At 37.5% G+C, this 144179-nt stretch overlaps 1 protein-coding gene across 2 annotated transcripts; it reads left to right on the top strand.

Moving 5' to 3' along the window:
* Positions 1-10266: 10266 nt before the first annotated feature.
* On the top strand, positions 10267-76307 carry SEC23A (SEC23 homolog A, COPII coat complex component). Of its 2 annotated transcripts, none has more exons than XM_033851184.2 (20): positions 10267-10370; positions 15938-16179; positions 17834-17891; positions 18095-18181; positions 19399-19635; positions 23216-23295; positions 24071-24215; positions 28426-28584; positions 29685-29800; positions 33505-33628; positions 38212-38292; positions 39311-39400; positions 41057-41163; positions 51021-51174; positions 57652-57729; positions 60171-60332; positions 62737-62823; positions 63979-64134; positions 65818-65883; positions 74889-76307. In XM_033851184.2, exons 2-20 carry the CDS (start codon positions 15959-15961, stop codon positions 74976-74978), a joined length of 2298 nt encoding a protein of 765 aa, XP_033707075.1. In that variant the 5' UTR covers positions 10267-10370; positions 15938-15958; the 3' UTR covers positions 74979-76307. The 2 variants fall into 2 exon arrangements, with proteins under 2 accessions (XP_033707075.1, XP_033707074.1); XM_033851183.2 differs by lacking the exon at positions 10267-10370 and adding an exon at positions 10918-11075.
* The last annotated feature ends 67872 nt before the right edge of the window (positions 76308-144179 follow it).

Below are 144179 nucleotides of genomic sequence, written 5' to 3' on the forward strand. Positions count from 1 at the left end.
AAATTCTTAAACCGCTGGTAGATGCATCACATGCATTTCCTCATTTAAGATTTACAACCTTTTGACGTACGTGGTATTATCCAGGTTTTGTAGGGGAGGAAATCGGCCGAAAGAGGGGTTAAGTACTACAATCGTAACTTTCTCCGAAAAAGGAAAACCAATTCCAACCCAGATTTATCTGACGCCAAATGAATGTAAAATTAATTTCCCAGAGGAATTTCTTGTGCTTGGCTGCGCCAAAGATCACTTTATATTTATCTGAAGTGAATATTACTACTAGAGTAGCCATCACTTTTTCAGAAATATCTCTTTCTTTAGATAATGCAAAGAATAAAGTTAATGCCAACACCTAGAAGTTATCATTATTAATCTTAGGGCCAATCTTGCGAGGGGGTACTTTATTTCCATTTTGCAGGTGAGGAAACAAGGCAGAAATGGATTAAGTTAACTTGTGCTGGGTCACAAATTGCAAGAAACAATCAAAGTACTATATCTGTTTTTCTAAACAAGCTGTGAGTGAATACAATTGACTTGTTTTCTAAGGTTTGTTTGTTTTTCAGGCTTTTTTTCTTCTTTTTCTTAAAGCACTGTCTTTAGCTTGCAAGCAATTATTTCAAAACCAGAATGTAACTTTCTAAATTGGAGACAAACTAAGGACAGTCCTTAGGTTAAGAGCTAAAGAATTAGTGCTTATGAATGGTAACTAAACAATTGGGAGTCTTGGAAAGAAACTGTTTGGCTGCAGTCAAACTAGAAAATTATTTGGTTAAAAATTTTACTGATTTTGGGAGAAACAAACTTATAAGAAATATGGAGAAATGCTCCTGTCATCAAACGTTTTGGTAATGATCAAGAACAAATTAGAAAAAGTAAACAGTGTGTCATTTCTGGACTTTCCTACAAATATATATATATATATACAAATATACACATATATACAAATATATATATATATTTGAAACTAGCTTATTAGCAAGAAATATGGAGAAATACTGTCACCAAACGTTTTGGTAATGATTAAGAACAAATGGAACAAATTAGAAAAAGTAAACTGTGTCATTTCTGGATTTTCCTACAAATACATTTTTTTTTAAACTAGCTTATTAGCAATTTATCCCCACTTTTCTGGAGAAAAGAACCTAGTAGACCAACCACAAGGGAACAATTCTTAATACTGGACTCCATGTATAAGTGCGTGGCAGAACTACACAGGGATGAAGGGAACAAGGGGAGGAATAGCAGAATGAAACAAAGGTTGTCCTGGGAAATATTAAGAAAATTTTTTTTCAAAAGAAAATGTGAGTTATAAAGTACATCAGTGATTCTGAAATGGTGCTAAAAATTTAAATACACAGGAATAAATTCATTCAAGAGAGAGGAAAGTAAAAATTTATAAGGGTTACTTTCTACTCTTTAAAACTAATCTGACTTAAAAGAATTAAGGAATGAACATTGGAACACATTTTAAATATGGTTATAAATTGGAAATTGCACTAAGTATTTTTGAATGTTTCAGTGAGATATGGGACAGTTGAGAAGAAACTATTTGGTTGATGAAGTTATTCTGAAAAAAACTTAATTTTTAGAAAGCTGAACTTCTAAAACTATAATAACCATTTCATTTAGCCTCTTTCTAGGAAGAACTATTCCTAAGATACCAAACTACTTCCGGTGCCCTGTTTTCAAAGATTTCCAGTCACTTCTCAGTTTACAGTGGAAAGACTTTTCTGTTTCAGTGTTTCTCACATTGGTGGTTGGCTGTAGGAGTAGTATGAAGGTTATGAGAACAGAGCTCAATGGCTGTTTATTGACGATGATGGCATCTGCTAAGTCAAAATTACAGAGCTGAATGCAAAATTTGTCCCTGTAATTTATATCCCTTTAAGCAGCTCAGTTATTTTCAAATGTTAGTGTATATAAGAATTATCTGGAAGAAATTATTTAAAATACAGACTCCTGTGTCCTATAACTCTCTTTCTCCAGAGTTTGAGTCTGTTTATTGGTTGTAGGACTCTGAAACTGAGATTTTTAAGAAGAATTCCAAGTGAGAAACATAACTTAGCCCATCCATTTAATCTTTTCCCTCCCTATTCTTTAAGATTTACTACCCTAGAATTTCTCCTACATTACCATACTTTGTCAGTTCTTTTCTCCTTGGCTACAGTTTAAAATTTAACTTGCCTCTTTATGCCATTGAACTTTAATAAATTCAGTCATCCAATTAATGTTTATCAGTTTTCTATTATGTGTCAGGCACTGTGGTAAGCATTGGGCTTTATTAGGTGATCTGGGGACAGTGGAGCTTTGCTGTCAAGAAATGGGGATAATTCTGAGGAGTCCAGCTCCTGGTTAAAAACCTATGTGTGATTTTTTTTTTTAGGCCTGACTATACGCCAGTTACAAAGCCTTTACCTGGCAGGCTCCACAGGGAAACCTGCCCTCTCCACACCAGACTTGATGCTCCCATTCAATGCATTGCAGTCTCTGAAGGGAATTGCAGTCAACAACAGCCCTCCCTAGCCAGGCATTCTAATGCACTGCTGCATTCCTAGCTCAGGTGTTTCCACTTGGAGGTCTCCTTCATGGGAAACTTCACCTCTCTGAGTCAGTACTCAGTAGTTTTCCACTCCTAACGCTGCCCCCATCCCCACCCCCAGTTCCATAAATCTGCAGGAGTCTTTTGTTTGGGACCCCCTCAAGAGTGAGATGACTCTCAACCAGTCATGCCATTCCATGGGGGTAATGGAACTGGGGGAGTCTGTGCTTTCACCAGGTTTAGAGTCTTGCTTATGCAATCACAGTAAGTGATTACGGGCTTCACTTTTGCATTCATTTTGGCTCATTGTTGCTTTGATTGGCTTCTCTGACACCTGGGAGCTGAGTTCTCTCCTCAGCTCATCTGAACACTTGACAAATTCTGTGATTAGGTATTTTAATCACTCTTATCTAGAAAGTAGAAGAAAGAAGGGAAGCTAATGGTGTAATTGGTAAAGAAGCAGCAGTCACTCATATTAGCCAGGTTAGGGAGGTATTCGGTCATTTTGTGGTTTGGACAATCTTCTTGAATTTGTCAGACTTCAGAGACACGATTACAGAGTAGTCTTGTTTTGGTCATGATCCTTCAGGGTTCCTGAGTGTTCTTGTCTGATGTTGGTGTGCTGTGATATGGTTTAGATTCAACAAAAGAATAGTGTGGCCTGGCTGTGAGTGCCCGGGCAGCTCCTAACAACAGCTGGGGCCAACTGATAGAGGCAGGCCAATTTCAGGCTCTCAGAAGATGCTTTTTTCTTTCTTAGGGCTATATGGGGCCAAATGTTTTATATAGATTATCACATTCAATCCTCACAATGTGTTGTTATTCTAAGTGGTAAGTATGATTGTTATCTTTATTTTCAGATGAAGAAACTGGCTCAGAAAATGTTACATACCATGCCCAGGTCATACAAGTAGGAAGTAGATGGAGCTGAGATTCTATCTTGGGTGGTCAGACTTATGAACCATTGCTCTAAAACTTACTATGCTCCACAAGATACAGCTCAGCACAAATGAGAGGCTTTATGACCCACTGGTTGTAGATTAGAGAGAGGCAATTAAGTTAGACGCAAGGAGATCCTGGTCTTGGGTCACACCCTCTGGGCATGAGCAGAGTCAGTCTTTATCTCTGTCTGAGAATGCTGTTCTTAGGCTTTGGAGTCCAGATCCAACAAAGCTCACTGATGGCAGAAAATTAAGGTGAAGTCTAGTTTAGTTATGGAACACAAAACCCAAAACTTTACTCCTCTTTTAAAGTAAAAATACAAATCTAGCTCCTTTCTTTTATTTTTATTTATTTTTTTAATAGAAATCCATTTTTAAATTTATTTATTTTATTTATTTATTTTTTTGGCTGTGTTGGGTCTTCGTTGCTGCGCGTGGGCTTCCTCTAGTTGTGTCGAGCGGGTACTACTCTTCGTTGCAGTGCGCGGGCATGGGCTCCAGGCACGTGGGCTCAGTAGTTGTGGCTCATGGGCTCTAGAGCGCAAGCTCAGTAGTTGTGGCACACGGACTTAGTTGCTCCACGGCATGTGGGATCTTCCCAGACCAGGGCTTGAACCCGTGTCCCCTGCATTGGCAGGTGGATTCTTAACCACTGCACCACCAGGGAAGCCCGAGCTCCTTTCTTTTAAAGTAGGAGTTCCCTTCTTTGCTACATGGTTTTAATAATTCTTATGTTCTTTACAAATCAAATAAACATTAGATAAAAAGAAAAGGAAAAAAAACGTTAGTAGATAACCATGTTTTGTTCCTTTAGCTATAAATGGTTTGAGAGCAGATCATAGGATTTCATTTGTTTAGTTCAATTAAATGAACTCAGTAATAATTCTGGAGTTGGTCAGAGTGGCAGAATGAAATCGTATTGGAGTATAATACTGGTGGGGCACTCTGTGGAATAGAAGCAATTGCTGTTTGAACAAGAGCTAGAAATTTTTTAAAATTTATTTATTTTATTTATTTTTATTTTTGGCTGTGTTGGGTCTTCGTGGCTGCGCGCGGGCTTTCTCTAGTTGCCGCGAGTGGGGGCTACTCTTCATTGCGTTGCACAGGCTTCTCATTGTGTTGGCTTCTCTTGTTGTGGAGCACGGGCTCTAGGCATGCAGACTTCAGTAGTTGTGGCACGCGGGCACAGTAGTTGTGGAGCGCGGGCTCTAGAGCACAGGCTCAGTAGTTGTGGCGCATGGGCTTCGTTGCTCCGCGGCTGTGGGATCTTCCCGGACCAGGGCTCGAACCAGTGTCCCCTGCATTGGCAAGCGGATTCTTAACATCTGCGCCACCAGGGAAGTCCCTATATTATTTATTTTTGGCTGTGTTGGGTCTTCGTTGCTGCGCGTGGGCTTTCTTTAGTTGTGGCGAGCGGGGGCTGCTCTTCGTTGTGGTGCATGGGCTTTTCATTGCGGTGGGTTCTCTTGTTGTGGAGCACGGGCTCTAGGCACATGGGATTGGTAGTTGTGGCACATGGGCTCAGTAGTTGTGGCGCATGGGATTAGTTGCTCCACGGCATGTGGGATCTTCCCAGAGCAGGGCTTGAACCAGTGTCCCCTGCATTGGCAGGCGGATTCTTTTTTTAGGCTCAGCGGCCATGGTTCACGGGCCTAGCTGCTCCGCGGCATGTGGGATCTTCCCGGACCGGGGCACGAACCCGTGTCCCCTGAATTGGCAGGAGGACTCTCAACTACTGCGCCACAAGGGAAGCCCGGCAGGCGGATTCTTAACCACTGCACCACCAGGGAAGTCCCTTCTGCCCATTTTTTGATTGGGTTTTTTTTGTTGTTGTTGTTGTTGAATTTATGTGTAATTTATTAGTCTTATTTACTATTATTATACCTGATATGATTGTAGTCATTGTGTGTGCAGACTACACCACCAGACAGATATCATATATATGGACTTGACACTCTGCCGATGCTGAGTATTACTCTTTGTAGTGAGTAGTCCAAAAATAGTTGGCTAGTGTCTTATAATGTCACTATCTGAACAAATGGAAGAGAATCCATATTAGAAAAAACTGCAAATGCTTTATTTATTCCCTGGTGGTCTAGTGGTTAGGATTTGGCGCTTTCACTGTCATGGCAGGGGGTCAGTCCCTGGGCGGGGACAAAAACAAAAGCAAACAAACAAAAAATACCCAAACCAGACACTGGATTAAACCAAAAAGTAGAGGCAAAAGCTCCATCTGGTGTTGACCATATAAAATTCCAAGGAATTTGCATTATCATACTTCACCTGACTGTGTAATACTAGAACCTCCAGTTTAGAAACATCTGTGGATTGAAAAGTAGGAAGGAAAATACTGGCTGTTACACATTAACTAGTGATTAAGATGATTAATGACTGAAGAAAAAGTCATAGGTTGTTTAGAATACTTGCCCCCAGATAGTCCCTGAAAAAAAGTTCCAAGGTCAAATATCTTTGGGAAATGTACGCAAATGCCACTCTTAAATATTCACAATGAATATTAGCATATTAAAATTATTGACAAGTCAACAGTCCTATTTTACATAATCTAACTGGTATTTGAACACAGGACCTCTCCCTCTCTTTCTCTTTTTAATATTCTCTGGCATTTTCAAGAATACCAGTTTGAAAAAGTAATTATCTTAGGAGTATTTGCTTTTAAAAAAAAGACTTTTTCGGGGGGAAACTTTTGTCAGATTTTATAGTTTTACCATCCAAATACGTAAAAATGATGATGATAAAAACAATGTTTGGGGGCTTCCCTGGTGGCGCAGTGGTTGAGAGTCCGCCTGCCGATGCAGGGGACGTGGGTTTGTGCCCCGGTCCGGGAAGATCCCACATGCTGCAGAGCGGCTGGGCCCGTGAGCCATGGTCGCTGAGCCTGCGCGTCCGGAGCCTGTGCTCCGCAACGGGAGAGGCCACAACAGTGAGGCCCGCGTACCGCAAAAAACAAAACAAAACAAAACAAAAAAACACAAAAAACACACAATGTTTTATAATTGTTTAGGTTTTCATGCTCAATTCAAGAATACTTAGGGAACGATCATTTTGTGCCAGGACCTGCACAAGGTGGTGTAACTGACAGCAAACAATTATAATCAGTTGCATGTTGGCAAATGTTTAACAAGAATCCTTCAGGTTCACAGATTGATCTAAAATGCCTTGGTCCAGGGATGTCTATAATTTAGAAAGCCAGTAAAGGGACTTCCCTGGTGGTCCAACGGTTAAGACTCTGTGCTCCCAATTCAGGGGGCCTGGGTTTGATCCCTGGTCAAGGAACTAGATCCCACATGCTGCAACTAAAGATCCCACACAAGGCAACTAAGATCCTGTGTGCCTCAACTAAGACCAGGTACAGCCAAATAAATAAATAAATCAATATTTAAAAAATGAAAGCCAATAAATACTGTTTTTGGAGGTTCTTCCTTTTTCCAATTCATAGTCTGACTCCTTTCTCAGTAGCTCAATAAATTTTCCATTCTCTAAAATGGCCATACTACCTAAAGCAATCTACAGATTTAATGCAATACCTGTCAAATTACCAGTTACATTTTCCACAGAACTACAACAAATAATTCTAAAATTTATGTGGAACCATAAAAGACCAGCAATCCTGGCAAAAGAACAAAGCTGCAGGCATAACCCTCTCAGACTTCAGACAATACTACAAAGCTATAGTAATCAAAACAGTGTGGTATTAGCACAAAAACAGACATGTGGATCAATGGTACAGAATAGAGAGCCCAGAAATAAACCCACACATCTATGGTTAATTGATCTTTGACAAAGGAGGCAAGACTATACAATGGGGAAAAGACAGTCTCTTAAGCAAGTGGTATTGGGAAGGCTGGACAGCAGCATGTAAATCAATGAAGTTAGAACACACCCTCACACCATACACAAAAATAAACTCAAAATGGCTTCAAGACTTAAATATAAGACAAGACACCATTAAAATCCTAGAAGAGAACATAGGCAAAACATTCTCTGACATAAATCTTACCAATTTTTTCTTAGGTCAGACTGACCTAATCAAAAGAATACATACACATATATATGGTATATATTGTATATATTATATATATATGTGTGAATCACTTTGCTTGACAACAAACCAGAAACTAACATAACATTGTAAATCACCTATACTTCAGTTAAAAAAAAAAAGAAATTTTCCATTCTCTCTCTATTCTTCCTCAGATGAAACCTCTTAACTTTCAGTATATTTGAAAAACTAGTCTTTACCATTTACCATCTGGGTCCAATGGATCCTTTCTAATTTTTATATCTTTAAGTCATTTCATGAATAATTTATACACATTAGAGTAAAGGGATATTCAATAAAGCTGTTATAAAAAGAGAGTAAAGGGATAATGAAAAACAACTTTATTGGACATTTAAGTAAGTATCTAAACATAGAAAACCCTAGTTTTTATTCCATATTTTCCTGGTTTTGAAGATATATCCAAAATGGGCAATGTCCTCTAAATGCAACTACCTACACATTATCCATGATGCTGAGTCTGGAGCATACTCATCTTGTAAATAGTGACTGCAGATTCCAAATACATCACTACTGCATACTAGCTTATTGTTGCTTCTGATTCTTTTTGCAGTTGCATTATCAAAACACAAGACTTGTAGAATTTTTTGAAACATTTAAAGGCTCATCATTTTGTTGAAGAGAGGACAGCCATCTTCTTTGCTACTTAGCTGCAAAACATTTGTATTTTTAGTTTTATAAATGATCAACTCAAAGAATTTTTAATTTCTAGATTATCTATTTCCTTCTTATCATCTTTGTATACACAACTGCCACTAGCATTTGTGCACTTAAGAATCATATCAAGTAAATGTATCCATATAAACATCATAAAAGGTGAAAGAATACTATCATCTGTACTCTTAGCAAATGTTTGCTGCAAAATCTTGTGGAATGGAGTTATTCCTTTTGAATGAGTAAGTAGATGAGAATACCACGTTTTCTTTTTGTCCTTAGAAATATATTGTTTACTAATTAATTCTTGAGTTTGAAAAATTCAGTTAGGTGGTGGTCATCTAAAGATTCCTAGTTTAAGGTTATTAGGGTCTAGAGTGCTGTTCTCTATCTCTGCATTAATCTTCTGAATTCTGAATTCTCAACTGTATTCAATGAGAGCTAAAGCATAGTACAAAGATCTAGAAAGATGATGCAGTACTTTGAGCATTGCAAAAGGAAAACTGAAGGATAATGCAATAGTGATGACTTACTTCACTATTCTATCATCTTAGGTAATTCTATCATTTTCCATTTTCTTATAATTTTAGTATATTTTGAAGCATGATTTGGAACAATTAATGATAATGATGAAATAGTTCCATGGATGATGAAGTAGGAGAATGTTGCAGGACATAGGAAAAATAAGATCAGTAAGATTCCATGATGTATCCTAGATTTACAAGAGTCCAAATGACCCATATGACCACTGCAAATAGAGAAAGTTTTATCCTATTTTTTTAAAAAATAAGTTTTCTCTTTGTTTTTTGGAAGACCTTTAAGAAAGAATAAAAGTCATGAAAAAAATCAATCCTTACAAATAGTACTCCCAAAAGAGGAAATCTCAGAAAACTAAAGTTTGGGTCTACTAGATCCTGATGATATGTACAAAGGTTAAATTCTTAAACTCATTCACCTTTAAGCACATAAAGGCAGATATGAATGAATTTGTTACTGATCATAACATTTATTTCATTGTAATAGGAAACAAAAGCCTTTTGTTCAGCTGAATACATAGGCATTATGACTTCTTAGACTTCATTGAGCTGGATGGCAAAGATCCCTTTCTGGGGACCATAAAATAATGAAATTACCGAAGGTGCTATACTTTGGTGTATTCCTCACTGAATTCCAGGATCCTGGTGGATCCTCTCATCTATGTGTTATTTACCCTACTCATTCCTAGATCTTGTTTCTTTTTGCGAATGTCCTTATTCCACCTTTATATCATTGTCTACAGCTATTTACTTGCTGTACTTTCAGCCAAGAATCCTTGTTAAGGTAGTATCCTGAGCCCACTTTATTTGCAGGCCTATACAGAATTTTGGCTTCTGATTCCCATTTCCTCTTCAGGATTGTATTAAAATTTGATAAGCAAACTCATACTCTTTTACCTTACAAAACAATCTTAGAGGAAGTAAAATATATGTTTGCTGCATATCTTATTTCTTGTGAATATAAGCTTGAAAGAACAAAAAATTGATCTTTTTCTCTATTCCATAAAATGCTTATAGGGCTAAGCTTTGCAGGATTTTAGGTGTTGACCTATCTGGAAATAATTCCGTGAGCAACCCCTCACTGAAGGTTGGGGTTGCCTGAGACCACCAAGCTCGAATGCCTTTCCAACCAGTTTCTGTCTGTCCCATTTTGCTCAGTTCTTTTCTTGGAAAGAGAAGCAGAAAACACATCAAGATTAATCAGCCAAAGGTTGTTGTGTGTGTGTGTGTGTGTGTGTGTGTGTGTGTGTGTGTGTGTGTGTGTGTGTGTGTAGGGGGAGAGGTGGCAGAGGCAGTGTAGGAGGAAAGAGGTAAACTGACTAGGAATACATGAATAGTGTATAAATAGTATATAAATTCTTCCAGACCAGACATTTGGCTGTTTTGCCTACATCATATCACAGCATCGCTACTGTGCCTGGCACAAAGTAGATAGATGTTCAGTAAATGTTTGTTGCACTAAGTGAAAGAACGAACTTCTCACTTTGCTTTTTCAGGGGCGATGCAGCCTGTGTTTCTTGGAATCAACCCGGGCCCTAGAGGAGAGGATGTCCTAGAGCAGGGGTCCCCAAGCCCCCACCCTCACCTGTCTGCGGCCCGTTAGGAACCCGGCTGCACAGCAGGAGGTGAGCAGCGCGGAGTAATGGACGCTTAATCTGCCGCTCCCCATCGCTCACATTACCGCCTGAACCATTCCCCCTCCACTCCTGAAAAATTATCTTCCACAAAACCGGTCCCTGGTGCCAGAAAGTTTGGGGACCACTCTCCTAGAGGACACCTCCATTTCTCTCAGCAAGCTGAGGAGTCTGGCGACAGAAGGTCACATATCATGAGACCCGCGGGGAGTGGGAGCCGCCATGGCTCCGGGGAGAGGGGACCAGAGGGCCATGGCGCACCCCACCCTCGCGCTCCAGTTCCACCAGGTCCCGTTCCCCTCCCCGCCCCTCCTGAGTACCCCTGTTAGGTTTGGCATTGTCACCCCGCCCCTCCAGCTCTGGTCCCCTCCTCTTCCCCTCCCTTTTGCTCTCCCTATCCCCTCCCCCCGCCCCGCCCTGGTCCCGCACCCTCCCCTTCAGTTCCCTGGCCCGGTCGCCCCGCCCCCAGAACCGTCCCTCCCCCTCACGCCCCTTCACGCCCCGCCCCGCCTCCCCCTTTGACGTGGCAGAAGCGGCACCAGCCATGTTAGTCCCGCAGAGTTGTGCGCCGAGGCCGGGGGCGGGGCGGCGCCGTCCCTGATTGCGGTGCCACGGCTTCTCTGGCTCGGAGGAGAGGGCGGATTTTGTAAGGCCGAGGCTGCGACAGGCGCGGATCTCGTACGTGGTGGCACTGTGGTAAGGATCCACTTCAGGGCTGCCTCTTCTCGGCTCCCTTGGGGGTCCGCGGGCGCTCAGTGGGAAGCGGGGGAGGGGCAGCTGTGCGGCGGCGGGTCCGCGGGCAGGGGTCTCAAGGGTCGTGCCTGCTCTGCCGTCTTGGTGCCCCGGGGCAGGCGGGGTGCGCCGGGGCTGCGAGCCGGCCCGGCGGGGCTGCCTGGAACCCTGAACTTGTCACCCTCTCACCCACCACCCTCTGCTTAGTTCTCTCTGGGCCTGGGAACCTGGCCCCCTCACCCACCTGCCCTGTATCAGGTGCGAAAGATGGGAGTCGGGTGAAAAACAGCAGTTTGGGCATCTCCCACAGCACCCCACCCTCCGCTCCCGGCCGATCTGCCTTCCCCACCCCACCACCGCTTCTAGGTACTTTGACTTCTTGGTTCATTCCCTGCCTGAGCTGAAGAGCCCTAGACTTTGAACCGAGGTGACTTCGTCACCCGTAGTTCGGCCTTGAGAGTTAAAGGGGATAAGGAGAAAAGTGCCAGGTATAGCTAACACCTTGGGCCTTGATTACAAGTAGACTTCAGTTATCAGATTAGACCAATTGTACCTACTTCATTCAGCCCTAAGTGTTTTCCCGTTCTGGTGGGAAGGGAAAAGTCATAGTTAAATCTGCATGTAATCACTGGATTGAGTAAATTGAATTCGTGTTTTCACGTGAACTTACTCAAGTTACACCCCTCAAAGTCGTGGATAACTAGCCAAGTTAACTTGGTTAAAAGAAGTTTTAGATTTAAATATAAATGCGTGTTAAGTCTTCCTTCTCTCCCTTCTCCAGTAGTCTAATGGACATCATTTTGGAATTCCAGTCATTTTTAATAGGCTCAGAATTTTAGATTTAGAAGGGGTCTTGTAGTTTTCTAACCCAAACCCCTGATCTTACAGATGAGAAATTGAGGATCAGAGGGGTTAAGCTATTTTTCCAATATGATAAATCTAGTCATGGGACGTAGTTGAAGACACTTCATTGAAGATTTTAGGACAGAAAAGTGGGAGAGGCACATATAATTGTTAACAAATATATCTGATTGGAAGGAACTCAAATTTTACTTGCAATTTACAATGTTTTGCACTTAGTTATCTATAAATGGGCTAAAATCGGAATATTTAAAAACTTTTAATTATTATTGAATAGGTAAAGCCTTTTAAAATACTGTGGGCACATATCTGATGTTCTAGGTTAAAGTGACTTAATGCTTCTTTCCTTTTAGTTATACCATGAGTAAGTATTTAACTAAGGTAACTCCCAATGATTATAAGTTGTGCTGAAAAATGAGACATTTCTTTAGAATGGTCTTTTGTGTTTGTGCCACTTAAAAAAAATATAACACCTAGTATATTAAGTCTGCATCCTAATATAGTGTTTGAATCGTATTTATTTAGTTTTATGCTTTTAGACAAACATAATATCAGGGGAGAGAATGCTTATCAAATAATGCCATTTTATAAAAAGCTGGTTTGTAACAGGACTTTATTTCAGATATGCTATTGTTGACTATGGGACCAAACCTGGCAAAATTTGTACTAGAATGAGTGATTTTAAGATTGAGTAATTTCTCCCTTGGAAAGGTGAGGGAAGTTGGGGGGGTGTTTTGCATGCCTATGTAATTGGACCAGTTAAGAAGAAACAGGTGGGACTTTTTCAAACCACTGCTGGAAAGTGAGAAGGTAAGAAATAAGTGTGATTTAGTGAACAAATATAATCTTAGAGCAGAGAGACTGAGAGGAAAAAGAGTGAGGAAGAGGAGGGGAATTGTACTCAAATATCACTCAGGTGATATTTAGTATGTCTCAATAAAAAGTAAGGATGTGGAGTTACAATCCAGGTTTGTTACCTGTTGTAGAAACTTAAATCTGGCTATTGCCTGTGTGTAGATGTCTTCATGCTAAGTTTCATAGAGCCTTTCTCTACTAGGCTCCCAGATTTTGAATTAAGCCCCAGAGTCCTAAGGAGGTGATTCTCAAGACCTCATTATACTCTTTTTTTTTTTTTTAAAGAATGGATGCACTTATAAATTTATTTATTTATTTTTGGCTGTGTTGGGTCTTCGTTGCTGCGCGGGCTTTCTCTAGTTGCGGCGAGTGGGGGCTGCTCTTCGTTGCGGTGCACAGGCTTCTTATTGCAGTGGCTTCTCTTGTTGCGGAGCAGGGCTCTAAGCGCATGGGCTTCAGTAGTTGCAGCACGCGGGCTCAGTAATTGTGGCTCACGGGCAGGGCCTGTGGGACCTTCCTGGACCAGGGCTTGAACCCGTGTCCCCTGCATTGGCAGGAGGATTCTTAACCACTGTACCACCAGGGAAGTCCCAAGACCTCTTTATACTCTTAAGCATTATAAAGCATATAATACTTAAGAGTATTATAGGATGCAGAAAAAAAAGAAAAATCTGGCTTAATAGAAGACAGATAGATTTTTATATCTACTGCTTTGCAGTCTATTGTAATATGTTGTTTTGGTTGAATTGTGTGAAGGAAGTCTGGCTTCACATAGGTACGTAGTTGGAAAAAGGAGAGATAATATTAATAGCTTTTTCGTATTAAAAAATGTGCATATTCTTTGATACTATACCCAAACTTGACAGTTTTAATTAAGAAATCAAGGGTTAATTGCAGTGTGGAGTCTGAAACCTTAAAAATGAACTTTTTGTACTTATTGCATTATAACCCATTGGTCTGTCCTACACTTTGAATGGATCATTTACCCATGCATGATTTTGTAACATCATGAAAAGATCATTTGGGAGCTCTTGCTTCACTGAATAATGTGTATCTTCCAAATGTTGGCATGTTTCATTATATAATATATAAAAAATCATATTATTATCACTACTGGTCTCATCAGCAAAATCTTTACATATTAGGAAGTTGTGAAGCTCATGGTATTAGATACAAGTTTTAAAAAATTTTAATGTTTTAATTTAAATTTGAGAAAGCTCAGATTTTATCATTGGCAACAAATACTGTGAATGGTTTTGCAGGTGACAGGCTCACTTCATCCATTTTTAAGAAAATATATGACAAATACCTAAGTACTAGTTATATACTATTCTTGGAGAATTGAGAAAATAGTCACTTAAAACATTTTTTGTGTCTTGTCGTTCAAATGAACAACGCTGATTGGTTGAGTATATTTTAATAGTCTTTTGATGCTTTTTGGTGATACATTTTAGATGTATCTCAGATTATAGATGCAATTAAGTAATAAACAGAAAACTTCATTTGCTTTATGTTCTGTAGAAATAATGGGAGGGATTGCATACTCCTAGAATTTATACTCACATCTGTAGCGTGGAAGCTGTTGCTAAAAACCATTTCTCTCCCAGAGGAGGTTGTTTCCCCTCTTATTGTTGCCTGTGTTAAAACTGAGGTTGGCATCTTCTAACTCCTCTCTGATTATCCCAGACCTTTGTTTTATCATTATCTTTCAACAGCCACTTTTTCTTGAAAGCTCATATTATCTTTCTCAAAACTGTCTCCTGTATTTAGCTTTAAGATAATCTTTTCTAAACAAATCTAGATATCTTAGGATTTCTCCCTACCCTTTATCAATCTTTGAAAAATACATGATCGCTTTTGAATAGCATAAAATTCCTTAGCTGTCTCTGAAATTCTGATGGGAGGAAATAGTGTTTAATTTTTATTTTATTATTTTTTAATTGAGATATATTTGGCATATAACATCTCTTTTAGAGAAGGGAAAGGTCTTAGCTGCTTAACATACTTCAGATTTGTTAAGCTTCGCTTTCTGTAATTTGTATTACTAAAATATATTTGGACATTTTTCTAAAATTAAAATTGTTATTATATCTAATAATACCTTTTCTTCCCTTACTTACATTTTAAAATCAGCTCCTCATCCCGTTGTTGTTCTTAGCTACTTCAGCATCCATGTTGCCTCTGTTGGCACCATACCTTCATAATTCTTCGGTTCTTGATGCCATTCATCTCTCCCACAAGTCTTTTAGCCAGCCACATAGTACTTGAAATTCTATCTTCTCAGACCTTTAAATTTTACAGTTTCCTTCCATCACTAACCACTGTTGCATTTTGAGAGCATGAGATAGATAGAACTGCTTCCCAGGTAGGAGAGCTGGCATCCTAGTCAGGAAGCTAAAGAATAACAAGATGGAGATGTCTCTTGATACTGGGCACTAACCAGAGTGGCATCTCCCTCTTCCAGTGGTAAAGTTAAATGATTATATTGAAATTATATATCTCAAATTAGAGTTTAAAATGCTCTCTTAAGTTGGAATGTTAAAAGTATTCTGAATTAAGTTTCTGCAAGAGAGGTTAAATGATGCATGATAAAAAATTACCTGTCTAAAATAGAAGTACCTAGTTTTAGAAAAATATTTTTGTTTTGCACCCTTAAATATTCTCTTCTAGCAAGTTTAGTGGAAACTTACTACTTTCTGGGTAGAAAAGCATGTGAGTTTTAGAATTTAATGTTTTTGACAATCTATGTATTAGAATAATGTAACTCACAAGGCTGATACGGAAAACTTAGGATCTAGATTTTCCCCCATTTTTGCCTTAAATCAATAGGACATCTATTTTATTATTTATTATTTTTTGCCATAGTTTTTTTTGGGAGTGAATAAAAAACGATAAAATACCTCTCATTGGGCCTAATATGCATTGGGTTCTGTAGAGCCGTTCATTATTTTGTTATAATTGTGGTCATTGTTGTTTGCTAATTTTTTTTGAGATAAATATTTTCATTTGGTTATGATTTCTAATGGATTAATATTGCTGGAAGTGGGAAAAACATACTTATTTTGAATTTTCTTAAGAGGATTTAAAAATATCCTTTAATTTTGTTACAGAAATAAGAATCAAGCTCTACAATGACAACCTATTTGGAATTCATCCAACAAAATGAAGAACGAGATGGAGTCCGATTTAGTTGGAATGTTTGGCCATCAAGTCGACTGGAAGCTACAAGAATGGTCGTTCCAGTAGCAGCCTTATTTACACCACTGAAGGAGAGACCAGATTTGCCACCCATTCAATATGAACCTGTTCTGTGTAGTAGGACCACTTGCCGTGCAGTTTTGAATCCTTTATGGTAATTAAAGTATATGGAAAAAACTAATGTCACTATGATTTAAAAAAAATGTAGTTTCTTTCTTGCTCATTTATATAAGAATATCTTTGTTTTTGATTATAGTTACTTTTTCAAATTAAGGTAGTCAGATCCAAAGAGCTATAAAATCTTAGGATCATTCTAGTTGTAGAGAGTTGATAAGAAACCAAATGCAAAGTTGTCACTGTGTAAACTGTTAGATTCTATCGGTATTCTCTAGATACTGCTGGCAATCAACCCATCTTGTGTCATTTGAAAGGTCATAATTGAGTGGTATGGTGTTTGAAAAATGTTATGATTTCTTGTTACATAAGCCAGACTCTCAAGAATTAACTTTTATTCCTCTTTCTGCTCCCTCTCTCTCCACTCAGTCCACTAGCAAATCTGGTCAATTCCATCTCCAGAACAATCAGGATTCTGTCTCTTACTCTCTGCTAGAACATGGTACTTCAAAATATACCATCTTTTTCCTGGATGGTTTCATTATCCTCCTAACTGGTCTTCCTGTTTCTGTTCTTGCTTTTCAGCAGTCTCTTCTCCACTCAGAAGCTAGAGTTTTACAAATGGATATCAGATTATTAAAATTGTTCAATAGATACTTATTACACTTGGAATGAAAAATCCATAGCCCTTATCAAGACCTATAAAACCCTATATGATCTATCCTTTGTGTATTTCTGCCTTCATCTTGTATCATCCATTTTCTTTATTTTCATCTGCATTATACCTTACCCTCTCTCTTATCCTTGGATATACCTAACTTACTTCTACCACAGACTTTGTACAATAGCTATATGTGCTGCCTGGATTGCTTTGCCCCCAGATTTTCCTGTGACTGGTTTCTTTTCATTCTGATTACATGTCAGTTCTTTATTTTTTTATTTTTATTTTTTTTGGCTGCGTTTGGGTCTTTGTTGCTGCGCGCGGACTTTCTCTAGTTGCGGCGAGAGGGCTTTTCGTTGTGTTGCGCGGATTTCTCATTATTGTGGCTTCTCTTGTTGTGGCACGCGGGCCCTGGGGCGTGCGGGCTTTAGTAGTTGTGGCTCACGGGCTCCAGAGCACAGGCTCAGTAGCTGTGGCGCACAGGCTTAGTTGCTCCGCAGCATGTGGGATCTTCCTGGACCAGGGATCAAACCCGTGACCTCTGCATTGGCAGGCGGGTTCTTAACCACTGTGCCACCAGGGAAGTCCTTCAGTTGTTTATTAATGAAGGCTTTCCTTTAAAGTAGCCCTCCCAAATACATTCTCATGTCCTGCTTTGTTATCTTTAATCTTTATTATCACTATCTAAAAGTATCTTCTGTGTTTATGCGTTTACTTGTTTATTGTCTTTCTCTTCTACAATATAAACTCTGTGATAGCAGGGACCTATGATCTTGTTTACTTCTTTATCAGCACCTAGAATAATGGCATTCAATAAATATATTTTTATTGAATAAATGCTTTCTAGATCTGAGTTTAGAAGTTACTGAGCCATTTGGAGAAAAAAAAAACACCTAAAAATACATGGCTTTTAAAGATTGCTTTGATATCAGTTTGAATGTATTCATTTTCAGAAAGAAATTAATTTTATTGAAATTAGGATTATTGTACAATTTAACTGAACCATGAGCTATTGTATCTTTTCTTAAAACAGTCAAGTGGATTATCGAGCAAAACTCTGGGCTTGCAACTTTTGTTATCAAAGGAATCAGGTAAGAAAACCCCTGTTACAGATGTTAATGCTATAATACTGCTCTAAATATGCAGAAAGATGCATATTTAAAAATAAAAATGAAATAACTTTATATATGATGAAACTATCTTTTTTAATAATTAAATGATCAGGAAATAATTATTTTCAGTTTAAAATTTCACACAAATAATTTATTAAAAAAATTTTTTTTTCTACCTGCAGTTTCCACCTACTTACGCTGGTATATCTGAACTGAATCAACCTGCTGAACTTTTACCTCAGTTTTCTAGCATTGAATATGTAGTTCTGGTAAGAACATAAGAGTAACTCTTTAAGAAATTTAAAATATCCAGTAATTTATACCAAAATAACTGTTAAATTGAGCCGACTTAAAAGGCATCATTTTTTTTTTTTTAAGAAGATTTTGGGGGTAGGAGTTTAGTAATTAATTAATTTATTTTTGCTGTGTTGGGTCTTCATTTCTGTGCGAGGGCTTTCTCTAGTTGTGGCAAGCGGGGGCCACTCTTCATCGCGGTGCACAGGCCTCTCACTATTGCGGCCTCTCTTGTTGCGGAGCACAGGCTCCAGACGCGCAGGCTCAGTAGTTGTGGCTCACAGGCCTAGTTGCTCCACGGCATGTGGGATCCTCCCAGACCAGGGCTCGAACCCGTGTCCCCTGCATTAGCAGGCAGATTCTCAACCACTGCGCCACCAGGGAAGCCCAAAAGGCATCATTCTTGATTCTCACATTGAATTGATTGAGAATTTCAAAGGTAAGAACTGTCAAGGTCAGTTTGAGTAAGGTAATTTCTGTTGTAGTTATTTGAAAGGTGGCCAAGGTATTGGGTGGGGTGGGGTGGTTTGCTATACCAAATAGATCAATAAACAGTAAAGTATCAATTTTGCTTTGTAGTTGGAAGGTCAATTACAAATACTTGGTCAGTATGATGCTCGAGTCTAATGATGAAATTACTCTTGCATTGGCCCTTGTTAGGAAAATCATTTTTCTTCCCTTTCTGAACAGTTTTACATAGTTATTTACATATTTAAGTATTAAGGTAATATTTTTTATGAATGTTGTAGAGAAACCAGAATATGGTTCACTGAGCCAGTCAGTAATTTGTCCACTCAGTTCTCTTATAATCCAATTCAGGGTTAGATAATTATTTTATAAAAATCATCTAATTTTGCTTTTAAGCTTTATAGTTACTATTTTCTTATTTTAAAAGAAATAAGTGCTTATTATAAGAAATGAAACCTCATGCAGTTAAGTAAAATTGAAAGTGAAAATCTCCTTCATGTAACTATAAATAATGTTTTTAAACTGAATTTTTCACTTGATGATGTCTTGGATATTTCTCCATGCATATATAACCTGTTTCATTTCTGAAATGGCTTTATTAGGATTCCATTGTGTAAATGTATTGTAAATTATTTAATTAGTCCTCTATTGATTATCCTATGTATTGTGCTGAAGTGTTAATACTTTTAAAACATTTTTTTTTAATCGCAACATTTTTTAAAAGCGTGGTCCTCAGATGCCTTTGATATTCCTCTATGTGGTTGATACTTGCATGGAAGATGAAGACTTACAAGCCCTGAAAGAATCTATGCAGATGTCATTAAGTCTTTTACCACCTACAGCTTTGGTTGGCCTAATTACTTTTGGGAGAATGGTGCAGGTTCATGAACTTGGATGTGAGGGCATTTCAAAAAGCTATGTCTTCAGAGGAACAAAAGATCTGTCTGCCAAACAACTGCAGGTAAACAACAAGAATGGTAGTTTTAGCCTGTTTGTGCACATCACTCTATGTATGTCTATAAATGCCTTCTAGATATACGTTTCTAGAAAATATTATGAATAACTAATATAATTGTATTATAACAAAGCCTTTAAATTTAGTGTTGGCCTCAGCGTTCTTTCATTTGCCTTAAATTGTTATCGTAGAGATTGAAGACCCTTCATTTTTGAAGTATCTTTAAAATTTAGAGTGAAACTGAAGCTATTTTACTAGAGATTTGAAAGGTTTATAGAAGAGTCATGCTGAAGACTGAGAGAAGGTAACCACAGAATTTTAGCTTTTGTTTCTTTACATCTCACTTAGGAAAAAAACACTTTTGGCAAGGGTACATATTTTAAGGCTTGAGAGTTAATAGGTGAACCACGAGTATATATATTTTTTCACACACTAGGACATTTTTATCTTTGGGGCAAATTGAAGCTTTGTCTTCCAAGGCAGGGAGTTATGTGTAACATACTAGAATCATCTTGGTGTATTTTTCAAAATCTTTTTCTGTCCAGAGATTTTGATAGATCATAAGAGAGTGAGTGAATATGTGCTTCAACTGGAAGATAGTTGAGAGGGTAGAGATTGTTTATGTAAGTGTTTTGAAAAACTTTCTAAGTGATTCTTTTTTTAAAATTAATCAATTAATTAATTTTTGGCCGCATTGGGTCTTCGTTGCTGCGCACAGACTTTCTCTAGTTGCAGCAAGTGGGGGCTACTCTTTGCTGCGGTGCGTGGGCTTCTCATTCAGTGGCTTCTCTTGCTGCCGAGCACGGGCTCTAGGCTCACAGGCTTCAGTAGTTGTGGCACGTGGGCTCAGTAGTTGTGGCACGTGGGCTCAGTAGTTGTGGCTCGTGGGCTCTATAGTGCAGGCTCAGTAGTTGTGGCGCACGGGCTTAGTTGTTCTGAGGCATGTGGGATCATCCCGGACCAGGGATCGAACCCATGTTCCCTGCATTGGCAGGCGGATTCTTTTTTTTTAATAAATTTATGTATTTATTTATGGCTGTGTTGAGTCTTCATTGCAGTGCGCAGGCTTCTCATTGCGTTGGCTTCTCTTGTTGTGGAGCATGGGCTCTAGGCCTGCAGGCTCAGCAGTTGTGGCTCGTGACTCTAGAGCACAGGCTCAGTAGTTGTGGCACACGGGTTTAGTTGCTCCATGGCATGTGGGATCTTCCCGGACCAGGGCTCAAACCTGTGTCCCCTGCATTGGCAGGTGGATTCTTAACCACTGTGCCACCAGGGAAGTCCCTCTAAGTGATTCTTATACAACCCCCAGTTGAGAAATTACCCTGATTGATAAGCCTGATATAAAGTCGACAGATACGAAATCAGACTTTGGAGGCATCCAGGTAGCCCAAAATGAAAAAAAAAAAGATTTTGAGGATGACTAATTTGAAGCTTAGCAGACTAGGATAGTGGTGCTGCAGTTAACCGAGACAGAAAATACTGGAGGAATATGCAGGTTTGGAGGGGGAGGATGAATGAACAGTGAATATGGTAGTGAATCATAGTAGTGATTAAGATTTGAGGAAGTGGGGAAAATTAGAGTCTGTGTTCTTTCAAGAGGTTTGTTGTTGAAGGTAGGGAAGGAGATAGTGTGAAAATTTGAGAGAGAGAGGACCGAGTTAAAGAGGTTTACTTTAGGAGGGACACTTGAATGTGTTTATACACAAAAAGAAAGAGACTAAAGATGGTGAGTGAAAGGAAGAGTGAGATGAGGAGAGTGAGGTTTCACAAAACATGACAGGGATTCCTTCAAGAGCATAAGAAGCAGAGTACCTTGAAGGGGAGGATCACTTGTTTCCATGAGACAGAGAGTGGGCAAGTTTTAACCTCTATGTACCTTAGTTTTGTTTTTGTTTTTTTTTTGCGGTACGTGGGCCTCTCACTGTTGTGGCCTCTCCCATTGCGGAGCACAGGCTCCAGACACGCAGGCTCAGCGGCCATGGCTCACGGGCCCAGCCACTCCGTGGCACGTGGGATCTTCCCGGACCGGGGCACGAACCCGTGTCCCCTGCATCGGCAGGCGGACTCAACCACTGTGCCACCAGGGAAGCCCATACCTTAGTTTTTTCATCTGTAAAGGGAGATAATAATAGTATGTATCTTACAGGGCAGTCATGAAAATTAAATGGATTGTGCTTTTAGATGTTTGCTATTACTGTTATTTTTAAACTGTAAATTTATTTAAGGTAGTTTATTTCTAGTTCTGATTGTAGAATGCATTTTACTTAAATTATGTAATATATATGTAATACATAAAACATCTGCCTTTTTGAAACAATGAATGCATGCAAACTAAATTTTTTTCTCCATCAAAATGTTTTTATCTTCCTTCTCTACCCATCTTGTTGAAGAGAGCCTGGTCTTTGTTCCCCAAATAGTTCTGGATTCAAATCTTAAACTCTTCTAGTTGTGTGATCTTGGGCTGATCTCTTTGCTTGTTTTCTCCTCTTCTATGGAAAGGAATAAACAATACCTATTTCACCAGATTATTTTATTTTAATACTAAATGAAATAATGTAAGTGAGAACACTCAGTATAGTGTAAACTCTTTCAGGGCTTCATAGCAAAATCTAGATTAATACCTTGCTTTGCTACTTACTAGTTTTGTAACCTTAGGCAAGTTACTTAGCCCTTCTGAGTGTCAGTTTTCATTTGCAAGGCAGGAATTTAAAAATCTACTTCATTATATTTTGTGAGGAAAGAGTTTAGCACAGAATCTGGCACATAAGTCCTCAGTAAAAAGTTGCTGATCATTCTAGCATCATTCTAGTGTAGGAAATACTGCAGGATTGGTTCAATATTTTTTTTTTTGCAAATCTTTAGACTTTCTGATTTTCTGTTATATACTTTTATTCTATTACTTTATGATTAAGCATTTCTAGATTCAAGAAAATTTTAGTAAAATAACATTATTTTCATGTGTCTAGAGAGGAATTCTGCATACATCTAAAATTCAGAACAAAACTGGCAGTTTGGTTAGGCATTAAGTCAGAAAATTAAGAAGAATAGACGTACAAGGTGTGTGTACCTTATAAACCCCATTAATACAATTCCTTGTATCTCTCCTTTATATTTATTATAGTTGCAATTTTACACTTATTTAGCTAATGATTTAACTCTTGTCTGTTTCACCAGATATAAATTTCCATACGGTCAGGGACTATATATTTTTTTCAACATTAGATACCTGGCACATTGAGATATAGTTGCTGAAAGGAATGAATGAAGATAAGTTAAGAAATATAGACATTCAAGTTACACAGTAACTTATTTTTACTTAATTAGAAATAAAGTATTTCTGAGCTAGTATCCCTCTTTTTTGCTCACATAGCACCTTGTACTTTGCTGTCGTATGATGATCATTTCATTGTATTACTGTTTACCTGACAGTCTCCCCAACTAGAACTTTTGCTTTCTGAGGGAAGAGACTTTGTGTTCTTTATTTTCGTGTTCCTGATGCCTACAGAAGCACCTTGCATATCATAAATATTTGATACATCTTTGTAGGAGTAATTAAATGGATATCACAAAAATAATCTCTTTACAGGAAATGCTGGGACTCTCTAAAGTACCAGTTACTCAAGCAACACGTGGTCCTCAGGTACAGCAGCCACCTCCTTCCAATAGGTAATAAATACGGCAAATAGAATTTTACAATTCATGTGGCTATTTTAAGCATCCTATATCCTTAACTTGAATGTAGGGATTCAGTGATACTATATTGTTAAACATTTTTAGGAATATAAATATTGCATTAGTATACTTTTTAAAGAGTTGAGGTAGAATCACATCGCTGAAAAGGTTGGTTTTTCATTATTACAGTGTAAGGAGTTTCTTTAGTTTTGATATATTCTTGATTTTCTAAGTTCAGAAAAACTTAATTTTTGTAGTTGAAGGCAGCCAAGCAAAAATAGTGCCCCACAAACTTTTCATTTTGCCTCCTTACCCTTGTAGTAGCTTTTTCCACTAAACTTATTAATCAGAGGTGGTCTTACTAAAACTGAGTTAATGTATCTTCTCATAATTAATTCAGTAACCTTAAAACTTACTAGATTGGTAAAAGGAAGATGCAGTCTCAAAGTAATACTTGGTTTGAGTGTTTTATTTATAGTAGTTGTACTCAGTGTGATTCTTCACCAGTGGGCAGCATCACCTGGGAACTTATTTGAAAGGCAAATTTTTGGTCACCACCCCAGACTTACTGAAGCAAAACTTTGGAACCAGCAATCTATGTTAAAACAAACCCTCCCACCAATTTTGATGTACACAAAAGTTTGTGAACCATTGTTCTAATGTGTATTCAAATTATTTTTCTCTATTTTTAAGAAAGTGGACAATTTGTTTCTTAAACCCTCACCCACAAACATTTATAAATGGATTTTTATTTAATTTTGTTTTGCAGGTTCTTACAGCCAGTACAGAAAATAGACATGAATCTCACAGATCTTCTGGGAGAACTGCAGCGAGACCCGTGGCCTGTACCACAGGGAAAGAGACCTTTGCGTTCCTCTGGGGTGGCACTTTCCATAGCTGTAGGACTACTTGAGGTAGTGACAATAGCTTTGTTTTGGAATGTAAATGTGTATGTGTGTGTATGGAATGATATGTACAAGATAATGTTGGGTGGAAAAATCAGGTCATAGGACAGCGCATATGTGATTTTATTTAAAGTTTGATCTGTGGTATATCCTTTTGTGTATAGAGAGGCTTCTGGAGGGATATTTACCCAATTGTTAACAGTGGTGGGTTAAGGAGAGTTTTACTTTTAAGTAGAATTTGAAAATTTTACACTTGACATATATTAGCTTTGTAATTAGAAGAGTTTTTTAAAAAATGTTTTTTAAAATTTGAAATGTTATTAAATTTATAGAAAAGCTGCAAAGGACTTTTTTTCTGAACTATTTGAGATTAAGTTGCTGAAGTGATGTTACCAACCCCTTGAATACTTTAGTTGTATTTCCTATAAACCAGGATATTCTCCTACATAACCATAATACAACTTTCAAAGTCAGGTTTTGAAATATATGATACATACACTGATGTATTATACAATACATAACACTGATACACTACTACCATCTAATTCTCAAAACTCATTCAAGTTTCAGTGGTTATCTCAATAATTTCTTTTACTGAAAGGATTTAATTCAGAGGCATGTATGTAGTGGTTATGTCTGTTTAGTCTCCTTTAGTCTGGTATAGATCCTCAGCCTTTCCTTGACTTTCATGACCTTGGCACTTTGGAAGATTCAGGCCAGTATATAGAATGTCTCTCAAATTAGGTTTGTCTTGATGTAGCGTCACAATTAGATTGAGGTATTGCATCATTGGAAGGAATATCACAGAAGTAATGGTCTATTCTTACTGTATCCTCTCAGGTGGCACATGATTTTCATTTGCCCATTATTGATGATTATGACTTTGATCACTCATTAAGGTGTGTCTGCCAGGTTTCTCCACTGTAAAATTACTCTTATTTCCCCTCCTTTTGTAATTAATAAACATTAGATGGTGAGGATCTTTGAAACCATGCAAATATCCTATTCCTCATCAAACTTTCAATTTATTCATTTATTAATATCACTGTGGATTCGTGGTTTCCTATTTTTTACGGTGAGTTATCTGTTACTATCAGTTTTTATTCTTTTAACTTTCTACTTTGACATAATTCCAAACATATGGAAAAGTTACAAGAATGGTTCAAAGAATTCCTTTAAACCTTTCACCCAGATTCCTCAGATGTTAACATTTTATTACATTTGCTTTATCCTTCTCTCTCCAGATATTTATATAGTGTGCTCTCTCTATAAATATAGATGTAGCTATATATAGGTATCTATTTATATGTTACACACATATAAATATTAAAAAACCATTTGAAAGTCAGTTACAAATGTGATGTCCCTTTACTTCTAAGTTCTTTAGTGTGCATTTCTTAATTACATAAGAACATTCCTTTGTATAACCACAGTTCATTTAACAATCATGAAATTAACATTGATATAACACTATTTTCTAATCTTTAAACTTTATTCAGATTTCACCAGTTATCCTAATAATACTGTATATTGTATTCACTTGTCATGTCTCTTTGGTGTCCTTTATTCTGGAACAGTTCCACAGTTTTTCTTTGTGTTTCATGACGATACTTTTTAGGGGTATAGGCTAGTTATTTTGTAGAAGGACTCTCAATTTGGGTTTATCTGATCTTTAATCATGAGTAGATTGAGCTTATGCAATTATGCCAGCCTAATTCTCTTGCCCTTGTAAATTACTTGATCATTTGCTTGGAGTATTACTAGTATGTCCTGTGGGTTAATTTTCTCTAGTGCCTGGTGATCCTTTTCTATATGTGTATTCAAGTATTTTGTTTCTATAAAGTTTTCTTGTATTACAGTTTTAAGTGTTAGTTTTTTCATTGTTTTGTTTATCTTCTTTAAGAACTCCAATTATACATAAATTGGATCTTTGCTTGTTTTCTATTTCAACCACTTTATCTCTGATTTTTTATTCTTATTTATTTCGTTTTCATGCTCTTGATTATTTTCTTGCTGTTCTTTAGTGCCCCTTAATAAGTTTTCATTTGAATCTGGCAGTTGTTCTATGCTGGCTGCTAGCTTCCTTCTTTCTTCCTTGTACTTTTCCCCAAACTGCCCTTGCTTGTGTGAAGGCTTGCATGGGAGATAGCTCACTGGGACTTAGTGTTTATTTATTTATTTTTTACTTATAAGTAACTTGAAGTTTGAATGCTTTTTGAGTTCTAGGTATGAAGGTGTGTGGTTTGTATACTTTAATTTGTTCTTGTTCTTTACTGATGTTTCAGCTTTACATGACTCCTGTTACCTCATCAGGATGATACCCAGTATGAAAACAGTATTTTTATTTGTTTATTAATCTAGTTTAAGAATGTTATAGAAGTAATAAGTATACCTAATAAAAACATTCAAATATGCAAGGATGTATAAAAATGAAAAGTAAAAGGCAGTTTTCCTTGCTCTTGCCTAGATTTGTTAATCATGAATTTTTAAAATTATCATCAAAATATATATCATTGACATTCTTTTCTGAAGCTATAATGTAGCTTGAAAATGCACTGTGTATTTTTGTTCAATAACTGCTTATAGAAATTAGAAATAAAAGCATTTCAAATATGATATATAAATATTGTTAATTGTGGAATAGAGTGGTTATACACATAGAGAAGGAGATGTAATTCTTTGTAATTGCAGTTTTGCTGCTTGCTGGGGAATCTTTCATGTATTAAAGTCTTAGGATACCTTTAAATTTTTTTTTCTAGATTCCCTGTTTCTTTTGGATTGTACTCAGTTCTTTTGTTTATTATAAATTTTCTGAGTTCTTGCATGTCTAAAAATGTTTTTTAATTTTTCCCTCTCACTTCATTTGTACTTTGGGTCCCTGTCTTCAATAGGATCTTTGAGCCATTCCTCACTAGTATTCTAACAGATAGTTTATTGGATAATTTGATGTAGTCTCATTCTTAGTCCTTTTCAGGAAACTTATTTTTCCCACTGAACATTTTTAGAATGTTCTCTTTAATTTTAGAGTTCTGAAATTTCATTAGGTTGTGTTTAGGTTTGATTATTTTTTCATTAATTATGTTTGGTTGTTGGTAGGTCCTTTCATTAAGACTTCTGTCATTCTTCAGCTTACTTCCTTTTTTTCTTTTTTATTCTATATTCATTAGATTGATGCTGGACTTCTGCATTTCTTCATATCTTTATTTTTTTTCCTCATGTTTTCCTTCTTTTCTCCTATTTCTTAGAGGTTTCTTCAAGTTTATTTTCCATATCTCTAACTTGGTCTTCAGACATGCTTTTTAGCCCATTCCTTGAGGTATTTTTACTTTTGCCATGATTTTAATTCTAGAATCTCTTGAGAGTTGTCATATTTGTTTTGATATTCATTGTAACATGTGTTCTGTATCTTTCAGCCCCCAATTTCTATGCTAAGAACCTTCTCTGGGAAGATTGCCTACTTTTCTCAGAGAGCTCTTCTTAGGAATTGCTAAAATCTGTTGTCATTAGCTGCTGTTTCTGGAGCTGACTGCACTTCTTTGGCCCATTGCTGCTTTTTGTGTTTTTTTGACTCTAAATGTAGAGTTTTTAAGATATTCCCTTGGGAAGATCTGGCTTACTTTTGGTATATATATATGCACATACATATATTTTAAATTATACATAATATATATAGTTAAAATTCTTTTGTCAATCCAGTACAATCTGTTGTTTGGATTCCTCAAAATTTCTAGTCTGCTGATAGTACTCTTTCTTATTTATTTTTTAAACAGTACCATTTATATCATTTCACTGGCATCTTGGGAAGAAGGGGGAGGTAGATTGAAGTACTCAATCCATCAGTTTGAATTAGAAATAAAAGTTGTGCATGTATTTTAAGCATAGAAAACAAAAATAACAACCAAACAGAAAAAGATACCCTCTTTTCTTCTTCTTTTCCTACTCTTCCCTATCTAGTACTAGTTAAGCAGGAGAAACATCCTTGCTTATAGGGATCAGGTTTATAGATTATTTTAAAATTAGGAAGGCATTGCTATTAGAATAGGATTTCAAAAGAAAGATATTCACACAAACATCTTGTTTTTAAATTTTGTTTTAAACATTTGATTATTCTTGGAAAATGTATGCTTTTCTAGAAAGAATATATAAAAATTCACTATCATAAATGTGTATCCATATGTTTTCCTTTAAGCTCTTCTCATGAATTACTTTTTCCTGATAGTGTACTTTTCCCAACACTGGTGCTCGTATCATGATGTTCATTGGTGGTCCAGCCACTCAGGGGCCTGGAATGGTGGTTGGAGACGAATTGAAGACACCCATAAGATCATGGCATGACATTGAAAAAGACAATGCCAAATATGTTAAAAAGGGAACTAAGGTAATTTTGGTTTTTAAGTCTTTTTGCCTTATTAGAAAAATTCATTTGATGGAAGAGGAAGAATATAATTACTTTCTGATAAGTCTGATATTGTGATGATCCTGCAACTGCTCCTCAGAATTAGAGAAATAGTCTTTTTCTTCCTTGATAATTTGTTATATTTTTTCTGGTTTTAAATATTTAAAAACTTAATAAGGAGCACCAATAGGTGTCTCTTTAAAAACTACTCCTGAGAGAAAACCTGTGTGTCTTTTTTAATATTCATGTTAAAGAATGTCTTTCCCATCAGGAAGAATTTCTTGAATTTTCCAATTTTTCATTTCCAGGAGGCTGCCCTTTAGATATGTATATTGTTCATAGCTTGAATAGTCCATCATTTTCTCATAAGTTGTTCTCTGTTCATGTAACTTCAATTTTATCTGGGTTTGTGTCAGTACATTTTCACTACTGTTGATTCTTGATACCCTTGTATTGGTTCTGCTTGTTAATGTCCCATCCCTCCCCCCCTTTTTAAAAAAATTGTCTAGAGTTTACAATTTTAGTTTAGTTGTCCTGTATTATCTCATATTTCTTTTTGGTAGTCATTATTATATTTTTAGGGTGTAATTAATAACAGATAATTTTTGTCACTATTAATGGATGCTTTTTTTCCTGTCACCTAATTTCCCTTTTGAATTTGGAGTATTTCTTAGAGCTTCAAAAGAAGTTTTATATTTGTTTATCTTAATACTTTTGCTATTGTCTATTTTTCATGTTACTTGAGTATAGATTTATCCAGGAAAAAGAGTTCTGTGTTGTTCTTCCATCATGTATGTATGAAGAGCAACATGCCTTTCTTCAAGGTTAGCTTGAAATTTAGGAGTTCATTTAGAATGAATGGCATTTAAAGAAAAGAATGTGAGAGTGTCAGACTTATTAGAAGTTATCGTATCATTTTATGAGACGTTATAGAAAATTAAATTAGAACAAATCACACTTAAATTATTATGGATTATTCTTTTAGTATTTCTTAGATCATTTTGATTTATTAATGGCAAAAGATTTATAGGATGATTAAGTTTGTACATTACTTTGATTTGATCTTAAAAAATCTGTTGTAGCATTTTGAAGCATTGGCTAATCGCGCTGCTACGACTGGTCATGTTATTGATATCTATGCATGTGCATTAGATCAGACAGGTCTCCTGGAGATGAAATGCTGTCCTAACCTTACTGGGTATGTATATACGTTTTTACAAGTATTGCAGTTATAAACTAATAATGACACTTTACAAATATAAACCAATAATGGAAAAAAAAAATAGTCATGATCCTGCCACTCCAGGGCAACAGCTATTAACAGTTTTTGATACTCCTTTCAGTAAAGCTTACTTTAAATTTTTTCTAAAATACAGTTAAAAAGGCACAAGTTCTGTTTGAAAAGATCATCTTCATACCCTTCAGTCATTGTTTTATATTATTATTTTGGTAGCTTTTTTGAGATATAATTCACATACTATAAAATTTACTCATTTAAAGCATGTAATTTAATGGTTTTTTTTTTTTCTTTTAGTATATTCTACCCATCACCATGATTTTATTTTAGGACATTTACATTATCCCAGCAAGAAACTCTGTACCTATTAGCAGTCACTTCCCAATTCTCCTTCCTCCCCCTCCCCCTTTCAGCCTAGACAACCACTAAACTACTTTCTGTCCCTATAGATTTGCCTGTTCTTGATATTAGGGGGACACCATTTTATCCTTCACCATTAAGTATAATGTTAGCTGTGGATTTTTGTAGATGCCTTTATCAGGTTGAGTATGTTCCTATTCCTAGTTTGTTGGATTTTTCTTTGAGTGAGATGGGAAGTCATTAGAGAGTTTTCAGGAGAGGAGTGATATGATCTGACTTAATGCTTTAAAAGGATCATTTGACTTTAGTTGTCTTTAGTACGTAGAGGGACACAGGAATATCAAGTGGTGGCATCACAGCTGGTGAGAAGTGGTTGGATTTGGGGTATATTTAGAAGACAGAGAATTTGCTAGGAGGTTGGATCTGGGGTTTGAGAAAACCAAATAAGTCTAGAAGGATTGAGTTGTCCTTTATTGAAATGGGTAAGACTGGGAGGAAGAACATTTGGGGAGAAGATTAGGAGTTCAGTTTTGAACATGTTTGGTTTGAGATGCCAGTAGACATCCATGGGGAGAGGTTGAGTAGGCAGTTGGATATTAGAACCTACAAATGCAGAAGATAGGTCTGAATTTGTATCTAGAGATATAAATGCAGGAGTTGTCAGAATATTGCTGTGGTTTTTATTTTTTGGCTGCATTGGGTTGCTGTGCACAGGCTTTCTCTAGTTGCAGCAAGCAGGGGCTACTCTTCATTGCGGTGCGCGGGCTTCTCATTGCAGTGGCTTCTCTTGTTGCGAAGCATGGGCCCTAGAGTACATGGGCTTCAGTAGTTGTGGCACACGGGCTTAGTTGCTCCCCGGCATGTGGGATCTTCCCAGACCAGGGATTGAACGCGTGTCCCCTGCGTTGGCAGGCGGATTCTTAAGCACTGCGCCTCCAGGGAAGTCCCTATTGTTGGTTTTTTAAAGCAATAAAAGTGGATGAGATTGTAAGATTGTGTAATTTAACACTACGAAGGTCATTGGTGACCTTCCTAAGAGCACTGAAAGTTGACTTAGAGTGAATAAGAAAAGGAACAGGAGGAGGGGATCGGAAGCAGCTGACATAGACCAGAGCTTCTCAGACTTTCATTTCACATGTACAAGTCAGTTGGATAGCTTGTTAAAATATAGATTCTGGATTTAGTATGCATAGGATGGGACTTGAAATTCGGCTTTTCAAACAAGACCCTTGGTGATGCTAATGTTGTTGGACCAAGGGCAACACTGAGTAGTAAAGGTATAGACAGCTCTTTCATAGAGGTTTGCTGTAAAAGGGAGTGGATAAGTAGGGTATGGTATACGTTGCCATTATTTTAGGATGTTTTACTAGGTTTAGTGATAACATAGATCGTTCTAGATGACATGTTTGCAAAAGTGGAAAATCTGAAAAAATCTACATGCAAACTATTAGAATTAGTATGTTAAGTTGTCAAGACTTCTAAATCAAGGTCAGTGTACAAAATTCAACTATATTTTTGTATAACAGTAACAAATAGAGTAGACCCTGGGACACCATGGGTTTGAACTGCACAGGTCCACTTATATGTGGATTTTTTTCAATATATACATACTATAGTACTACATGATCCTTGGTTGGTTGACTCCAAGGATGTGGAACCATGGATACGGAGGGCTGACTATAAAGTTTTACATAGATTTTTGACTGCACATAAGGGTCTGTGCCCTAAACTCCACATTGTTCAAGGGTCAACTATAAAAAGCAAACAAAATTTAACAGCATACAATCTATAATAGCATCAGAGATAACATAAATTAGGACTTTAGCAGTATCAAAAATAAAATTTCCATTGATTAATTATACCACATCAGTTTTTTTTCTTTTGCCTAATGTAATTTTTGATTGTTTTATTGTTATTTTAAAAACTACTTAAAATATTTTAAAAATATGATGAACAAATACATGTAAATGTTTGGACTCAGGTTGTATATGGATATATGTATCCGCCTTTTAATTTAAACAGTAGAAAGTTTTACATAGCTTCCCCTACTTTGCATTTTTTTTACTGATATCTTGGAAATGGGTTTATAGTAGTACAGTTGACCCTTGAACAATTTGAAGATTGGGGGAACTGACCCTTTGCATAGTGGAAAGTCTGAGTATAATTTTTAGTTGGCCCTCCATATCTGTGGTTCCTCTATATTTGCAGTTCTGCATCCTCAGATTCAACCATCAGTGGATAGTGTAGTTCTGTAATATTTACTACTGAAAAAAATCCGCTCATAAGTGGACTCACGCAGTTCAAAACCTGTGGTTTTCAAGGGTCAACTGTATATCACTCCATTGTGTGGTTGTACCATATTTTATTCAGCTAGTCTAATACATGGTCATCTGGATTGTTTCCAATCTTTTATTATTATAAATAGTACTTCAGTGAATAGACTTGTGCCTGTATTTTGCTTTTTGGTTTTTGTTTGCCCGATTATCTTTGGGATAGATTCCTAATAGTGGGGTGGCTGGATTACAGAGAAAATACATATGTAATTTTGTTAGATACTGTCAAGTTCCCTTGCATTGGGTTTGCACCATTTTCCATTCCCATAAGCAATTATGAGCATGCCCGTTTTTCCACAGCCTCATCAACAGAATATGTTGTCAGACTGATTTGCTGATTTATTAGGGTGGAAATGGCATCTCAGAATAGTTTTTATTTGACAGTGTTTTTTAAAACTTAAAAAAATTTATAAAGGTACATGGTTACTGAAAAAAATTTAACAGTACTTAAGTGCATAAAGTGAAAATGCTCCCAAAATATGCCTGTATTCTCATTCACTGGGTATAACACTGTTAAGTTCAGTGTGACACACAGAGACAATATATGCATATACACACACTACACATGGAGATATTTATTTTTAAGAATGATAATGAATGCTGTGAACTCTCAGATGTCTTCACCAGTAGGGAGAACTGGGTAACTGGGATGGGAGAGACACATATATTACTATGTACCCTTTTGTACTTTTTGAATTTTGTAATGTATAGATGTATTACCTATTTAAAAAAGAATTTTTAAAAATTACTGAGGACAGATACAAGTGTTAGGGGCACTCAGGTACCCTCAGAATTGAGATTATTTGTGGCGTGGGGATATTTTCATATAATTGAGTTTTTTAAATTAATGTTAATATCACACATCTTGGGAAATATCTTTAAAATTTTGTTGGTAGTGTTGAAAAATAATTTACTTTTCTGGTTTTACACATGGACTCTTGTGTCACATTGTTTTTTCCTCTTTCCATGCAGAGGATACATGGTAATGGGTGACTCTTTCAACACTTCCTTATTCAAGCAAACTTTTCAAAGAGTTTTTACCAAAGATATGCATGGACAGTTTAAAATGGGCTTTGGTGGTACATTAGAAATAAAGGTAAGAACCAAAACTTGACATGTATGGTATGTTACCAAGAGAGAAATTTGTAGGCTTGATCATAATTTTAAAACATCATCAATCAAATTCAAGATATGCTTTAAAAATAGTGGTTATTTTTTATTGAAACCTGGAGTTAGAGATTTGTTCACCAGAAAAATGTTCATCGTTAAATGTACAATGAAATTTTACTTGAGCATCTCTAAATAATTGTTAAAACAAGAGGAAATTATATAAGTAAAATTCCCTTTAACTCTATTTTTTGTTTATATAGGGTTTAACTTTTTAAGTATAGGCATACCTCATTTTATTGTGCTTCGCAGATACTGCATTTTTTTACAAATTGAAGGTTTGTGGCAACCCTGTGTGGAGCAAGTCTGCTGGCACCATTTTTTCAACAGCATTTGCTCACTTCATGTCTCTGTGTCACATTTTGGTAATTCTCACAATATTTCAAACTTTTTCATTATTATTATATTTGTTATGGTGATCTGTGGTCTGTGATCTTTGATGTTACTATTGTAATTGTTTTGGGGCACCATGAACCGTACCCATTTAAGACAGTGAACTTAATCAGTAAATGTGTGTGTTCTGATTGCTCCAGCTGCTGGCCGTTCCCTTGTCTCTCTCCCTTTTCTCAGGCCTCTCTATTCCCTGAGACACAGCAATATTGAAATTAGGCCAATTAATAACCCTACAATGGTCTCTAAGTGTTCAAGTGAAAGGAAGAGTCCCACATCTCTCACTTTAAATCAAAAGCTTTGTGAGGAAGACATGTCAAAAACCAAGACAGGCCAAAGCTAAGTCTCTTGGTTCCAAACAGTTGGTCAAGTTGTGAATGCAAAGGAGGAGATCTTAAAAGAAATTAAAAGTGCTACTCCAGTGAACACACAAAGGATAAGAAAGAAAAACAGCCTGACTGCTGATATGGAGAAAGTTTTAGTGGTCTGGATAGAGGATCAAACCTGCTACAATGTTCCCTTAAGCCAAAGCCTAATCCAGAGCAAGTCCTGTCCTCCCTTCAATTCTAGGAAGGCTGAGAGAGGTGAGGAAGCTGCAGAAGAAAAGTTTGAAGCTAGCAGAGTTGGTTCATGTGGTTTAAAGAAAGAAGCCAGCTTTGTAACATAAAAGTGCAAGGGGAAGCATCGAGTGCTGATGTAGAAGCTGCAGCAAGTTATCCAGAAGATCTAACTAAGATAATGAATAAAGGTGGTGGCTACATAAAACAACAGATTTTCAATATAGATGAAACAACCTTCTACTGGAAGAAGATGTCATTGAGAACTTTCATAGCTAGAGAGAAGTCAGTGGTGGGCTTCAAAGGACAGGCTGACTCTCTCGTTAGGGACTAATGCGGTCGGTGAGTTTAAGTTGAACTAATACTCATTTACGATTTCTCGAGATCCTTGGGCCCTTAAGAATCTACTCTGCCTATGCTCTATTAATGAAACAACATAGCTTGGATGACAGCATATCTGTTTACCACATGGTTTACTGAATATTTTAAACCCACTGTTGAGACCTACCACTCAGAAAAAAAAGAATCTTTTCTAAATATTACTGCTCATTGACAATGCACCTGGTCACCTAAGAGCTCTGTTGGAGATGGACAATGAGATTCAAGTTGTTTCCATGCCTGCTAACACAACATCCATCATGCAGTCCATGGATCAAGGAGTAATTTCAACTTTCAAGTCTTATTTTTTAAGAAATACATTTCATAAGGCTATAGCTACCATAGACAGTGGTTCCTCTGATGAATCTTGGCAAAGTAGATTGAAAACCTTCTGGAGAGAATTCACCATTCAGATGCCATTAAGAACATTTGTGATTCATGGGAAGAGATCAAAATATCAGTCTTAACAAGAGCTTGAAAGAAGTTGATTCCAGCCCTCATGGATGAATGTGAGGGGTTCAAGACTTCAGTGGAAGAAGTAACTGCAGATGTAGTGGAAACAGCTAGAGAACTAGAATTGGAAGTAGAGCCTGAAGATATGATTGAACTGCTGCAACCTCATGATAAAACTTGAATGGAGAGGAGTTGCTTCTTATGGATGAGCAAAGAAAGTGGTTTCTTGAAATGGAATCTACTGATGAAGATGCTGTACAGATTGTTGAAATGACAACAAAGGATTTAAAATATTACATAAACTTAGTTGATAAAGCAGTGACAGGGTTTGAGAGGACTGACTCCAATTTTGAAAGAAGTTCAACTGTGGGTAAAACGCTATCAAACAGCATTGCATGCTACAGAGAAACTGTGAAAGGAAGAGTCATTCAATGCAGCAAACTTCATTGTTGTCTTATTTTAAGAAATTGCCACATATATCCAGACAAAACTCTAATTCAAAAAGATACATACACCCCTATGTTCATAGCAGCACTATTCATGATAGCCAAGACATGGAAACAACCCAAATGTCCATCGACAGATGAATGGATAAAGAAGATGTGGTACATATACACAATGGAATACTACTCAACCATAAGAAAGAAAGAAAGAATGCCCTTTGCAGCAACATGGATGCAACTAGAGATTATCATACTAAGTGAAGTAAGTAAGAAAGAGAAAGACAAATACCATATGATATCACTTATATGTGGAATCTAAAATATGACACAAAGGAACCTATCTACAAAACAGAAACAGACTCACTGACATAGAGAACAGACTTGTGGTTGCCAAGGGGCAGGGGGCTGGGGGAGGAATGGAGTGGGAAGTTGGGATTAGGAGATGTAAGCTATTATATATGGAATGGGTAAACAACAAGGTCCTACTGTATAGCACAGAGAGCTGTATTCAATATCCTATGATAAACCATAATGGAAAAGAATATATAAAAAAGAATGTATATATTTGTGTAACTGAATCACTTTGCTGTACAGAAGAAATTAACACAACATTGTAAATCAACTATACTTCAAAAAAAAGAAACAGAAAAAAAGAAATAGCCACAGTCACCCCAACCTTCAGCAACCACCATCACCCTGATCAGTCAGCAGCCATCAACATCGAGGCGAGACCCTCCACCAGCAAAAAGTTTATGACTCACTGAAGGCTCAGATGATAGCATTTCTTAGCAATAAAGCATTTAAAAATTAAGCTATGTATATTGTTTTTTAAGACATAATGCTATTGCACACTTAATAGACTACAGTGTAGTATAAATATAACTTTATGTAACATAAAGTTATATAACATAACTTTGTGAGAAATAAAAAAATTGGTTTGATTCTCTTTATTCTCAATAGTTGCTTTATTGTGGTGGTCTGGAACCAAAACCACAATATCTCCAAGGTATGCCTGTATGTTTTTTTTAGTGCTAAATTTGCTTATGTTAGTGCTAGATTCTTTAATTGCAGGAGTTGGTATCTAACTTAAGAGAAACATTTTCTGTTTTATTTGGATAATCAGTAATTGTTTTTGGTAAGTTGTTGATATTATTCAATTCTATCATTCATTTCAAATTTGGGATTCAAGAAACCCAAAGGCTTAGTGTTATTTTTAAGTGTCTTACAAGCACATTGATTTTGAGTTATTAAATATTTCTTGTTAATCTTCTTATTTCATTGAATGCTTGCTATATGTCCATCATTAAGCTAGGAAATTGTAGAGATCTCAGGGAATATCTAAGACACAGGTATTCTTATAAAGAACTTATTCTTGATAGAAAGACAAGATTAACACATGTGATTGAATGAAACAATAGTAGATTATAAAAGAGCTGTAAAGGTTTAGGGAAGAAAAATGAATGTATGCAGGATACAATTTATCCTAGATGGTTTTACAGTGACTTAGAGTGGTTTTTGAAACATGGCAGAGTTTAACTTGGTTGAGGAGAATGATTTTAGTTGGGAGCCCAGTGTGAAGAGAGGCACAGAGGTGAGAATCAGCATGGTATGTTTGGGAAGACTGCCCAGTGAGAGTGGATGGTTTGTATTGGAATGTAAGTGAAATAGTTTTAATAGTGTGGTTTGGTTGTAGTTTGGAGATGCATGTGTAGGCAGAAGAAGCCCTTATAGGTTAATGAAGAACAGTGTTTGGGGTAAAATTTGTCTTGATAGTGGTATTCAGGATTTGTCAGGAAAAAGAATCTCATGTAAGAAAACTTGAGTTGGGCTTCCAAATTTTTAGATAGAAGATAACATTAGCTTAAATTTGGGGGTTAGTGGAGATTGGAAAGAAACCAGTCTTGGTGACAGATTTTCAATGGGAGTTAAAATAGAAGGTGGTACACCAAAGTGTACTAGAGTCATTCCTTGGTATCTGTAGGGGACTGGTTCCAGGACACCTCCCCCACACCACCACTGCAGATGCTCAAGTCCTCTATAAAATGGTGTAATATTCTTATGTAGCCTACACACATCCTCCCACATACTTTAAATCATCTCTAGATTAGTTATAATACCTAATAAAATGTAAATGCTATGTAAATAGTTGCCTGTGCACAGCAAATTCTAGTTTTGCTTTTTGGAGCTTTCTGAAAAACTTTTTTTCAAGTATTTTCAATCCGAGGTTGGTCGAACCTGCAGCTGTGGAACCCACTGATATGGAGGGCTGACAATATATTCTTATTTTGCAGACCTCAAGGGAAATAAAGATTTCAGGAGCTATTGGACCCTGTGTGTCTCTCAATTCTAAAGGACCCTGTGTGTCTGAAAATGTAAGTCATCTTTATTCTAAAAAGAAAATACAGTTAATTCTCAGGGCAGATCCAAGAGAGACCTGGGGTGGCAGTCTATAGCATTCCTTTCAAAGTTATTGTGTGGGCTGTTTTACAGTAGAATGTGGCTCAGCTTCCATTGGTATACCTCTGTTTGTTGTTGTTCTTTCCACATACCCCTTTTCCCATTCACCCCTAAATTAAAACTTTTGTACTGTCACCAGTCTTCTATTTTTTATGCCTAAGTTATTCCTTGCCCAGCGTGCCTGAAAAAACAACAACTATGATTTGGAAATTTGGAGACTCCTGAAAGTCAAAATTAATTCTGAAATTTTTTTCGTTAGTAGAATTTCCGTCAAAGTAGCCAGCAGATTTAAGCTTTTAAGCTTCAATTCCTTTCTTTTCTTTTATCACATCTAGTGGACATATAAGGCACTTTGAAATAGTAGAATCATGTAGCTGTGGAGAGGATGATGGGACAAATAACAAAGTGTGCAATCATCTTTACAATGACAGAGTTTAAAAATTAATTTTAAGCAGTTTGCATGGAAAAATTTATATCTAAGAAGTTTTCTTGGGAATTAGACTGCTTAAATTACACAGTTCTGATCCAGAGAACCTATATTCATATATGCGTATGTTATATGTTAAATCACTCTCTCTTTACACAGATTAAATAGTTGGATAGAAGGATAATGTTAGTTGTAATTATTTCATTAAATGGTGTATATTTTTAAAGTCTACAATATGAAGAACTTGTATCAATACTTTTGTAATTTACTTAGCAAGAATTTGAATTAATTATAATTTTATTTGTGTAAAAATTGCTTAAGTTTATTTCATAGTATATTTATATGATCTTAAAAAAATCTTAAACCTCTAACATTTATTGAATTAGTTAGAAACCTGAAATAGATTTTTTCTTACTGATATTTTTTTCCACTTTTTCACCTTAATATATATATAGTAATAAACTATATTCTCTGGTTTTCAAACATACTATGTTTTATTTTTATAGGAGATAGGAACAGGTGGCACTTGTCAATGGAAGATATGTGGACTCAGTCCCACTACAACCTTAGCCATATATTTTGAAGTTGTCAATCAGGTATGACTTTTTATATTTGAATATTGAAATGTATATTTGAAAAAATACTTAATTTAGGCCATGAATATTTCCAGAGCTTATGACCCAAAGATTATTCTGTTTTGGAGTTTTTGCTTGTCATTTTCTGTTTCTCAAGGCTACACTCCTTGGTGAGAGGACATACTATAATAGAGATGTCAGGGAAACCTGCAAATGCCCAACCTTGGGCAACCCAACTTTTAGTATTAGTTTTCTTTTGTTTTTAATAAAAAATTGAAGCATAAATAAAATCTTAAATTCTGTTCTAGTTATGCATTTTTGTAATTAGGTATCTAGTTCCTCCTAGGTGTCTCAAGGTATATAATATTTGAGTCCTCCTACGAGAAAGTTTAATATATCAAAACTTATAGAAAAAGATTGGAAGGTAAAGATGCCAATATTTGGAAAGATTTTTTTCTGCTGTTGCAGGAAAAAGTTATCATATTAAAGAATGATATAATGGATAAATTATTGACTTATATACCAATAGTTATTAGGCATAAAATGAACCACAAAGTATTAGTAGTCAGCCTTCCTAAGACAAGTGCAGGAATTTTTTTTTTACAGTTAAAATTTGTGAAAAATATAGTGGCTCTTATTGACAAACAGTTACAACAACAACAAAGCAAGAATGTTGTCAAAGGGCATGAAGAAAGTTTCCCTATTGACCACCCCACTTTTTCTTTCTGAGGATCATTATCATATATTACTATTGGTCTCTTCTCATTAATGATTTTCTGTTAGTCATCTGTTCATCATGTGATTATCTTCCTCAAAGTTGTGTTTTCATCTTATGTACCTAGGGGAGGAGAACTTAGCTCAATTTCTTTTTCTTTTTTTTAATTGAATTGTAGTTTATTTACAATGTTGTGTTAGTTTCAGGTGTGCAACAAAGTGATTCAGTTATACATGTATATTTTTCTATTCTTTTTTCAGATTCTTTTCCCTTATAGGTTATTATAAAATATTGAGTATAGTTCCCTGTGCTATACAGTAGGTCCTTGTTGGTTATCTGTTTTATATATAGTAGTGTGTATCTGTTAATCCCAAAGTCCTAATTTATCCCCTGCCCTTTCCCCTTTGGTAACCATAAGTTTGTTTTCTATGTCTGTGGGTCTATTTCTGTTTTGTATATAAGTTCATTTGTATCATTGTTTTTTTAGATTCCACATATAAACCATGTCATATGATATATGTCTTTCTCTGTCTGGCTTACTTCACTTAGTGTGATTATCTAGGTCCATCCATGTTGCTGCAGAAGACATTATTTCATTATTTTTTATGTTAGCTCAATGTCTTTTTATCCAGTTACTATTAGGCAAAATTGCCTCACTTATGCCTTTTCTTATCTGTTAATTTCTTTACACTTCTCCCTTCATTTTGTTTTTTCATGTTTCTCTGAATTATATATTACTTGAAATTGATTTCCTAGCTTGACTCACTCCATAATTTTTCTCCTCTCCCAAATCCGTTTCTTTTTCACGTGGCAAATCACCACTGTTTTGTATGCACTGGAAATAAGCATCCTTCTGATAGATTTTAGAATGAATTTTGTTAGTGCTAGGATATGCAGTCCATGACTATATGACAACAATGTAATAGATCTTGCTTAGATTCTACTCTTTTATATTTATACAGCATAATGCTCCAATTCCTCAAGGAGGACGTGGTGCAATCCAGTTTGTGACTCAGTATCAGCATTCAAGTGGGCAGAGACGTATCCGAGTGACCACCATTGCTAGGAAGTAAGTTGTATTTGTTAGAGATTTGATTTACATATCAAAACTATTCTGGATCATGCTTCCAAACTGCCTTCCTATTTTGAGTGACGTTTTGGAATGAAGTTAGTCTGGAAAGGATTCTTAGATGAGGTGAGTCTAGAATTGAACAGGCTTTTGGTCTTTTTCTGTTTGTTTTGGATTTGATTGTCTGGGTAGGAAAAGTGTTGGTCAGTATAAACTTAACCTGATTTAGGCATAGCCTAGAAAATGGACACTGAAGGCATCGTAACTCTCATTTTATTGAACTGTATTTAAACTCTAGCTTCATTTCTGAAAACCATGAGACTATTCTGGTGAGTGACGGACATGGCCTAATGAAACAGTGTTGTGCTGGATGGTCTGTTACTTAGCAGAGGGTAGTATGTAGAGAGATTTATTGTCCTGCTGTAACTTTGCTTTGACTTAAAATCCTAGATGAATGTTAAGGGAATACATTATTCCTTTGAAGAAAAAGTGCCCCCTGAGCTTTCCTTTACATCTGTTCATTTGCACATCATGAACTTGGAAGTATTGATTCTTGGCAAACATGTCAATTTATTTATGGCCCCTCAGCACACACCCCCAACCCCATATGCACGTATAACTTAACTTGGAATTCAAAATATTTACTTAAGGAAACAACTGGACATAACAATTTGAGGGATATTTTATAGAGCCACTGGCTTAGACTCTTCAAAAATGTCTTAGAAGGCAAAGAAAGTGTTAGTAACCAGTTAAGATTAAAGGAGACTAAAGAGAATTACATCTAAAGCCAATATATGATCCTGGATAAAATCCCGTCAGGAAAATTTTTGCTATAGAGGACCTTGTTGAGACAACTGGGGAAATTTGAATATGGTCTACATATAGGATAATAGTATTTTATCAATGTTTAATTTCATTAATTTAGTAATTCATTGGGGCTATATAAGAGAACTTTTTTGTTCTTAGGATACACACTGAAGAATTTAGGGGAAAGGGTGATGTATCTGTAACTTACTCTCAAAAAGTTTGGCAAAAGAAAAAGTGTGTGTGTATGAAGGAAAAGAGATCGATAAAGCAGAATGTTACAGTGCTGACAATTGATAAATCTAGGTGATGGATATATAGATTATTCTACTTATAGCTTTATGTTTGAAATATTCTTAAAATGAAAAGTTCTAAAAAGAGTTAAGTTAATCATTCAAGAGAAAGGGAACTTTTGTCATGAGAAATTTTTCATGGGTTTATATATTTTCAGTTTCTTACACAGAATTTATGAGGCTATTTGTAGAGAGATACTATGTGTGTTATGGTGCCGTTTATATCATTGTGTCTCACCAAAGCACCCACTCTTTCAAATTAACTTATCCTGACCATTTTCAATAATCAAGGCTTATTTTTTTCTTTATTAATTAGAAATATGACTTTAGGGGCCTAGGCAAGTGCATTTGTTAAGTGAATAAGCCATATGAAAATAAAGGACTCAAGTTCCTGAGATACAGTCAAAAGTTATCCTAGGGCTTCCCTGGTGGCGCAGTGGTTGAGAGTCCGCCTGCCGATGCAGGGGACACGGGTTCGTGCCCCGGTCTGGGAAGATCCCACATGCTGTGGAGCGGCTGGGCCTGTGAGCCATGGCCGCTGAGCCTGTGCGTCCGGAGCCTGTGCTCTGCAACGGGAGAGGCCACAACAGTGAGAGGCCCGTATACCACAATAAATAAATAAATAAATAAATAAAAATAAAAAAAAGTTATCCTATATTTATAGAGAAAATAACTTTGATCTGGAAAGTTTGGTTTGAAACTAGTTGTAAGAATCACAGTGAAGAGGTACTGAAAATACAAAAGACAGATTTTACAATGTGAACAAACCCTTTAAACTTTAAGAGCAAAATTTTAAATTTATGGCTAAAGAACTTTTAAGTAGTAAATTTTTATGTGCTTATTTGCTAATTTATTTTCACTACTGAACCATTATATTGATATTTTCAGAAGAAAAATGTCACCTTTATGTTTCAGTTTGAAGCAAGTGAACACCATGGTCATACAAGTTGGGAAAATACCAATTTAAAACAATTTTGTTTTTGGGAATTCCCTGGTGGTCCAGTGGTTAGGCCTCAGCACTTTCACTGCCATGGGCCTGGGTTCAATCCCTGGTTGGGGAACTAAGATCCCAAAAGCCGTGCAGCGTGACCAAAATAAACAAACAAAACCCAGCTTTATTTTTAGCTCTGTGATATTTTTAAATTAAAAAATAGGGACTTCCCTGGTGGTCCAGTGATAAAGAATCTGCCTTCCAATGCAGGGGACGCAGGTTCAATCCCTGGTTAGGGAACTAAGGTCCCACATGCCTCTGGGCAACTAAGCCCACGTGCCACAACTACTGAGCTCGTGCGCCTCAATTAGAGAGCCCGTGTGCTGCAAACTACAGAGCCCACGTGCTCTGAAGCCTGCACGCCACAACTAGAGAGAGAAAACCCGTACGGCACAACTAGAGAGAAGCCCGTGCACCACAATGAACAGCCTGTGTGCGGCAACGGAAGATGCTGCATGCCTCAACGAAGAGCCCATGTGCCACACCTAAGACCCGATGCAGCCAAAAAAAATTGAAAAAAATAAAAAGATAAACTAAACTATTAGTATAATCACTAAGTGTTCAAATTGCACTAAAAATAACTTTTGAAACTACCAGCTTTTGGGACTTCCATGGTGGTCCAGTGGTTAAGAATCCACCTTCCAATGCAGGGGATGCTAGTTCAACCCCTGGTCGGGGAACCAAGATCCCACATGCTGTGGGGCAACTAAGCTCATGCACTGCAACTACTGAGCTCACATGCCTCAACTAGAGAGCCCGCATGTGCAAACTACAGAGCCTATGTGTTCTGGAGCCCATGTGCCACAACTAGAGAAGCCTGCGTGCCGCAATGCAGACCCAGTGCAGCCAAAAAAAACCAAATATATATATATATATATATATTGTGCTTTGCATGGTGTATCTTTTAAAAAAATAATTAGCAGCTTTTATTCCTTTATTTATTCTCATTCTTTTCTGCCTCTTGGTATTTCGTTAGACTGAGATAATTCGTGGGTATCAGTCAGCTGGAAAATATTTTAAAATTTTTCGTCTATTTGAAAAAAATTAAAAATAGAGGAAGAAAGGAGAAGAATTTTGAACGTTGCTGCCAGGATTTTCTTGGGATCACGTCTTACATCTTTGAGTCATGTAAAAGGGGTTCAGCTTTTCACAAAGTCTGTAACTATTGCCAGAATTGCTTAAAGTGAGGTACTTCAGAACTAAGATCAGCTGAAGTATTACAAAACTCTGTGAAATGTTAAACAAACAAACAAAAGTTATTGCTGGGTCTACCCAGGATCAGTTTGGATTAGATTTATAGAACATGTAAATTTAATAAATTACTGTTATTTCGTACGTAATTTCAAATTTATCCCTTAGACTAAAATTTTTATTCATTAATTTTTGATTGGTTTTAGTGTGTTAATGTGGAGAGAAAAGAATACATAATAATTTAAATTATGGGCGGAAGAGTAAGACATGGAGATCACCTTCCTCTCCACAGATGCATCAGAAATACATCTACACGGGGAACAACTCCTACAGAACATGTACTGAACACTGGCAGAAGACCTATGATGTCCCAAAAGATGAAAGGCTCTTTGTGCTGCAGCCGGGAGTCAGTGCTGTGCCTCTGAGGTGGGAGAGCCAACTTCAGAACACTGGTCCACAAGAGACCTCCCAGCTCCACGTAATATCAAACGGCAAAAATCTCACAGAGATCTCCATCTCAACACCAACACCCAGCTTCACTCAACGACCAGCAAGCTACGGTGGTGGACACCCTATGCCAAACAACTAGCAAGACAGGAACACAACCCCACCCATTAGCAGAGAGGCGGTCTAAAGTCACAGACACCCCAAAACACACCACCAGACGTGGACCTGCCCACCAAAAAGACAAGATCCAGCCTCATCCACCAGAACACAGGCACTAGTCCCCTCCACCAGGAAGCCTACACAACCCACTGAAACAACTTTAGCCACTGGGGACAGACACCAAAAACAATGGGAACTATGAACGTGCAGCTTGCAAAAAGGAGACCCCAAACACAGTAAGATAAGCAAAATGAGAAGACAGAAAAACACACAGCAGATGAAGGAGCAAGATAAAAACCCACCAGACCTAACAAATGAAGAGGAAATAGGCAGTCTACCTGAAAAAGAATTCAGAATAATGATAGTAAACATGATCCAAAATCTTGGAAATAGAATAGAGAAAATGCAAGAAACATTTAACAAGGACCTAGAAGAGCTAAAGATGAAACAAGCAATGATGAACAATACAATAAATGAAATTAAAAATACTCTAGAAGGGATCAATAGCAGAATAACTGAGGCAGAAGAACAGATAAGTGACCTGGAAGATAAAATAGTGGAAATAACTACTGCAAAGCAGAATAAAGAAAAAAGAATGAAAAGAACTGAGGACAGTCTCAGAGACCTCTGGGACAACATTAAATGCACCAACATTCGAATTATCAGGGTTCCAGAAGAAGAAGAGAAAAAGAAAGGGACTGAGAAAATATTTGAAGAGATTAAAGTTGAAAACTTCCCTAATATGGGAAACGAACTAGTTAATCAAGTCCAGGAAGCACAGAGAGTCCCATACAGGATAAATCCAAGGAGAAACACGCCAAGACACATATTAATCAAACGGTCAAAAATTGAATACAAAGAAAACATATTAAAAGCAGCAAGGGAAAAACAACAAATAACACACAAGGGAATCCCGATAAGGTTAAGAGCTGATCTTTCAGCAGAAACTCTGCAAGCCAGAAGGGACTGGCAGGACATATTTAAAGTGATGAAGGAGAAAAACCTGCAACCAAGATTACTCTACCCAGCAAGGATCTCATTCAGATTTGATGGAGAAATTAAAACCTTTACAGACAAGCAAAAGCTGAGAGAGTTCAGCACCTCCAAACCAGCTTTACAACAAATGCTAAAGGAACTTCTTTCGGCAAGAAACACAAGAGAAGGAAAAGACCTACAATAACAAACCCAAAACAATTAAGAAAATGGGAATAGAAACATACATATCAATAATTACCCTAAATGTAAATGGACTAAATGCTCCCACCAAAAGACACAGATTGGTTGAATGGATACAAAAGCAAGACCCACATATTTGCTGTCTACAAGAGACCTTTTCAGACCTAGAGACACATACAGACTGAAAGTGAGGGGATGGAAAAAGATATTCCATGCAAATGGAAACCAAAAGAAAGCTGGAGTAGCAATTCTCCTATCAGACAAAATAGACTTTAAAATAAAGACTATTAGAAGAGACAAAGAAGGACACTACGTAATGATCAAGGGATCGATCCAAGAAAAAGATATAACAATTGTAAATATTTATGCACTCAACATAGGAGCACCTCAATACATAAGGCAGATACTAACAGACATAAAAGGGGAAATCGACAGTAACACAGTCATAGTAGGGGACTTTAACACCCCACTTTCACCAATGGACAGATCATACAATATGAAAATAAACAAGGAAACACAAGCTTTAAATGATACATTAAACAAGATGGACTTAATTGATATTTATAGGACATTCCATCCAAAAACAACAGAATACACATTTTTCTCAAGTGCTCATGGAACATTCTCCAGGATAGATCATATCTTGGGTCACAAATCAAGCCTTGGTAAATTTAAGAAAATTGAGATTGTATCAAGTATCTTTTCCGACCACAACGCTATGAGACTAGATATTAATTACAGGAAAAGATCTGTAAAAAATACAAACACATGGAGGCTAAACAATACACTACTTAATAACGAAGTGATCACTGAAGAAATCAAAGAGGAAATCAAAAAATACCTAGAAACAAATGACAATGGAGACACGACAACCCAAAACCTGTGGGATGCAGCAAAAGCAATTCTAAGAGGGAACTTTATAGCAATACAATCCTACCTTAAGAAATAGGAAACATCTCAAATAAACAACCTAACCTTGCACCTAAAGCAATTAGAGAAAGAAGAACAAAAAAAACCCAAAGTTAGCAGAAGGAAAGAAATCATAAAAATCAGATCAGAAATAAATGAAAAAGAAATGAAGGAACAATAGGAAAGATCAATAAAACTAAAAGCTGGTTCTTTGAGAAGATAAACAAAATTGATAAACCATTAGGCAGACTCATCAAGAAAAAAAGGGAGAAGACTCAAATCAATAGAATTAGAAATGAAAAAGGAAGAGTAACAACTGACACTGCAGAAATACAAAAGATCATGAGAGATTACTACAAGCAACTCTATGCCAATAATATGGACAATCTGGAAGAAATGGACAAATTCTAAGAAATGCACAACCTGCCAAGACTGAATCAGGAAGAAATAGAAAATATGAACAGACCAATCACAAGCACTGAAATTGAAACTGTGATTAAAAATCTTCCAACAAACAAAAGCCCAGGACCAGATGGCTTCACAGGGGAATTCTATCAAACATTTAGAGAAGAGCTAACACCTATCCTTCTCAAACTCTTCCAAAATGTAGCAGAGGGAGGAACACTCCCAAACTCATTCTACGAGGCCACCATCACCCTGATACCAAAACCAGACAAGGATGTCACAAAGAAAGAAAACTACAGGACAATATCACTGATGAACATAGATGCAAAAATCCTCAACAAAATACTAGCAAACAGAATCCAACAGCACATTAAAAGGATCATACACCATGATCAAGTGGGGTTTATGCCAGGAATGCAAGGATTCTTCAATATACGCAAATCAATCAACGTGATACACCATATTAATAAATTGAAGGAGAAAAACCATATGGTCATCTCAATAGATGGAGAGAAAGCTTTTGACAAAATTCAACACCCATTTATGATAAAAACCCTGCAGAAAGTAGGCATAGAGAGAACTTTCCTCAACATAATAAAGGCCATATATGACAAAGCCACAGCAAACATCATCCTCAATGGTGAAAAACTGAAAGCATTTCCACTATGATCAGGAACAAGACAAGGTTGCCCACTCTCACCACTGTTATTCAACATAGTTTTGGAAGTTTTAGCCACAGCAATCAGAGAAGAAAAGGAAATAAAAGGAATCCAAATTGGAAAAGAAGAAATAAAGCTGTCTCTGTTTGCAGATGACATGCTACTATACATAGAGAATCCTAAACATGCTACCAGAAAACTACTAGAGCTAATCAATGAATTTGGTAAAGTAGCAGGATACAAAATTAATGCACAGAAATCTGTGGCATTCCTATACACTAATGATGAAAAATCTGAAAGTGAAATCAAGAAAACATTCCCATTTACCATTGCAACAAAAACAATAAAATATCTAGGAATAAACCTACCTAAGGAGACAAAAGACCTGTATGCAGAAAATTATAAGACACTGATGAAAGAAATTAAAGATGATACAAATAGATGGAGAGATATACCATGTTCTTGGATTGGAAGAAACAACATTGTGAAAATGACTCTACTACCCAAAGCAATCTACAGATTCAATGCAATCCCTATCAAACTACCACTGGCATTTTTCACAGAACTAGAACAAAAAATTTCACAATTTGTATGGAAACGCAAAAGATCCTGAATAGCCAAAGCAATCTTGAGAACGAAAAACGGAGCTGGAGGAATCAGGCTGCGTGACTTTAGACTATACTACAAAGGTACAGTAATCGAGACAGTGTGGTAGTGGCACAAAAACAGAAAGATAGATCAATGGAACAGGGTAGAAAGCCCAGAGGTAAACCCATGCACATATGGTCACCTTATCTTTGATAAGGGAGGCAGGAATGTACAGTGGAGAAAGGACAGCCTCTTCAATAAGTGGTGCTGGGAAAACTGGACAGCTACATGTAAAAGTTTGAGATTAGAACACTCCCTAACACCATACACAAAAATAAGCTCAAAATGCATTAAAGACCTAAATGTAAGGCCAGAAACTATCAAACTCTTAGAGGAAAACATAGGCAGAACATCTATGACATAAATCACAGCAAGATCCTTTTCGACCCATCTCCTAGAGAAATGGAAATAAAAGCAAAAATAAACAAATGGGACCTAATGAAGCTTAAAAGCTTTTGCACACCAAAGGAAACCATAAACAAGACTAAAAGACAACCCTCAGAATGGGAGAAAATATTTGCAAATGAAGCAACTGACAAAGGAATAATCTCCAAAATTTACAAGCAGCTCATGCAGCTCAATTACAAAAAAACAAACAACCCAATCCAAAAATGGGCAGAAGACCTAAATAGACATTTCTCCAAAGAAGATATACAGACTGCCAACAAACACATGAAAGAATGCTCAACATCATTAATCATTAGAGAAATGCAAATCAAAACTACAATGAGATATCATCTCATACTGGTCAGAATGGCCATCATCAAAAAATGTAGAAACAATAAATGCTGGAGAGGGTGTGGAGAAAAGGGAACACTCTTGCACTGCTGGTGGGAATGTGAATTGGTACAGCCACTATGGAGAACAGTATGGAGGTTCCTTCAAAAACTACAAATAGAACTACCATATGACCCAGCATTCCCACTACTGGGCATATAACCTGAGAAAACCATAATGCAAAAAGGGTCATGTACCAAAATGTTCATTGCAGCTCTATTTACAGTTGCCAGGAGATGGAAACAACCTAATTGTCCATCATCAGATGAATGGATAAAGAAGATGTGGCACATATATACAATGGAATATTACTCAGCCATAAAAAGAAACGAAATTGAGTTATTTGTAGTGAGGTGGATGGACCTAGAGTCTGTCATACACAGTGAAGTAAGTCAGAAGGAGAAAGAAAAATATCGTATGCTAACACATGTATGTGGAATCTAAGAAAAAAAAATGTCATGAAGAACCTAGAGGTAAGACAGGAATAAAGACACAGACCTACTAGAGAATGGACTTGAGGATATGGGGAGGGGGAAGGGTAAGCTGTGACAAAGTGAGAGAGTGGCATGGACATATATACACTACCAAACTTAAAATAGATAGCTAGTGGGAACCAGCTGCATAGCACAGGGAGATCAGCTCGGTGCTTTGTGACCACCTAGAGGGGTGGGATAGGGAGGGTGGGAGGTAGGGAGACACAAGAGGGAAGAGATATGGGGATATATGTATATGTATAACTGATTCACTTTGTTATAAAGCAGAAACTAACACACCATTGTAAAGCAATTATACTCCAATGAAGATGTAAAAATAATAATATTAATTATTTAATTTTTATCACTAATAATTGAACTAAAGACCAATGAGAAAATATTCTGATAGTTTATTCATTTTCCAGTTTAGTAAATGACAATTACTTAGTCTGGGAGAAAACTTTATTTTTCTATTTCCATATTTTTGCTTTTATAAAATTGAAGAAGTGAATTTTTAAAGTCTGATATACCAACTTGTATATCTGTGTGCATATGCACACACATTTTTACATGTAAAAATCTTAATGTTTTAATGAATATGTTTGGAAATCGACCTTTACAGTTACTTTAGAGAATTTTATTAGGTTTGGATATATTTTTCTGAAAAACAGTGAGTACTATACTGAAACTACTACTAGTGATTTTTTTTTTTATTTTTTTTTATTTTTTTTATTTTTTTTTTTTTATTTTTATTTTTTTTACTAGTGATTTTTTTTAAAGCTAATTTTTCTAGGTAATGTTGGAATTTTGAAATATTGAAGTAATTTTCTGTATGTTTTAAATTTAAATCTGTGTGACAGCCAACTATGATATCATGAATATAATAATTTAGCAGCACTTCTTGCTTTCTTCTTCTTGTCTTTAGCTGGGCAGATGCTCAAACTCAAATCCAAAACATTGCTGCATCTTTTGACCAGGAGGCAGCTGCCATTCTTATGGCTCGACTGGCAATATATAGAGCAGAAACAGAAGAAGGTCCAGATGTGCTTAGATGGCTAGACAGACAGCTCATTCGACTGGTAAGAAGTAAACATCATACTGTTCTAAATCTGTACGCATTTATTTGTAGTCAATTATTTTCTTTCATGGTACTTGACAGTGTAACTGAAAGTCTGTATGAGGGACTCCTAATAAAGTTGCTGAGAAAGGCATATTAATGAATAGCAGAGTTAATTTATCTCTTCCAGTAAATGAAAATGCCTTTTTTCCTTAAAATAAAAGAGTGACAATTATGTAACCTATTATTGTTATTATTTTGGGGGGCTGATACGAAATTAATTCCCAATTTAATCCTAAATTACTATATCTGTTTTTACTCCTTTTTTGCATATTTTCCTTCATTGCTGTGGTTTAAATTTTCTATTTTCATTTTAATGGAAATTTTAAGAGAAATTAATTAGGGTATAAAAATTATACACATTAACATATAAAAATATAGGCAAGTCTTTTTTATCTAGATCTAGATTACCAAAGTGTATGTTAATAAAGTTATTGATACTGATGATTTACTTGAGCTTTTAACATGTCAGGAGCCCATTACTTTCACTATGACCTAGAAGGCTTAGTTCTGTTCTTTCTTTTTTTTTTTTTAAATATTTATTTATTTGGTCGCACCAGGTCTTAGTTGCAGCACGCGGGCTTCTTAGTTGTGGCATGCATGTGGGATCTCATTTCCTGACCAGGGATTGAACCCAGGCCCCCTGCATTGGGAGCTCAGAGTCTTATGCACTGTGCCACCAGGGAAGTCCCAAGTTCTGTTCTTAATGCTTCATTTTCACTCAGCAAATTCTGGCCTATAATTTCCTTGAAAGTACCTCTTCAGTTCACCCTTCAGCTCAAACAGCCTGTTGAGAACTCTCTCTGTTAAGCTATCAAATTTCTGTTTGTAGCAGGAGGTTTTTGTGCCCTTTGTCTAGATTTTCACACAGTTTTTAAAACATTATCGAGGGAACTAGTCTTTGTTTAATAAAGTTAGTCATTTTTTGTAGCATCATCCAGAGCTTTTATTCTTTCATTTCTGAGGGTGTTTTTACACTAGCACCTCTTTGTGAATAAAGCAGTCTTATGACGACATCAGCCTGTCTTTTTTTAACAATAGGCATAAAATCTCTCTTGGAGTCAACCACTGATTGGACACCGTCAGTACAAATGTCAACATAGTTCCTCCAAGGTGGACTTTTGTTTCCATATAAGAGGATCAAAACATTAAATATATTTTTGACCTTTGCTTATTTAGGGCAGCAGAAAAGTTCTCTTGAATTTCACTATTATTTAGCAACTTGACATGACATTGGTGAAATCCGTTGACTCATCAACGTGAATAGAGAAGCTGTTATTTTTCAGCTAATTTACACAAAACTCTTCAGCATCATGTAACATGTCATGAATGCATCCACTTGTTATATTGTTTTAAGATGGAACCTTTTCAGTTTCTCAGACTTCATCTTGTCCTAGCATTTTACTTACTGTAATTTTACATGTCATTGTTAGCACTCATCAACTATATGACTTTTCCTTTTCTAGATAATAAATTTTGCTCTGAAGTATCTTGCTTCCTGAGCCTTTTCACTGATTGTGACTTTGTTTTAACAAACGCTTTATTGTTTTGAGAGTCTAAAAGCTGTTTGAAGTGATCAGCACCTTTATTTGTCAAATGGTTATGATTTGTAGTAAAGTACTTTTTCCATTTTGCTGGAGCTAGTACTACATTTGTAGGTTATGACATGACACAAAATTGGATAGTACAACTTGGCTTATCAGCCCCACATAAAACCCACTGGTAAGTAGCTTTCAGTGTGAAGATGGACTTTTTCTGTGTTCTGTTGTATGGGTTTAGTGAAATGACTCAGAAGATTGTAATTCTTCGGAATTCTCTGTAGGCTTCTGTCTAGAATCTTTCTCTTCTCACACCTCAGCTTCAAAAATTGCCATATTGTTTGACATGCCTGTAAAACACAAATGCTAATAAAATATAACATAGACTTGGTCTTGTAAATAACTGAATGAGACAGTTGCAAAAAGTACAAAATGATAAAAATCTCACAATATAATTCAGTTCTAAGCTACATATCCTGCAGTTTGCACCGTTTACAACAGCAGCAAGTTGAGGGTAGAGGACAGGCGAGTCATGACATAATGAAAATTATACTCTGCTCGTCTGTCACAGCAGTATAGCTTGTCTGTTCCATGAGTCAGCTGGCAACTGTGTGTAAGAGGGGATTGGTGGAGGTAGTTTCAGAGGGAAAGGCTGATATCATCAGACTATTGCCGTGTTTTCTTTGCAAAACAGCTTTCATCAATTATCCATGACCCGCCCCTTGTCTTGTGTCAAAAACTGAGAATGGAGTTATCCAAATGAATATAGTCCTACTGCCACGTGAGACTAAAAGATCTGCAATGAAACTGCTAACAGGATAACCTGGAAACTGCATCACTGTGGCTGGCATCATATGGTGTGCAAAGTTCAAAAAATAATTTTTAAAAAGATCACAGTTTCTTATAGAAACCCTAGTGACTAATATATGGTAAAAGTGGTGGGAATATGGTTTTTACATTCTTTTCTTTAATTGGTTGAATCAAATTAGTGTACAATTGAAGTGAAGTTTCAGGTGATGACAGATGAACCTTAGTTATAGAAGCTATTCTAAGTAGCTAACATAGCGTAGCCTCATTTTTTAATTTTTTAAAATTTTATTTATTTTTGGCTGTGTTGGGTCTTTGTTGCTGGGCGTGGGCTTTCTCTAGTTGCAGAGAGCAGGGGCTACTCTTCGTGGTGGGGCGCAAGCTTCTCATTGTGGTGGCTTCTCTCATTGCGTAGCATGGGCTCTAGAGTGCGTGGGCTTCAGTAGTTGCAGCTCGTGGGCTCAGTAGTTGTGGCCTCTCAGGCTCTAGAGCGCAGGCTCAGTAGTTGTGCACAGGCTTAGTTGCTCCGTGGCATGTGGGAACTTCCCAGACCAGAGATCGAACCCATGTCCCCTGCATTGGCAGGCAGATTCCTAACCACTGTGCCACTAGGGAAATCACTAGCCTCATTTTTTGTCCTGATTCCCTATTGCTGAATTTTCAACTATAACAATGATAGCAACACGAACAGAGAAAGGATTAATAACTCTTAGGTACTACACTTTTCTAATTTTTTTCCTAATGAAAAACCTGTGAAATTATGCTAACAAACTTCTTGTCTCAATTTGGTATAGTGAATATAACTGTTTTCTTTTTTTCTTGATGACTAAGCGTCATTTTAATTAAAAATAAGCTAGTGGGAACCTGCTGTATAGCGCAGGGAGCTCAGCTCGGTGCTCTGTGGTGACCTAGATGGGTGGGATGGCAGCAGCGTGGGAGGGAGATCTAAGAGGGAGGGGATATATGTATACATATAGCTGATTCACTTTGTTGTACAGCAGAAACTAACACAACATTGTAAAGCTACTATACCTCAATTAAAATAGATAAAATAGAAGAAAAAAAAAACAGAAATAAACATCTTTTTAAAAACTATTTTGTAGCTAATGAGCATCATATGGCCAGATTGGTGCTGGTACCACATTTGCTTCTGACAGCTTTAATATAAGCTTTCATTCTCCTTGGTCAGAATCACTTAAGATATCGGTATAACACATGGTATATGCTGCTTCCATTCTCAGACTCTTGTTTGGGTCCATCTTGTGTCTGGCTTCATGGATCTGTTCCTTCCTTACCTTTTTGGCTTCTGACCTTTTCTACTGAATGACATCTTCGTATAACTTAAAATTACTATTTGATTTTTTTCATCTTTGACCTTTGGTTTACCCACTAACTACTCCCTTCAGCTGTGCTGCTAGCTACGATGGATAAACAGTTCATCTCTCAGGAAATTTCATTCCCAGGAAACCTCTCTTGTTTAAGACTCTTGGGGCTTTCCTTGCAAATTTTATCACAGCTAGGTTTTCTTCTTGCTATACCAGTGGGACCAGGCACTTCAGTTGTGCTGTTTTTAAGGAGGACCACTTTTGTCATTACCATTTTCTTTTTTTTTTTTTTTGCGGTATGCGGGCCTCTCACTGTTGTGGCCTCTCCCATTGCGGAGCACAGGCTCCAGACGTGCAGGCTCAGTGGCCATGGCTCATGGGCCTAGCCACTCCGCGGCATGTGGGGTCTTCCCGGACCGGGGCACGAACCCGTGTCCGCTGCATCAGCAGGCAGACTCTCAACCACTGCGCCACCAGGGAAGCCCTACCATTTTCTTATAGAGGTTATGCTGTGACCCTTTGGGCCCATTTATGTGGATGGCTTTATGCATAACTAATTGCTGAATTGAAGACATGACTAAACTTCTTGCAAGTGTTGTTATTTTCCTCAAGAAAATTTTATTACTGATGCTTTATCTGCCCAGTCTTATTACTTCTAAATAACTCAAACAGTGGATCTTTGATATACCTCCTTTATGCTTCAATCTTTTTGCTCATTTTTATTAGTGTTTTGTTTGGGTTGTAAATAAGGACTACTCCTCATGATTCCAGTAACTAATGCTGGGGCATTTGATAAGTGTTCAAAAAAATTTTAAGAAGTAACCCAAAGATTAGAAATTTATGTATGTGTATATTATACAAAATTTATATTGTTGTCTTTGGTAGAGTATAGATGATATTTATCAAAAAATAGGTTAATATGTGTTTAGCCTCTGGATGCAGAAGGATTTTATACATGAAAGGTAAAATCAGGAACCATTAAATAAAAATATTAAAAGATTTTATTGCATTAAAATGAGACAAAAGTCTGTGTGGTAAAAATACTATTAGCAGAATTTCATGCCAACATTTGTCATATGTATGACAGAATGTGAAAATTTTCATGTACAAGAGCTGTTACAAATCAGTAGTATTTGGGCAAAAGATGAGCAAAGGTGATGAGCAAGGAATTAGCAAAAGAAGGAATGCAAGTGACCAATAAACATATGAAAAAGTTACCAATCTTATTTATAATCAAATCAGATAATGTGTGACATATTGGCTTTTCCACAAAATGTTTTCAATGTGTTTGATATTCTAGATCTCAAGTGTATTTTTATATTCTAGATCAGCACTGTCCAAGAGAACTTTCTACAGTGGTGGAAATGTTCTGTGTTCGACACTGTCCATTATGGAACTACTACCCACATGTGGCTCTTGAGCACTTGAAATATGGCTAGTGCAACTGAGGAACTGGATTTTAATACAATTTAATTAATTTAAATTGGATCATAGCTAGTGGCTTTCATACTGGACAGTGAAGATTATTATCCAACTCTGTAAGTTTCGTCAGTGAAGTGTTATTAGGGGGCTTTGAAGACAGAAACATTCTTATTCCCACATACCAAGATCTATTTTCTGAGGATTAGTGCTACAACTATAGCTTTTCTATCCTTTGGATAACTGTGGTTCTGAAATGATTTTTCCTGGAAGCCAAAAAATGTGATCAAACCAATTAGGCCTTCGTATGTGCTCTTTAAGGCACAGATAACTACATAAATTATTTAGTTGAACATTTTAGGCTGTAAAAGTCCTGTACTACTTGCAACAGCGAACCTTTTGTTATTTTTTGCTTATTGTTTTTGCCCTTGATCATATTCAAGTACCGATAAACGTTGCCAGGAAGTAGACCAGTTACATAAGTACTATAAAAACTTTTCAGGTCAGAGACTTTGCTCAAGAACGAGAGGAAGCTAACATTTATTGAGTGCTTAGTGTCAGTCATTGTGCTAAGCACTTTCTCATGTGGATTATCTCAGTTATTTAGATGCCTTTTGTCACATTATCATAGAGGGTTTACTTCTCTGTTGCTAGAGTATGTGTCTCCTTGATTTCCTTCCACTTTCTGCCTTTGCATTTCTTCTTTACCGGTTTACCTGTTGATCTTGATTTTCTTCAACAGTTCTTTCTTTTTGGTCTTTTTTCTAGTGTACCCAATTTTATACCATCAATTTGCCTTTGGAGCCACTATGGTATTTTGATAGTGCATCTTTCTGTCAGCAGACTATTGTCTTTTTTAAGTAGAGTCTTAGGGGGTGCCTGTTGAGCTCTTCTGGCCATCATCCAAGAGCTCTTTATTTGCTATCAGAGACACTTAGTTAAAAAAATTCAAACATTTTAAGATGAGTTGTTTTGCATTGGAGCAATGTATTATTTGTTTCCAAAATTCAAGTTTATGTCTTTGGTTGTAATCATTCTCTTGGTAAGTCTATAAGTAAATATTCCAGTTTTATCCTATATCAAGTATCTTGCCTCCTAAAGAGTAATAACTTTAAAAATAGAGTATGCAGCTGATGGGACATATTTGCTCTCTTTAATTTGTGTCCCAAGCAATTTTGTGTGTTATCATACAGAACAGATTTGGAAATTCTTTTTTTAAACAGAATTGTTTATGTTTGTTCATAGTTCCTGAATTAAAAGTGACAAACATTCAAAAAAATAGAGTATGCATAGACAAAGTTTTAGCTCTGTGCCAGGGAATATATTACTAACATGTTTTATTTTATTTAGTGTCAGAAATTTGGAGAGTATCACAAAGATGATCCAAGTTCCTTCAGATTTTCAGAAACTTTCTCCCTTTATCCACAGGTAAGTAGATAAAAGGTCCGTGTTCTTAGTGTTGACAGGAGCATTGGGTTTCACTTTTCCTGTTGTCTTTTATTACTCATTTTATAGGGTCATTCTTTTGGTTAGGTTTTAGGTTTTGAGATAGTTAAGAAATTAGTATTATGCTTGAATAGCTAGTGAAAAGTATGTAGTATTTTTATGATGGCCTTGCAGATAGCATTTATTTGTGTTGAGTAGAAATTTACACTGGAACCCTACTGTGGAGTAGAATTAGGTGTGAAGCAGATTAGCTTTCCATCTGATATAAGGAATCTAACTAATTACAGTAGTACCAAAAGGAAGTAATTTTACAAATCAGCTAGTCTTATAGCATGGTCTCATTGCCTGAGAACAACTTTATGGGGACATCCCAGATAAATAGAAAAGAAGCTAATTTGATTTATCTTACAGAACCTTTTCCACTTGGGTAGTGGAGTCTATGTGTTGTTTCGATAGATATTTTTAAAAGTCTAGGTTGTTTATATGATGAGTAATAGAGATAATATTTATTCAACTGAGTGTATACTATGTGCAAGGAATTTAGGAGAATAGAGATGGCTGACATGGATCCCACTTTCAAGGAGCTTTCATTCTGAAGAGTGAGATATGAAATATACATAAATAACACAGAAAAGAAAGTGAGAAGTACTATGAGAGATATATAACATTTAAAGGAAACTTTAAAGAATCCTTCCAAATGGATGATTTGATATATCTTTGTTTTTTTTTTGGCGGTACGCGGGCTTCTCACTGTTGTGGCCTCTCCCGTTGCGGAGCACAGGCTCCGGACGCGCAGGCTCACGGGCCCAGCGGCTCCGCAGCATGTGGGATCTTCCCGGACCGGGGCACGAACCCGTGTCCCCTGCATCGGCAGGCGGACTCTCAATCAGTGCGCCACCAGGGAAGCCCTGATATATCTTTATAGAAGAGGTAGTGTTTTGTTTTAGCTCAGTCTGGAAGGATGATTAATATTGAGGTGTGGAAATTCAAATTTTTGCTCACAAAAAATTTGTTTAAAGCTTCAACTTTATTAAGTTGAAGTATAAGAGCTATACTTATTTTTTGAAAATCTTTTAGTAATCTGTAATCTAGAAGCTCCATGTTTATAGGGGGAGACTTTCCTAAATCTCTGGTTGAGGTTTTGGGGAGCTAGGAAAAGGCAGGGTCTATTTGTCTTAAGGGAGGCAACCCTTTGTGTTTTGGGAATTCTCAGGCCTCATCTTCATAGAGAAACTAATAGGAAAGGGAATTGAGGGCATTAGTCTAAGTATTTGACTAAATTCTCCACACTTTCCTTACTTTCTCTTTTCTCCCTCTCCAAGCCTTCTCTTTGGGCTTTTGGATCTTCCAAGAGATCTGGGCATCCCATCTTTTCCTCTCATTGAAAGTAGAGAGCCAGAGGACCCAGAAGTGCTTTTTTCTTTGGGTTTTCAAAGCCTTATGATCTTCTAAAAGGTGACATAAACTAAATCTAAGGGAGGTCTTCATTTATAAAATATTTACCCCCAGATTTACCAACTATACATTTTTGTAAGTAAACAAGAATGATTGAAGTGGTAAGGGATGAGAGAGCCTCTCAATGAATTATGGATCACTGAAAAAAGGAACAGGAATAAGAATTTCAATGAGTGGCATGTGTTGGGAGAGAGCTGTGGAATGAGTCCCAGGCAGGGCAGCATGTAGGCACTTGAGACCTGAGGGCTGAAGGAAGTTGAGAGAAGTAACTAAAAGACAAATGGGAGTATTTTGGAGCTGATCCTATTGGTTATATCAAAGACCCCTGGTGTCAAAGGACAGTGTAGCTGTCCTTCATTCAGGCCTAATTCACCCCCTTTTTGGTCTCTTTCACATGAGGAGTAGGTAGAAGGGGAGAAAAGGAAAGGAGAAAGAAATTATGAAACAAAGTCTAGAGAATGTTTCTTAAGGATAAAGGAGACCTTAAATATTAAGAAATAAGTGGGTATATATGTCCTTTTTTTTTAAACCAGTGCAGTTTTGGGGATCTATCTGTTAATCTATTTTTATGTTCTCTTAGAGTCTTTTGGTGGTGGTAATGAATAGAAATAAAAAGGCTCAGAGATGTGGACAGAGAGATGAAGAATAAAAACAAAGGTTGCTGCTAATGCATCACCTAGCATCAGTCTCTAATAACTTAGATCTGAGCGAGGGGTTTTTGTCCCTATTCTTGTTTTCCTTTTGAGTCATCTTTTTTCTTTAATTTTTAAGTTGTTGTTGAATTATATTTTTAAGTAACTGATAAATATCATGAGTAAGATTCTTTCTGAGAAATACAATTTAGAATGTTCTTATTGTAAGGTGTTGTTTTATTGTGTTAATGGTTGTAATCAAATGCTTTTGTAGTAGTAAACTTCTGTTGTAATATTAAAATCAGTAAAAGCTATCTCACATGTTTTATCTTATAGTTTATGTTTCATTTAAGAAGATCTCCTTTCTTGCAAGTATTTAACAATAGTCCTGACGAGAGTTCATATTATCGTCACCATTTTATGCGTCAAGATTTGACCCAGTCTCTAATCATGATTCAGCCTATTCTGTATGCATATTCTTTTAGTGGACCACCAGAGGTAAGAGGGACAGAAAAAGAAATTGGTTTTGTTACTGTGATGTGTGCTATTAAAAAAATAAAACAACTAGGTTTTTCTTTAAATATAGTTATTAAATATAAGAATTTAATTCAAGTGTAGTTATCTTAAGTTATTCATATATATTCACTTAAAAATATTTATGAGTGCTTACTATATGCTATATACAATGCTAGGCTGTATTAGGAAATCATTAAAAAATAAAACAACAATGAGGTAGAAGAGACTTTTTAAAGATCATTTTGTCTAGTCGTTTAGTTGATTAAATCCTATAGGGCTCATGATTATTCTTATGTCTTTAACAATGTCTAGAGGTAGTGATGATTCTAGAAACTGTATTCCAGAGTTTAGTGTCTGACAATTAGGGCATTCTGTCTAAACAGAACTTCCTGTTTTAATATAGTCTCATTCTCCTATAGTCTTTTTGGAACAAAAGATACAGTTGATTATAAAGATATACTTAAAAAAGTGATAAAATCATCCATTTTGCCTTCTTAGAAAACTGTCACACTTATTTTAACCTATTATTAAATAAAGAGTTTTTCCGTTCTAAGGTTAAAATGATCTGTTACACTACTTAAAAGTATGAAAATAATACTTTAGGAAAGGTTATTATAAAGAGAATATTTATAATATCTACTGATTAATGATCTCTAATGATGCCTTTATTCACTGTTTTGTAAAAAATAGCGGGTAAAATGTTGTATTTTTTTAAATTAATTAATTTATTTTTTATTTATTTGTTTTTGGCTGTGTTGGGTCTTTGTGGCTGCACCCAGGCTTTCTCTAGTTGTGGCGAGCGGGGGCTACTTTTCGTTGTGGTGCACGGGCTTCTCATTGCGGTGGCTTCTCTTGTTGCCGAGCACGGGCTCTAGGCGCCTGAGCTTCAATAGTTGTGGCACACAAACTTAGTAGTTGTGGCTCGTGAGCTCTAGAGCACAGGCTCAGTAGTTGTGGCGCATGGGCTTAGTTGTTCCACGGCATGTGGGATCTTCCCGGACCAGGGCTTGAGCCTGTGTCCCCTGCATTGGCAGGTGGATTCTTAACCACTGCGCTACCAGGGAAGTCCCTTAAAATGTTGTATTTTGTTACTATAATTTTTAAAGTAATTTGTCATAGTTTCTACTTTTCTAGAAAATGCATTTTTAATATGTTGGTCTATGTTTGGTTTTGTAGTTCTTTGAATCAGGAAAAAAGTTTTAGAAGTAACTTGTTTTCTTATCATCATAGTAATATATGTAAGTTGTAGACATCTGGAAAATGTAGAAAACTGTTTAGAAGAAAATTGGAATCCCACTGCCTACTCCTATCAAATTTCAAGCTCTCTGTTTAATCCATGAATCCCATTAGCTTCCTTTCTTAAGACTTTGCTTTTGAAGTTATCCTCTTTCTCTTCTGCATCATCACTTTCTCTCATCAGGATCATTCTCATTAACATAGAAACCTTAATAGCGCTCCTGTTAAACAAAAAGCCCCTGGACTTCACATTTTCTCTAATTGCCACCACATTTCTCTGGTCCCAGTCACAGCTAAATGCAGAAAGTTACTTGTCTATATGTTCCCATGTCACATTCTCTTTTCAACCTATATTAGTTAAAGTCTTGTCCCTAATTTTTTAATTTTTTTTATTTGGCCGCACCGTGCAGCTTGCGGTATCTCAGTTTCCTGACCAGAGATTGAACCCAGGCCACAGCAGTGAAAGTTCAGGATGCTAACCACTAGGCCACCAGGGAACTCCTCTTGTCCCAAAATTATACTGAAACAACTCTTATGAAGGTCACCAAAGCCTTCATCTTGCCGGAACTCTCAACAATATTTACCTTGAGGATTTTCCTTGAAAACCTTTTGCTGTAGGCTTCTCTGACACCTACAACACCTCCTCCTCCTCCTCCTCACTGTCTGTTCCTTCTCAGTCTCTCCCTGCTGGTTTCTCCCTTTCCGACCTCTAAGTGTTGGCGTGCTCCGGGCTCAATCTCTGACTTCTTCTATAGCTTCCCTTTCTCTAAGTGGTGCAGTCTCACCATATAGCTTTAATTACCATCTTTGTGCATGTGATACCCAAGTTCAGGCCACTTCCTTCTATTTCATATTCAGTACTAATTTTCCATCTCCAAATTTGTTCTTTCCCAAGCCTTTCCCCTCTCACTCAGTGGTGCCACCATCAGTTAGACTCTTTCCTCTTGACTGGACTCTATTTTTCAATTGTTACTTCAGTTTAGAGATTCCTCAGAAAGTTAAATTGAAATATACTTTGAGAATTCATAATACTAAGAGGTTTTATGTAATAAGGTAATAAATTTAAAAATTTAAAATATCCTAGAAAGATCAGTTTTATGTTTTTAATTATGTTTTCCTGTTTCCTCTTCCGTTGTTTTCTTTGTGTCAGCCGGTTCTTCTTGATAGCAGCAGCATTCTTGCAGATCGTATTCTCCTTATGGACACATTTTTCCAGATTTTGATTTATCATGGTGAGGTAAGAGTCCATAGCATTTAAAGCTAAGCACGTAGGTTCCATAAAGTCTTTTTATTCATAGAAGCTTTCCCCCTTTACTATATGACTAGTGTTTCCTCTATGATAAGCTTTATTTCCACTTTTATAAGATATGTGTAAATCTAGATTCTTTGAGAGATACAGATCTCTTTTTTTCACAAACCTACACTCAAGCTTATAGTCTAGTATTCTAGTAACTTCAGCAGATATATTTTTCCAGTGTTTTAATTATAAATGATTTTAGATTTGCACTGTAATGGTGAAGACCTTATTCAAAATATTACTTTAAGTGATATTATCCAGGACTTTAAAAGACCTATTGATTATTATTTTTAATTGATACCAGTTACTAGTGCTGTTTACCTTTTAAGAGTAATGTCTATGATATGACAGAGCTAGGTTTTTTGCTTATATCTTTTGTCTTTTTGTACTTTTCTTTCTTCAATAGCTCATTAATGTGCTTAAATGAGAAATCAGAAATGCAGATGACTGTTCCTCTGTTAAATATGGAGATATAAAGCAATATAGAGTATACATTGATTGATTCAGTTAATTGATTCAGTTAACTTAGAAATCAAGCCAGGTTTAAAGTTGTGGATGATTTAATTACATGGTTTTTGGAGTCATTTTCCTTAATAAAAGAATTGATTCAGATGCTCTTTTACAGGTATATTATTTTTATAATATTATTGCTATTATTATTATTAAAGTTTTTATGTTTATGTATCTTGGGAGAATGTAACTCCATTGGCACAGACTTCATAATAGTAGGTCATTAATTTTGAAGTCTCTAGGAAATCTTCTGTAGTGAAAATCCCCCTTATTTATCATAAACTTAGGTAGATAGCTTTTAGCTAACATTAATATGGTAAGTATAGCGTTTTACAATTGTTCTGGCTGAATTATTATTTCTTTTTACTTTTAAAGGAGAAGAAATATCCTAATTTTGCATCTGTTTACTCAAGAATACTGAAATTAGGATTTGTAACTTAAAAAAATTTGTAACTCAAAAAAAAAATAGGATAATGTTCTGTAATTTTCTTATTTTCTGAAGATTGCTTCATTTGAAAAAAATCTCTTAAAGTTTTTGGTTAGGCAAGAAAAAAAGTCATAATTTTTTAACTGTTGTAAAATTAGACCATAGCTCAGTGGCGTAAGTCGGGATACCAGGACATGCCAGAATATGAAAATTTCCGCCACCTTCTGCAAGCCCCAGTGGATGATGCACAGGAGATCCTTCACTCCAGATTTCCAATGCCGAGATACATTGACACTGAACATGGGGGCAGTCAGGTAACTACTGTTAATTTGTTTGTGTGTTTGTTTGTTGCTTGTTTTACGAGTTGATCCTACTTGCCTTCTGACGTTAATTTGAATAGACTGCTTCACCAGGCACATAAAAAAGGAAGGAGATGGGCAGATGGTTTCCAGGGGAAGGTATGCTTGCTTTTTGCTTTAGCTTTGAGAGCAGAGCAGTAAGATTATTGACTAGCTGTCTAAAGCTGGTGGTTTATCCCATCTTCTTCCTCCAGCCCAGCTCTAGTAAGGAGCCAGGATGGCATTATGGTGGTATGCAAGCTTTAGTTGAGCAAGAAGATATAAACAACTTGGAAATAATTTAGTGTACTTTTCTTAAATCTGTTTACTTACTGGTAAAGTCTATGAATACGAAGTTTGTGGTAACATAATGTTCTTCTGTTTTCCTCATTCTGTCATTTCAATTTTCTAGGAAATATAATAGGAAAGCATTATGGCATTGTAAAAAGGTGTGTAATTTTTAGAATTATGAGGATTAAATAAGATACATGTACATATACACATAGCCCTTTTGGGCCTTACAGAAGACTCAGGACCCCTTAACATACACTCTTAAAACACTTTTACTGCTCCCTTGTAATTCTTATTAGAGTTATATAAATTAATTGTAGATTATTATAAGTTTGTTTCACTTGTTCCTTAAAAGCACAGATGTTGCTTTGTTTATTAATGTATCCCTAGTGCCTAGCACAGTATTACATAGTAGGTAATAAATATCAGTAACTATTATTCAGAAATGATAGCAATTATTATTAGGGTTTTACTATAATAGAAGCTACCCTGTATTGAGAATTTGCAAAGCTGATAGTTAGCACTTTACATACCTTCTCTCATTTGATTCTCATAGCAGTCCTATTGTTACCTCCATTTTACAGATAATAAAACTGAGACTTAGGATACTTGTGGCCAAGGAAACATAGTAAATGGAGGAACTGGGATTTGAATCCAGACGTTCTGACTCGTGAGCCAGTGCTCTTGTGTTTCTACTTTGAGAGTAGGAAAAGATTTTATATGGTACTAAATTTCAAAAGGCAGGACTGTCCTTGTTCTTCCAACATGTAATAATAATTTATGACTGGTTCTCTCATTGATGTTTCACCACATGTAGTGCTGTGTTCCTCTTTTATTCTGGTTATTATTTAATGATGATAAGGCATAGTGGATAGATGGATAAAACGTTGGGTAAGTGCTCTCATGGAATAGCCTACAGTTTAAAAAAGTTTGAGAGTCATTGTTTAAAGTAAAAGAACATGTATAGGTTTTCATGGCTTTTATTTTTATCATTTTTGGGGACTTCCAACCTCTGATGACATTTCAGACTAGGTATTTGGTAAATGTCACAGTAACCTTGTCATAATTGTTGCAGACATAATCTTTATATGCTGAGTTTTGGACTCAACAATTTGTATTTGTTACTATGAATGTTATTATGTATGTATGATTTGGCGAGAAGAGGTTACATTTATTATTTATGTGTAACATATAGTGGCCTATATATTTCAAACTTTAGTTCATTTTTTTAAAGTTGCATTTTAATAAAGTTAATTTGACCAAAACATATTAAATAAAATTGAGTTTAGATAGTATAATACATTTGTTTAGCCTATATTGACCAAATCTATTTTTGATGGATAATGTTATTTCTTCTTTGCTTTTAAGGCGCGTTTCCTGCTTTCGAAAGTCAACCCTTCACAGACTCATAATAATATGTATGCCTGGGGACAGGTAAGTGTAAATAGCAGATGTTGGAAATTATTTCTTTGTGTTATTATAGTTTGTTATTTTAGTGAATGCTACATTTTTTCCTATGTATTTGGTAATGTCTGTTGGAAAAGTAATAAAAAAATAAGAGTCGAAAATAGAATTAGCATTTGGTGGCACCACAGAAAATAAAAAAGTGATTATATCAAATAGATAGAACCCCTTCATATTTCAAGCTTAACACTTTACCCTTGAGACAAAAAGCAATAAAGTGTATAATATGAGATAGGAGGTGATGATTCAAGCTTAATGCTAGACTATGAACTATAAAAGGCCACAGTAAGCTGGGAGTGGTCAGGGATTGTGGTTGAGCAGGAGAGGCTGGAAGCCTGGAAATCATTATTAATATATTTTAATTTGGTGGAAGTCCTACCTCTTGATACAATATATCAACATTTATCAAGTGTTCCAATCTTCATGACTTTGTATTGGTACTTTAAGATCCACAGTGATCATCCCTGCCTTTGAAGAGCTTGTAGTCTAGTATTAGAAATAAAATACATACCTAAGTAGTTAAAGTACAAGGCCGAGTGGGCTATGTGCTTTTAGGAAGATTTAAAGTATTACAGGGGGATAGACGAGGAGGAGTGGAAGAGGTCACATGGTGGCAGCAGGAGAGGATGTCAGAATAGAGCTCAGAAAAAGAGACATTTCCTTTTAGAGTGGTTATTAATCCAGTAAGTAGAAATTGTATGAGGAAGGGAATTCTAGGGAGAAGACAGTATGGAGTAAGGTAAAGGGTACACGTAGGGATGAATAGTAGAACTATAAGTTGGCAATATATTGTGCAGCCAAATTGTGGAGACTCTTCAATGCCAGGCTGAGGACTGAGGAGCTGAGTCTTTATTTGGTAAGTAATGGAATGTTATTGAAGGTTTTTGGACAGAGGGGCAAATTTGAGTCTTAGATAATACAGTCGAATCTTAAGATTAATTGGGAGCAGTGTGTAGGTTGAAACTGTATCTATCGAAGTAATCCAAGTGAAAGGGAAGGAAGACGAGATGGTGAAAAAGAGTAGATCTGAGCGATATTTCAAAAGTAGACTCGGTGAGATTTGATTAGAAGTTGCAGGAAAGGAAAACTTACCCCAGGGCAAGACAGCTATATGCAAAATGTGAATTCTGACTGAATTCTGGATTAGAGAGAGAGAACAGCTTATAAAGAACATAATTGGGATGATTTGTGATATTTGAATGTGGACTATATGTCAGATACTAGTATAATATTATTAAATTTCTTGAGTGTGATAATGGTGTTGTGGTTATGTAGGAGATTGTCCTCGATCTTGAGAGATATATCCTGAAGTGTTTGGGGGTAAAATATCATGATGTCTTCAACTTGCAGAAATTATTTAACAAGAAGAAAAAGAAAAGGAAAAATACATAGAAACATAAAGAAAATGTGGCAAATGTTGATCGGTGATTTTATGTTTAGAGTATGTGGGTGTTTGTTCATTGTACTTTTCTCTAGGTTTGAATTTCTGAAAAATAAATAGTTGAGGGAGAACAAGGTAATATGGGGTTTTGAGCCTGGGTAACTGAGGAGAACATGTGCCAGTAAGTGGGAGGGTGGAAAGAAAATGTTTGATTTTATTTATTTTTTACTTTTTGTTTTATTTTATTTTTTTGCCACATTGTTTGTGGGATCTTAGTTCCCTGACCAAGGATTGAATCCTGTCCCTTGGCAGTGAGAGCGCAGAGTGCTAACCACTGGACCACCAGGGAATTCCTGAAAATGTTTGGGTTTAGACTTTGAGTTTGAGATACCATCTAGATGCCCAAATTGAGCAGATTGTTGAGAATTTGGGTTTGGTGATCAGGGCAAGGATTCATAGACAAGTGATACTTAAAGTCATCACAGTGGATTCTTGTCCAAGGAGAGAATAGAGAGGCAAAGCAAGGATGAGATAAAACCTTGAGGAAGTACAAGTGGTAGGAATATTTTATAAATAATCAGAGAAGTGGAAGGAAAATTAGAAGAATACCACATCCTAAATGATGAGGGAGGACGTTATAGAAGGAAGAAGAAGGGAGTAGCAAATATTGAGGTGCTGCAGACACTTGCTTTGATGATTAGGAGGTTATTTTTGGCCCTTGGTAAGCAGCTTTAATATAGTGGTTGAGTAGCAGATAGATTGTAAGGAATTAGTAGGTGGTAAAGAAGTGGAGGTCATAAGTGTAAATGATTCTGTGTGTGTGTGTGTGTGTGTGTGTGTGTGTGTGTGTGTGTGTGTGTGTGTGTAAATGATTCTTTTGCAAATTTAGCCTGAGTGAAGGGTAGGATGATTGTTACTACAGTAAGGGCACAGAATTTATTTGTGGACCAAGTGTAAGGAGCTAATGTAGGGGAGACACAAAAGAACAGTGTATAGATGTTTAAGATCCTCAAAAGGAGACAGTGTGATCACACGCATTGTGTGGTGGTTAAGCATTGGTAAGGAGGCAGGACATTTCTTTCTGCAAAAGCAAAGGGTGAGAAGAAGGGTGAAGACAGAGAAAGATTTTTGAGGTGGAGAGAAAACTCACATTGGATAAGCCTGTTTCTTTTCAGTAAAAGATTATTTGCTAAGAGAGAGAAATGCTGGGGTTAAGAACTAGAAAATAGAAAAGATTAAAAACAGCTATAGGGAATATAAGAAAGCAACAGAAGATGAATAAAAGACTTTTACAGCATGGTGAGGATCCATTTTATTTACTAACAGTTTCTTGAGCATGCTTCTGTAATGTTCTCTAGCCGTGCTTTGTAATTCAGACATTGCATTGGGGCTAATTTAGGACTGGAGGTAAGAAAGATGGACACAGCAAAGGGAGTAGAATAATTGAGAACGAAGTTAGATAACTGAATGTGGGGTCCAGGCTGGTTAGAAGAGCAACGAAGCAGTAATTGGGATTAAGGTCCTTTTCCTTTGAATATAGAGGTGCCTCAAAAGTTTGCCTTGGGCTTCCCTGGTGGCGCAGTGGTTGAGAGTCGGCCTGCCGATGCAGGGGACACGGGTTTCTGCCCCGGTCCGGGAAGATCCCACATGCCGTGGAGCGGCTGGGCCCGTGAGCCATGGCTACTGAGCCTGTGCGTCCGGAGCCTGTGCTCTGCAATGGGAGAGGCCACAACAGTGAGAGGCCCGCGTACCGCAAAAAAAAAAAAAAGTTTGCCTTGAATTCTGTACATTCACTGTTTCTCTGGGTGATTGTATCCACTCCTATGGCTTCATCTTTCATCTGAGGCTAACTTGTAAATTTCCATCTTTGGTTTGGCTTCACAGTGACCTATAGACTGGAATTTCTATAACTGCCTGCTGCACAGCACTAGAGTTTTCTGTAGACACTTCATAAGCAGCATGCCCCAACTTGAACTCTTTCACACTATCTTGTACTGACTGACTTTCCTATTTTTATAGAGGGCCCCACTGTTCTCTCAATTCCCAAGGCTTGGAACTTTAGTCATTTACATCTTCTCCTTTCTGCCCCTAATTACTGACTTATTTTCGCTGTCCATTCCCTCCTTTCCTTGTCACTAATCGAAGTCAGGCCCTTGTTACTATTCACATAGACTGTTGGAATTACCTGCTCTTGGGGCTTCAGCCTTTTCCTCCATTTTGGCACTGGCCAGAGTGGTCCCCCTAAAGCCGTTCTAAGTCAAAGCACTGCCTAGAAATCTTTAATAACCCCCTACTAAGTTACATAGAAGTTCTATATTGCTATTGAGGGTCCTTTGTGGTATGCTCCAAATAGCTTTGTCCACTTTTAGCTACTCTTTAGTCTTTTTAGCCAAACTGGACTTCTTACTCCACTCTGAATACACTGAGCATGTGACTTGTCCCTATCACCACTTGTAACACATCATAGCCATCCCTCAAGGCTCAGTGCAAAGTTTACTGACTCCATGAAACCTTTTCTGTGATTGCATGACTGGATATTGTGTAATATCCCTGGCGCTTCATCCCCACCCCCTTGTTTCATCTATTTCTGATGACACTTATTTCTCCTGTTAGATTATAAATTACTTAAGGGTGATAACTGTGTCATTTTCATCTTTGACTTTCCACAGTACCTTAAACATAGCATATATTGACTATAATAGATCTGGACAGGAGAACAGAGAGATGCTTTAGGAGTGAAGAAGCTTTCGTGATATAGATAAATAAATTGAATTCACGATCTAAAAGTCCTGAAAGGTGAGGAGTTTTTTACAGCAAAGAAAGGAACTTACTCTTGGAAGGCGTTCAAAGGGTACACATAGCACATGTGAGAAAATTTGTGCCCATATAACACATATACATATAGACTCTCAATATCACCCCTCACCCTCTTCCAGTTGCTGGGGGAACAAAAAGCCAAATATTACTGTGATGTGGAAGTTTGGAGTACAGGATGTACCATGAATCAGACTTTCCATTATACTTAACTCTAGTTAACTGAGTATTGGTTTTGGTTCTGGATCCCACAACTTAAGAAGAACTTATTTAAGAAAAAAAAATCACAAGAATATAGAAAAGTAGCACCAATAAATAAAGTTACTAGAGTTCATGGAAATGGTGAATAATCAATATGAAGGGGAGGTTAAAGGATTGAAGGATACTTTAAAATAGTACTTGTCAGGGGTCACATATTCACATGCCCCTAGGGACCAGGTGAACAAATGAGTGAACCTGGCTGCATATAAGAAAACTTGACTCTCAGTGTCAAAAAGCAATACCTGGAGGCAGCGGGATATGGCAGACTAGGGTTTGTGGGGAGGGTACACAAATCCTTTTCTAAAGGGGGTAGTGTTCCTCCCCTCCAGATGATTGTTGTCATACACATAATTCAATTAGCAAAATGTTGTGAGCTCACATTATGAAGACCAAATAAAACCTATCTCTTTGTGGCTGAATTTCTGCATTAAAAAAACATGGTTTAGTTCATGGAAATAATGGCTTGTTCCTTGTTTGGGGAGGTTTAAATTACAGCATGGAGATGTAGATGGAAGACATATAAAATAAAGAACTTGTTGAGCTGTTAAACATGGAGAGGCATCATTCTGGGCTGGTAGTTGAAAACTCTGCAGGTTACTAAACTTCCTATGCCTTCTCTTCCTTGTCTGTTATAGAGTTTGATGACACATACTTGATATGCCCAGTAATACTCAGTAAATATTAGTTATTAGTTTTCCTTTTTATCACTGGAAAAAAAGTCTCTCTAAAGATATTTAAGATAGGAAAGAAAACCTATTTTTAAACTGAAGTTTAATTATTACTGCCTGGAAGTAGGGGCATTAGAGACATGAACAAGAGCCCTAACACTTAAGCCAGACCCTGAAAGATGGAGATTATTTCATTGGATGAATATGATGGAGAAGGAAATCCCAGGCAAAGGAATAAACATGCATCTTGTTTACCTGATTCACTCATTTGTTTATCCATCCACCCATTCATCTATTCAGTACTCAGTTTTGAAAGCCATCACCTTTGGAGAAACTTAAGTGTACTTACTTGTTATTAAGTGAATTCTTTTTATTGATTTGATAAAAAGTTGTTTAAATATTTATAGTCATTAAGTTAAATTATGTCCTTATACTATATGGTGGTTTTAATTACATTGTTATCAGGTCTGTCTCTCCTTAGATTTTTTTATAAAGTGTTTTCCTCAAAGAGGCAGTTGAAGACAGTTTGGGTTTCTTCTCATTATTGCATTTTAGAAAATATAATCATCTTTTCCAGGAATACACTTTAAAAATTTTTGTAATTTTTTGGCCACTCCACACCGCACATCATGTGGGGTCTTAGTTCCCCAAGCAGGGATTGAACCTGCTCCCCCTGCATTGGAAGTGCGAAGTCTTAACCATTGGACCGCCAGGGAAAGCCCCCAGAAATGCATTTGATTTAGCAAAATTTAGGAATTAGTTACAGTTACACCTTTGGGGGAAGCTGACATTTGATCCTATCTTTTATGAATAGATTCTTACAAAAACAAAACAAAAAAATTTCTATAGGATTTTACTTAGACCATTTCTTTTTTTAAGATTGGTTCCAAACTATTTGAAAAATCTTTCATTTGTATTAAACTTTTTCATGTGTCTAAAAACAATGAAATTTTGGTCTGACATATTTAAATCAGTGTTTCTCAGTCTTTATATTTTGTTAAATTTGAAAACATCCCTTTCCTGTAATGCTGTTTGAAATGTCAAAATTAAATAAATACGTTAATTAGAAGTAAGAAAGAAACCAAGAGCCCTAAGGTCTTTTTTGACCTATGATTTTTGTAAGAGAAATTATGTTAATATTTTTATAGATAATAATAGCTAATAAGCTGAGTCTGTACTGTGTTTTAGTCATTATGCTAAGATTTTCATACATTTCTATTTGTTAAAACACTCCTGTGAGGTGAGTACTATTAATCCTATTTTTCAGAAGAGGAAATTGAGGCTTATATAGGTTAAGTTAACTTACCTCAAATCACACAGCTAAACTGTGACAGGGTCTGGATTTGAACCTAGGTCATTCTAACCCCAGAATCAGAATTTTTAACCATTAAGCTAAATTGATGATTGAAATTTAGGGCGTTAACATGGTAGCCAAGCATTTTACTAAAAATTATGGAATTTAATACCTTAGTTTTCTTTTCGTCAGAAATCAAGTACCCAGTGTAAGTATTATCCACGGATGGCCTGAAGAGGGCACCACTGCAACACTGCTTCTGTGACAGGGTGCTTCATATACTAAATGATATAAAGCTTGGAACTTTTTGCTTAATCCTGAATATATTTTAAAGAGAAAAAGAGTGCAGTTGTAAAGTTGAGATCAATCAACTGCAAATTTTTGATAAGATTGAGTTGAGCATTCGTATTAATCACTTCAAATAAGATCACAGTATATGAATTAGAAAATCCATATATATTTTGTCTTGACTAGGAGAAATAGATCTGGGATTGGGTGAATTGAGGTGGAAAATGTGTAAAATGCAAAAAATTCAGGTATAATAATAATAATGTTATATGCCTACTGTGTGTGTCAGGTATTGTTGTGTTTGCTTTATAAAGTTTAACTCATTTAATCATTATAACAACCACATGAAATAGGTTCTGTTATTATCTGTATTTTACAAATGAGGAAACTAAGATTCAGAGAGGTTAAGTAAGTGGCAGAGCCAGGATGTGAGCTCGGCAGTCAGGCTCCAAACTCGGAGCTCTTAATTCCAGTGCTGTTGTCTCCCTTCATTATCAAGTTTTTCAAGTTCTTATAAATTCACATATGAAAACACATAATAAAATTGATTTTCCAGTATTCAGGAGAGGTTATGACATATCTGTGGCTATGCCAGCCTAGAACCACAAGACCTATAAAGTCAGAGCTCATATTTGCCACTAACTTGCTGGTATCCTCTGAAAATTACTTAATTTCCTTGTTTTAGGTATTTTATATATACTGATAAATAAGAAACTGGATATCAGGTGAAAACTTTAAAAATCCAGATATAGAAGGCTTCCCTGGTGGCGCGGTGGTTGAGAGTCCGCCTGCCGATGCAGGGGACACGGGTTCGCGCCTCGGTCCGGGAAGATCCCACATGCCGTGGAGCGGCTAGGCCCGTGAGCCATGGCCGCTGAGCCTGCGCGTCCAGAGCCTGTGCTCCGCAACGGGAGAGGCCACAATAGTGAGAGGCCCGCATACCGCAAAAAAAAAAAAAAAAAAAAAAAATCCAGATATAAAATATTCTAGAAAAACTTTCTTGCTACAATAAAATTTCATTATTAGTGGATTGGATTACTAAGGTAATCAACACAGTTTTTATTAAAATAGAAGTTAGGAATTTTCCCTAACCCTTGTTAATTACTTAGAACCCACAGAAATCAATTAAAATTACTTGAATGAAAATATATAAGTATAGTTTATTTTAAAAATGATATAAATTCTCTTCCTTCCATCTGGCGGTTCTGCTAAAATGTGTGAGTGGAATTTTATTTTAGTAAACAGGCAGCAATAAGGGAGACTTATTTCTTAGTAGTGATAAAAACACCAATACATTCAAGACAAATGAACACTTTACTACTTTAAAGATTAAGTTGGGTATGGAGCTAATGTAAGGCCAATTGGTAAACTGCGGTACAAATCTGACTCTGACCACATGGGGTTAGTGCAGACTCCAAAAGTTAAAGGACATGGTCCACGAGACTGCCCCGACTTCAGATGCCAGCCGCAAGTCGAATCCCAGGTTACCCACACTTCTGACCAACTGGCTACAAATCCGTGTGTGTGGGGGGTGGTGAGAAAGGGAGGGTGCTGGGGTGGGCAGTGGGTGGGTAGAGTGGGTGGGGGGTGGGTTCCCATAACCCCCCTCCCCAGGTTTGGTAATTCCCTAGAACAACTCACAGAACTCAGGAAAGCACTATATTTATGATTACAGTTTTAGTATAAAAGTTACAAGTTAGGTCCAGCTAAAGGAAGAGACAGCAAGGTCTGGGAGGGTCCCAGATACAGAGTTTCTGTGCCCTTTTCCCATGGAATCAGGGTGCGTCACCCTTGCAGCACATTGATGTATTCCTCAAACAGGAAGCTCCGCTGGGCTTTGGTATCCAGTGGTTTTATTGTTTTTGCTTTTGTTTCTCTTAGGCATGATTGATTGAATCTCTAGCCCTGCATCTCTTCCTCCCTGGAGGTCAGGCTCTCTTAAAGCCCAGGCATCTAATTACATGGTTGATCTTTCTGGTGACTGGTCCCTATCCTGAGTCATCTCATCTCATAGCATAAACTCAGGTGTGATCTGAGGGGCTCATGAATAACAGATACTACTTTCAGGAAATTCTAAGGATGTAGTTCCCCTCTCAGGAGTCTGGGAACAGGAATCTGGGACAAAGGCCAGCAGATTCTTTATTATTACAACAGGGAGCATAGACATTCTGCTTAAAATGATTTCCTTGTCTGTTTTTTTACACATTTGTTTATATAAGGTATCATCTCCTGTGTTTTAATCATAGAAAATATCTTTCTTTTCCTCTAGGAGTCTGGAGCACCTATTCTCACAGATGATGTTAGTTTACAAGTGTTTATGGATCACTTAAAGAAACTTGCTGTGTCAAGTGCTGCTTGATGTGCTAAACATATTAAGAACACTTAAGAAGATGAAATAATATTTCAGTTTCTTTTTTTCCCCCTTTTTTCAGTTAATCTGTGGAAACCAACAGAGAGATCTCTCTAGACTCTTTTTGTATTAGTATGGTTTGAGACAACAAATGGAAAAATGTTCATGTTTGTAGATTAAGCTAGAATATAAGAGCAATAAGAACAAATTTGTTTTGCTTGTCACAGTATTATAACTGGTTTTAGAAATTTGAGGTCTTTATAACTTATGTTAAAAAGTAAAAATAGAGTCTGCCTTGTACTACAGAGATATAACTCATTTGTATGTTGCAGACAAATTCAAAGTGGCACTGAATGTTTTGACATTTTGAAAACTTGTTTCTTAATTTTAACCAAAAAGTAAAGCAAATCATCAACAGTAATGATAAATGTGAGAATTTTTGCCTATTCATTGAATACTTTTCTGTGATTTTCAGCACTTATGTATACACTATTTCTGTATTTACTCTGTTAAGGCAGATTTATTTTTATGATGATTTGTTTAGGAATTATTTGACTTTATGTATGGTAATTTTTATGAAGATAATTTAATGTTTTGGTCATTTGAAAAAATAGTTTAGAGATGAAAGTTTTTGGGTAACAATTCCACAGTTGGCAACATATGTGAAATTCCCACAAAGTATTCAACTATGTGATTAAAAGTGATAATTTTTTTATAAAGGGAGATAGAAAATAAACAGTTTGGCACAGTACATTTCAGAAAGGCTTTGCAGTAAAAGGACTTCTGTAACTTCTAAACCAAATTTGGTATTCACTGCATGGTTTTGTTGTTTCCCTTTGTTTTTCTGAGGTAAATTTTACATTATATCCTCCAGTATTTTAAACTATTTTGGGAGTTTACATACTACTTTTGGTTTTTGCTTCCATTTTGTGAACTTTATTAAGTTGTAGTTCTTATTGAAACAGTATTATCTAATATTCTGTTGAATTTTATCATGTGACGCTCAGTTCTATTTTGATTTATTCATTAGTATCATTCACTTTTACCTCTTAAAGTTTACTTGTAGCAAATGTTTACATTGCTAAAGCAAGATATGTTTGACAATGAAATTTATATCAAGTACTGCAAATAAAAGGTGGTGCTATGATATGGGCCCGGAAGGACAGTGTCATGATTGTACTTGCATGAACACTATCATCTGATGGTAAAATAGACAGAAACTTAAAAAAATTGTTTATATGTTATATTCAATTAGAGTAAATAAGTTGCTCTGTTCCATTTTATTTGATTTGAACTGTGCTAGGTCTAAATACCAATAAAATATACTTTTTCTCTGTTTTCCTGCTTATTTTGAAACCTAGTAAGCCTGAAAAGCCTAATGTAAAATTAAAGCATTTATAAAACCTGATATTAGTGGATTAAAAAGTTACTCATTTTAAAAAATAACAGCTTTATTGAGGTTTAATTCACATATTACACAATTCACCCATTTGAAGTGTAAAGCTCAATGGTTTTTAGAATATTCATGGAGTTGTGTAGCCATAACCACAATCAATTTTAGAGCATTTTCATCTCCCAAATAGTTATTTGTTTTTGCTATAAGGAACTGAGGAAAATCCCTGTGATGATGATACATGTTTAGCTTGCCTGGCCCCTTAACTTATATCCTTTAAGAATGCATTGTTTTTTCTTCTCTTGAGTGATGAGCCGCTACTTACTCCTAAACTCTCCTCTACTTCTAAAGCAGTTACAGCCGAAGGTACTAAAGTATCTCTGTATTTAAGGAATAAGGATGAACAAATATATCATCATACCCTTTTAGCTTACCATTTGAAAGAAGTCACCCTGGATAATTTTTGTGTATAATTTAGCTATTACTAAATTGCTAGCTATTTAAATAGACTTGAAGGAAGAAATGTTTAACCCTTTTAATGAACTTAGAGTGGATAATGAATATTTGCTAAATCACTAGCAGCACTGAGAAGCTTTGGTGTGTCCAGAACTATTAGGGAATTCATTCTTGAACCTACTTACCCCTAGTGGCTTTATCTCTAAAAATGACTTTAGATCTCATCTATGCACACTTACATTTTGTTGTAACAGAATAAATTTATGCTTTTATTGGCTGATTCCAAAAATGATCTGATACTTCCTCTATCCAGTTCTCCACTTGGTAAACTTCCCTCTCATATTCCCTAGCCCAGACTGCATCTAAGGAATGTGCTTGTTTTCCAGTCCAGACCAGAAACTAAGGAATCATTTTCAACTCTTACTCTCCTCAACATCTTTAGTAACCAAATTATACCAATTCTATCTCTGTAATATCTCCCTAATCTGTTTACTGTTCTCCATCTTACTGCTATTCTACCTTCATCATATCTCACCTGGTTTGTTGAAATAGCCTTCTAACCAGTCTGCTTTCCCCAGTCTCTTTTTCTCCATCTTTCTCTTCAATTCACTGAAACGTGGATATGATTATGTCATTCCCTCTGCCCTCGTAATGAAATCCAAACACTTTGACCTGGTAACATTGTATACTACACATCAAATCCATAGCTCTCTCCTAGAAATAGTACAAAGGATGCAATTGGAAAAGTAGTGCTGGAGAGTGGTCTCTAGTTCTACCTAAGCATTAGTCTTAGGTGTGATGTTTGGGGTCAATATAGTGACAAGAGCAAATGCATTCTTTATTGGCTGTTACAAACTAAATGCTGTGGCTCATTGCACTTGGCTTTTAAAAAGATGAATATATTTTTTCAGTTATTTTTCAAACAATACTGACAAATTAGGATTATTTGTTTTCTAATGTCTAGCTTTACATTTTAATTTATATTTTTCCTGTTTCCGATGTATATGCATACATCTTGTACTTTGATGTGCTCAATTTGTATTCATTTTGAGCATTTTATCAAGTAATTCTAGAGATATTTTTGTTTCTTGTTTGCTTTTTAGTAGTTTACTTTATGAAATTAATACATTCTCCTTGTGTTCATTCTTTGTTTAATATATTGAAACAAAATCTGGTCTAAGTTTAATGTATTATCTGGTGACTATAATAATAGGTATGCAATACCAAGTATGTAATAGTGAAGTTACATTACTAAATCAGATTTTTTTTCTCTCCCATCCCTATCTATGGCTTATACTGAAATAAAGCCCAATTATTTGGGTTGCAGATGTGATCCTGGAATATTAAGGATTTTTTTAACTTAAGTAAACATAGAAAAAAATATATAGTAATGCATCTAAAGCATTTGGAAGGTGGATAGAAATATTAACTTTAGGCTTTTTTAGATCAACATAAAATTAGCTATGTATTTTTAAAAGTTAAGGGTAACAAAGATAAAACCAGGATACATACTTTTTACACCAGAATGTGTAACTTCCAAACAGTAGGGGAAAAGAAGCAATAAAAATAATTTGATCAATCAAGAGAAGGCAAGAAAGATTAAGAAGGCAGCATGACAGGGAGATCAGCTCGGTGCTTTGTGACCACCTAGAGGGGTGGGATAGGGAGGGTGGGAGGGAGGGAGATGCAAGAGGGAAGAGATATGGGGGTATATGTATATGTATAACTGATTCACTTTGTTACAAAGCAGAAACTAACACACCATTGTAAAGCAATTATACTCTAATAAAGATGTTTAAAAAAAAGGCAGCATGGCAAATGGGAAAGCATGGTAAATAAGAAACACAAAAAGGAAGAAATAATGGATTAATATTTTTTAGTGAATTTTGTGAAAATGGAAAAATACTTATTGGTCTTTCACTGTAATAAACAATATTACATGTACTATTTTTGAACCTTCTGCAAATGTGTCTTAAGACTTTATAAAAATTGTTCTTTTCATGTACCCATGCTCTACAGAGTATAGCCAGGTTGGTCATTCTTTGCTCATAGTTGATTGAAGAACACTTTTTATTAACTTCAAAAGTTTTTTTTTTTTCATGTAAAGCAACAGATACACAAATAGGAAAACAAAGATAAGTTTAATAGAGATTCATAAAAATTCCATTTCACAATAAATTCCTAAATTCTTAAAAACTGTTTTTTTAGGATTTATTTTAGTGGCTTTCAAAAAGCTTCTTGGTCTAAAAAATTCCACTAAAATATATAAACCAGAAAATTCAAGATAAATTCCTATTACATTTGGTAAAACCCTCCAAAATTTTTCTTTTGCAAAAAGGAGAGCAAATGGCTCAGTGCTGGTGAACATTGACATTATTTGATCCATTGATTTAGAACAAATGTCCATTTATGGTGAAAATGATCAAGGCATTTGAACATTGCTCTTTTAGTTTCTTCTGACCATTTAAGACCAACATCTTTTTGTTGCTTTCCTGGCATTCTTTGAATTTGATTCTTCAGTGTAAATGCCTATCTTACATTTTGTCATTGCAAAGCTAATGACAAATAGTCTTCTAATACAATTAGAAGTCTTCTCTACAATTGCTGTGTGCTGCTCTTCGAGGAACAACTTAAAAACTTTTAATGTTTTACTGTACATTGTTCAATTCTGTTTAGGCTGCAACCGTTTTGATTTCTGATCAACCTCATCTAAAACTTCACACCAAGAAAAATTTCTAAATTATGCCACTAATGTACTGATTTATTTTCTTGGTTAGTACTTTAGTCACTGTTATGGCCTCTCCCATTGCGGAGCACAGGCTCCGGATGTGCAGGCTCAGCGGCCATGGCTCACGGGCCCAGCCGCTCCGCGGCATGTGGGATCTTCCCGGACCGGGGCACGAACCGGCGTCCCCTGCATCGGCAGGCGGACTCAACTACTGCGCCACCAGGGAAGCCCAATACTTTAGTTTTAAAGCAATAGTTTAAAAAGACGATTTTAATTGTAAAGATACTAAGATTCAGTAAAAGTTTCCATATACACACTAAAATTTGCGCTTACGAAAAAGATTACACCTCAGAGTTCACAGTGTTTCACTGTTTCAAAATTTAATCACAAACAAAAACTCCAAGTGGTCATATATAGATTGAGAGAATTGTTTTTTCATCTTTGTAATTACTGTGCTGGTATTATTTGAACCTACTGTTTAAACACCAGGATATTTAGAACCATGGGTATTGAAGACACAAAATCTTCCCAAGGGAGCTGTAATGATTTTAAAAAATGTTACTAACTTAACCTTCCAAATGCAAGGGTGTCTGTGTATGTTGGGACTGGATTGTATGGGAGTTCTCTGAATCAAGTTCCATGTAGAACACAATGTTTATGAAAGGATAAGTAGTAACAATGTACTAATCAGAAGGTTACACACATATTATTAAAACTCAGCAGTAGCCATAGCAATTGTATAGATTGTAGACCAATAAAAATTGTTTCATGTTGGAGTATTTTATCACTGACATTATTTGGAATTGCTGGCACATGGTGATAAAACTCAAACCTAGTGTTCTGTCCTTGTTACACTATTGTCCTCAGACACTAAACAGTCAGGTTTGATTTACTCATAATTATATAAGAAATTTCAATGAAAATTACAACATATTTAGAATTGAACAATAAAAGTACTCTATCAAAACCTGTGGTATGAGAAAAAGGATTATATATCAAGGGATATATATTGTTTTAAATGCAACTGGAGAAGAAGGATTGAAAATAAATGAACTTTGTATTCAATTCAAGAAAATGAAAAGCAACAACAAATCTAAGGAAAGAAGGGCAAAGGAAATAATAATGATAAAATAAGAATTTTAATGGGATAGAAAACAAACAAAATAAATGGAGGAGATGTTTCATAAAACCAAAAAGATAATAGCTTTGAAAGTCTTAAACCCATTTCTAAAGCTAGGAAGGAAATTGGGTATCAGCTTATCTTCTGAATAATCTTTTACTGGAAATCTTAAATGAATAATTATTCAATTTTTTTTATCCAGGCCAATTAAGAAGCATCATTGTTTAGTTGTTTAATTATTTAGTTGTTTAATTAAAATTTATCCTTTAATGAATTTCAGGGAAAACTTGATGTTAAAATCATATTTACTACTTATGAATGTAGAAGTAGTTATGAAGTTGAGAAATTATGGAATTTTGTAGTTAAAAGAGTCCATTGAGGTCATTAAGTCCTATCTCCTTACCCAGTTCAAGAATTCCCTCACAGTGTCCCTGATGGTTGATCATCCGACCTCTGTAGGACACTTGCAGTGACAAGACAAGAGAGCTGTAAATTGCTGAGTGCTACAAGTGACTTACACTTTTAGAGAAAAGATAGTGAATTGGGAGGGATTAATATGTGACATACCAAAATAAGCCTGGACCAGAATTTGATGGTGAACATTTAAATCTGTTTTACACAACACATTCTGAGGACTGTAACCATTGATCCACAAAGCCATCTGGCACTCTGATACTGTCATTAAAAGAGAGCGGGGCAGCCCATAATGCAGGAAGTGTGTGCCAGTTTAGAAATATGCTTTCCAAGCAGGGCATCAGGCACCCACTTTCCAACAGAGCCCTATGTGTTTCCCAACTTCAGTAACCGGAGTACATATTTAGGTGAGAAAAGGGCATTAAGAGGCTGGTGGTGCGAATCTGTTTCCTAGGGGAAATGTGGCCTAATCTGCTGGGGAAAATTCTATTTTCTGATCTGTGTCAAGATCTTGCTTAGCTGCCTTAATGGGGTGAAGCAGCCACAGAATGATCCTATGTATACATTTAACCTGTTCTAAGGACTGCACCGTTGGTTTACAAATAACTTAATCCTCAGAGGTTTAAAAATTAATCTTCATAAAATCCTTGTGAGATGCTGATAGGTCAAGTATTTTGCATGTTTGAAAACATTTGTGAAGAAAAATTCAACAGAGATGAGAGAATCATAGCACAGTGCTTCTCAAACTTGACCAGGTATAGGAATCACCTGGTAATGATAAAATGCAGATTTCGAAGCAGGTTTGAAATTGAGTCTGAGATTTTTGCATTTCTAACAAGCTCCCAGGTGACAGATACCATTGCTGCTTTCTGGACCACAATTTAAATAGCAAGTTCAGCTGGAAGCAACATTTTCACCATGGTTTGGAACTTCCATAAGAAGAAGTCCAGCAGTCAGTTGGAGATGTGCATTCTGGAGTCAGGAGACTCAGGTTTGGGAACTGTAAGCATAAAACTGATAACTGAAGCTGCGGGTTTGATGAGGTTTCTCTTATTTAATTTTTGACTAAGTGCTAACAAGGTAGGTAGGGAGAACAGAGTCAGACACAGTCCTCCTCCGTTGAGCACAGATTATTCCATCATGTATGGTCTCTTGAAATGTTTAATTCTAAAATTCTTCTTTTAATGAGAACATTAAGCCAACTGATTTATCAAATGCATCATTTTCAGCAAGGAAGTATTTCTATTAAAAAGGCTATCGGCACTTCCCTGGTGGCCCAGCGGTTAAGCATCCGCCTGCCAATGCAGGGGACCCGGGTTTGAGCCCTGGTCCGGGAAGATCCCACATGCCAAGGAGCAACTAAGCCCGTGTACCACAACTACCGAGCCTGTGCTCTAGAGCCCGTGAGCCACAACTACTGAGCCCACGTGCCACAACTCCTGAAGCCTGCACGCCTAGAGCCCATGCTCTGCAACGAGAAGCCACCGCAATGAGAAGCCCGCGCACTGCAACAAAGAGTAGCCCCCACTCACCACAACCAGAGAAAGCCCGCGCGCAGCAATGAAGACACAACACAGCCAAAAATAAATTAAAATTAAATAAATTTATTAAAAAAAGCTATCAAGTTACTGAAATATTAATGGGAGTACAATATCATATAACTGAAGAGAATGTTTTCATTGAATCCTGGGTTTTGATAATACCCAGAATGAGCTTCTATATTTTAATAGGGGTGTTGAGAAAATGAGATTCTGAGTAATAAACTGTGGAATGGCTTAGTTAATAACTGCCTTTAAGTATCTTAGGGAAGATGCATCCCATTTTTTAGGACTGTGAAAGCCAAGGCATGCTATGAAATGTTCTTAATTAGGTATGTTTATTAGTTACTTAGATAACCATTATGGGTTAGATAGACATGGATATTCCTGGAGTTAGAAAAATAAATTTGACAGTCTGAGCAGTCTTTAGACCAACAGACTACTGTTCTGTGTTTGTTGTGTCTTCTCATCTTCTTATATATTTATTTACAGTAGGCCTTTTCAATTATGTTCACTTATTGAGTATCATACACATTTTGACATGGCTTGTTGTTAATGACTCTATGATCAGTTTCCATTTGGAGTCTAAAGTTCAGCAGGGTTTCAGGGAGCTAATGTTTTATTATTGTAGGTTCTCTGGCAAGAACATTCACGGTGCCCGTTGTGCTTGCTCAGCCTTATGGGCGACAGCTGCATCTGCTTCTCCATCTGCACCTTTCAGTATTAAGTCGATATCTTTAGCTGTCCGACTATCTAATGAAGGAAACTAACTGGCTTGAAAAAAACTCCACCTTTCTGCAAGACTTCCACAAAAAAATAGTTTTGTGAAATGATGTGAGGATTTCTCATGATTAAATAGATCATGAAACTGTGATGGTCGAAAAGATATGTTTAAACATGACCGGAACTTACTTTTATTATTAAAAATATGAACACAAAATGTGTTTAATAATGATGTAGCTATGCTATATGGTATATATAGCTCTGTTCCTGTTATTGATAAAACCCATTCATAAGTGAAATCTAAAGTTGCCACTACAGGGCAAGAAAACCAAATCTTTAACATAGTATACTAGAGACGTCGATCATCGCGCCCGTTGCACTCAGCAAGTCTCTGCTTGTAGCTCCTCTGCTGAGCTAAGCAGCCAGCACCAGTCTCTTAGACAAAGGCACAGGATCAAGTTTCCTAAAGGCACCTAATCCACAGACTGGCTGCTGAAATGACTTGGCATGAAAAAGTTTTCCCAGTAAGGGACTATTTATACTTCCCTCCTCTAAAAGTTGAATAGGAAAACCCAGAGAGCAGCAGCCATTCTGTAATGAGAGAAAAAAATGAGAAGAAACAAGGAGTGGAAGAGGCACGTTGATGGTGGAACAAGAGGGTTAAGGTTCATGAGCTCCAGCTGGAGGAGTGTTCCTAGATGGCTTTGAATTTTGAAGCATGGCTATTTATGGAATCCTTTCACCCTTACTGCCAAATGTGCCCTTACATCAAATCCCCATTATTGAAGAAGAGTTAAACTTATTGGTGAAACAAAGATCACAGTGACCATGATGATATTACCTTTTCACCTGGCTATTGCTAAGAATAGGGATTCGGTATTCAGAAAACTAATCAGAGAAAGTGAGATATGTGACACATTTGGAGAGTCCCAGAAGATACACTGTTTTGTCTTAACCTGTTCACTTGAAACAGATAAGGTTCACCTGGATTGGGTGTCTTTCTAACACTATCCAGGAGAATTCCTCACTTTCAGCTTTCTGAAGACAACAAAAAGCCTTAATATCAATGAGTAATAGGAGTTATATATAATTCACTTCACATCTTTGTAATTAGTGCATTGAATGAGTAGGGATCATGAGCTGTAATTATGTATTTTTATCTCTGTCCCTTTAAACGTGTTCAGTGTGTGTAGTTTTCCACCTGTCAACTACTTGAGGAAGACCCTAGCAGGCTGATAATTTTGGGGTCACTTTTACCAAATAGATCCCTCTAAGTCATAGACATAGTCCCACTTAACAATAGCCATGTCCTGTGCTAGGTGGGATACATGCATCATCTCATTTACATTTCTGAATGGTGGTCTGTCTTATGGCTCACGTTGTAATCTGCTATCTGTGTTATCTTAGTCTAAGTCACTTGTTTCACATTCATCCACAAGAATAGTATAAATTACACATACGTGGAGCATCCCATTGTCAGTCTCTGGCTCTTCTCTCAGGGATACTTTTTTTTTTTTGCAGTACGCGGGCCTCTCACTGCTGTGGCTTCTCCCGCCACGAAGCACAGGCTCCGGACGCGCACGCTCAGTGGCCACGGCCCACGGGCCCAGCCGCTCTGCGGCATGTGGGATCCTCCCGGACCGGGGCACGAACCCGTGTCCCTCGCATCGGCAGGCGGACTCTCAACCACTGCGCCACCAAGGAAGCCCTCAGGGATATTTCTTAATCAGCATGTCTTGGGAATAGTGCTGTTCTCCATATATGCTTTTCCCAGGACCTGGAGATTTTCTCCTGGGTCCCACCCATTCACCTCTTCCTCCACAGTATTTGCTCTGTGATATATAGTTCTTACTTTAGGACCTTTACTCTGAGTCACAGGATTTGCTTATAAACAGCTCAGAGTAAACCTGAAGAGACAAATCTTCAACGACGAATTCTAATGAAAGGCTACGTGTGCCTCTCAAATGCTAGACAAGGCCATCTGTCTGCTTTTCTTTTTCTTGAAAACGGTGATCTGATGCAGCAGCTTTGTGCAGAATGTGGTTGTGTTCTTCTCTGCCTGCTGGGTCCGTTCTGCTGGTGGGGATTCTTTGTGGGCTGTAGCCATGGGAAGGGTGTTTTGGTGATGAGAGTCCCTCCCTGCTAGGAGTCTGGGCTGAAAATGGACACTACTTTGCATAAATCTACGATGCCTGTGTAACATCGGTGTTTCTTGGCAGTTGTTGATAAAAAATATCTCAGAGATACTATAATTCAATCACTTCATATGCAATAGTATGTAGGTTACATAAGTGCTGATACACTAGAGATAAAAATGATTTATAGGGAAGTGCCTTGTGCTAAAAATATCAGTTGCTGATAATTCTAGAAAGTTAGAAATAGAACTAACCTACCAGTCAGATATCTGCAGGGAGGGAGGCATGAGGTATTTAATCATTTACCCTCCCTGGAAAGAAAATTATAATTTCATTTCAAATAATCAATGAAAGATTCTCTATGTGTTAGGTGATTCATACATTAGAGTATATTTTTCCTTTATTTCTGACTCTGTGATTTAACAAAATTAATATTACAATATTATTTCTAGCCAAGTCTTCTTTACTATTAGATTTTAGAAGGATTGAAAAACAAAACTTGTCAAGAGACAAAAATTATTCTGTGCTCTTTTTCTCTGTTTATAGATGTGTCATTACATTTCTCTGTATTATTTTCACTTTCGGCTTTTTTGTAAGAATTGCTGAACTAGCTCTTGAATTGAGTGAATATTTTAATTCACTCTGTTTTTTTTATATTGTTAAGCCATCAATAAACAAAAGAGTGACTAAAGGAAGAAAATAACGATATAATAAAAATAACAAGGAAATCATTTCAGAGAAACACGTTAGAAAATGTTGAAGAAATTTCAATCAAGAGGTGAAAATAGCTTGAAGGCACTAACACTTTTTCACCTCAGGGTGGCAGCAGCTATTACAAAACTGGAAAGAAGTAATTTTGGTATCTTTCTCCTCCACTTTAAATTCTGAACTTCTCTATTTTTTGTGTGTGATTTTTTTATATCAATGCCCATTCCTTAGTGTTTGATTTTTGAAAGCTAATCCTTACTACTGTCTAAAATAGTTGGACCCCCAAAGTGAAAAAATAGTTTGTTGAAAGTGTACAAAATTGGAAAGTATGACTTTAACTCTACATCATGCATGGAAAGCTTTCAAAATCTGAGTTCCCAGTAGAAAATTACAAATACATGAAATTAAAAATTTTCTCTGTAAATTAATTCTTTTAAAAGTAGCAATTGTGGACTCTATAGCACAATTAAGAGAGGCTGGGTAGGGATTTTGAGGTCACATTTCATCCTAGAACCTCCAGATGTGACCACATTTTTGACTTATAATTTCTTGCAGAATATTTAATATTTTAGTCATATTTCCATTTGGTTACAATCTAAATATAGATTTAAAGTATGATGTTCTTTTTTTAAGCAAAAGCACAATAACCATTACCAGGGGAATTACACAAAGTTATATTTAGTGGTAGATTCTAAAATGTAACGAATTCTCTCACTCTTCAGTTTCCTTGCTTGAGTGAATTATCATATGAGTGGAGATCTGTGGAGATAAACAGCTTTGGTAAATGTGGGATATAGCAGGTGTTTCAGCTATTTTTAAGCATCAAGGTTTGAGTATTTGCTATTTCCAGTAGGGGTAATCCAACAGAGTTTAGATTCAGAGGTGTTTTCTTTTCTTTTCTTTTTTTTAGTATAATCAGATGTATTTTAATCTAGTAAATAGAGGAAAACAGATATAGTCCATATCTTTTAAGAAGAAGAATCCACCGGTGTTGATATTAAGAACAAATGCAGAGGCCAGAGGGTGGCAGAGTGAGTTGTTTAGGGGCACGACTGCATGGGTTCAAGTCCCAGCTTTGCCGCTCCCCAGCTGAATCACTTTGGGCACGTTTTCTAACCTCTCTGGACTTACTTCCTCAGCTATAAGATGGGGACAATCACAGTACCTACCTTATAGGGTTGTGTGAGGATTAAATGATTAAGTGCCTGTAGTACGCTTAGAACATTGCCTGGAGCTAACTAAATGCCCTGTAAGTGTTGGCTGTCATCATTGTCATGGGAGGCCTTACTTCTTTCTCTCTGATTCTTCCTTGTCTATTAGGCACACCACGTTATTATCTGCCTTTTACAGATGAAGAAATGAAGACTTAAAGACCTTATAAAAGCTTGTACAACCAGTAAGTAGTAAAGTCCATGGATTATACTGTACCGCTTGTATAAAAATGCATCATAAACTGCAAATGAATAATATACTTAGTAGTAATTAATAACATGAATCGAGCACTCACTTTGTGCCAGGCACTGTTATATGTACTAAGGATAACCTCTGAGATAAGCACTATTATTATTTCCATTTTGCCAATGAGGAAACCAAGGCGCAGAGTGGTTAAGTAACTCACTCAAGATCACATAACTACTTAGTGGTAGACTTGAGATATAAGTCCAGGTAGTTTGATCCAGACTACATGACCTATTTTTATTCTTTTCCCTGAGGCTGATTTAAATTCCTATGGAGCTTGTATGGGGTCCTGAGATCAGGGAAGGATGTTGGAGGAGGTCACTGAACAGCTGTGCCCACTGGTTGAGTGGAGAACTGGACCCGGGCAATTGGATGCTCCTCACCCCCAACCCCATCCTCAGAATGATGTTCTGCTTTCAAAGACACAGCCTTAAGAGGATAGGTATTGAGGGACTTCCCTGGTGGTGCAGTGGTTAAGAATCCACCTGCCAATGCAGGGGACAGGGGTTCGAGCCCTGGTCCGGGAAGATCCCACATGCCACAGAGCAACTAAGCCCGTGTGCCACAACTACTGAGCCTGTGCTCTAGAGCCTGCAAGCCACAACTACTGAGCCTGCGTGCCACAACTACTGAAGTCCACGTGCCTAGAGCCCATGCTCTACAACAAAAGAAGCCACTGCGATGCGAAGCCCGTGCACCACAACGAAGAGTAGCCCCCACTCGCTGCAACTAGAGAAAGCCCGCGCACAGCAACGAAGACCCAATGCAGCCAAGAATAAAATAAAATAAATTAAAAAAAAAAAGAGAATAGGTATTGATGAGGCCATCTGAACTGAAAATGTGACAGAACCCAATTAAGGCCTCTCTATAAACTTTTAAAGTTCTGGCGGGTGAGTGCAGAGATCTACTTATCTAGTAGCCACCCAAGACGAGCCTTGCATGTAAGTTCCCTTGCTTATTAAAATTGTCACCCAGTAATCTGGAGTGGTCTGACTCTTTCCTCAGTTTTTGCTCTCAGTCTATGGGGGTCAGTTGAACCAACATGGGGTCATTTGGTCATTAGTGGCTTCTGGATGGAAGGCTATTCTATTTGATGTTCAGTCATCAGCCTTTCCCTCACTGCCTGTTGCTCCTGTAACTTGTGGGCTGTTTCTCTTGGTGATGCTTCAGGAGAGCCCAGCCACGAGGCCCTGCTGACAAGCTCCCACATCTGCTCACATGGGTCCTGCTGACATTCCCAAACTCAGCCGGTCCACACTTTGGCCACTGGCTGTGGGCTTTCATCACTGCCCCATGCTGGGGTGACCTCTTGCTTGGTGTACTGATTTGTGATTTTCAAGTAACTTCTGCATCCTTTGTTAAAGGTTTTGAAAGCTTTTGTTGCTCTCTCTAGCTCCCTGCCTGCAGGTACACCTGAGTAGGGGTAAGGGCACTGTTCTCATAAGCCTTCTCCACACTGATATCTACTTTATTATAATTGCCTGTTAGAACAGAACTCCAGGCAGGAATAAAGACTCATACTCCTATTGATTGGGGATTTACACTTACCTGAAATCTCTACTACTATCTCCTCCACCACACATTTTGATGTTGAGTTGAGGTACACGGCCCTATACTCATGTCCTAAATATCCCTCCTTTACTACTACCCATTTCCTACATTCCTCTCCCTCTCTACCCAGACTCCTGATTTCTTTAGTTTTAATGGAGATATAATCTATTTCCAGCACTATCATTACCACCAGCATTGTCACCATCACTGAGAATATATAGCATATTCCCAGGCCCTGGTATTATATTAGGCGTGTGTTGCAAAGAGACAGCTGGTACCTGCAAGAAAATCTAACTTTACAAGAGTTTAGGGGGGTCATTTCAATTGGGTAATATCTGCTTCTCCCAATTAATACACTGGGAAAATAGAGTAGATGAAACTGGTGAGATAAACAAGAGTCATATCTTGAGGGGCCATGTAAGCCAGGTTAAAGAGTTTAGATTTTATCTTGAAGGCACTGAGGATCCCATGGCAGATTTTAAGCAGGACAATGTATGATCAGAGTGGAAAACCGGAAGGTTGGTAAGGCTGGATGGAATCAATAAAGAGGGCAGCTGGGAAGAGTACCTGTGGACATCTAGGCAAGAGAGATGATGCTGGGAGGAGGGTAGTGGGAGTGACAGGACCTGGAGATTGGTTGTAGGAGGGAGAAGAGACAGGTTCCCTCTGCTTGGAGTTATCTCATTTCAGCTAGAAAATTCATACTTATTTTTTAACAACTTTATTGAGATATCTGTGACATATACAAATTGTATATATTTAAAGTGTGCAACTTGATGTTTTGATATATGTATATATTGTGAAAATATCACCACAATCAAGCTAAGTAACTTAACCATCACCCCTACTTGGTTATTTTGTGTATGTGTAGAGAAGTTTTAAATTAAGGTATATCTTCTTAGCAACTTACAGGTATACAATATAGTATTGTTGAAAATGTGAAATATACGTGTATATGTGTACACACACTCACAGAGGAATATTATTCAGCCTTAAAAAAAAAAAGGAAAATCCTGCCATTTGAAACCACATGGATGAACCTTGAGGGCATTATGCTAAGTGAAATATGCCGGAGAAAGACAAATACCACATATGTGTTCTTTTTTAAAAAAAATATATTTAATCAATTAATTTTCTTTCTTTCTTTCTTCTATTTTATTTTTTGGCTGTGTTGGGTCTTAGTTGTGGTACGCAGGATCTTTTGCTGCGGTGCATGGGCTTCTAATTGTGGTGTGCAGGTTTTCTCTTTCTAGTGTGGCATGTAGGCTCCAGGGCACATGGGCTCTGTAGTTTGTGGCAATCGGGCTCTCTTGTTGTGGTGCATGAGCTCAGTAGCTGTGGTGCGTGGGCTTAGTTGCCCCGCGCCATGTGGGATCTTAGTTCCCCGGCCAGGGATCGAACCAACGTCCCCTACATTGGAAGGTGCATTCTTTACCACTGGACCACCTGGGAAATCCCTGCATATTTGTTATTAAAGAGCTTACCAGTGAAGCCTTCCCTGACTTCCCATAGCTTGCTTCCATAGCAACCTGTACACATTTGATATGATAAATTTTTTTACTCTTTCTCACTAGAATGTGCTGTCCCTAATGAGGGCAGTTATTTTTCCCCAAAGTTTTTGTATCCTCAGGGTTTATTCCATTGCTTGGTACATAAAAGTCTGTTAAATATTTGTTTAATGAATGAATGGATGAATAAACAAATGAACAGACCTATCAGAGTAGTAGGTGTTACTCTGTGGAAAGTTATGGCCAAGGCTTGGCACACAAATCCCCTGACTGGACATCAGTGGGAAACACCTGGATCCTGCAGAGCAGACAAGGGTATTGGCCCAGAACTGGCAGAGCAGGAATGTCAAGGCGTGCGATCTGAACATTAGGCACAGGCGGGGCAACCTGACTTCTTATGCAGCAAAACTCGTGTCTGGATTTTAATGTATCTGGGTATAAAAAATCAGGGATCCCTCCATTCTATACTTCTCTGAGCTGGTGGACTGAAATTCTAGTGTGCCACCATGAAAAGCAAGGGTAGTAAAAGGGAGCCACATCCACCTACCTGCATCTCAGATAGATATCCTTTGCACTATTTGCTGTGCAAAGCAGACCAAAGAGAAAGCAACTTTGAACTACTTTATGTCTCCAGTCTTGCCTGCCCTCCAAACCAAAGCAGCTCTCGGTGCATCTACCACACATGTGCAACACTTGTTATTGTTAGATTTTTATGATTTTTGTTAGACTAACTGGTGTGAAGCTGTATTCCATTGTTTGTTCCAGATTTTCCAAACTTTTAATCTTTTATTTTAAAAAAGTTATCATATCTGGATTCCTGATCCTCTACAAGTACTTTCTGTCTTTGCTTCCTGATGAGATTCAACAGAAATTTGTCCATTTTACTGGTTCTTTCAAAGAACGATCTTAGGGGTTATCATTCTAATATTTTTCTGTTTTCCTATTCATTATTTTCTTCTCCTATTAATTCCTTTGTGCTTACCCTTGACTTGCTTTATTGCTTTTTTATAAGTGCTCAGCTCATTAAAATTTTTATTTTATTTTTAAAAATATTTGTTTATTTATTTTCGCTGTGCTGGGTCTCAGCCGCAGCACGCAGGATACTCAGTTCTGGCATGCGGGATCTAGTTCCCCGACCAGGGATCGAACTTAGGGCCCCTGCACTGGGAGCATGGAGTCTTACTCACAGACCCAGGGAAGTCTCTCAGCTCATTTACTATGATGCTTTCTTACTTAATATTTAAAGTGTTTATGAATGTTTTCCTCTGAGTACCTTGTTGGTGATACTATAGTCTTTTATATGTAGTGTTCTCATTTTGGTTATTTCTAAATTGATCCTAATGATGGCTTTGAGGTTTTTCTTTTACTTAGGACATTTTTAGGAGGTGGTGTTTGGTTTGTGGTATACATAATTTTTATTTTTATTTTTTTGTGGTATACATAATTTGATCTACATATCCAGTAAGTTGATCTTATTATGTATTTCTTGAAACATCATCCTTTTTTTTTTTTGCCTACTTGATTTGCCAAGATGCAGATGGTGTCAAAGTTCCCTACTACTACTGTGTTGCTGAAAAAGTATCCTTGTATTTCTAAGGACATATTTCCTGTGTGTTTTCAATACAACCCTAGTCGGCATATGAAGATTTGACTGTTATACTGATACTAAGGACTGTATCACTTATTAATATAAAATGATCCTATTTGCTCTATGTAATGCTTTTGGCCTTATAGTCCTCTTAATTTATTAGTATTTTCATCACTGCTTCTATTTTGTTTGCCTTTGTTTTTCATACATTTTCCTTTCCTTTAACTTTTTTTCTTTTTATGTCACTTGATGTTAGATGGGGCTCATAAACACAGCAGTTTGGGACTCAGGCTGCAACGCTTTGACTTCAATAGATTTGATGTTACTTGTCATCTTGTTTCATGTTTTGTTTGCCCATTTATGTGCGTTTCCATCGTTTTGAAATATGGATCTAATTTTCTTTGCTTTTATCTTCCTTTGGAGATAGTCACACACACATTTAAATTCTGCTAGTGGTAGTTAGCTTTCAAAGTTTTTCAAAAGCATTCTTAAATTTACATTTCTCTAACCCCCAGAGTAAAACCATATTTTTGATTACCATTCAGAGCAGTTTAACCTACCCTCCACCTTCTCCTTGCTCATTGCCCCTCACCCATCAAGTTCTTCTTAATGAAATCTGGGTTTTATTTTTATTTATTTTTAAAAATATTTATTTATTTACATGGCTGCACCAGGTTTTAGTTGCAGTACGTGGGATCTTCGCTGCGGCATGCGGGTACTTTAGTTGCGGCATGCAGGCTCTTAGTTGGGGCATGCTGGATATAGCTCCTTGACCAGGGATACAACCTGGGCCCCCTGCATTGGGAATGCAGAGCCTTTAAGGGAAGACTTAAAGACTTCCCTTAAAGGGAAGTCCCGAAATCTGGGTTTTAAAATTTAGATTATAAAAATTTTAAAAATACTGCATCTTTCAAAAATGTTTTGCTATTGCTTTAGTTTTTATTTTTAAACTATTCCTAGATGATTAAATCTATATTGGTTTCAGTCATTTTTGGAGCTCTGGAACATGCCTATGCTATTACTCCCTCATTTTTACCTCCTTCTAGGCTGCTTCTTTTGGTCAATTGAAATTTGTTTTCAAATGCATGTTTTTTAAAAGGCTTTAAAAATATGAGTGGGTATACTTTCTAAAATACCTGAATTTGTTTTATTGCTTTCACAAGTGTGAGACAACTTGGCTGTATGGTTGAGAAACGTTGCCTGCCATATCAGTAAACAAAGGATGCTGTGGCCATCAAGCCAGAGGCCACTGTAGCCACACCCAACTGTGCACCCGGAAGGGATTCAGGATGTAAAAAAGCAGGATACTGGCCCTAGATAGCTAAGGTGCATATCAAAGGAATAATTTCAATGAGCCCAGCCTCTTGCATCTTCCCATACACAGAAAAGCACTAAATTAATTAACTTGAGACGTCTGGTTTTCTTTAATTAACAGCAATCTTTCGATGTTCCAACTACCTGGTTTCTGTTGCAAAGCTTGTATAAACCCTGGCTCCTCTCTTACCTCTTCTGGAGCAGCCCCTCAGAGGTATCTGAGAGCCTTTCAGGCTTAAGTCCTCAGGAAGTCCACCGAATAAAACATAATTCTCAACTTTCAGGTTGTGCTTTTTTTTCCCCAGTCAACAGCTGTGTATAAAATTCTTAGGTCAAAATAAGTTTCCCCTCAGCTGTAGCAGAGTGGGGACAAGGTGCTTCTAAGAGCAGGCCCCAGACACCTCCACAGATTTGCACACTTGATGGTTGCTCCTCAGCGTGGCCTGGTCCTTGGCCAGGCCTCACAGGTGGCCAGGAGGCTGGTGGCCACCTGTTTTTGTCTTTTCCCTGGCAAACACCTCCCCACTGGGCCTTGTCCTTGAAGCTCGGGCACTGAAGGTGAGGAGTGAGCAGAGAGGGTTTGCAGAGGGCTGGGCCCCTGATTAAGGCTCGTCTGGGATGGCGGGTGGGGCGACCGGAGAGGGCGCGGCCCTGGTAGAGTCCCTGTGGCCCCGCGACACGAGAGCCGGGTAGGCACCCGACTCCTTAATGTCCTCCGTGTGCTTCACAAAGAAGCCGTGGACGACCTGTGTGTTGGTGACGGCCTGCAGCAGCGTCCTCTGCGGAAAGTTGAGGCCGTACACCCAGCCGGGCTCCACACTGAGCGACCCCAACGCCCCAGGCCGCAGCGCTGACCCCGGAACTCCTGCGGGCGGAAGCGGCAATGCGTGCTGCGGCACGCAGGTTATCCCGCCGCCGCACGCAGGTTATGCCGCCGCCGACGCTCTCCGATGTAGTCCGGGCCCACTTCCGCACCGGCCTCGCTGCTGCTGCGTCTCCGGGCCTGGCATCCTGAGCCGCCACACAAAGTCCCCAAGTGCAGCTGGTGCAGCAGGTGGGCCACGTGCGGCCCCGTGGCTCGCGAGCCCCTCGGGCCTGTGCCCGGTCGGCATGACGAACACGGGCAGCAGCGCCGGGGGCTCCAGGCCCGGCCCAAGCGGTGAGCGTTTTGTACTAAATATGGGATGGTTTTGGTTGTGCATTATTTCATAACCTAGTTATATCACGTAGAGATAAATGATTTGCTTTGAAAAGTTTTTCACAAATGAGAGTTTAAAAAAAGTATGGTTTAAAAATACATAAAGGGGTCATACATTCTGAGCAAAATGACTAAAATAGCATAATATTTAAGGGTCATTGTCATTGGTTGTTTTGTAATTTATTCTGTAGAAAGAGGGCAGAGAACCTAGGAATTACTAGTGTTTCTCAGCAGAGCATATGAGTGCTACTCCCAGTTAGTACTGAGGTAAACTTGGCTTTCTTTAGAGAACGTTGTTTTTTTACCCCCTCAAGTATGACTTTTATTTAAAGTTTTTATCAATTTTGGACTCTGTAGTAAATATTGAATACATCTGGTTTTGTGGTAGATGACTCATAGTTGTTGTTTCAGGAAAATCTGTATTTTTAATTCTATTTGGTCTGAATAAATGAGTTTTGTAATAAGTGCTTATGGTTAGAAATGGATTAAATGAACTCTGGAAAAAACAAACAAAGAAACCAACCCAAAAAACCCCTCAGAACAAACAAAAAATGAGTTTCCCCTTAAATCTTTTAAAAGATTTTTTTCCCGTCCTTTGGCCTTGAATGTTGCAGTACATTTTATTTTAATCCAGGGCAGGAAAAAATAGGGGCATTATGGTATCGTGGTTCGGAGGACTCACTTTAGTACCTCACAGACAGGGGTTTCAGGCTTCTATTTGTCACTTACCTGCTTACCACTTACCAAAGTCATAAGATTTTGGGAAGGTTAAGCCTCAGTTTTCCCACTAGCATGAGGAGGGAACCCAATGATGGTATTTAACCTCACAGAGTTATTGTAAACATTCAGAGTTAATTTGTATACAGTATTTAGCCCAGTACCTGTTATGTTACTCAATTATTATTTATTTGATTTCCCCTTCTGTCTGTTAGGACTTTTTTCAGGAGATGTCAGTTGTCTGAATTTCAGTCTTTCCTTTTCTTTTTCCTTTGTGGTCATCATCTTACCTCTTATTGTTTTCTTACAAGTTTATTCTCATTTTTTCTTTTATCAAACCTCCCTTTTCTCTCAGCCTAGATTTTAACTCTGCTAATGTGTTTCCAAAACTTTTTAAAGTCGTGAAATATAATATACATACAGAAAAATGTATATATCCTAAATGTACACGTTGAGGAATTTCTAAGAGAGTAAACCATGTGTACCAATTAAGGTTAAGAAACAGAACGTGGCAGCATCCCATAGGCTCCCCACATGCCTCATTCCACGGACAAACTCTTTGTTCCTCTCAAAGGTAACAGCCTTCTGACTTTGATGGTAATCACTGCCTCGTTTTTTCTTTTTTAATCATTCGACAACCTAAGTATGCATCCCTAAATATTGCAGTTTAGCTTTTAAACTTTATGTATAAGAAAACAGCCAATATGAATTTTTTGTCTGGCTTCTCCACAGGTCACTGTATTTATGACTCTTTTTTGTGTTGTGCTGAGTCGCTGTATGCTGCTCATTTTCATTTCTGTATGGTATCTCGTTGTGTACATCACCATACTACCCGTCTAGAGGTGGACAGTTGGGTTGTCTATGGTTTTTGGCTACTAAAAAATGCTGCTATAATATTCTTTAAAAAATTTAAAAAATACAAATTATATGTATTTAAGATATACAACATGATGATTTGATGTACATATACATAGTGAACTGATTACCAGTCAAGCTAATTAACACACCTTCTCCTCATATAATTTAATTTTTTGTGATTAGAGCACCTGAAATCTGTTCTTAGCAAATTTCCAGTAGCCAACACAGTATTATTAATTTGAAATTTGTATGCTGGTGCACCCTGTGATATTTCTTAGGGTAAGTATCCACTGGAGGGTTTGTTGGCTAATAGAGCATACATATAATCAAGTCTACTACATATTGTGAGAACATTCACCAAGCAATGCTGTGTGCTATAGTGCTTTTAATTTCTTTAAAAACATTCATTTTACCCTCTCATTTCACCCTGTGCCTTCCTTGTCCAGCTTCTCTTTTTTAGATCCTGTGTCTTTTTAAAAAAAATTATTTATTTATTTATTTATTTATGGCTGTGTTGGGTCTTTGTTGCTACGTGTGGGCTTTCTCTAGTTGTGGCGAGCGGGGGCTACTCTTCATTGTGGTGCGCGGGCTTCTCATTGTGGTGGCTTCTCTTGTTGTGGAGCACAGGCTCTAGGTGCGCAGGCTTCAGTAGTTGTGGCTCGCCGGCTCGAGCAGCCTCAGCAGTTGTGGCACACGGGCTTAGTTGCTCCGCGGCATGTGGGATCTTCGTGGACCAGGGCTCGAACCCATGTCCCCTGCATTGGCAGGTGGATTCTTAACCACTGCGCCACCAGGGAAGTCTCCTGTGTCTTTTTATATTGTTTTTGAAGACTAATCAGAGTTTGGAAATTTTCTTCTGGAATATAAAAAGAGTTATTTTCAGATGTTAACTCTTTTTTCCTGGTCTCTGATTTGTTGTTTTTTTTTTCTTTATCCTGTATTTTTTCCCCATAGACTCGTGTTGGTTGTTTCTTCTTTTGTTTCCTTGAACAAGGTGAGATGAGTCCAGACTCCTGTCATCAGACAGGGTGAGTAGACTTTTTCTTACCCCCCTCACCCATAACTTCCACAAACTGTATTGATGTGGTTCAGAGATGTTTTGGTATGATCTATTTTTCGCAGGGCATGTGAAGGGCATGCCGGTTGATGCTTTTGCACTTTCAACCCAGTTTCCCATTTCTAAGTAGGCATTTGTTCAACTGACATACTGTCTATCTGTGATGCTTGATTCTGTGATATGTGAACCAATATAATGCACAAAGGCTACAAATCCCTAGTATTCAGTGTTCATAGCGAGGACACAGATGTCACCAGTCCCTCCCTGCATCCCCTGCCACCTCTGTATACATACTTATTGTCCCACTACTTTCTGGTATTTGCAGTCTCTGCCTGGATGTAGAGATTTGGAGGAGTGAGGTAGGAAAGGGGAGTCTTGTGTGGTATTGTGTTTGACCTGTAGAAAAGCACCCAAGGAGCACAGAGAGCAGCTGCCTTTGTCTCTGGTTGCTCCATTCTTTTGGACTCTGAGTCAGGGGACTGAAAGTGGGGGAATAGAAATACCTTTTATGAATTTTAAACCAAGCTACAAACCCTGGTCTGGGGGTTAGTGGTTGGCAGGAGCCTGAGGGCACCCTCTGGGCAGCTCGTAATAATCTGTTGATCTGGGTGCTGATTACACAGATGAGTTTGGTTTGTGAAAATTCAATGAGCTACACACCTATGATGCATGAACTTTTCTATACCTATATTTTACTTCAATAAAAAGTTTTTTTTTAAAGGTTAAAAATAATTTTTGTTTGTATATTTTTTTCCCTAAGTGGCTTCTTTTTCATGAGGCAAACCAGGGTATGTGGTGTGATGAACAACAATTAGGTTTTTCTCAGTGTATTTTCAAATGCCTTGGGCTTTGTGTTGATTCCACTAAGATTGTGGCATGAGGTTATTGATCATTTAGTTGTGTGTGTGGTGGGTTTAGTCTTAAATTTTCATGGATTATTTAGTGTGAACATAGGAGCATCTTTATGGGAGGATGTTAACCACATTCCACTTTGACCTGGAAATTATAACACATTACATTTAATTATCAAAGTAGAGAAACATGAGGGCAAGGTGTGTGTGTGTATATATATATATACTTTTTTTTTTAAAGATTTTTTTTTGATGTGGACCATTTTTAAAGTCTTTATTGGAACTTCCCTGGTGGCGCAGTGGTTAAGGATCAGCCTGCCAATGCAGGAGACACAGGTTTGAGGCCCGGTCTGGGAAGATCCCACATGCCGCGGAGCAACTAAGCCTGTGGGCCACAACTACTGAGCTCGTGTGCCTAGAGCCCGTGCTCCGCAAGAAGTGAAGTGATAAGGAACTGTCTTTGAAGAAGGAGTTGCTGGAATTTTGTAAGCATTTTAGGAGTTGGGATGGATTTTAGGGACGAAAGGGCAGTGTCAGCCTAGTAGTATCATGCTTAGGAAGCTGAAACTTTAGTGTATAGAATATGGAAGAAGTATAGTGAATAGTGTATGGAAGAAGCTTAAAATCCCATGGAAAATCAGTGGTGAAGCTGGGGCATGGTTATACCCCACTGACTACAAGTGTCTGTGAGGACAGTATGATGGAGTGGAAACAGCACGGGCATTATATGTAAGCTTAAAGATTTGTGCATTTGACCCTTGAACAACATGGGTTTGAACTGCGTGAGTCCATTTATATGTGGATTTTTTTTCTGTAGTAAATACTATGGTAATAGAGATGCAGAACCAGGCATATGGAAGAACCAGGAATACAGAGGAACCATATGTACAGAGGGCTAGCTATAAATTGTACACAGATTTTTCAGCTGCACAGAGGGTTGGTGACCCTAACCCCTGAGTTGTATTTGGGTCAGTTGCATTTGAATCCAAGTTTTTACTCTTTATAATTGCTTGACGTTGACCAAATTAATTTACTTGTCAGAGCATCAGTTTTCTCATCAATAAAAAAATGCAGGAAAATAATACTACCTCATTGGGTTGTTGCTGAGAGAATGAAATGTGAATGTGAAAACGACTTGGTATAGTGCCTGGGACATAGAAGGTTATCAGTAAATGTTATATTCTCTTTTTTCATGCATTCTCCTTTTTCTCAATCCACTCTTTATGAGTTTTTAAGAAATTTACTTTATTGAAGTATAATTGATTTACAATGTTGTGTTAATTTCTGCTGTAAGCGAAGTGATTCAGTAATATATATATATATGTGTGTATACATATATGTGTATGTGTATACACACATATATATACATTCTTTTTCATATTATTTTCCACTATGGTTTATCACAGGATATTGAAAAAAGTTCCCTGTGCTCTACAGTAGGACCTTGTTGTTTATCCATTCTATATATAATAGTTTGCATCTGCTAATCCCAAACTCCCAACCCATCCTCATTATAAATTTTTTTTTTTTTTTTTTTTTTTGCGGTACGCGGGCCTCTCACTGTTGTGGCCTCTCCCGTTGCGGAGCACAGGCTCCGAACGCGCAGGCTCAGCGGCCATGGCTCACGGGCCCAGTCGCTCCGTGGCATGTGGGATCTTCCTGGACAGGGGCACGAACCTGTGTCCCCGGCATCGGCAGGCGGACTGTCATCCACTGCGCCACCAGGGAAGCCCCTCTTTATGCATTTTTAATGTCACATTTGTTGCCATGGCAGTTTTGTAGCGAAAGCAATAAAAAAACCAAGAATTTCATTCATTCATTAATTTATTCAGTCAACATATTTTTTCCAAGTACCTTTCCCCAGTTATCTTTTATTGTATAATAAGTCCCCAAACTTAGTGGCTTAAAACAATAAAACTTTATTTTCATATAGTTCTGCAAGATGGGCTCAGCTGGAGAGTTCTTCTGCTGATCTTGCTGATGGTCAGTCCGGTGGCTTATTCAACTTGTGGGTCAGGTCGCGGCTGGATTAAACTGGGACACTGGGTTGACGGGGCCTCTCTCCAGCAGAGTTGCCCAGTTTCCCACGGGCTCCCATGGGCTCAAAAGCAGAAGTTCGAGGTCTTTTCAAGGCTTAGACTGGGAACTGGCACAGGGTCATTGCTACTGCATTTTATGATTAAAGCTAGTCACACGGTGTACCCTAGTTATGCGGAGGGAAGCACATGAGTGTGGGTCACTGGGAGCCTCTGATATAATAGACTATAACAGTGACTACTGCTGTGGTAGATATTAACAAAGGGGTGGGGATATAAGGAAGTGAAACTGATGTTGAAAGGTTACATTCTAGTTGGAGATATGGTGAATATACAGGTATTGTTAAATAACACTGAATTAAAACTGTGATGCCTTATACATAGCATCTGGTGTCAGAATCCCTCTTTTCTTTTTGGGATCCTCCCTTACCCCTTCTCAGTGCATGAATTTTGGGTAGAACTGATCTTGATCCCTGTTCCAGAGGTGAGCATGTAACTCAGAGCTGGGCCTCCTACTAAGAGCCCTAGGACTTCTGCTATGATTTTGGAAAAGAGGGTCCTTTTCTTCTGGGATTTCCAACCGTTAGGATTATATAAGCCACCTTGTAGGGAAAGCTTGCTTTAGAGAGAAAATGCACAGAGGCAAAGCAGAGCCAAAGACATGGAGAAAGAGGCAGAGAGTCCAATGACATTGATTGAACTTCTGCACACAGCTAGCTGGGCCTTAATTCCTTTTATTTTCTGCCGTGGGAACCAGTGCAGTTCATTTATTAGATTTCTTGCCAGTGAAAGAGAAGACAATGTGGGCTTGAGTGCCAAGATGAGTTTTATAAACAGAAAGAGGCAGGAAATCAGAGATCAAGATCAGAGGGAGCTGACGCAACCGGGGAAGTTGCTGTTGAAGAGGTGGACTTCACTGGGCTGGGAAGAGGGGGGAAATAAGGGCAGAGGAGAAGTGTGTGGAAAGAAAAATTTCTATTATTGAAATGCAAACAATAAAATGTGATAAAGAGTAGGTGAAAGCAAACTCACCAAGTCAAGTCTGGCAAAAGTGGAAGTTAAGTAGACTTCTTATCGCAGATCTTCATGCCTTCAGACAGTTCTTTTTCTTAGTAAAGGCAGAGCACATTTCTCTTAGAACAGTATTTGGAAAGAAAAATGAAATGCAAAGGGAGAGAGACAGTAGTTATTAACTAATTCTTCCAAACAGTAGTTTGGATGATAACAACAACAACAAGAGAAATGCTTTGCATTCATTTGGGTTGAACAGGGCACCTCTTCCATTTTTAGTCCAGTGAGTCTCACAGAGACAATAACATCAGATAAAATAATGTCAGATCTGGCCTTTAGCATTTGAAAGGGGAATGTGACCTTTAAGTTTTAAAGGAAATGAGAAAGGGATTACATAATTAAAAATCTGTTTCTGTCTCTTAAAAGCAATTCAATTTAGGTCAGGAGCCAACAGTCGCCCTTTCCTTCTAATTGTTTTGTCTTGGCTCCTGGTATCCTGTTCTTGTTTCTCCTGTGAATAGTTCGTTAGTGTTGGGCCGATGTCCCCACTGGGTGTACCATGTTAATGGGGGAACAATAGAAGCAGTATTGTCATCCAGGAGAAGTTAATACTGGATCCAAAATAGAATGACAAACGAGAACATGTGCCTCTTACACACCTTTTAGTAGCAAACCCTCAGCTGGGGTTTGTTTTTTATTTGACCTTTTTGATAAACCTGCTAGTAGGGAGCATGGATGAAAATATTCAGTCCCATTCAATTGCTAAGGTGCTGAGGCTGTCCCCTTCTACCCAGGCCATCTTACGTTTAACATTTAAAAAGAGATCAAGTAGAAATATTTTAAAAAATCATGCAGATGTATATTTGAATATAATTAATATTAAAATCAAGACTAAACCACTAAACCAATCACTTAGTTATAATTCTGAGGATACATGATAAAAAGATAAGTCATTGAAAAGTACAAAAGACTAATTAAAATTTTAATTTTTGACTAGGTAATGAATTCACAAGTTTCAAACATCAAAAAATATAAAGAGGTTTATCTCTGTCCCCCTTCTACTCAGTGGCTATTCCTCACAGGTAAACACTGTTAAAAGTTTCTTATTTAACCCTTCCAGATAATTTTTATGCACATAGAAGCCAATCTGATATATGTTCTTTATTTTCCTTTCTTTTGTGAACAATTGGCTGCATACTTTACACATTTCCTGCATCTTCATTTTGCTTTTTCACTTAATAATACATGTTGGAGATGAGAAGACTGATGATTTTAAAAGAGCACTAGACGTGGACTCTAGAGATTTGTGTACAAAGCTTATCACTATATCTGTAGCATAATGTTGCCTCCTTTTAGAAAGAGGTATAGTAGAAAAAAAGCAAATGCTGGGTAACTACTTGGATGATAATCTTCAGCCACAGCTACTCAGTTTTCTTTATGGCAGCCTTCTTTACTTTTTACATATGTAAGTCATATTTCTTGTAGAAAATAGGACATAGAAATAAGCAAAAGAAAGAAATCATTCATAATTTTTGCCTCTCAAAAATATCCGTTTTCATCTTGGTGTTTATTGAGAATCTTTCCTTCCTCCCTCTGTCTCCTTGTAGTTTTCTCCCTCTTTCTCTGTGTACACATATACACTTATTCACAGATACACGCAAACATACATATTTTAAAAAGATCCCATTATACATATAGTTCTGCAACATGATTTTCTCACTTAAATCAATGAAAATAGGTGTATACAATAGCTTTATTATTTTTTTAATTCACTCTTTTTAAAAAAATATTTTAGTTTTGGCTGTGTTGGGTCTATTTTTGGTTGCAGTGCGCAGGCTTCTCATTGCAGTGGCTTCTCTTGTGGAGCACGGGCTCTAGGCATGCGGGCTTCAGTAGTTGTGGCACGCAGGCTCAGTAGTTGTGACTTGCAGGCTAAGTAGTTGTGGCGCACGGGCTCCGCGGCATGTGGGATCTTCCTGGACCAGGGCTTGAACCCGCGTCCCCTGCATTGGCAGGCAGATGCTTAACCACTGCGCCACCAGGGAAGCCCTATACAATAGCTTTAAATCACAGCCAATTATTCTACTGCATGGATAATCCATAAATTATTTTACCAATCTCCTTTGGTTGAACATTTCAGCAACTTCAAGTATTTACTGTCATAAACAACTTCACATTCTGCTACATTCTTAAGTACTTAATGTCTTATTGACAGGAGATTTTCAGATACTTTGCCAAAAGGCATTTATTTCCCCTTTATTCTGATTTTTTTTCTCCCCTCCCCTCCCCTCCCTAGCTCCCCTGTGTCTTTCTTTTTTTAGAAACACTTTCATTAGTAATGTATTTCATTCTTTCCTGGTAAGATAAGGAGCCTGAATCAGGGTGGGCACCTGGCAAGGAGGCTAAGAGGAGGCTTAACAGCTGGTGGTGAAGAGGAAGAGAGGTTTCTGCCTCTGTAAACTCCCCATGGTCATTAAGGCAGCGTACAGCCCTGCCTTTACACATGCCTCCCAAGCTCATGTATGTCATCCTTCTCTGATGATGCTTCTTTTCTCTTTTTTGTTTGTTTTGACATAGTATTTTAATGAGAGCTCACTGGTATAAAAATGTAGCCCATGTGGCCTAAATGTATAGTGTCCCAAGTTGGTTACTTAGAAAGACAAGACTTATTTGGAGACATAAGTTCTGACATGTTTATTCGAAACAAGAAGCCTCACTATCTTGTGGTACTGTTAGGCATTTCACCGGAGTAGAGTCTGTAGGCTGCAAGGGTTGGGAGTTAAGAGTAGGATGCTGGAAATTAAAATAAGGGCCACTTACCTGAGCCTGTTGGAGAAGAAAAATACATTTGAATAGGGTGAGAGCATCCATAATTGTATTATGTCTTAATTTGCATCTCATCTTCCAGGCAGGTCATGCTGGGTAGCAGAAACAATTAGCATTTCATAATGTAGTAATCCTGTATTCTAGAAAAACAACCCATATGTGAAAGCCAAATTAATTCACAGAATGATGACACTGAACTCACCGGCGCCTTCTTTGGTTCAGTCCATGCGTGGTTTGTACTTTCTGAGGCAGGGGAAGCAGAGGAAATTTTGGAGATAAGGGCTTCTCTCCTTTGAGGAAGATACACGCTGTTGTAGTAATTTTCCTTCTGCTCTTTCTGTGTGGTGTTGTGTATTTGTGTGTGTTCTCATCTGAGCTTCTGGGCTCAATTCTCCATTCTTTCTCAATTAATTCACAGTTTCTGTGAGCACTACATCACAGAGGCATGAGCCTTTGTTACTGACAATGAGAGACTAGGGTGTGTTTATTTATCCCTTTGTGATAACTGACTCATCTTCATCTGCCAAATCGCCTGGCCTCAAGGTTGGAAAATTGGGATGTTATTTTCAAGCTGTAGGTTGTTAAAGTAAATAATCTTTCTCCCTTCAATTGCAACTAATCGATGTCTTTCTTGGTAAGTGGTTCAAATTCCTCCATATTTCTTTAAAAAAAAGAAGTACTAGGTGTATGAGGAAGAATCATTGACACTCAAGACCCCATCTTTCTAACCATTTTAATGTAGCATAACATTTCCTAAACTGCATCTGAGCACAAGAATTTTCTGGAGTCTAATTTTAAAGGTTTTCAGGTCTTCTGGCTAGATAGCCTGTGTTTGCCCCTCTGGACCTGCTTTCAACTCTTCTCCGTCTGCTCCACGTCCCAGCAGTGTGACCTCTAGAAGTACTTCAGTGTGCTCGTCTGACTTTTGACTTCTGGTTTGGTTCAGCCTTGGCAGGAGGTTGGAGGGAAAGAAGTTGGGGTGTTCACCTCCCCAGCTCTTTCCCTGCAGGCCACAGTGTTATAAATCATGATGAAACAACCAAATGCCTACTTTAGATTAGGACCTACTCACCCCTAGTTCCCAAAGATAAAGAAAAATCAGAGCCTTTTTGTTGTTTCTTTTAATGTTTTTGTTGTTAATTACTATGGAGAGTGACAAAAGTAAATGACATTATGAAAGTTTAAGAAATCTTATCTAGGTCTTATAATTATTGTCTCTGGGCTATAGTTCCTGACTCCTTTTTTAAGTCATAACAAAGTCTTTGTGTTTACTTCATATTGAAAAAAATTATGAAGAATAATAATTCATTTCAAAGGTGGCTTCTATATATTTAACCCCAGTAATGGTACCACTCAGAATGGCCCAGCCAACATGGAAAATATGAATGGACATACATGGCATGGTTGGAATATTCAGTCTGGCCTTTTAACCACTAGTTTGAGGCTCCATAAAATCGATTCAATGGAGACAGATATTGATCATGAAGACAGCTAATGCAAAGAGATCAACTCTGCCCATTTCTCCTCATTTTCCCAGCAGCTCCTCAAGGTCAGGGAACATGTCTGCTTCATTCTGTAGATCTTTATTAGGCCTAGGACAGGACTGTCCACAAAGGGAGCCCTTCCAGTTGCCCTTGAAAGAAGAGAAGATATTCAAGGATTCAGTGAGTTATTTTGACTAAAAGTAAACACAGCATCTTGAAATAGTGAATAGATAAACCGGACAGAAAAACATGCATGTGAGAAAGTGGGAGAGATGAGATTGCAGTTGTGGGTTGGGAACAGCCTGAGGAAGGCCTGGAAAACCAGGTCAGAGAGCTGGAACTCTGTAGAAAATGAAAAGGCATTAAAGGGAATTTCTGATGCATTTCTCTTCCTTATGCTGGAAGGAAGCTACAGGGAGCTTGAGAGGGAAGAGAGACAATATAGGAAAACTATCTTTTCTCAGTTCTCATCTGTCTCATGTAAATTTTGTAAGGGCAGGGAAGGTATGTTTTGTTCCCTGCTGCATCCCCAGAGCCCATTGCAGTGCCTGCATAAGGTGGGTCTTCTGGAAATGCCTGTCTTCCCTTCTCCTTTTCAGTTGTTTTTAGAAAACTATAGTAGGAAGAGCTAAACTATGAATGTATTTTTGATTTTATCCGAAATCAGGTGGCATTCTTTATTTTTCCACAGGGGTGCTCATAATCTTGATAGCACCTTCATCTGGTTATTATATTTTTCTGTTTTATTTACTCTTAAGGGAATGCATTTGAGGTAGTTTTGAATTTTTTATATTTAAGTTTGATATTAAATATTGTACTCATAATGCTATTTTGTGGCATAATGTAAAAACTCATTTTAAAAAAGGAAATAAATTTACTTTGTTTAAAGCTTAAGATATTACATATTTGTATTAATACATTTTGTATATATAGATATATTAATGTCTTGAGGTAGACTCCCAGGGGATTATTTCTGAAGTAAAACCCTCAGGGACATTTTGTGTGTTAAAAAATATAATTATAGTGCTAAACTATAAGCAAATGTTTTCTTTTCCAGTCTAACCAAGTATGGACCTCAGCTTATATATATATATATATATATATATATATATATATATATATTTTTTTTTTTTTTTTTGCGTTACACGGGCCTCTCACTGTTGTGGCCTCTCCCGTTGCAGAGCACAGGCTCCGGACGCGCAGGCTCAGCGGCTGTGGCTCATGGGCCTAGCCGCTCCACGGCATGTGGGATCTTCCTGGACCGGGGCACAAACCCGTGTCCCCTGCATTGGCAGGTGGACTCTCAACCACTGCGCCACCAGGGAAGCCCTATATTTTTCATTTTGTTTCAAGAAGTATTAGTTCAGTAAAAAACTCAAGGAATTAAGATACACAAAAACAGATTTTTTATTTTGTTACTAAAGCATCATTAAGACCAAAAATGACATGTATCTTAGTGATGATAATTTATCTATTCAAGCATTTTAGTCAGAGTATTAGTTTCTGAAGAACTTCAAAATTATATAAAGTATAATCTTAAAAACCATATTGAGAGCACTGTTTTTACCTGTCGTTTGCACTTTACTTGCCTGTCACTTACACTATTAACCCCACTGAGGCATATATGCAAAAATGCATTTTCCGTATGACCATCTGGTACTATCGCACTGACAATCACTTACCTGGTTACTACCATACTATGTGGTTGTCCCTTTTTTTCTTGAAAATTAGCTTGATGGGTTAATTTTTAAGGGTTAGCAATAACGGGCTGAATTACAAGTTACCACTAAAATAATAAGTCCTTATATGATGGAATCTCTTTTTCTTGCTGCAGAGTCTCTTTTTAATGGGTATCTTCTGCCTAGAATGCCTGTCCCCTTCTTTGTCTAGTTCAGTCCTGCTTTTCTATGTTGCCTGACACCCAGCAGGCATCAAAATATTTGTTCATCGAATGAGTACATTCAATAATTAGTGAGAGAGGAGGTTTTTAAGCCTGAGGATAGCAACAAAAAATAAGTTGGTATAAGTGTGTCCACTAATATTACACACCAGTTACATTCAGATAGGATAAAGTTGTCTGGAGGCTAAAGGGAGCTGGCATTGTTTATTTTCTCCAGGCTAAGGAAGATAGAATCCAGTAACTGCCAGGGACATGGTGGGGAAATAAAAACATAGCGGAGTAGAAGAGATATTGTGAAAAGATCAAAAGGATGTTTCTTTTACCTCTTCTTCCTGCTCCTGCTTATTGTGTTGACCACTGAAACTGGGCCCATGCATGGGATCTTGATAGAGGTGTCTGAGATGTTGTCTCATAGCCTAGTGGGAGTTTGTTGTTATTGATTTTGTGAATTTGCCTAATCAGATATCATTTATTCTGTAGTATATTTGCATAGGTGGTTGTTGAGAAATAATAAATGATTTATCTTTTGTTTAAAAATGATCTGGATCTTTTTTTATCTTATTTTTCTTATTTATATATTTTATTTATATATGAATTCTGATCGTATATTGTGGAGGTTATCAGGCTTGTCACTGCAAATAACAGCAGTAATCTGGGACTGCAGAAAATATTCTTCGTGAGGATCTTAGTATTAAACCCAAAAATCTTAAAAAGAAGATAAATGACCCCTAGGATATTAGAAGAGACCCTCAGGTCCCCAGTGGGTGAGACATAACATGGCATCTGCTGTTTGGCTCTACACATAGTAGTTGCTTAAGAAATGGCGCTGTTTTTGTATTTCCAAGGGCTGAATTTTGGGCTATATAATTACAGCCTCAAAAATAATGTGGTGAATATTTGTAGATTTTTAAAAGAATGTTAACATTTCTATTTTTTATTTAAGGGAAGGAAATAAAAACAAACCCTATTACTTAATGTTTATTCTCCCCCAAAGCTAGGTTACTCTTTGGTTACACTGGACACTTTGGGGCTCTTTGTTAAATTACTACTTGGGCTCTTGGTTGGCAGAACAGCAGAGGGCTGTAATGCGTCATTTTGAAAGAAACCAGAGCAACTCTTGACCTTGGGTTGTCAACAATTGTTTACTCTGTTTTTACTTGGCCACTGATGTCATTAGAAGCACATACTATCTTTTGAGTAAAAAGACAGTAATATTCATCTTGTTATATATTAATTTGTCCAGAAGATGTTAATTTATATTATAACCCAGATATTGAGAGAAGAGGATAAATCTGTGGAAATAAAAGTAGTATTTGAAATAAAATTTCCTAAATTCACTGATCCAGTTTGTCATTCTTATTTGAAATGATAAAAAGATACCTTAGGGAAGAATGCAGATTCTGACTAATGATTAAATCTGAAGGCATCATGGGACAAGGGAGTTTGAAACTCATATCATTTTATTATTGTCAATAGCAGTCACACAGACCGACAGGAACACCTAATAGATACCTCCTTCAATAAATTTATGAGCTAATCTGAATTAATCTTTATAAAATCCTGTGAGCCATCTATACCTGGACACTACACCAAGCAATCCATGAGAGGCCACATGGCTTTATCATAATTAGAAAAGAGAGTTGGAGCCTGATGTATTCTATGCAGTCATAAAAAAAGCCTCAATTGACTCTGCTGTGATTAAAACTCCGAGATATACAGAGAAAGAACAAAAAGCTCTATATTAGAATTCTCTGGCATGTTTAAGAATGAATTGAGTAGCTCAGACCTAAAGCTATCATACGGAACAGTGATTAGTCAAAACACAAATGTGAACAGGCCCCAGGCTGTTGTTAAAAAGAATAGGATAGTACCAACCCTGTGCTGAGGGGGTATGGGCACCTTGACTAAATTATGAGGCAGGCAAAATGTGAGACTCAGTTTCCTTGTCTCCAGAATAAGGCTTTTGGATTTAGATGATCTGATAAGTATCTTTTAGGTTTAAAATGTCATGAGGCTATAATTCTGAAATTTAGGGATTCTCCGTTTTCTTGGGCTCTAAGCTGTCTTTGGGGCCCCCCTTCATCTATGAGAGGTCAGCCTTTTCTCCCCATCTCACACCTCACTAAGGGGCTTCACCCAGATCTGTCTCTCACCCAGTTCTGGATGTTTTCATCTCCTTTGTACTCTCTCCTCATGGATTCTTCTTCAGGACCTCCTAGGCCAGCAACCTGATTTGTTCAAAGGATGATTTTAATATGTTACCTCTTCCATAAGATATCTGCACTTACAGAGGGATATATGCATAGTTCCCTTTCTTATTTCCTTTAGCCCTTTCAGCATTAAAATTAGGCAGTGAGGTTGAATCCTATAGTCCCAGGGAAGGAAGGATACGAAAAAGCACAGAGAGAGAGAAAGACTTCATTGAGTTTCTGTCAAGATTTTTTTTTTTAACATCTTTATTGGAGTATAATTGCTTTACAATGGTGTGTTAGTTTCTGCTTTATAACAAAGTGAATCAGTTATACATATGTTCCCATATCTCTTCTCTCTTGCGTCTCCCTCCCTCCCACCCTCCCTATCCCACCCTTCTAGGTGGTCACAAAGCACCAAGCTGATCTCCCTGTGCTATGCGGCTGCTTCCCACTAGCTATCTATTTTAAGTTTGGTAGTGTATATATGTCCATGCCACTCTCTCATTTTGTCCCAGCTTACCCTTCCCCCTCCCCATATCCTCAAGTTCATTCTCTAGTAGGTCTGTGTCTTTATTCCCATCTTGCCCCTAGGTTCTTCATGACTCTGTCAAGATTTAAAACAACAACAATAACACCAGAGGCAATAGATACAAAATTCCTGGATTTTAATAGTAGGTGCTAGGTTCTGCTTCTGGTAATGGCTTAGAAGCTCCTGTCAGAATAACCCTTCCACAAATAACTATAAACACTGCATAAAATGGAAAACACAACCATCTGAAGGCATTAAAGAGCAAACCAAAGTAGGCATATTTGTATATATTTTATATGGACATTTAGAGTAAGGGAGCAGCACTGGGTGGGTTTCCAGTTTCTTATAGATTTTAGCCTGGCGGTAAGTCCCAGCTGGCACACTAGGAAACCAAACCATAGAGAGTAAAACCTATACTGAGTATAGGATTTGAGGTGACCATCGCAGCTGAAAAGTAAGGGAGGAGTGCAGGAAAAGAGAGAGCGACAGAGAGGGAGCCCCAAATTCTTTGTACAATTGCCCAAATATCTAGATGGGCCCTGAATGACACATATGCATGATGACTCTAAGCTTCCCAGCAAAGGCTAAATAAGAGAGCTGAGCTGAGATTTCAGAGTTTCGAGTTTGAGTTCAGCCTAGGTAACTTTTTGCCAAAACAAACAAAAATAAATCTCTCTGGAGAAACATAACAGAATCCAGAGTCTCTATAATTTATCATTTATCATGTCCAGGTGAATTCAAAATTACTAGACATGAAGAAACAAGAAAATGTGACCCATACAGAGCTGACCCCAAGGTAGCTAGATGTTGGATTTAGCAAACAAATATTTTAAAGTAGTGAGTATAACCTTGAAAAGAATATAAAGGAAGATACTTCTATAGTAAATAAGGATAGCTCAGCAAATAAATTGAAATTACAAAAAAGAACAGGATATAAATTTTAGAACTCACAAATATAATACCTGAAATAAAAATTCACTGAATGGGCTTAATAGTTGATTAAAAATGACAGAAGTAAAAGTCAATGAACTTTAGGATAGAGCAATAGAAATGATCTAATCTGAAGGACAGAGAGAAAAAGATTAAAAAAAAGGGAGCAGAGACTCACAGAACTGCAGGGCAATATTAAATTAGGTTGAAAATAAATGAATGGAAAAAGATATACCATGTGAACTATAACCATAAGAAAGCTGAGTAAACTGTTTTAATATCAGATAAATTAGGCTTTGAGACAAAGGTTATTATAAGAGATAAAGGGGATTCCATAGTGTTAAAAAGGTTAATACATGAGAAAAATGTAACAGTCATAAATAAGTGTGTACCTAATAGCAGAACTTCAAAGTAGATGAAGCAAAACTGGACAGAATTAAAGGTAATAGGAAACACCAGGGATTTGAGAGTTTTCTAGAAAATAGGGGGGATGCAAGATGTGGATATTTATAGGGAGATGCCCAGAACATGAAGATTTGTGCCTTATTTCCGAAAGCACGGTGCAGGAAGATGGAAAGCAAAGGATGAAGAAGTGGGTAAGCCTGGGGCAGCCTCACTTAGTCCTTATGTTCAGATTTTCTGAACCTGCAGGGCCATGCAAAAGTGCTGAGAGGACTGGTAGGCTGAAAGAGGGCCTGGGTCTGAATGAGGAAAATTCAGAATGTGCTGTCTTTGAGACTGGATTGGAGTTGAGGCAGGAATTGAACACATTATTTATCAGACGCCAGTGTGTGATGCCCTGTGACCAGGTGGGGTGAGCTGTACCATAGATGCTAGTGGACCAGATGTCTTTCTTCAGCTGCCAAGATTTCTTGTAACGCCCTTGGGAAATTATGTTGTCATCAGAGGAGAAGGAAGATGGAGGGGAGTGGGAGAATCTTGAATTGATGTAATATTTACCCAGTGAGACAGTTATAAATCAAAAGTGGCAAGACTAAGGGATTAAAAACGTTTTTTAATTTTGAAATTGAACAGTGTATAAAAGTGCATAAAATATATATGTACAGATTACCAAATCATCCAGATTAAGAAATAGGACATTGCTGGTACTTGAGAATCTTTTAGTATGTTCATTCATGGTCACAGCCCCTTCCTTCTTCTTAATGGTAACCACTATGTTGATGATTGGTTGTTGTTTATTTATTTATTTTTGAATAATTTTACTACCTACCATAAGAGCAATCGTGCCATAATTATTCTTGTACAGGGGCCACGGTTACATATGCACACATTTCTATAGGACAGATAACTAGGAATGGCATTGCTGGATCACAGGATATGAATACCTTTGCCTTTACTGAATATTATCACACTCTTTTCCAAGTGATTCTACCAGTTTTCATGCCCTGTAGTGTATGCAGATTTCTGTTGTTTCACATCATTGACAACTCCTTCTTTTTGGTATGTCAGACTTTAGTGTTTTTTTGGCCAACAATGCTTACAGTATTTTGCAGTCTTCATTCTCAGATGGTGACTTTCCTTTCCATTTCTCCGAGAAAATACAATAATCAGAATAGATATGCCACATTCCCATCACTACTTCTACCTGCCTACCTGCGTCAGTGCCCCGTAGTCTGCCTTTCCTCCCATTATTATGGAGGAACTGTCTGTGCTTTTAGCTGTGGCAATCATCCCACTTGTGCCCTAGATCCCATCTTTTATATCTACTCAAGGACATTGCTCCACTATTTCTGTCCTCTTTCTTCTGCATCATCATTTCCCTTTCCGCTACTGGATTGCTTGCATTAGTGTACAGACCGGCAACTGTTTCTCCCAACTTAAAACAACAACAACAACAAAATAATGGTAGTTAATACCACTGCCAGCAACTGCTCCATTATTTATGCTTTCCTTTACAGAACTTCTAAAGAGTTGTTTCTTCTTTCTGTCTGCAATTCCTCACTTCCCATTCTCTCTTAAACTCAATCAGATCAAGCTTTCTCCCTTAATATTCCCCAGAACTGCTCTTGTCAGTCACCAGTGACTGCCATATTGCTAACTTCAGTGGTCACTTCTCAGTCCTTATCTTACTTGATCAGTCAGCAGTATTTGACATCACTCTTTCTTTAATTTTCTGGGATACTTCATTATTCTTTCTTGGTCATCTTTGCTGGTTCCTCTTCATCATTCTGATCTCTTAACACTGGATACTCTATACCTCAGTCCTTAGATCTCTCCTTTATGTTTTCCCTCTCCTCTCCACTTATCCAGTCTCATGGTTTTAAGTAGTATAATTAAGCTTGCAGCTCCTAAATTATATTTCCTTTCTGGACCTGTTCAGGGAACTCCAGATTTGTGTATTCAATTGCTTACTTGACAGATTTACTTGGATGTCTAATAAATACCTTAACATGCCTGAAACCAAACTCTTGATTTTTCCTAGGGCTGCTATACATTTGTTTTATGCAGATTAGAAAAAAGACTTATTTTTCTCTAGACAGAAGCTCCCTGTGTAGGGTGCACAGCTTTGGCTTCCCTTTTTTTTTTGTTTGTTTCAACTTTCCTTAACTTCCTATAGTCTTCTTTTCAGTTAATAGCAGCTCCATCTTTCTTGTTGTTTTAGTCAAATATTTTTGAGTTATCCTTGACTTTGTTCTTCTTTCCAACCATGCCCAATTAACCAGTAAGCCCTGGTGGATATACTAAGTTGGATAAGAGGGAAGAGAATCCTAGCTAAGGAATAGCAGAAAGACAGGGAGGCCAAAGAGCTTGAAACACATTTGAGGTAGCTCTCCAGCCTTGCTAACACTTCAGCTTTGCCACTGGAAATGTCTTCCTTTCTACCTTTCATAGCGCAGCTCATCTTTTGCAGCTCAGCTCAAATAGGATCTACTTTGCTGAAATTTCTTTAACACTGTTTTTAACACCAAACTATTCTTTTTACTACTTAGCATTGTTTGTGTCAGTTTTGTTTTGCCTTGGTTTCCTTATCTGTGTGTAGAATGCAGATATTAATATTACCCAACTCATAGAGTTTTATGAGATTAAATTAATACTTGTAAAGTGCATTGAACAGTGCCTGGCACACAGTTAATACAAAAAAAAGTTAGCTCTTTTGATAAGGCTGATGATGTCACTGTCTTCCTAGTAGATTGTGTGTCTCTGAGGGGTCAGTGGAGTTATCTGAGTCATCTTTGTTTTGTTTTTTTAACATCCTTATTGGAGTATAATTGCTTTACAATGGTGTTTGCTTTATAACAAAGTGAATCCGTTATACATATACATATATCCCCATATCTCTTCCCTCTTGCGTCTCCCTCCCTCCCACCCTCCTTATTCCACCCCTCTAGGTGGTCACAAAACACCTAGCTGATCTCCCTGTGCTATGCGGCTGCTTCCCACTAGCTATCTGTTTTACATTTGGTAGTGTATATATGTCCATGCCACTCTCTCACTTTGTCCCAGCTTACCCGTCCCCCTCCCTGTATCCTCAAGTCCGTTCTCTAGTAGGTCTGCGTCTTTATTCCCATCTTGCCCCTAGGTTCTTCATGACCGTTTCTTTTTTTGTTTTTTAGATTCCATATATATGTGTTGCCGTACGGTATTTGTTTTTCTCTTTCTGACTTACTTCACTCTGTATGACAGATTCTAGGTCCATCCACCTCACTACAAATAACTCAATTTCATTTCTTTTTATGGCTGAGGAATATTCCATTGTATGTAGGTGCCACATCTTCTTTATCCATTCATCTGTTGATGGACACCTAGGTTGCTTCCATGTTATTGTAAATAGAGCTGCAATGAACATTGTGGTGCATGACTCTTTTTGAATTATGGTTTTCTCAGGATATATGCCCAGTAGTGGGATTGCTGGGTGGTATGGGAGTTTTATTTTTAGTTTTTCAAGGAACCTCCATACTGTTCTCCATAGTGGCTGTTATCAATTTACATTCCCACCAACAGTGCAAGAGGGTTCCCTTTTCTCCACACCCTCTCCAGCATTTGTTGTTTGTAGATTTTCTGATGATGGCCATTTTGACTCGTGTGAGATGATATCTCATTGTAGTTTTGATTGGCATTTCTCTAATAATTAATGATGTTGAGCATTCTTTCATGTGTTTGTTGGCAATCTGTATATCTTCTTTGGAGAAATGTCTGTTCAGGTATTCTGCCCATTTTTGGATTGGGTTGTTTGTGTTTTTGATATTGAGCTGCATGAGCTGCTTATATATTCTGGAGATTAATCCTTTGTCAGTTGCTTCATTTGCAAATATTTTCTCCCATTCTGAGGGTTGTCTTTTAGTCTTGTTTATGGTTTCCTTTGCTGTGCAAAAGTGTTTAAGTTTCATTAGGTCCCGTTTGTTTATTTTTGTTTTTATTTCCATTTTTCTAAGAGGTGGGTCAAAAAGGATCTTGCTGTCATTTATGTCATAGAGTGTTTTGCCTATGTTTTCCTCTAACAGTTTGATAGTGTCTGGCCTTAAATTTAGGTCTTTAATCCATTTGGAGTTTATTTTTGTGTATGGTGTTAGGGAGTGTTCTAATTTCATTCCTTTACATGTAGCTGTCCAGTTTTCCTAGCACCACTTATTGAAGAGGATGTCTTTTCTCCACTGTATATTCTTGCCTCCATTATCAAAGATAAGGTGACCATATGTGCGTGGGTTTATCTCTGGGCTTTCTATCCTGTTCCATTGATCTATATTTCTGTTTTTGTGCCAGTACCATACTGTCTTGATTGCTGTAGCTTCGTAGTATAGTCTGAAGTCACGCAGCCTGATTCCTCCAGCTCCGTTTTTCTTTCACAAGATTGCTTTGCCTATTCTGGGTCTTTTGCGTTTCCATACAAATTGTGAAATTTTTTGTTCTAGTTCTGTGAAAAATGCCATTGTTAGTTTGATAGGATTGTATTGAATCTGTAGGTTGCTTTGGGTAGTATACTCATTTTCACAATGTAGTTTCTTCCAGTCGAAGAACATGGTATATCTCTCCATCTGTTTGTATCATGTTTAATTTCTTTCATCAGTGTCTTATAGTTTTCTGCATACAGGTCTTTTGTCTCCTTAGGTAGGTTTATTCCTAGGTATTTTATTATTCTTGTTGCAGTGGTAAATATGAGTGCTTGCTTATTTTCACTCTCAGATTTTTCATCATTAGTGAATAGGAATGCAAGAGATTTCTGTGTATAAATTTTGTATTGTGCTACTTTACCAAATTCATTGATTAGCTCTAATAGTTTTCTGGTAGCATCTTTAGGATTCTGTATCTATAGTGTCATGTCATCGGCAAACAGTGACAGCTTTACTTCTTCTTTTTCGATTTGGATTCCTTTCATTTCTTTTTCTTCTCTAATTGCTGTGGCTAAAACTTCCAAAACTATGTTGAATAAGAGTGGTGAGAGTGGGCAACCTTGTCTTGTTCCTGATCTTAGTGGAAATGCTTTCAGTTTTTCACCATTGAGGATGATGTTGGCTGTGGGTTTGTCATATATGGCCTTTATTATGTTGAGGAAAGTTCCCTCTATGCCAACTTTCTGGAGGGTTTTTATCATAAATGGGCGTTGAATTTTGTTGAAAGCTTTCTCTGCATCTATTGAGATGACCATATGGTTTTCCTCCAATTTGTTAATATGGTGTATCACATTGATTGGTTTGCATATACTAAGAATCCTTTCATTCCTGGAATAAACCCCACTGGATCATGGTGTATGATACTTCTAATATGCTGTTGGATTCTGTTTGCTAGTATTTTGTTCAGGATTTTTGCATCTGTGTTCATCAGTGATATTGGCATGTAGTTTTCGTTCTTTGTGAACATCTTTGGTTTTGGTATCAGGGTGATGGTGGCCTCATAGAATGAGTTTGGGAGTGTTCCTCCCTCTGCTGTAGTTTGGAAAAGTTTGAGAAGGATAGGTGTTAGCTCTTCTCTAAATGTTTGATAGAATTCGCCTTTGAAGCCATCAGGTCCTGGGCTTTTGTTTGTTGGAAGATTTTTAATCACAGTTTCAATTTCAGTACTTTTGATTGGTCTGTTCATATTTTCAATTTTTCCTGGTTCAGTCTTGGCAGGTTGTGCATTTCTGAGAATTTGTCCAGTCCTTCCAGCTTGTCCATTTTATTGGCATATAGCTGCTTGTAGTAATCTCTCATGATCCTTTGTATCTCGGCAGTTGTTACTCTTCCTTTTTCATTTCTAATTCTATTGATTTGAGTCTTCTCCCTTTTTTTCTTGATGAGTCTGCCTAGTGGTTTATCAATTTTGTTTATCTTCTCAAAGAACCAGCTTTTAGTTTTATTCATCTTTGCTATCATTTCCTTCATTCCTTTTTCATTTATTTCTGATCTTTATGATTTCTTTCCTTCTGCTAACTTTGGTTTTTTTTTTTTTTCTCTAAATGCTTTAGATGTAAGGTTAGGTTGTTTATTTGAGATGTTTCTTGTTTCTTAAGGTAGGATTGTTTTGGTATAAACTTCCCTCTTAGAAGTGCTTTTGCTGCATCCCATAGGTTTTGGGTTGTTGTGTTTTCATTGTCATTTGTTTGTAGGTATTTTTTGATTTCCTCTTTGACTTCTTCAGTGATCTCTTGGTTATTAAGTAGTGTATTGTTTAGCCTCCATGTGTTTGTATTTTTTACAGATTTTTCCTGTAATTGATATCGTGTCTTATAGCATTATGGTCAGAGAAGATACTTGATATGATTTCAATTTTCTTAGATTTACCAAGGGTTGATTTGTGACCCAAGATATGATGTATCCTGGAGAATGTTCCATGAGCACTTGAGAAGAGAGTGTATAATGTTGTTTTTAGATGGAATGTCCTATAAATATCAATTAAGTCCATCTTGTTTAATGTATCATTTAAAGCTTGTGTTTCCTTGTTTGTTTTCATTTTGGATGATCTGTCCATTGGTGAAAGTGGGGTGTTAAAGTCCCCTACTGTGATTGTGTTACTGTCGATTTCCCCTTTTATGGCTGTTAGCAGTTGCCTTATGTATTGAGGTGCTTCTATGTTGGGTGCATAAATATTTACAATTGTTATATCTTCTTCTTGGATCGATCCCTTGATCATTATGTAGTGTCCTTCTTTGTCTCTTCTAATAGTCTTTATTTTAAAGTCTATTTTGTCTGATATATGAGAATTGCTACTCCAGCTTTCTTTTGATTTCCATTTGCATGGAATATCTTTTTCCATCTGCTCACTTTCAGTCTCTATGTGTCCCTAGGTCTGAAGTGGGCCTCCTGTAGACAGCATATGTATGGGTCTTGTTTTTGTATCCATTCAGCCAGTCTGTGTCTTTTGGTTGCAGTATTTAATCCATTTACATTTAAGGTAATTATCAATTTGTATGTTCCTATTACCATTTTCTTAATTGTTTTGGGTTTGTTATTGTAGGTCTTTTCCTTCTCTTGTGTTTCCTGCCTAGAGAAGTTCCTTTAGCATTTGTTGTACAGCTGGTTTGGTGGTCCTGAATTCTCTTAGCTTTTGCTTGTCTGTAAAGGTTTTAATTTCTCCGTTAAATCTGAATGAGTTCCTTGCTGGGTAGAGTAATCCTCGTTGTAATTTTTTCCCCTTCATCACTTCAGATATGTCCTTCCAGTCCCTTCTGGCTTGCAGAGTTTCTGCTGAAAGATCAGCTGTTAACGTTATGGGGATTCCCTTGTGTGTTATTTGTTGCTTTTCCCTTGCTGCCTTTAATATTTTTTCTTTGTATTTAATTTTTGATAGTTTTATTAATATGTGTCTTGGCGTGTTTCTACTTGGATTTATCCTGTATGGGACTCTCTGTGCTTCCTTAACTATTACCTTTCCTATGTTAGGGAAGTTTTCACCTATAATCTGTTCAAATATTTTCTCAGTCCCTTTCTTTTTCTCTTCTTCTTCTGGAACCCCTATAATTCAAATGTTGGTGCGTTTAATGTTGTCCCAGAGATCTCTGAGACTGTCCTCAATTATTTTCATTCTTTTGTCTTTATTCTGCTCTGCAGTAGTTATTTCCACTATTTTATCTTCTAGGTCACTTATCCGTTCTTCTGCCTCAGTTATTCTGCTATTGATCCCTTGTAGAGAATATTTAATTCAATTTATTGTGTTGTCCATCTGTGTTTTCTTGGTCTTTAGTGCTTCTAGGTCCTTGTTAAGCATTTCTTGTATTTTCTCCATCCTATTTCCAAGATTTTGGATCATCTTTACTATCATTATTCTGAATTCTTTTTTAGGTAGACTGCCTATTTCCTCTTCATTTGTTAGGTCTGGTGTGTTTTTACCTTGCTCCTTCATCTGCTGTGTGTTTCTCTGTCTTCTCATTTTGCTTATCTTACTGTGTTTGGGGTCTCCTTTTTGCAGGCTGCAGGTTCATAATTCCCGTTGTTTTTGGTGTCTGCCCCCAGTGGCTAAGGTTGGTTCAGTGTGTTGTGTAGCCTTCCTGGTGGAGGGGACTAGTGCCTGTGTTCTGGTGGATGAAGCTGGATCTTGTCTTTCTGGTGGGTAGGTCCACGTCTGGTGGTGTGTTTTGGGGTGTCTGTGGCCTTATTATGATTTTAGGCCGCCTCTCTGCTAATGGGTGGGGTTGTGTTCCTGTCTTGCTTGTTGTTTGGCATAGGGTAGGGTGTCCAGCACTGTAGCTTACTAGTCGTTGAGTGGAGGTGGGTCTTGGCGTTGAGATGGAGATCTCTGGGAGATTTTCACCGTTTGATATTACATAGAGCTGGGAGGTCTCCTGTGAACCAATGCCCTATTTTTGGCTCTCCCACCTTGGAGGCACAGCCCTGATGCCTGGCTGGAGCACCAAAAGCCTGTCATCCACATGGCTTGGAATAAAAGGGAGAAAAAAAGAAAAAGAAAGAAAGAAAGAAGGTAAAATATAATAAAATAAAATAAGGTTATAATAAATAATGAAAAAAAATTATTAAAAATATTTTAAAAAGTAATTTAAAAAAAAGAAAGAGAGAGCAACCAAACCAAAAACCAAATCCACCAATGATAACAAGCGCTAAAAACTATACTAAAAAAAAACAGCAAAAAAAACGAACAGAAAAAATGGACAGACAAATGGTAAAAAATGGACAAATGGTAAAAGCAAAGCTATACAGACAGAATCACACACAGAAGCATACACATACACACTCACAAAAAGAGAAAAATGGAAAAAGAAATACATATCGTTGCTCCCAAAGTCTGCCTCCTCAATTTGGGATGATTCGTTGTCTTGATGCAGGGTACATCAAGTTGATTGTGGAGATTTAATCCACTGCTCCTGAGGCTGCTGGGAGGGATTTCCCTTCTGTTCTTGTTCGCACAGCTCCTGGGGTTCACCTTTGGATTTGGCCCCCGCCTCTGCGTGGGCGTCTATTCTTTGCTCAGACAGGACGGGGTTAAAGGAGCCGCTGCTTCAGGGGCTCTGGCTCACTCAGACTGGAGGGGTACGGATGGGGGGCGAGCCTGCATTGGCAGAGGCCGGTGTTACGTTGCACCAGCCTGAGGTGTCGTGTGTTCTTCCGGGGAAGTTGTCCCTGGATCACGGGACCCTGACAGTGGCGGGCTGCACAGACTCCCGGGAGGGGAGGTGTGGAGAGTGACCTGTGCTCGCACACAGGCTTCTTGGTGGCAGCAGCAGCAGCCTTAGCGTCTCATGCCCATCTCTGGGGTCTGTGCTGATAGCAGCGGCTAGCGCCCGTCTCTGGAACTCCTTTAAGCAGTGCTCTTAATCCCTTCTCCTCAGGCACCAGGAAACAAGAGAGGCAAGGAAAAGTCTCTTGTCTCTTCGGCAGCTCCAGCCTTTTCCCGGACTCCCTCCCGGCTAGCCATGGCGCAGTAGCCCCCTTCAGGCTATGTTCACGCAGCCAACCCCAGTCCTCTCCCTGGGATCCGACCGAATCCCGAGCCTCAGCTCCCAGCCCCGCCCTCCCCTGCGGGTGAGCAGACAAGCCTCTCGGGCTGGTGAGTGCCAGTTGGCACCGATCCTCTGTGCGGGAATCTCTCTGCTTTGCCCTCCGCACCTTGTTGCTGTGCTCTCCTCCTCGACTCCGAAGCTTCCCCCCTCCGCCACCTGCAGTCTCCGCCTGCGAAGGAGCTTCCTAGTGTGTGGAAACCTTTCCTCCTTCACGGCTCCCTCGCAGAGGAGCAGGTCCTGTCCCTATTTTTTTGTCTCTGTTTTTCCTTTTTTCTTTTGCCCTACCCAGGTACGTGGGGAGTTTCTTGACTTTTGGGAAGTCTGAGGTCTTATGCCAGCGTTCAGTAGGTCTTCTGTAGGAGTTGTTCCACATGTAGATGTATTTCTGATGTATTTGTGGGGAGGAAGGTGATCTCCACGTCTTACTCTTCCGCCATCTTGAAGCTCCCCTCTCTGAGTAATCTTTGGATGTCCAGGACTTTTTGGCTTGAATTTATTATTTATTAATTTTATGTAAAAATCTTATAAATGCCCACGTTTATACATGTTGGGAAAAACCCTTTTTCAGACTACCCTAGACAGATTACATTCTGTAATACACTTTTTAGCATGAAGAAAAGTACCCAATATTTTGAGTCCAAGTGCCTAAAAAGTTATGTAATATTTTCTCTGATGAGGTAGTGCTTCGCAGTTAGCCTGGAGAACAGCTGTGGTCCTTGTTTATGGGACTCATCATTACAGTTTCCTAGTACCTGTGGGGAACTAGTTCCAAACCCCCTGTGGATACCGAAATCTGAGGATGCTCCATTATGTGAAATGGCATACTGCAGTCAGCCCTCCAGATCTGCGGATTCTGAACCTAGGGATTCAACCAACCAGAATTCCATCTGTGGTTGGTTGAATCTGCGGATGTGAATATCCAGCATTTAACATAGTGCTAAGCACAGAGTAGATGATCGGTAAGTGTTTATTGAAGAGGTGGATTCATAGTATTGGGCATGCAGCTGTTGTTGGATAGACATATATATATATGGAGGCAGCAGTGGTGCATTGGAAAAAGGGCTGCAATTAGATTTTATGGCAAAGCTCTGGCCCAGATTACACCAACTGCATGACCTTGGGCAAGCGACTTAACCTTCTGAACTTTAATTTCTTCAGCTGAAATTAGAGATAATATATCTCAGGGTAATGTTTTAAGGACCACTTGAGGTAATGTATATGAAAGTACTTGGTAATCTATAGCTCATGATGCAAATTAAGGTTGTTTGGTATTGAGGTTTGTAATTCAAAGTATACCTAGTGTAATTACAAAGCAGTGAGAGTTACTGTAAATTGTATAAGAAAATCAGTCCTGTCATTTAAAACTTACCTTTGTTATATAATGTATATGGATCTCTTTACTCTTTGTGTGGAAAGGTGACGCATGGCTTACAAGTACTTTTCACACATATAATGGAGGCTGTGAGAACGTTTCCACACTCTGCTCCCAGAAGGTTAGTTTCTGGCTTGCTTGAGTAGTCATAACTGAAGTCTGTTGTTCTTTGCAACATGGCTTCTTAGTCTTCTTCTACCTTAGAGAATCAATTTGCGAAAGATTACGTAGACTGAGCACAATCAAACGTTATTTTGAAAGTCATTTGTAGATTAAAATTTTAAAAATCCAATTATTAATCAGTGAGAATATAGATTTTTTTCAAAATAAATTGCTAGGTGAACAAATCCGCACAGAATCCTTGACACTTGAATAGCTTTCTCTTAGGTGCATTTTTATCAGGCAGTTTATATACAGTGATGAGTGGTCAGCTTGAAATCTTAGTCAGATAGAACCCATATCCCCCACATTCCTCATTGCTGTGGGCTGGTCTGCCTGCACTGGTGTTTTTCAGCAAATCTCAACTCTTAGGTCTAGTGCAGCCCTTGAGCCGAGAGGGGCTGCTCAGACAAACTTTGTTCTTGCTTGTGCAGCTGTGTCTTATCCCATTTGTTAAGGCTTTCTTCCATGTCTCCCCACAAAGGTAAATAAAGAACTGTTTTAGTATTCTGCTGTTGCCCTTTAAACCTGGCCACTTTGAAACATAATAAGCCTAGTGTCTATGTTGTAGTATTGATTACATTTCAGGCCCTGGGTATTGGTAATCTGTCTCATCATTTAGTGCTTATAAACATTGATGAAACTGCTCGAGGAGCCATGTGTGTCATCAGTGGCAGTTGCAGATCTCACAATCGTACTGAAGCTTATATGTTATTGGTTTTTTCTGAAGGATGTGACCCAAACATGACTACCTTGCAACTATTTAAGATATTTTATTGCTTTTAAACTTATTTTGAGACTAACTGTAGTTATGGCAGTTTCAAGAACATTTTAGTGGTGTTAGAGTGACTCTCAGTTGAGATTCATTCATTTCTTTGTTTCACCCAGAAGGAGTTATATACAAGGGTCTCTGCTTATTCTATGTAAGTAGGAAAATGATATCTAATATGATCGAATATGAAGTTTTATATTTTTAAAATTTAGCCCAAGTTCTCAGACACTCTGGATAATTCAAATTTGTGATTGGAAAAAACATGATATCCAATTTCTATTTATAAAGTCAGGTGACTCTTTAGTTTCTGTTGTGTGTGTGTGTGTGTGTGTGTGTGTGTGTGTGTGTGTGTGTACATTCCTTTTCTTGGGGCAGTGAAGACCACTGACTCAGAAGAGGAAAGTCAGGAGTCAGCAAGGAAAACCCTTAGCTTATCTTTCCAAATTTTATCCCAACACAAGTGGGAGGTATTGCTTGCAGTGCCATTGGCTACAAAGGATATCCTGTAAGTCTTCCTGTAGGAAGTGGCAGCTTAACTTAAGTTTTGAAAGCTGAGTGAGAATTAACTGGATCCAGAAGGTGGAGGGTGATACTGCTGGCTGGGGGGGTAGTGTATAGAAACATGGCATGAAATATCACATGTAATTGGGGAGTTGTTTTTGGACTGGTGGGATCAAAAAGAAAATATAGGGGAGTGGTGGGAATGAGCCTAGACCCACATTGGGCAAAATAATTAAGTTGTTGCTGAAGTAATTGTCATCATGATCATCATTAACATCAGTCATCATCACCACCACCACCACTGCCTTACTCTCACACCGACCATTGTTGTTATCATCCCGGCAAGTAGCATACCAGGCTCAATTAAGGAAGTGGCAGAAAGGGAAATGTTGAGGCAGTCTAATCTGTAGGATTTGGAGACTGATTTGATGTGGGGTGACTTATGCGTAAATGGCTTGTTGTACTTAGGCTGAATGTGGGACAGCCAGTAGAGGTGTCAGGCAGAGATATGGGCATGCAGGACTGAAACTCAGCAGAGAGGTCTGGGATGCAGGCAGACTTTGGGAATCATATCTGAAGCCTTTCTTCTTGTGTTTCTTTTTTTGCAAAGCATACAGGAGAGGAAATCAGGGAAGAGAGAGCAAACTATACTTTTAGGGGGCTTGAAAAGATGTTAATGTTGTGGAAAGGAAAAAGGGAAAGAAGAGAGTTCAGAAAGAGGACAAAAAGGACTAAAGGGGAATTGGGGAAAGTGTGAGTAGCAGAAAGAAAAAGAAAGTTCATTTATTCCTTTATTGAGTGCCTATTGTGTATAGTCACGTGCTAGACACTACAGAAACAGAAAGAGTGAATGACTGTGACACAGAAGGCTGTGCTGGGTGTTATGGGCAATGTACAATGAGTCTGATAGAGTCCTTGTTTCCAAGGAATTCATAGTATATTAGTGAAGAGAGGCATATAAGCTACTAACAAGAAATAATATAAGGGAAAATGAAATGGCATCATGGTAATAAATTATTCCTGAATGGAATTGGAGAAGGTTTCTTGGAGATGATAACATTTAGGCAGAATCTGGAGGCTTGAGTGGAATGTCTCTCAGGGAGAAAGAGAGGAAAGAACTTTCTGGGTTGGTGGTAGCACATGAGTGTTATCCACTAAATTGTGTTCCCACCAAATTCATATGTTGAAGCCCTAACCCCCCACGTGACTATATTTGAATATAGGGCCTTTAAGGAAGTAATTAAGGTCAACTGAGGTCAGAGGGTGGGACTTTTATAGGACAGGTGTCTTTATAGGAAATGAAAGAGACACTGGAGCTCTCTTTCTGTCCGTGTGCTCACAGAATAAATTCATTTGAGGGCACAGCAAGAAGGCAGTCATCTGCAAGCTGGGAAGAGAGCTCTCACAAGAATCTGAATTTTCTGACACCTTGATTTTGGACTTTTTGCCTCCAGAAAGTGAGAAAGTAAATTTCTGTTCTTTAAGCCACCCAGCCTATGGCATTTTGTTGTGGTGGCCTGAGTAGATTAATACAGTGAGCAGCTCACAGAGTCACACAGTGTGTTAAAGGGAAGATGAGCAGCTATGTGAGTCTGGAGACAAGGCCATAGGAGGGGGTGTGGTGGGAGACGAGAGAGCTAAGTGCATTCTTTGAGTAACTGGATAACCTTGAAGGAAAATGGCCACTTGGCTTAATACTTCTTGGGTTATAAATACTGATCATGGAGTTCTGTGAGCAAAAGGAGCAGACATGGGAAAATTTGGGAGCTCCTTAAGAAGGTCAGAGCTAATAGTCAAAATAGATTTACATCACAAAGGCAGTTAGGGTAGCCACCCCTTATAATGAAGACCTGAAAAATTAAGAAGTAAAACATGAAGCATTTCCCACATTTCCTAATAGACAAAGTCTGTTGCTATATAGACATTAGATATGATATGTTTCATTTTGTGATTTTTGGCTCCTTGATTAGCAGTATTTGAAAATCAGCTTGAGGGTAATGTTGGACACACCATCCAGGTGACTATATTCATTAATCTTGTTACTGTCAGTGAATGGAATGCTCACACAGGCAGCCTCACTGAACCCTTGTGAAAATGTTCCTTTTCCATCTTGTTGAACCTGTGAGTTTCAGTGTTGATACATTGGCTGATTAATGGTAGTCTGGGCCCAAGTCAAAGTCATGTACAATGCAGCCAGCATTCCCTTGAATAATCAACTCTCATTTAGAAGGAAATGGAAAGTTGTTACAAATTAAACACTAAAGGGAAAGGGGGATGACATGTTTAATTGCTTGCTTTCTTGTCCCTTCTTAATGTGTGAGATGCCCTTATGAGAAGGGCTAGAGTAGACAGATTACGTGGAAACAGCCATTTCACTATCCTCTGTCTCATCCTTATGATAATATTCATTCCTCATTTTATTTTTAATGTATTCCCTGTTAACAGTTTTTCAGCATCTGATTATACACAAGGAGTAACTGCCCCCCATATACCTGTCATTGGTTGGAAAGACAATTTTGAGTGAATTTTAATATGATTTAAAAAAAATTTATTTATTTATTTTTGGCTGCATTGGGTCTTCGTTACTGCACGTGGGCTTTCTTTAGTTGCAGCGCGCTCGCGGGCTCTAGAGCACAGGCTCAGTGGTTGTGGCGCACAGACTTAGTTGCTCTGTGGCATGTGGGATTTTCCTGGGCCAGGGCTCGAACCTGTGTCCCCTGCATTGGCAGGTGGATGCTTAACCACTGTGCCACCAGGGAAGCCCTGCATAATTTTTTGAGAGAATAAATTTTGTTTGTGTCACAGACTCAGAGAGTCCTTGATGACATGTTGACAGGTATTGGAAATGATGGGATTGGAGAGCTGATAGGTGACTCATGCATATGCATGTCTTCTGTGATTATACATAGTAATCTATCTGGGGTTATTTATGGTAGCATTGTCATAGCGACCAGTGAGCAGTAAACAAGGCTCTCAAAGCCACAAGGAGAGTTTTTACAGCCTCTGTGACCAACTGTGGTACCTCTAATTTATTTATTTATTTATCGTTAGAATCTATTTTTTATTCTTTTCTAAATTTTTATGAAGTATAAAAACTAGGAACTGTAAATCATTGCCTATTTTCTTATAAAATATATGGATTAGATATTTTTATTTGTGTGCTTAATAAAATTTCTGAACATAAAGATTATATGAATTATCTTAAAGATTTAAAAAATAATCATAACTTTTAATGCAAATTAGAATAAATCTTTTAGATTGATGGAAGATTGTATGCAAGGATACTGAAAGCTTAAGGAAAGAAAGTTTCATTCTCTATAGATGTAGATTAACAGCACTGACATTGACCATCCATTCATTTATTTATTCATTCATAGGTATTATCACGTGCTTGCTGTGGAAATCTCTGTGCTGTATGCTGGGGGTGATAGTAATAAATGAAACAGTCTCTGCTGTTACAGAGATTATATTGAAATGGGAAGGAGAGAAGCAGTAAACAATTGAAAAACAAGTGCTATTGAGAGAACAGTTGAGTGCTGGATAGAGAATAATGTGGATTGGGGTTGAGAAGAAGGGAAACCCCTGCTGATAGAGAACTCAGAGAAAAGTTGGCAGCAGTGGTGGGGTAGTTTTTTAAACTCCCTGAATTTCCCCCATAAAAACAGAGCAATTAGGATAGCAAAACCGAAAACTCATTGGCAACATCTACCAAAAAATGAAGTAACGAATTATCTCCACAAACCTCAGAAATAAAAAAGGATAAGGCCAAACCACAGACAGCAGCAAGACCAGAGTAGGATCAGCAGTTGTGTGTAATGAAGCAGAGGAGAGGTAATGGAACTTCAGGAAACAAATTACCAATAGGTGTTCATCTCAAATAGAGGAGTCCCCAGTGACTATGGAAAGCCAAACTGAGAAACAGCAATGAAAACTGAGAGGAGGCTTTACTAGTTCCCAGTTCACACATGAGTATGAGGTGACCATGTAAAATTGGATGGTGCTGGAATGGTCTGGGCCTGATGAACTCATAATACCAATCAACTAAATCTCTTCTGGGACAGAGCTCCCCCTCACCTCCACCCCACAGAGATAGCTGCTGGGAGTAGAATCTAAATTGAGAGGACAAGAATACTAGGGCAGAGGAGAGAAATGTCAGATAGAAAAGGGAGGAGGGAGCAGGGGTGGCATATCTCAGAAGATACACAGCCATAGTTTTTAATACTTCATGCTAACAACAGAAGAAAGAACCGTAGAGAGTGAAGCTAGGAAAGTTTTCCTGGCCCATTCCTCCTATGAGCAACAAGATTGGACCATGATCACATTCCATATAAGTTATTATTATTAAAAAAAATAGAGAAATAGAGAGAATAATACTCTTCCAGAAAAGAAAGAATGCTCACAAAACATGAAAAAGTTAACCTAGTATTTCAAAATGATTTTTAAAAATTAAGAAAATAATACAAACTATGATCAAACAGCATAAGTAGAATTGGGGGCGGGGAATTCTTTGGTTATTTAGGCAAAAAGACCAAGGCATTTATTAAGAAAAGAATGTCAGATTTATATAAAAATTTTTGATATCAACATTTTATGCCCGAAGATAATGGAGTAACATATTTGAATAAAATGTGAGCCAAGCATTTTATATCCAGTTAAATACTGACCTTCAAATATAAAATCCTCGGGAAAGCTCTATATAATAGAACTCTGGAAATATTGTTATTATAAAGCTTCCCATAGAATCTACTAGAGAACAAGTTCAGATAACAAAAATGACTAGGTAAGAAATTGAGAGTGTTCTATGTACACTGCATATTTGCCTGTAGAACTAAGTAAATAATGGACATAAGGGGGGCAATATATTATGTTTCGAAACATTACAATTGTTAAAAATGTCAGGAAAAGCAGAAGAATATATGGTAAGCAGGGTAAACTTATTGGTAGCTTTATAGTTATTAACTGAGAATTAAAAAATATACTTCAAATTATTCTGGAAATGAAAGAGAGGAAGTAGAAGAAGAGGTTACTGCCTAATTTCAATATTGGTCCCACTAGTAAACAAATAGTATGCAAAGAAGGGACAGGGACTAAGGTTATTAGAAAAAGGCAGTGTGAAAGAAATAATTGAAACAAAAATACAAATCTTGGGCTTCCCTGGTGGCGCAGTGGTTAGGAGTCTGCCTGCCAATGCAGGGGACACGGGTTTGAGCCCTGGTCCGGGAAGATCCCACATGCCATGGACTAACAAAGCCCGTGCGCCACAACTACTGAGCCTGCGCTCTAGAGCCCGCAAGCCACAACTGCTGAAGCCTGCGCGCCTAGAGCCCGTGCTCTGCCACAAGAGAAGCAACAGCCACGAGAAGCCCACGCACCGCAACAAAGAGTAGCTCTCGTTCACCACAGCTAGAGAAAGCCCATGTGCAGCAACGAAGACCCAGTACAGGCAAAAATAAAAATAAATAAAATAAAATAAATTAAAAAAATGCAAATCTTTCTAATACCAAAATCTGTATTTGTAAAAAAATACAAATCTTTCTAATTCCCCAACAATGCAAAATCCAAGTCTAAGATATGGTACCTCTAATTTAAAAAGCAAGTGTGATGATAAGCTTATTGAACTTGAGAGTCCCAATATAATGCTTTTATTTTAAACTTCAAAATCATGATGAAGAACATAAAGTCTGATGATATGAAAAAGAACAGGCATTGTGGTTGAACAGGAGCCAGGGTTCCAGGCCTCATTTAATAGTTGTGTGACCTTGGACAAGTCATCCATTTTGAGTCTCAATTTCCTCATTTTTAATGGGAGCTTAATAATATCTATTCCAGCATATCTTTTCCAATGAGACTGTTGTAGGGAAGAAATGAAATGACGCATATGAAAGGGTAGTTACGCATGCCCAGGAGAAATAAACCTGAAGACAACATTCTGTGAGAGAGGTTATGCATCTGGTTCTGTTCATTTTAGGTGCCAGAATCTTGGACTTCATTGTTTGGGAATCTGTATTAAAAAAGAATAGTTGTGCGTGGGGAGATCTTAGTTTGGATTTTACGAAGCCGACAAAAGGATTCAATGAGAATGATTGAATTCATGTTTTCTAATGAAACTACATACACTTGACTCTACATTAGCTAGATAAGTATAAATACAACAGTATAGAGACTATACAGTGATCTTCTGGAAAACTTGGATTTTCTTCACACTAAGCAGCTGATAAGAACAACTCCTCAGTGTGTTGAAGATGCTCAGGTCTGCTCTTTTAGCTGTTTGTTAACACCTGTGTTCCTTTCCTGGGATTTTTCAATTTGTTTTTTTTTTCCCAGGAAATCATTTCTAATTGCATATTTTTCAGTCTCTGATGATGTGACTGATCAAAGGTCATTTTGGTGATTTAGGGACTCTGCTTTCCTCTCTGTAAAATGCTACTTTTCCAAGCTGTGGAAATGCAAGACGCCTGCAGGTTAGTGGGTCTGTAGAAAGGAAGCTGTTAACTAGAGAGGGCAGAAGGTATCTTGGTAAAGTGGATGACCTACTGTGTGCTTTCCTTATCCCACACAAAGGTGCGCCCTGGGTCTGCTGGTTCATGTGGCCTGCTGGGTGGGGGTCCTGCTAGTTTCCACATGCTCATATTTTTATGCCCTTCTGTATTAGTCACACATCTCCAGAGAAGCATAACCAATAGAATATATCAATATATATATGGGGAAATTTAATATAGGAATTGGCTCACATGGGTGTGGAAGCTGAGAAGTCCCATGATTTGTCATCTGCAAGCTGGAGAACCAGGAGAGCCAGTGGTATAATTCAGTCTGAGTTGCAAGGCCTGAGAATCAGGGGGCTGATGATGTAAGTCCCAGTGTAAGTCCAAAAGCCCAAGAACCTGGAACGCCAGTCTCAGGGTAGGAGAGGATGAATGTCTCAGCTCAAGCAGAGCAAGAGTGAATTCACCCTTCCTCAGCTTTTTTGTTTTATTTAGGCCCCCAACAGATTGGGTGATGACCACTCACACTGGAGAGAGGGCCATTTGCTTTACTCAGTTCAACAATTTAAATGCTAATCTCTTCTGGAAATGACCTCGCAGACACATCCAGAAATAACGTTTTACTAGGTATCTGGGCATCCTTTAGCCCCATCAAGTTAACACATAATATTAATCATTACACCTTCCAACCCAGGAAGCCACTTCATTACACCCTAATCCCTGCTTGGCAACAATACACTTGTCCTGTGGCTGCTCCATAACTCAGATTTGACTTTTAGGACTTAAGAGTAGGATTTCCAGTTGAGCCACAGGGCTTAGGGTTCTTCAGCTTTTATTATAGAGTCCAGCCAAGGGTCCTTTCAAGCAGCAGACTTGGCCCTGATCTTCCAGAGTTGTCAGTACTGGGAACGGATTTAAAAAACAAATCTTTGCTTGACCCTTCCTATAGTTCTTTCTCTAACCTGAGTTCACTATCTTTCCTGCTCTGGGCTGTGTTCTCTGTGAGGTGAAAGCTCCTGTCAGTTTCCACTCAACATCATTTCTATAGAGTCTGTCATGGTATAGAACAAATAAATGCATGTATAAATTGAGAGCATCAAAATTACAAAAAACCCTATAAACATAAATATATTAATATCACAGTTGTCAAACACAAATTGCCAATCATCAATCATTAGTTAATTAAATTGCTTATAGTGTCATGATTTAATAGAAAAAGGTTATGAAATCAGATGGCTTGAATTTAAATCTAAGCTCTGACTTAATTAATAGCTGAGTGACTTTTGGCGATTTATTTAGCTGTTTAAAACTTCAGATTTCTTAACTTTCAAGTGAAATGATACATGTAAGTGTATAGCACAGCATTGCCAAGTAATAATTTCTCAGTAAGTTTTAGCTATAATTTTTATAATATATCAAACATAGCAAAGAAATACTTTATTATTTTTTTTGAAGAAAAGATAAAATACTGAGTGGCAAATTAGTGTGTGTGAAAATTGGCATAATCTTTCTAGAGAAAAAAGTGATGATATAAGCAAAAAACATTAAAATGTGCATATCCTTCAACCAAATATTTCTATGTTTAGGAATTACTATAACAAAATAATCAGGAATTTTTATAAATATGTATGGCAAAGAATTTCTGCTGACATTTATAGTTATAAAAAAGGAAACAAGTATTCAGCAATAGGTGGATTTCTAGGTAAGTTTTTAAGACTACCATATAGAAATATGTATTTTAAAAAGGGAAAATACCCATAAAAGGCCAAGAGAAGAAGCAGATCACAAACCATTAAAAACAATATGATACTATGAATACCCAGATGGTCTAATAGTCCTTGTAAACTGAACATGTCTAAAACCAGACTCTTGGTTCCCTTCAATGTATTCCTTTCCCAGTGTTCCCATTTCTGCAAATGACACTTTTTAGCTGATATCTTTTTTCTTCAGAGTACTTACACTACTATGTTATATATTTATATGTGTTTTTAATCTGTCTCTATTACCAGTATGTTAATTTCATGGGAGCAGGCATCCTAACTGTCCTGGTCATAGTAGTATTGCTAATACCTAGAATAATGACAAGCACATAGCCGGCATTGATGTATGTTTGTTAATTTATTGCATGAATGACTATTTAAAATGCATTAAATAGAAAAGGATATGTGAAAGTGTTACCAGTGATTAACTCTCGGAGGCAGAATAATGGTGATATTTTAGAGCTCTTCTGTATTTTTCAATTTTCTCACTAGTTAGAAGAAAGTTATTAAAATTGGTATAGAAAGACTAATTTGTTAACTTACTGAATTTTAGAAAATCATGTACACTGTTGTTTTTAATGGTCAGGAAGAAAAGCAAAGAATGAAACTGTATAGTTTGCTATAATAGTACTGTATGATTAACATATCAACAGAAGATCAATCAAAATCATCATAAAAATTGACAGCAAAGAAAATTATTTAGTTCAGCTATCATCCCAGAGAAATAACTCCTCCTAAGATGGCAGTGTACTATCCTCGGAGAAGCCTTGCTTCATAAAAACTGGATCAGTACTCTTAAAACAAAATCACAGAGTATCTAATTTTAGGAAACTTTAGTTCCAGTTTCCTTCATTCAAGTTGCATTTATTTTTATCTTATAGTAAATTCAGTTTTTGTTTTTCTGAAAAACAGTTGATGGAATTCTTTATGAAATTGAAATTTCTGTTGTGTTGAATGAAGCCAAACTTATACTTTGCAGATCTTATGTATACCCCACAAAGTATATAATATGCTTTTAAATTCTTTACCCCAAAGAGGTCTTTGCAGCTCTCTTGATATTACACCAAAAAAAACCGCCCAAAACCAAAAGAACTTCTCAACCTGTTTTCTCTGTTTACATTGTTTTATACTGTATTATAAGTTCCTAGTAAGCTAACAAAGTATAATTTTGTTATTAACTTTGATCAAGTGCCATGCACATCTCTGTGCTTAAAAAATGTTGCTTTAGGGCTTCCCTGGTGGCGCAGTGGTTGAGAGTCCACCTGCCGATGCAGGGGATGCGGGTTTGTGCCCCAGTCCGGGAGGATCCCACATGCCGCGGAGCGGCTGGGCCGGTGAACCATGGCCGCTGAGCCTGTGTATCCGGAGCCTGTGCTCCACACGAGAGAGGCCATAGCAGTGAGAGGCCCGCGTACTGCAAAAAAAAAAAAAAAAAAAGATACTTTAAATAAATCTCAACACATGGAGAATAGGAAAGAGAGAATAATTTACAAGAAAGAGTGTAAAACAATTTTCTTTTCATAATACATTATTACTACATGGTATACCCTGGGGTACTAAATATGAAACAGCTTCGATGGTGCATGTTTGTTAAATCCAACAGATAATGGCATATGTCTAGCTGTAATAAAAAAAAAGAACAATTCATTTCGATAGTGTCACTGAAGTAATATTACCTCCAGCATTAGAAACATGATGTTTCTCTGAGTATATGCAATTATTTTATAGGAATTAAACTACTGCTCATGGATGTTAATAAGATAGTTTCTATCACGTACCTTGTCTTTTTAATATTCAAGTAAAAGCCTTGTTAAAATGGCTGAAGACATGCATATTTAGTTATTAGCATTTGAAAGTACAGACAGTAGGTATTAGTGATAATGCTTTGGGACTAATTTAGGTGCAGTTATGGAATTTTTATTACTGTTCATTATTTTTCAAAACAGCACATTTAGTCAAATAGATACTAGTTATAAAACAATTTTAATAGGGCAAATACCAACATAGGCGTTCCTGTCTTTATTCCACAATGAGTTATAGTGTTATTATGCTTCCAAAGGGAACTAAGAATTATTATAATTGTGACATGGATAATAACATGTCCTTAAAGCAAAACTCATGCAGCAGATTTGGTGTTTGCTTAGTCTTTCCCTCCCTCCCTCCCTCCCTCTCTGCCTCTTTCCTTTTTTCCTTCAATAACTATCTATGGAAGGCCTACTATCTGTTACATACTATGCTAGCTTCTGGGAATACAGTGGGAAATAAAACATATATGGTCTCTGACCTTGTGGAGCTTACAAACTAGAAGAAGAAACAATTATTCATTGATTTAACACGTTTATTGTGTAGCTACTATGCGCCAAACACTCGACAGCAGTAAAAACTACAGACAAGGGCAATGAGGTGGAAAGCACTTGGTATATTCCAGGACAGAAAGTGGGCAGACACAATCAGTGGGTTGGATTGGGCCAAAGTGGAAGAAGAAAAGAGGCTGTTGCAGTCATTGAGGTGAGAGATGATGATGGCTGCAACTAGGGCAGCGGCAGAGCAGCTGGAGAGAAGGGAACAAATGTAAGATCCACTGAGGTGGTATAATTGACACGATACTCAGAGGGTACCCTCAAAATATTAAGGTCTTTAGCTTTGCTGATCCCTCAAAGTCTACTTAAAATCTGATTTTCTACAAAACTATCTCTGATGACTTACAGCTAAGAAAGACCATTATTCACCACATATGAGGTCAGCTTTATGTCCATTGTAATAGATGTATACTGGCTTTTATTGTTTTGCAATATTTCCTTTATCTACCAGCTTGTTAGCTTTTGAAACTTTATTTTATATAACTTAATAATAATATATATAATATGGATATAATATTATTATAATTAAAAAAATATATATTTAAACCCTTAAACCTAATAAACATGTCAGTGAACAATTAAGGGTTTGGTACAGGTGCTCTTTACCTGGGGATTTTTTAATAGGAAGTCAAGTTCCACTACATCCTGGCACTACTTTTAAAGAGATCATTTGTCAGGACACACATCATATAAGAGGAATAGAACTGGGCTTCCTGAGTAAATCGTTATGTTTCCTCTACAGGTTTTATCCTGTAAGTCTTTTATTTGGAACTCGGATAAGCCATCAGATATTCCTAACATAGTACAGAGTTATAGCACTAAACAGACTTAAGGAAAAGAGGCTTTATTAACTTCATCTTGCTTTTTGCTTCGTTTGTACACCTTCATCATAATTCCTTTTCCTTGAAATCTCCTTTGGACATTATTCTATACTTTACGGAAAATCATAAAATAATTGTTCCTGAGAATCATAGGAATAATCTCATGAGCTCTCAGCAAGACAGTTTTAAAGTGAATAATATCAAATTCTCTATTTCAGCAACAACATTTTATCTTCTGTTGAATCTTTATCTCTGTGATTTGCAATGGTAGTCATTAAATAATATGATGGAAAAAGGGACATGGCTGGAGATGAGGCCAAAGAGGGATGGATCTTGACAGATGGAACTAACTTTAAGGAGAGGAGAAAATTGATTTTGGTTTGTGCCAAGTGTACTTGGAAATAGAAGGTTGTAGTCTTTATCCCGTGAGTATATTAGTCTTCATATATCACTAAGTCCCTTGGGTAAAATGGCTACTACCACAGAAGTGCTTGTCACATCAGATTTATCTAACACATTTGTTGCAGAGTTTTATTCTTCTAGGTCAGTGTGGCATATGAATCCATCTTTTTTTGTGTGTTTTTGTAAGGCTTTATCTCCGTCAAACAAATCTGTATTAAGGTCCAAAGTCTCTAGAGCAAACCTTGGAGAAAGGTGCGTATTGTTGCAGGTTGATTGCTATTGGAATGTAGATGCAGGACTTCCTATTGTGAGATTAATGAAGAAAATCACCCGCCATTGCCCACATTACTTGGCACTTTATTCTCTCCGTAATGGAGAGAAGTAAAATTCAAAGAACAGCAAAGAGTGCTTAAAGGGACTCACTGGAAATGTTGAAATAGTAGGACTTATTTAAAAATAGAATCATAAAGGTTAGATCTGCAAGAAATCTTAGATGCCATTTAGGTCTGTCTTTTTATTTTACTGAGAATCACAAATCTGGATAAAATCTCCTTTTGCCCAGAGTCATAGCTAGCATCACCTATGTAGGGGCTTTAGCTAGTTCAGAGCTGGGCTAAAACTCAGGGCGGGTCATGACTCCCTTTATTCTATTCTTTGTGTCACACTCATCCATCTTGAAGCCTGAACTACTATTACTTACTGAAATGAACTGTAAGGTGCTTCCCTGTCTAACTTACTTCCTGTCATTTCTCACTACACCCTCTCTGCTTTCTGGTGAGTCTCGTCATCTCCTAGGACCACAAATGTACCAGCTTGTGTTGCTTCTTACTTTTGTCAGATTATTGCTCATTTCTGGAAAACTCATGCCCTTGCTCTGCCTGTCAGTTTACAGTCTGCTACATTTGATGGCCTGTTCTGCTCAGTCAAATCTCACTTATGCCACAGAGCTTTCCCTTACTGCTCAGTCCTGACAGATTTATGGTTCCTGAATTTCTAAATTGTTTACAGTTTATAACAGTGGCTCCCAAGCTCAGCTAATCTTCAAAATCAACTGGAAAGGTTTTTCAAAAAATTGTATGAAAATTTATTTAAAATATAGATTCTTGAGCCCTACTTCCAAAATTCTGTTTTGAGATAGCTCTGGTGTGGAGCCCAGGAATCTACTAAAAAATACCCCAAAAACCCCTAAAACTCCCCAGGTGATTTTGATGAGCAGGTAGATTTGGGAACCAGTGATCTAAAATACATAAGAATTTAAAGTTTGTCCTATGTGAAAATTTCTTTCATGTGAGTTTGTTTTGTGTTCCAACCTGTAAGGTGAACCTTAATGTGGTTGAGGATAGTGGGAAAGGGAGGATAGTGGTAAGATCTGCTTGTAAAAGGGAGTGAAGTCTGTTTGCAAAAGAACTAGTGGGAAGTAAATTCCTTGAAACAATAGCTACTCTCTGTGATAAGACAAATCTGGTGAAAATTAAAATGAAGGGAGACTCCTAAAGATATTTGTTCCACAAAACTGCTAGTTAGATAAGCATCACTTGATACTGCGAAAGAAAAGAGTACTTTAAAATCTAGCACATCTCGTAGAGTTTAAATGTGTATGTATTCAGTTTGAGTCTTAGCAAACGCTTCTGGGGACCATATCCTTTTAAGTATTGCCTTTACTTTGTTTCTTTACTGAGTTTCTTTGGTTCTCAAACTTCTGTATGTGTCAAAACATTCTGGGGGCCTGGGTAAAGCACAGCCCTCATATTCAGTAGGTCTGAGGTGGGGTTTGAGATTTGCATTTCTGACAAGTTCCCAGTTGATGCTGCTGCTGGTTCAGTGCTGTCAACTTTAGCTTATTCTTCACTTGACTTCTAGGACTTCATGTTCTCTTGCTGCCCTGGCCAGTCCTAAGTGTTCTCTGCTGGACACTCCTCTTCCTCCTTAATTTGAAATTGTGGCATGATCTTGGGAGTGCTCAGCTCTCAGACCTCTTCTCTATGTACACTCACTCCCTAGGTGTTTCTTTCCGTTTCCATGGCATTGTATACCATCTAGGTAAGCTCAAATATATGCCTATAGCCCATCTTCTCATTTGAATTCCAGAATTGTATGTTTACTTGCCTATGAGATATCTCCACTAGGTGTCAAATAGGCATCTCACAGTTCACTTGACCAAAACTTAACTCCTGATTCCACTCCCCAGCCTTCTCTTCTTCTAGCCTTCCTCATGTCAGGAACAGACACAATCGTTCAACAGGCTATATACATTTGGAGTCATCTTTACTCAACTGTTGTTCTCTAATCTCATATCATCCAATCCTGTAAACTCTACCTTCAACATATATCCCAAATTTGAACACTTGTTACATCCTGCACCAAGGTGTAGCCCATCCCTGGACCATTAACAAGGAGTCTAATCTACTCATCTCTCATCTGGATCAATGCAGTAGGCTGCTAGATGGTTCTCTCTGTCTATTCGAAACATGGCAGCCAGAATTTATTTTTTAAAAGTATCAAGTCAGATTTTCTCAGTCCCCTGATAAAAATCTCCAGTAGTTCTTATCACACTTGGAGCAAATTCCAAGTCTTTATTGTGGCCTGCAAGGCCATGGGTGAACTTGACCCTGGCCACCTCTTTGACCTTGTTTCCTACATCTCTTGTCCATGTTTTATGCCCCTTCTTGCTATTCTGCAAGTGTATTAAGTGGGTTCCTGTCTTGTTGCCTTTGTACTTGTTCTTCCCCAGGCATTCACGTGACTCATGCCTAGTTTTTATTCACATCTCTGCTCAAAATATCACTTCCTCACAGAGGCCTTCCCGATATCCTCTTCAAAATAGCATCTCTCCCCCAACCCAGAGCATTAATCAGCATTTATTTTTATATGTCTTTTACACTAGAACCCCAGGAGAACAGGATACTTTGTTTCCCTATTTTATTGGCTATCAGCTGTACCTAGACCATACAATAAATATTTGCTGAATGAGTACATTTGACAAGATGCATTTATGATAGAGAGACTGGGTTGGAAGGTTGAATAAATGACAATAAGAAAACTTTAAAAAGTAAGAAATGGCTTTAAAAGTAAGAAATGGCAATAAAGATTAAACTTGGAAATAGAGTATATAGTCTGTATAGATCAAGGATGTAAGTTCAAAGGCCTTCGGCATCAGTAGGCGATGTGAAAGAGTGAATTTGTCAGGTAAGGCCTTAGGCAGCGGCCAGGATTCTGATGGACTGGGCAGTATATCCTGGCCTAAAGGTATCCAAATCCGTTAACAAAAAACCACATATACTTTGCTGGCCAAAAACAAAACCAAAAACACTTCTAAATGTAGAGCAGAATTCTGCTCTAGCTGTTAGTTTGCAACTGCTGATAGCATACAAATTCTATGACAATGTAATGGTAGCTCTTCTGATTACTTTTATAAATGTAAAAATGTATGGTGTAAGTCACAAACTGCACTGAACAAGGAAGGTGTTTGGCCTTTAGGGTTCTGGAAGATTCTCATTAATGCATCTGTGATCTTGGATCGACTAATTAACTGTTGTGGGATTCAGGTCATCCACCCCTTGAATGTAGATAAAAATGTCACTCCCTCATGTACAGACAGATTTATGTTTTTAATTCCATAGAGTACAGGTGTCTTTTAAAATTAAAAGTAATTAAAATGATATTTTAAAGCATTTGGACTTAGAAAAAAGTCTCTTTGTATATGTATTTTATTTCTCCTCCTTTTTTCTGCCTGAAGAAAAGTAGGCATACCTTCAACCATATCTCTCATTTGAATTCATGTCCTGTCCATAAGAAATGCATAATGAATGTATTGATGAATTACCATACAAACTGAGAAGCTGCATGCTGGTTTGCTTGAGGATTCAGTTAAAATTGAACAACATTATTCTGAATAATCAAATGCTGTTTTGAATAAGAAATTCAAGTAAACAATGCAATTAGTAAAATGTGATGTTGACGAAGTTGAGTTAGTCAGTCTTTATATATATATAATATAATTCTTATATATATCTTAAATATAATTTCAGAATTGAAAAAATAATAGCTTGTAGGAATGGGAAGTTTATATTGGAATTAATAATAAATTTCTGAATAAAGGCCAAGAAGTCCTTTTAGTTTGCAGTAATTATATAACTTTCCTTGATAATACAGGTTTAATAAAATTTTAATGTTTTTATAGTGCTATGTTTAGTGATAATATTAAAGATTATCCTTGCCCAGTAGGCTGCTATGTTAAATGTATGTCTATAAGTATATAACATATATGTCATTCTCTGTCCCCACCATAAGACCATATAAACGATTTGATTTTTTCCAAGTAGGGAATGTTTGGGATTTTTGAGCTAAGACCTGAAGACTAGAATTTACAGACATAAGAAATATGGATGTTAGGATGTTTATGAAAAGCAGAAATAGACATTTTCATAGAACTTGACTAGAGACATGGCCAGGAAAGGGTAATATTTTAGGTTATTAGGAGTCAATAACACCTCAGGGCAGAAAGCCCCAAAAAAAGAGTATTTGAGGGGAAGGGAGGGGTTGTTATTGTTGTGAGGCAGCCTTTGAAGTCTCCCCATTGTCTCTTGCTACTTTCTGGCCACCTTTACTCTCTTATAATCCCTGCCCAGCCACCTCCCTGGGTCTTGAAATGGTACCATATCAGATGGTGGGTGATAGTTTGAATCTAATCGTATCTTTGTTATACCAAAGTTACTGATAATATTGAAAAACACTAACTTTTCCAAATATTGTTGGATATTAGAAACTTAAACGTCTATACTTTATGATATATAATTAAATCCAGATACTTTACTATTGTATAGTTTAGTCATTAGCAAACTGGTACAGGTGCCAAAGCTGATAGCACTCCAAGTCCCAGGTGGTTCTCATGGTATCTAAAGTGATGATTGAACTAGAGCCACAGGCAAAATGGCAAAGTAGAAGTTAACTTTGGTTCCCACCCGCTTTCTCTTTGGCATCATTCTTCCAGCAGTCAGAGTAGAGTATGGTAATCCTCATACCAAAGTCTTCTTTGATAGGTTTGGCTTGGAGGTAGGTAAATGACGGAGTCACAGAAAGCCAGAGGTAGTGTACCAGGTGGCATGTCCCAGGTAGGGACAGTGACTTTCTGAAAGGGTGCAGGAGTAATGGTTTAGAAGAGGCATTATGGAGTGAGGAGTCTCCTGCACCATTCTCAGCTCTGAGGGATCAGGTACGATGAGCAGCCTTTACCTGGACGGTTGTTAGAGAAGTGGAGTCCTTAGTGGGGAGCCAGGAGAAGCAGGTGGGGTTCAGAGAGGCTGTTTCTGAGTGATTGCTCAAAGGGAAGTGAGCCTCAGCTGGGTCTCAGCACAACAGCTGTCAAGGGTGGAGGGAGAGGGTTTTCAAGGCAGTCACTGGTAGTCTGGGCTTTTACTCATTCTCTTTGGGCGTTAGGTGGAGGTGAAAATACCTAGCTGGCAAGGCTGCTGTAAGGATCAGCTATAATTGCCCTCCTTGGACATACCCTTTGTTTCAGAATGTTTTTCCAACCCTGCATCATAATGTAAAAGTTTATTCCTTAAGTGGAGCTGATCTCATCTATGGGGGAAAAAAAGATTCTTGGCTTCTGCTTTCCTCTGTATTGCTGCTCTCCTGCTGTACTTCTGTTTGCTTAAAGAAAAGGGGGTCAGCGATTTGGCTACCCCATTCCTGAACTGTTGCCAACCCTTGGTAGATGCACAGCATCGCGGAGAACTCCCAAGGCCTCATTTCCTTTATAAAACCTTAAAATCACTTAGTGATGCTTATCAACAGCTAATAATAATGGATAATGATGAAAACTGCAGATGTCTTCCCAGAACCGACAGCATAAAATTAATCTAGACTGGGCCATTTTCTTGTTAGGGAATGTTTAAAAATTATGGAAGTAAAGTAGCATATTTTCCAATTTCCATCTTGTAAAAACATTTCTATATACTTTAGTACTAAATTTCCATGCTTTTTTTGCAATAACAACCTCTAATGTATCTGAAGAAAAGAAAACATATTAGAAAAATTTCAAAAACTTTAACAAATTTTTAAACTTAAATCTTTACTTATAACTGTTTTTATAAAGTGGTTGTAATGTTGCTAAATAGGCCTTCAGAAGATCTGATAGATTTGTTTGGATCATGTAGGCACCTGTCATCAAACCATCATCTTTGACTATGAGATCAGCACCCTGGAGGGAGCTGAGAGAAAGAACTGTGCTATATGTTCACTGTGAACACAGTAAATACTCATGGCCACTTTGGTTTTGTTTTTGGTTTTTAGTTGGAGTCAGAAAGTTTTGTCTGAACAGTTTTTGGTTGTTAAGTATCAAACTCCATGTCTGGATACATAGTGGTAAATATTGTATTCTTTGAAGTTTTCTGTTTAAATTTAACAAATATTTACTGAGCACTTATTACCTGTAAAACTCTGCAAGCTGTTTAGTGGGATATGTATGTATATACATATAATTATAAAATATATCAAATGTATATAAATTTCAAACTTCAAATTGGATCTCAAGTGTTTCTGAATATGTGTGTATATATAAGCACCTGTATATATGTATGTATAGAACAGCAAAAAATATTATCTTTTAAAATAGCTAGTACAGTAATTATTTTTAAGAAGCTTATTAGTTTCCCTGAAGAGGAGTTCACTGATCCACTTTTGGAGGGGATATTGTCAGAGCTGAGTGAGAGAAGGAGGCTGGGGGCCCCTTGTGCAGTATTCCTTTGTTTTAATTATACCTCAGTGTTACCCTTAGCTTTGCATGGAACACAGAGCTCCTCCAGTTCAGAAGTAAACTCATCTCTGCCTATCCCGTGTTTGCTAGAAGGTGGGGACCGGGGACTCTATTTAGTCTTTTTTTTTTTTAAGTAGTTTTTATTGGAGTATAGTTGATTTACAATGTTGTGTTGTTTTCTGCTGTACAGCAAAGTGAATCAGTTATACATTATCCACTCTTTCTTAGATTCTTTTCCCATATAGGCCTGTGCTATACAGTAGGTCCTTATTGGTTATCTACAATATTTATATATAGTAGTGTGTATATGTCAATCCCAATTTATCCCTCCTCCTCCAGCCCCCTTCAAAGCCCTCCATTGTTAGCCCTGTGCCACACTTCATCTATGAAGGAGGCTTTTTTTCTCATTCCTGAAAATTTCTTGACCATCTGCTTATCAGCTTCCAAAATGTGTTAACCTTATTTACTGTGATTTCCTTTACCAGACTTCTTAGTATTTTGGGTTTGTTAGTGTTAATTCCTTGACTTTTAACTTTTGGGCTTTTGGGAAGAAGCAGAGATAATCCCTTTTACACAAAAATGTGTTCAATTACCTATATTTAACCCGGTGGGATCTTTGAACATAGCCCTGAGACCAGCATTTTCATGGCATTCCTACCAGACCATTGCATGTGTTGGTCGGAAAGATTCTCAGTTTATCTCATCCATGCTGCATATTGACACAATCAGAAATTTACTATTAAATAACATCTGCCATATTTCAAGTCTGAAGGACATTACATCACTCTGTGGGGTATCTTCGTGTCATTATATGCTGTAGAGGCCTTGGTACATTCGCTAAATACTCCAGTGGGCAAACAAGTATCCCAACTGGTACATAAGGTTTGAGTAAGACATGCAGTTGGCCTTTAAGGAGTCTGGACTCCAGGTACTCTGCGGAGGGAGCTAAGAACATCCATAAGTAACTATAATACAACAAAGGAAATACCAAGTGCTCCATAGTAGGTCTTGAGAAGGTACTCTGAGAATTCAGGAGAGGGAAAAATTAATTGGAATGGAAAATACATGAAGATCAGTGATGAGTTGGCATCTTACCTGGAATAAAAAGATGAATAAGAAGGGCATTCCAGGTAGAGGGAAAAGTGGCAAAAAAAAGGATTGGAAGTATGAACACTTGAGTATTGCATTTATCAAATTTCATTGCTTTTGCGATGCCATATATTGAAAAATAATCAACTATTTTATGTATTATTAGGAAAGGGAAAAGCCCCACTCCCAATTAATCCATGATACAATGTCTTTTCTTCGTAATTTAAATTTCATTCTTATTGAGAGTTCTTTTAGATTTATATAGACATGGATTTCATCATATTTTATTCTTGTGCATTTGTGAAAAGGAAAATATAAACAAAATAAGTTGAGTAAGGTATTTCACATAGGTTTTTTTTTTTTTTTGTGGTACGTGGGCCTCTCACTGTTGTGGCCTCTCCCGTTGCGGAGTACAGGCTCCGGACGCGCAGGCTCAGCGGCCATGGCTCACGGGCCTAGCCGCTCTCCGGCATGTGGGATCTTCCCGGACCAGGGCACAAACCCGTGTCCCCTGCATCGGCAGGCGGACCCTCAACCACTGCGCCACCAGGGAAGCCCCAGATAGGTTTTAAAATTTAGAATCTTAGTCTTCTGAATCACTAAACAGTGTAGAGTTGATGATG

This window comes from Tursiops truncatus, chromosome 2 (assembly GCF_011762595.2).
Source record: "Tursiops truncatus isolate mTurTru1 chromosome 2, mTurTru1.mat.Y, whole genome shotgun sequence".
In the NCBI taxonomy this organism is placed as follows: Eukaryota; Metazoa; Chordata; class Mammalia; order Artiodactyla; family Delphinidae; genus Tursiops; species Tursiops truncatus.

What these genes read in the sequence shown, in the direction of transcription:
- SEC23A (XM_033851184.2), top strand. Translation starts at nt 15,959, where the DNA reads ATGACAACCTATTTGGAATTCATCCAACAAAATGAAGAACGAGATGGA. An exon ending in TTTGTTATCAAAGGAATCAG is followed by an intron (nt 17,892 to 18,094) that starts GTAAGAAAACCC and finishes TTCTACCTGCAG; the next exon opens with TTTCCACCTACTTACGCTGG. An exon ending in ATGTTAAAAAGGGAACTAAG is followed by an intron (nt 28,585 to 29,684) that starts GTAATTTTGGTT and finishes AATCTGTTGTAG; the next exon opens with CATTTTGAAGCATTGGCTAA.